Source organism: Chenopodium album, chromosome 9 (genome assembly GCF_948465745.1).
Source record: "Chenopodium album chromosome 9, dcCheAlbu1.1, whole genome shotgun sequence".
NCBI classification, from domain to species: domain Eukaryota; kingdom Viridiplantae; phylum Streptophyta; class Magnoliopsida; order Caryophyllales; family Amaranthaceae; genus Chenopodium; species Chenopodium album.
In genome coordinates this window covers 7,841,326-7,967,073 of record NC_137842.1, presented here as the reverse complement: position 1 = coordinate 7,967,073, position 125,748 = coordinate 7,841,326, and the positions used below count along the sequence as shown (strand labels likewise).

Here is a 125,748-nt window from a genome sequence, read left to right as displayed (position 1 = left end):
CAACCTTTATACCCCACCTTCATCTAGAGATTCATTACATGTTGATGACCGATTTTTGTAAGTTATATGCCACGTGTCAGCTATTAATAGGTCAATTATCTTTTTAATTATTAAAAAACAAAAATAATTTAGAAAACCCAGCCCCACCCTCCTTCCTTACCCACCCCATCCCCACCGGCCACCGAAACCCAACAAGGCAACAACCCCACCGAAAAAACAATTTTAAAAAATTAACAACCACCATTCCACTAACCAACCAATAACACCACCACCTCCAATCACCGGCGACCCTAAATCGACCTATAGTCATCCCCTATAGCTGGAGACCCTAAACCGACCCCTAGCCCCTACTGTAACACCCTAGAAATTCCTTTCTTTTAAAATATCTATTTTGCCCTGTTTAAAACTTTAAATAGGAATATCTAAGACATTACCACCACCGTGAAACACAGTTAAGGCAACTATCAAACACACAACGGAAGACTGATTTCAAAACCATTCAAAACAAGTCAACTTGAAAAGTCAACCAACGAAAGTAAAGTCAAACCAAAGTCAAATGAAGTAAAATAAAAATCAACCTACAACTTGGAACCATTGTAGGCCCCTTATTAAAACCAAACCGAACTCAAAACCTCTTCGTTAGTCACTGTAGGGAATATTTCAAGCATTAAACCCATAGCTTGAACCCCACTGTGATCATACACTAAAGTACGGTGGCGTCCAAAAGGAAAGAAGATAGAGCAAAAGAGTCGCCAACAAGTTTTAGGAACTTGTAAACCGTTCATAGGATGAAGGTTACACCCCTTAACGATCCAAGAGATCGTCAACTCCATAAGGTCTAGAACCAAATAAGGGTTCGGGGATGAAGGTACAAATCCAACCTAAAAGAGATTGAATCTGCCCTAATAATAGGCCTCTACTTTATTCTGATCGTATTCATGTGCGCTTTTTAATTAACATGCAATCAATAGGATTAACCTAAATCTGTTTATCTATGTTGGTTGAATATAATGCACAAACAAATCTATTATTGGCGATCACTTGAAATTATAATCACAATTAACCCTAAACTAGATTATTAATTATCTTATTAAGCGTGATTACAAGTACAAATTACCTTTAAACATGCATAAAAAGTGATCAAGCAATAAAAATAAATATCAAGCAACATAATAAATAATCAATATCATGACAATAAAATTATAATAACAATAATCATCATCAAAATAATAATAATCATAATAATCATCATAAAATCATAACAATTATAACCATAATCATGTTCATGTCAATATTAAAGCATAATAAACATAGCAAGATCCTAGGCATGATACTAACAAGATTAATAACAAACCCTAGCATGTCACTTAGACCTGGCAATCCTGACCCAGACCCGATGACCCGACCCGAATGACCCGACCCATGACCCGAAATCGACCCGAAACCAGTGACCCGAAATTGACCCAAAACCCGAATTAACTCGACCCGACCCATACCCGATCCGAAGTAGAACTGAACCGACCTTGACCCTAAACCCGAAACGACCCAACCCGAAACGACCCGACCCGAGATGACCCGACCCAAAGTTGACCCGAGACCCAAAACGACCCGACCCGAAGTTGACCCGAGACCCGAAGTTGACCCGACCTGAAAATGAGCCAACCTTTAACTTCTTTTAGTAAATAATTATATAAGTTACTACCTCCGTTAACTTTTATTTGCAATTTTGGAATATTTTATATCTCACAATAATACCCCAAAGTTACAAATAAAAGTTAACGAAGGTAGTATAAAAAGTTTATATTAGGAAATTATACATTAAAATAGACCCAACAATATCTTACATGACTACATTGACTTTCATATAATAGCTAAAAAAGATGGTCAAAGTGAGATGTGTGAATAGTGCAAAATATCAAATCGTTAAGAGTAATTTGGGACGAAGGGAGTATAAGAATAATTCAAAGAAATTATTACAACAATGACAATGATAATAAGAGTAAGTATTAAAACAAAGATCAATAAGAGAGTGAGGTATAACTCAATTAGTTAGGACATCCTTCTTAGTTTCAGGAGATCCTGAAAGTGATTCTTAGCCTAAAGTTCTAAACACAAAAAAAAAAAAAAAAAAAAAAAAAAGGTTAATAAAAGTCAAACAATTACTATAATCCATGAAAAAAATAGCCTTAATAAATATAGCGAGTTTTTCGTCAAAAAATAAATAAATATATATACAGAGTTGAATTTAACCCAATGAATCACCCTAATATAACTCGACTAGAAGTTGACCCGACCCGAATTTGACCCGAAAATTGGACCGGAAAATTGACTTGACCCGAACTGACCCGACCCGAAAATTGACCCGACCCAAACTGACCTGACCCAAACTTGACTCGACCCGAACTGTTGACCCGATACCCGACCCGACCCAATTATAAGTTGACCCGAAAATCAACTCGAAACCCGAAATGACCCGACCCGAAATGACCCGACCCATACCCAACCCGAATGACCCATTTGTCAGGTCTAATGTCACTAAGCAATAAAAATCAAATCTTTAGCCCTAACATGATGCTAACAATCATAAATATTAGGAAGAACATAGGAAGCATCGTAACAATCATATTTAATATTAAAATTACCCTAGACATGATACTAGGAATATCATAATAACAATATAAACATGATTTCTACATCATAATAACAATTAAAACCAATAAAGTACTTACTTTGATGCCTCGTACCTCTTTCTAATAACAAAATATACACGTTCGTAACTTCAAGGAAAATAAATAATCAAACAATTAAATTACATAATTGAAATAGAGATTTGGGACCAAACCCTCAGAAATTAAACCTTTCACGTCTAGGGCGAAGGCAACTTCGAATATGGCTAGGTGTTTCTAAATCTTGCGAATGCGGAATTTTGTATGAGAAAACAAAGTTTAGAGAAAGAGATGAAATAAAGAATTCAAGAGAATGCTAATTAAAACTGATTGTAGATGAGAACTCGTGAATGAGGAGAATTGGTGAATGAAAACGAATTTTTTAATACGTTATTTATAGAGAAAATCAGCCAAAAAGATAAAATAAACAAAACAGAGTCCGACGCACAAAAAACAGAGTTGGCGCAAACCCTGGCTAACTGGCGCTAGGCACCAACACTGGCGCCAGGCGCCAATGGCTAGCGCCAGGCGCCAGACCTGGTTCCAGGCGCCAAGCCTAGGGTCAGGTGCCAAGCCTGGTTTTAACGCGTTTTCGAAAATCAGATAAATTTGCCGTACTAGAGGATAAAATCATATAATTTCCTCGAAAATGCTATTTGATTTTAATTAAAATTCTGAAAAGTCAACAAGTCAATTTATCAATGCTAATTGAATTAGGAATGAAAAGAACCTTCTAGAAGATTCTAGAAGACTAAAACCATTCCTAATTACATTAGGAATGATAAATCATATTAGACCCTCCCCAAGATCATTGGGCCGCACATAAAGCTCAAACCGGGCCCAGTTTAGTAAATTGGCCATAACTTCCTCAATATTCATCGGAATTGGGCTTATAATATATCGTTGGAATGCTCTTGTCAAGCCCCATCCAACTACACTACTATTGGACCCATATCATGGACCAACCAAACTGGATTGGTTGTTTTCTTAAAATAAGTTTTCAAAAACAGATAGAAGAGAAAAGAAATTAAAACTTTCCGCAACACTAGACTTTCCACACTTTCACTTCATTCGATTATGATTCGACGCGAAAGGTACTCATCACTGGGTTTGGTTTTGGGGAGACACAAATGGGTGTCTACAGAAGCCCCCACTTTGACTGAGTTTGGAGAAACGCGAGTTTCGAAAACAAAAGTGAAAGTATCGATAGGGACGGAGAATGATTCAGAACGTTCTACGATCCTAAATCACTCTTGTAACGTTGATACCTGCAAAACTAGCGTTAGTTAAACAGATAAAAGAGTTAAGAAACTGAAGGAATTGTGTCTTCGATAAGTGCAATTACTAGATGTATCAAGGATCAATATTATGGAGATAATAAGTTCATTCTATTGGGGCGTCATCCTCTGTTGCTAGACTATGAGACATGATCTTTGGGCTAGTCAAATAGTCCAAAGCCCTTTAGAGTGGATCCTATATTGGTCACACACAAGGGTAATGGGTTAAGCAAGTTAGAGGCCCATTAATGGGCCTCATGAGCAATTAATTAGTCATAAGTATGATTGGGCTAAATGTAGTTTGAGTGGGATTAGGAATTGGGCTTGGACTTGGACTATTATTTAGAGATATGATCTATAAATAATAGTCATGCCTAGGGTTGATTAATTAAGTCACAATTAACATATAGTGAATTGTGAATCTAAGCAACCAACATCCAAAAGCCCTCACCCCTCTCTCTCTCACACGCACGCCTCTCTCTCCCCTCTCACCCACGGCCGGCCACCCCTAGTGGCTCACGTGGTGTTGCGCGGTGGTTCTTGGCTAGTTCATTGTTCGTTCATCTCCGTAGAAGGTCGATAGAAGGGTTCTTTCGCGACTAACTAACATTAGTGGAGGTTTTAATCTGTGCCCGTGGACCAAGTAGAGGAATCACGTTTGAGGTTCTTTATCTCCCCTTTTGTTCTTGCTCGATCACCGTGGAATCACGCTTCAAAGGTATAATTCTTACTTCTTTATGTGTTATGCATGAGATCCTTGTTTTGGTGCTATGTGAATACGATTCATGTTATTTCCGCAATTAGTACCTATATTCTCCTACAGTGGTATCAGTTAGCCTCTTGCATTTACATATATTGAGTAATAATTCTTTGATAATCCACAATTTTAATTCAATTAGGAGGGAGAATAATTTAATTATGGGTCAATTGTTATTTTAAATGTGATTTAACAATATAGAATCATTAAAGGTGTTTAATTTGCTCCATATAAGCCTTGAATTGATCCGAATTTGTGCCCTAATAAATTCGATAAATTCGAACCCCAAGAACCCTAATTTTCGAAAATTCGAAAATTTTAAGCCCTAATTTATGAAATTTTGTGTTTAATTTTTGATTTATTTCGATTGTAATATGTTTAAAGAATTTAATCTATTTGATTACATGTTAAAATTATGAATTTTCATGATCAAATTATTTAATTTAAGTGTTAAATTAAATTGGGGATTAATTTCATCAAGAACCCTAATTTCAAAATTGAATATGATTTAGTTTTGGAATTAATTGGACCACATAAAGTTTAATTTAATTTTACAAAATCTGTTTTGTTTTATTTAATTAAAAAAAAAAAAAAAAGGAAATTAAGGTGCGGCAGCCGCGGCTGGGTGGCGCAGCCACGGCGACTGCCGCACCGGTGGTGGTCCAGGAGGGAGGGGAGGGGTGGGATCGGATCGCACAGGGGCAGCGCAACAGTGAACCACCCCGTTGCGTGTGCTGCCGCTGCTGTCCTTGCGTCGCTGCAGGGGCAGCGTACACCGCAAGGTGTACGGCTACCGTGGCTGGCTTCGGCTGGCCACACCACGGTGGCTGACGCAGTTTTTCAAAAAAAAAAAAATTATTTTATTTTATTTTGGATAAAATCAGATTTTCAAATTTTAAAAAGGATAAGTTTTAATTTTGAAAAGATAATTAACAAAATTAAAGTTGTTATTTTTGTTAAGTTTGGATAATTATGGAGCAAAAGATTCTATTTGGATAATGATTGATTAATTAATGTGATTATCCCATAATTATTTATGGATAATAATTGATTTAAAATATGTGATTGGTTAGTAATTAGGATAGAATTTCCTAAATTATTTAGGATAATCATGGAAAATAAATATGATTTATCTTCCATAATTCAAATAAGATTTGATTCTATCTCATACCTAAATTAAAATATATGATATTTTATGATTGGTCATGAATAATATATGATATTATCTAATTACAGTAATTAATTAAATTATGATATATTTAGAGCCATGTTTCCTTTATTATGATTATTTGATGTTATAGTTTAGGAAAGCATGATGAGTGATTTATTATATGGCACTTTATAATATATGATATTGTTTATTGTTATATATAAAATAGTATGGCCCATAGATTCTAAATACGATCTGCGCATCGTGATGTATTTTTGTAATCTAAATACGGTCTGCGTACCGTTAAGTATTTTTGTAATTTATTTTATTATATTTAAGTAGTAGATAGAATAGAATAAAATTACAGGTTGCAGTTGATCCAAAAGCCAATGAAGTGAAGGCCCAATGGAGCAAGATGGATGAGATCCATGAAGGTTCAAGTGGGAGCATTTTGCTTTATTAGTTTTCTTAGGATTAAGGGGCCATACTATGTCATGTTTTATTGCATTAGTAGATCATGCATGTTTAGGTTTATTAATGTTGCTTGATGATGCGCTAGAGTTCACTAAATAATCACAACATAATAAATCTAGATCCCAGTAATATTGAGACAGCTTTTCCAATTAAAAACCCGATGAAACCTTTGACATTTATGATGGGTCATGCCAAAGCTGGGCATCATAATTTTCATTGGGGAGTGGGGGTAGGACAAATTCTACACTTTTAATTGGTTATACTCAACAGGGTTACCTAAAGATAAAGTTTAGAACCCTGAAGCTAAGGATAATAATTAAACATGTGATGATTAATTATTCAGCCAAGAATTAAAAAAGTTGTAATCAGTAAAGAGTTTACTCACCTTGAAAATGTAATAGTTGATGGTAGGGCCAAAGTACGGTCAATTATTGCACAAATAAAGGATCTTGGAATCATTCTATTCAATAGGGATCAATTAAAAATTGAATGAATGTTTTAAAGTTACCAATTTTATAATCGCTTATGGTACTTTAAAAGTTTATTAAACATAATTATTGAATTTTGCCTCGTTTTGTTTTTGTTTGTAGATGAATAACTTATACGACAACACAATTTTACCAATGAAACTTAACTTAAGGCTGAATCTCAGAAACTTCAGGGAATGGAAAAAGGAGTTGAGAAATTTTCTCACAAGCCATGGGCTTGAATCTCGTTTATACATTCCTGTTGAGAGCAAATACACAGAAAAGTATGGAGCTGAAAGGCATGCTGAAATTGTTTCAGCTGCAGAGAAAATCAGATAGCTCATTTAGAATCTATTCCAACTTGTTGGAAAAGAAGATTCAGGCACTATGAGCTAACCATATTGTACAAATGTCTTCGTGCTATCTGTCGAGGTGGCATAGGAGCACTAGGCAGTGGAGGCATAAATGATCAAAATGTAAGAGAGGTCGTTAACTCGATCCCTCAGATTTACTATTCCTGGACTGACAGTGTAAGGTATGAGGCTTACAATGTCCATTGTAAAATAATGGCTAAAAGACTCATGCCTGGTCAGTCAGTAAAGGCCCATGTAAGGGAATTGATTGAAATGTTCAATCAAATGGATGTCCTTGGAAAACCGATCGACGATGACTTTGCTCATGATATTATTCTGTTCTCACTACATGATGGTTTTGACATTGTCAAGCTCACTCATAATGATGAGGGATCTTCGGTGACATTGATCAACCTGTTGCTTAACCATGCTGAGGAGTTCCTGAAGAGGAGAGGAAGCGAATGCTTCTTTTGCGGTAGTTGGCCATGCCATACACCAGGGTGTCCCCACTATACACCAGTGAAAACTGAAGGTAAAGAGTTACTTGATGTTTTCGTGGTAGAAATTAATCTTACTTCATCTTCCACTTGGGTATTTGATACCGGTTGTGGTGCTCATATCGTTAATGATGTGCAGGGCTTGAAAGGAAGTAGGAAGCTAGATCCAGGGGAAATAACACTTCGAGTAGGAAATGGAGAAAAAGTTGCTGCACTTGCTATTGGGAGTTATCATTTGAGACTTCCTTCTGGACTTATTTTAGTACTTAATAACTGTTATTTCGTACCCAACATTACTAAAAACATTATTTCAGTTCCAGTTTTAGATACTGAAGGATTTTCATTTGAAATAAGAGACAAGCGTTGTTTTATTTCGAAAGAAAGTATGTTATATGCTAATGCTAAGTTAATCAATGGCTTGTATGTTTTAGAATATGCAACTCATGTCTACAACATAGATCATAAAAAGCAGAAAACAGATGGTTCAAACCCAACTTACCTATGGCATTGTAGGCTTGGTCATATTAACCAAAAGCGCATCCAGAAATTACATAAGGATGGACTTCTTTCTTCATTTGATTATGAATCATTTGAAAATTGTGAGTCATGCTTGCTTGGGAAAATGACTAAGTCACCCTTCACGGGTATAGGTGAAAGAGCTAGTGACCTTTTGGGAATCATACATACGGATGTATGTGGACCAATGAGTTCAAAAGTAAGGGGTGGGTTTAACTACTTCATTACTTTTACTGATGATTTAAATAGATGTGGTTATGTCTACTTAATGAAGAACAAATCGAAATCCTTTGAAAAATTCAAAGAATTCCAGAATGAGGTACAAAACCAACTTGGGAAGACGATTAAAGCATTACGATCAGATCGTGGTGGTGAGTATTTAACCCAAGAGTTTGATGAACATTTGATTAACTGTGGAATACTTTCACAGTTAACTCCTCCAGGAACGCCACAGTTGAATGGTGTGTCAGAAAGGAGGAACAAGACCTTACTAGATATGGTTCGGTCCATGATGAGCTTTACTGATCTTCACATATCATTCTAGGGATATGCATTAGGAGCATCTGCGAATATACTAAACAGAAGCCCGTCCAAAGCAGTTGAGAAGACACCATATAAGTTATGGACTGGAAGAGTTCCGAAATTGTCTTATCTCAAGATTTGGGGATGTGAGGTCTATGTAAAACGTTTACAAAGCGAAAAATTACACCCAAAATCAGACAAGTGTTTCTTTGTGGGTTATCCTAAAGAAACAAAAGAGTATTACTTCTACAATCGCGAAGATAACAAAGTGTTTGTTGCTCGCGATGATGTCTTTCTAGAAAAGGAATTTCTATCTAGAAAGCCAAGTGGGAGTAAAGTGGTTCTCGAAGAAATTCAAGACGAGCAACAAATGGATGTGGATAACACCACGTCAGAGGCGAGGGCGCATGAGACGATTAATCATGCGTCGGAGCAAGCTAATTCCACCAGCGAGACTCCTATCGTCCCACTTGAATCTAATTCATGCGAAAATCTTCAAGGAGTTGGAGAGAAAATTTCTACTGTTGCTCCTACCCCACGTAGGTCTGCCAGAATCAGAAACAAACAGTTTGTTGAGGTTCTGTTACCTGAGGATTCTGAAATCTTCCTATTGGAGAATGAGGAACCCACAACCTACAAGCAAGCTTTGGTGAGCCCCAACTCAGATAAATGGCTTGAGGCCATGAAATCCGAAATGGAATCGATGTCTGAAAATAAAGTGTGGACCCTAGTAGACTTGCCTAATGGGGTAAAACCCATTGGTTGCAAATGGTTCTACAAGATTAAAACAGACAAGGATGGAAATGCCTACATCCATAAAGCAAGACTAGTTGCAAAAGGGTACAGACAGATTCATGGTATTGATTATGATGAAACTTTTTCCCTAGTAGCAATGCTTAAGTCCATTCGAATTCTTCTAGCGATTGCTGCATTTTTCGATTACGAAATTTGGCAGATGGATGTCAAAACCGCCTTCTTGAATGGGTTCTTGACGGAGGAAGTGTACATGACACAACCTGAGGGTTTTAAAGATCCAGAAAATCCTAGAAAGGTATGCAAGCTTGAGAAATCCATTTATGGATTGAAGCAGGCATCCAAGAGTTGGAATCTTCGTTTTGATGAAGCGATCAAAAGGTTTGATTTTGTCAAAAGTGAAGAGGAACCTTGCGTATACAAGAAGTCTAGTGGGAGTAGCGTAGTTTTCTTAGTCTTGTATGTGGATGACATACTTCTCATGGGAAATGACATACCAATGCTTGAATTAGTCAAGGAATGGTTGAAGAGTTGTTTTTCCATGAAAGACTTAGGTGAAGCCGAGTACATTTTGGGAATCAAGATCCATAGAGACAGGTCTCGAAGGATGATTGGACTAAGTCAAGAGACTTATATTGATAAGGTTCTTGACAGGTTTGAGATGACAAACTCCAAGAGAGGTTTTCTCCCCATGTCCCATGGCATTGCGCTCAGTAAATCTCAATGCCCGGTTATGCCAGATGAGATGAGACGTATGGCTATCATTCCTTATGCTTCTGCAATAGGATCGATTATGTATGCCATGATTTGTACAAGGCCAGATGTTGCATATGCTCTAAGCATGTGCATCAGGTTTCAAGCAAATCCAGGTGAAGCACACTGGACAGCTGCCAAGAACATCCTTAAGTACTTGAGAAGGACGAAAGGAATGTTTCTAGTGTATGGTGGCGAAGATGAGTTGGTTGTCAAAGGTTATACGGATGCGAGTTTCCAAACAGACAGGGATGTCTTCAGATCTCAATCTGGATACATTTTCTGTCTGAATGGAGGAGCAGTGAGCTGGAAGAGTTCAAAGAAAAGCACTGTCGCAGACTCTACGACAGAATCAGAGTATTTGGCTGCTGTTGAAGCAGCTAAGGAAGCAGTTTGGATAAAGAAGTTCCTAACTGAGCTGGATATCATACCAAGTGCTCAAAAGGGAATCGAGGTATACTGTGACAATAATGGAGCCATTGCTCAAGGGAAGCTAGGTCACACTTCAAATCCAAATATGTAGAGAGGAAGTTTCACCTCATTCGAGAGATCGTTGACAGAGGAGACGTCAAGATGAGCAAAATTCACACGGATGAGAACATCGCTGATCCGCTTACTAAACCCCTTCCAATGCCTAAGCATGAGAAGCATACTAGTGCAACTGGATTGAAGCGAATGATGTAATTAGAAGTTGTTATTTGTTTTTGAGAAAAATAAATTACATGTGTAATACATTCATTTGCAGAATTATGTTTAATCAGAAATTATCATTTCTCTTATTTAATTGTGGTTTCAATATTAAATAAAATGTCCAAAATAATTATGAATTGTTGGGCTCACTAGGTTAATGACCTTTTGAATGAAACCCCACAGGTGAACAAAATTCATACATTATTTAAGTTCCTAGTTCGAAATCATTAAACTGGACATAATTGATTTCGATTTGGACTAGCATGTTAAGATTGATTGGATAGCGCAGTTTCATGGGCTATAGGAGCCTAGTGATGCTCGGTCAATCACATGGATATGCATGAATGATGCATGATCGAACCATAGACCTACTTTGAAGTTCAAGTATAGAGCTTCCGGATATATTAGTAGATTCCTTTGACATGAGTGGAACATTGATCTCATTCAATGGATGTTATAACTGTGGTACATTCAAACATCTTCCCGTAATTGGAGATTATAAAGGGTGTTTCCTGGTTATTTCAGAAGTTGAGTGGGAGCTTTGGTTGCCACAAGATTGGATAGAGTCTTCCTATTTAATTAGGAATGTGTCTTATTTTGGCCTCTTGAAGAGGGAGAATTCAGAAAAATGTATGGCCGTGCTCAAATGTGTTACATAGTAACCATTTGTTTTGTAATTCTAACTCAGATTTCAAGAAATGATTTGTAGATTAATAATGATTACATAAGATGCAATCATATTATCAAATCGACACAAAATGACTTAAGGAATTTGAATATTGCGCACTTGTCTCAGACAAGTGGGAGATTGAAGGAATTGTGTCTTCGATAAGTGCAATTACTAGATGTATCAAGGATCAATATTATGGAGATAATAAGTTCATTCTATTGGGGCGTCATCCTCTGTTGCTAGACTATGAGACATGATCTTTGGGCTAGTCAAATAGTCCAAAGCCCTTTAGAGTGGATCCTATATTGGTCACACACAAGGGTAATGGGTTAAGCAAGTTAGAGGCCCATTAATGGGCCTCATGAGCAATTAATTAGTCATAAGTATGATTGGGCTAAATGTAGTTTGAGTGGGATTAGGAATTGGGCTTGGACTTGGACTATTATTTAGAGATATGATCTATAAATAATAGTCATGCCTAGGGTTGATTAATTAAGTCACAATTAACATATAGTGAATTGTGAATCTAAGCAACCAACATCCAAAAGCCCTCACCCCTCTCTCTCTCACACGCACGCCTCTCTCTCCCCTCTCACCCACGGCCGGCCACCCCTAGTGGCTCACGTGGTGTTGCGCGGTGGTTCTTGGCTAGTTCATTGTTCGTTCATCTCCGTAGAAGGTCGATAGAAGGGTTCTTTCGCGACTAACTAGCATTAGTGGAGGTCTTAATCTGTGCCCGTGGACCAAGTAGAGGAATCATGTTTGAGGTTCTTTATCTCCCCTTTTGTTCTTGCTCGATCACCGTGGAATCACACTTCAAAGGTATAATTCTTACTTCTTTATATGTTATGCATGAGATCCTTGTTTTGGTGCTATGTGAATACGATTCATGTTATTTTCGCAATTAGTACCTATATTCTCCTACAGACACGCGTATATTGCACCGTCGAGCACACGTCTCTGAAAGTAACCGATTGTTTTGATGACCTCCTGCAAGCTAGAGAATGTCATCCCGCTTGAAAACCGCTACGCCCGTAACTGCTTCCAAATTAGAAGATTGTTTCGCCTGAAACGATCCTCCTCCGCATTGACAATATTCCACGTCCAAGGGAATATCATCGAAGATTGCTTCTCTTGAAACAAATCCTCATCTGTATTGATAATATTCCACGCCCAAGGGAATACTATCGAAGATTATTTCTCTTGAAACAATCCTCATCCGCATTGATAATATTCCACATCCAAGGGAATACTATCGAAGATTGCTTCTCTTGAAACAATCCTCAGTTGCTTTTTGACAACTTTCCACAATCTACGGAACGCCATCTTGCTGCTTGTTTTTGACGATCTTCCACAATCTAGGGAATGCCGTCAATCAATGTTTCTACATCTTGAGCCTTTTCTTGAGTCATAGTGACAACCTTTCCAATCATAGCAAAAGTCGTCGAAGACCGCCTCATCATGAACCGCTCTTCTCATATCTTGGTGACAGCCTCCACAATCCTAACGAACGCCGTCGAAGACCGCCCATCTTGTGCTATCTTCTCAAATCTTGGGTGACAACCTCCACAATCTTAGCGAATGCCGTCGAAGACCGCCCATCTCGTGCTATCTCCTCAAATCTTGGGTGACAACTTCCACAATCTTAGCGAACGCTATCGAAGACCGCCCATCTCGTGCTATCTTCTCAAATCTTTAGTGAAAACTTCCACAATCTTAGCGAATGCCGTTGAAAATAACTTTACTTGAAGTCATCCTCAGTTGTTGCGATAATATTCCGAAGAAAATTACCGAAGACCAACACTTGTCGATCTTTAAAGCTCGCTTTGCTTCTGCTAAAACCAGTATGTCGGTGTCGTGATGAGCCAATTCTTAGGCGCTTTAAGCTAAGTGAGACGATCTTTCATCAGGTCGACCACTTATTGTGATTGTAATCAAACTGACTACTTAATCATGTCAAAATTGCTTATAGGGGCTAACTGGCGTACCAAGGAACCCGAAATCACCTTTCTGAGAGGCTTCGAGCTCTGTCGCTGCTGGAATATCTCTGGCGCCAAGAATTGACTCTGTCGCTGAACGCTGTGTTAGGGTCTTCCCTATTCTGCTGCACCTGTATTTATTTTGACTATAGAGCTTTGCCAATCTTTTTAATTATCTTAGGGTTGACCTAAGGCTTAATGTTGCTTGACTTATCGACTTGACACGACTCAAGGTATAAACTTGACTCGTTGATTGACTGAATCGAGGTTGACTCGACTCAAAGTAAAATGACACGTGTGACTCGTGACCCGTGTGTGCGTAGTGTTGACTCAATGTGACTCAAAAATGCAAAAAAGCAAAAAATTTCCATCATTTTTTTTTTGTGGAGGGTACTGACTTTCTCCCGAAAAAGAAAGACGTGAAGAAGAAGCGAAGTTTGAAGATGCATGTTGAATGAGCTTAGTCAGATGTTGTTTGATATTATCTCTCAAGGTGCAAGGATTAATCCATCCTAGGCTATCTCAGCTGTTGACTCAATGATGAAAGCATTTAGGAAACTTAGGCACGGAGGCTAAGCACTTCATACTTCGTGATGCAATGATGATTATGATTGATGAGTGATGTTGATATGACAAGGCATGCTTCAGCGTTGTGTTAAGATTCCATGACAAAGGGTTCCTAAGGGATGTATTTGGTCATGTATCTGTGATGTAACACCCCCGATTTCCTAACTGAAAATAAATAAGAATTAAAGGAAAAATAAACAACCTTTAAATAAAATTGCGGAAGCATACTCCCAAATCGGAGGTATTACTGCCACACTCAACAACCTGTCAAGTGTTAAGGCTTACAAATCCCAATAAATCTAGGTGAGCTATTTACAACTTTACGAACTCGTTATAGCATATTAATTGATCACTTGAGCTCCCTTTAGTACGATCACTTGATCAAACCTGCTTATACAAACTTGACTGCTCACCATTAAGGACAAATTCCAAAATAGATCGTCGCAGGGCCACCATAAGAAAAAAAACATGGCCGCAAACACAAGTAGCATAACAAAATAACACACACGTCAGCAAAAAGCTGAGTAATCACCACATATCAGAATACAAAGAATAATATAATAATTAAAATTACTAGATCAATTAAATAATGTAGTTCGAAACTACATTACACATTGTATTCTGAAAATAACCTTCATCGATTCAACCTCGAATAATAATACGAACTTTTACTCAATTAACTCATATAACCCATAAGTGTGCCATGCTCTTTGTTTTATACCTAGCCTTGGACATGGGTAATTCGAATAAAACCAACAAGTATAAAAACTTGAATACTCCCAATAACTAGAAAACACCTTGAACCAGACCACATACGGGTCAATTCCCACTGTAGGGGACCATAGAAAAATAAATATTAAAGATTGTACCTCATTCTTAACTCATTATCATTATCTCATTACCAACATACCAAGGACTAGGTCTATAACGCCGAGCCTCAAACCAATAACAAAATAATAATTCTCAACCTTTTGATCTCATACTTGATCAAATAATCATGAACTTGATAATAAATTCTCAATATTGGCACATGTTCCCAAATAGTATAATAATTCGAACTCGATTCAATCGTAGTATATCTCAACTCTTATAGGGCAATCATACTAGTTACCCAAATGTAATCAATTCTCAACCCAAAATAATACTCTGCATTAACAACCCTAAAACCTCGATAAAACAATACTCCCTATAACAACAGCATTAAAAACCCTAACATAGTTATACGACTCATCATATACGTACAACAATAATAACAAGACATTAAATCTGATCAAATCATGAAATTGTATACATTAATCATACATATAAATTAAAGCATATGAACAATTAATCATTCAATAATAATATAAACAACTCTAAAATAGATACGTGTGATTACCTTTCGGAAACAATTAAGCAAATATTAGAGCAAGGTACCCCACTGATTCACAAACTTGACGAGCAATAGATACTCCACCCTCATGATTAACAGGTCAGACACATGACTTTGTAATTTTGGAAAAATTAATGGGTTAGTCTGCACAAATTTATATGGAGACAATTATTTGACTTATAATGAAGATTAATGGCAAACAATATACTTGAGGCCATAAACCCACGAAAGATAATATGGAGATAAGAGAGAGATTTGATATCCAAACGGCTGCACAATATTATATATCAAAATTTTATTAGGGTTAAAATAGTTTATACACGCTTAAAAATAAAGAGTCATATTTAAATTAAAATAGGGTTTTAAACCTTTTCGAACTCTAAATAAAATTATTAGATTAGAAAAGTTATATAATAAATAAAAATAACTATTTTTTTAATAAAATATAATATATAAAATCATAAAATATTCGGGTATTACAATCTACCCTCCTTAAAACAAGTTTCGTCCTCGAACTTAAAATAGAAAATTTTAGGGTATTACAATCTACCCTCCTTAAAACAAGTTTCGTCCCGAAACTTAAAGTAGAAAATTTTAGGGTATTACATGTGATGTGTGTGATAGTGACACTAAAGCTAGGCCACAAGGGCTAAGTGTGTGGGAAAATATTATTTTTAAAAGAGTCAAATGATGGTGACTCTTAGGCTAGGTAAGCTAATGATATAAGGATCAAACCCCCAAGTCTAGCTCTAAATGGATAGGGATGAGCATAGGGAATCCTTGATATGATCATGGTGTAAGTGTGTGATCGTGAATATGAATGCATGTTTATTACGGCCGCACCTCGATGTGAGGTTGCCTACGTACCCGTTAGGAATCAGGCCGAACGTAGCTCTAGCCGAACCTCGCATAAGTGTGTGTATACCTCAAAAATGTCTTTTAAGGGTTGTAACGCGGTTAGGCTAAAGGCTGAAGAAGAAGGGGATAAAGGATCAAGACCCTAGATAAGCCCCCAAGGTGTGCAACCTCGCTGTTGAATCTTTATATTTTTATGCTTGAGGATTTTAACTCTTTTTTAGCTCTTTTTTGCTTTAGCATTTATTTTATTTTTGGAAGTGTGGGCAATCCCGATCATGCAGTCTATCACTCACTTGGCATTCATGTTTCTCAGGCACGGTACCGAGCAGTCGATAAGAGACGCAATCTGAGACGTGTTCTTATCGAAGATATTTTCATATCAAAGACATTGGAACACTTGCCCTTTTGTACACTTTATTTATTTTTTATTTTTGCTTATTTTTTGCTATTGCTTTCTTTAGAATTGCATAAGTTGCACACTGTCCCATCCCAAGGATAGATAGATGTAGGTTGAAAAAATAAAGGTCTATCGTTAGACGAGGCTCAAAGTGGTTTATGAAGAAAGGATTGCATATTTGAAAGGTGAAAGGAGATATGAGGTGGCTACAAGGGGTGCCTCAAATCATTGGTAACCTTGTATTTAATTCGACATTGTTTTTTTTTTTTTTTTTTTTTAATGCAATATAATGAAATGATCATATGTAAGGAAATAAATGCTCATTTTTATTAAAAGAAAATATATAATGATCCTACAAAATAAATCTAAAGAGAATAAAAAGGTGCCTATGCTAGACTTATTGGGGAAAGGGTAAATAAAAAAAAGAAAAAGAGGTCACGAAATCTTGTCGTTGAAGCTCGCCTCTTGTCTTGTGTTGTTTCCTTTATCATCACTCGCTCTTCTTGTAAACTGGAGGTATGGGAAGCTTGTTATTATCAATCAAATGTTGGATAGCCTCCTTTAGCTTCCAACAGCTCTCAGTAGCATGACCCCTACCTTGATGGTACTTGCAGTGTTCGTCTGGATTCCAACTAGGCAATCTCTTCTTAAGTGGGGGATCTTGAATAGGTCCAATGGGAGTAATGATTCCCTTGGCATGGAGTCGATCGAAAGCATCATCGTAGCTAATTCCAATAGGGGTGAAGTCTTTCCTTAGTTGCTTATTAGATCCTTGGTTATCTATGGCTAAAACTTCACTGATATCAAAGGTACTAACATTGTTACTAGAGTGGGCGTTTTCGAAAGAAGAAGGATTGTCGCTCTTCTTTCCTTTCCAGCCACCGTGGTTACTATTGTTAGTAGCTTTTTGCTTTGCGAGGTCGTCTTCGATTTCAATTCCGATGTCATAAACAGCCTTGAAAGTATTCAAATTGTGTTGATATTTTAAATGCTTCGAATAATTTTCTTGGAGATTCTTGATGAACATCCTCACAGACTCCTTTTTGGTGGGGACCTCAATCATCTTGGCGGAAGTTTCTCTCCATTTATTAAAGAAAGAAGTAAAGCCTTCATTCTCTTTTTGTCTTAGCATCTCAAGTTGTCTATGGTCGGTTTCAACTTGGATATTGCACTTGTACCTATCAACGAAAGCGTTTACTATCGATTCCCAGGTAGAGGTTTTCTCCTTGTCAAGGGAGAAGTACCATTGTTGGCAAACGGTTTCAAGAGATAGTGAGAACAGAGAGGGAAAAACCTTCTTATCGATACCCTTTATGTTCATTATAGTTTCGAAAGATCTTAGATGAAAGTAAGGGTTATCTGTTGCCTTGAATTTAGGGATGTCAGTGGCGTTGAACTTATGTGGAAGAAGTTCCTTGTCCAGCGAGACCCCTTGTGAACTCATGCCCTGAAATTTATAGTCACTAGATAGCTTCCTCAAACTTTCTTGCATGAGGTTCATTTGTTGTTGCTTCACGGGATCATCGATCTTAAGTGTGAGTAGCTTCAGTGTCTCAGTCACGTTAGTCAATTGACTCCTAAGTTCATTAACTTCCTCTTGAGTTGCCATTATCTTTTTAGCCTTCCTCTTTTGACGAATCGGTTTATCAAAAAGTGAGACTTGAACAAAGAGGTTATCCTTGATTAATCTCCCTTCTCTCCTCGACCAAGTACTGTGGAAAAGGAATTTGGGGATATTCATTATTAATTATTTGACTCAAACTCTATTCAACATGCAATGGAAGGAGTATGTGAAGAAAGATTGGAATAGAATGTGAAAGAAAAAATGATGTAGATGGAGGAGTATGAAGAATTAGGAATAGAATGTACCCCTCAACTCAAATGACGGAAAAAGACCGACTCATGCATGAACCTAAGACATGGTCATGGTGACATATACTCAAAGTGTGTGCTAAGACTAGTGAGTGTAAGTGATATGTTAAGACTCGTGTCATGACCATGTGGCTAGACCATGTGACTAGACTCAAGCAAAGACTAAGTTAAGACTTCACGTATATGCATTAAACTGGATAGGCTGTGGTATTTTAGTCATAACTTTTGATCTGTGACTCTGATTTAGATGAAACCAACGCCAAATTAAAGATAAAACTTGAGGCTACAGATCCATAGGTTGTATGACTCGTAGCTCTTCCTAGAACTCCGGTTATGACCAAAACAAGTTGACGTTTGTGCAGTATACGGGAATAAAAATCCGGGTTGACTTAAAGGAACTATGACTCGATTTTATGTTTATTTATTAGCTCAAATTAATTAATTAATTAATTAAACAAATTCCTTTAGTCATTAATCAGTTTATTTAGTCTTAACACAATTCAAACAAACGGTTAAGAAAACATAGAATATATGCATAACAAATAATGCACAATTAGTCAAGTAGGCACAATATGATGCAATGAGTTTGCAACTTAACCATGGCTCTAGTTCTCTAAAGTTCGGGATATGGTTTAGTCAATAAAAGGGTCCATGGTAAATTGTCCAGATGCACCGCGCGGAAGCCTAACCGTGAAGGGTTGGCGCGAGTGGATGGGACACCGCGAGTTTTAGAAAAAACTCGCTTCCATGGTTTGGTGAATTCAACATCTCGGATGTACCCTTTGTTGCACGGAGCGTTCAATCGGGTAGATGGAGCATGAATTTCCAGAGGGTTATGTCCATATGTAGAACACATATCGGTTTCAGAAAAGTGAGAAAAAAATTTAATCAGGAAGTAGGATCGAGCAAACAATACGAAAAACCGGTCGAAATTAGAACGCATATTTCTGGCTCGGTATTGGGGGAAATTGGCGCCAGCAATCAGAGACTAGCGCCATCTTTTAACTGTAGCGCCTGGCGCCAATACTGGCGTCTGGCGCTACGACTAAAATGCTGGCGCCAAGCTCTGGCCCCTGACGATACTTCCCACATGCCTCAGCAGCTTTCTGTGCTCGATAAAATTTTCCAGTTTCGCGCGGTGTTATTTCAGTCCTAGTTGTGAAAGATATTCCTCAAATTTCCTACGTGTAAAATCCTATGTTTTTAACTCATTACGGGTGGTCTTTCCAATGAGATCTTTTTTATGCATATGACAATAATGTTAATCAAAATTACGCACATGAAATACTTAGAACTTTTCGAGTCTCATCCACTCACTCTAAATCATTGCCGAAACAAATTCAGGAATTAAAATAGAAATCCTCCCCAGTGGAGTCGTCAAAAACTGTAGGGAATATTTCAAGCATTAAACCCCTAGCTTGAACCCCACTGTGATCATACACTAAAGTACGGTGGCGTCCAAAAGGGAAGAAGATAGAGCAAAAGAGTCGCCAACAAGTTTTAGGAACTTGTAAACCGTTCATAGGATGAAGGTTACACCCCTTAACGATCCAAGAGATCGTCAACTCCATAAGGTCTAGAACCAAATAAGGGTTCGGGGATGAAGGTACAAATCCAACCTAAAAGAGATTGAATCTGCCCTAATAATAGGCCTCTACTTTATTCTGATCGTGTTCATGTGCGCTTTTTAATTAACATGCAATCAATAGGATTAACCTAAATCTGTTTATCTATGTTGGTTGAATATAATGCACAAACAAATCTATTATTGGCGATCACTTGAAATTATAATCACAATTAACCCTAAACAAGATTATTAATTATCTTATTAAGCGTGATTACAAGTACAAATTCCCTTTAAACATGCATAAAAAGTGATCAAGCAATAAAAATAAATATCAAGCAACATAATAAATAATCAATATCATGACAATAAAATTATAATAACAATAATCATCATCAAAATAATAATAATCATAATAATCATCATAAATCATAACAATTATAACCATAATCATGTTCATGTCAATATTAAAGCATAATAAACATAGCAAGATCCCAGGCATGATACTAACAAGATTAATACCAAACCCTAGCATGTCACTAAGCAATAAAAATCAAATCTTTAGCCCTAACATGATGCTAATTAACAATCATAAATATTAGGAAGAACAAAGGAAGCATCGTAACAATCATATTTAATATTAAAATTACCCTAGACATGATACTAGGAATATCATAATAACAATATAAACATGATTTCTACATCATAATAACAATTAAAACCAATAAAGTACTTACTTTGATGCCTCGTACCTCTTTCTAATAACAAAATACACACGTTAATAACTTCAGGGAAAATAAATAATCAAACAATTAAATTAAATAATTGAAATACAGATTTGGGACCAAACCCTCAGAAATTAAACCTTTCACGTCTAAGGCGAAGGCAACTTTGAATATGGCTAGGTGTTTCTAAATCTTGCGAATGCGGAATTTTGTATGAGAAAACAAAGTTTAGAGAAAGAGATGAAAGAAAGAATTCAAGAGAATGCTAATTAAAACTGATTGTAGATGAGAACTTGTGAATGAGGAGAATTGGTGAATGAAAACGGAGTTTTTAATACGTTATTTATAGAGAAAATAAGCCAAAAAGATAGAATAAACAAAATAGAGTCCGACGCACAAAAAACAGAGTTGGCGCAAACCCTGGCTAAGCTAGGCACCAACACTGGCGCCAATGGCTAGCGCCAGGCGCCAGACCTGGTTCCAGGCGCCAAAGCCTGGGGTCAGGCGCCAAGCCTGGTTTTAACGCGTTTTCGAAAATCAGATAAATTTGCCGTACTCGAGGATAAAATCATATAATTTCCTCGAAAATGCTATTTGATTTTAATTAAAATTCTGAAAAATCAACAAGTCAATTTATCAATGCTAATTGAATTAGGAATGAAAAGAACCTTCTAGAAGATTCTAGAAGACTAAACCATTCCTAATTACATTAGGAATGATAAATCATATTAGGCCCTCCCCAAGATCATTGGGCCGCACATAAAGCTCAAACCGGGCCCAGTTTAGTAAATTGGCCATAACTTCCTCAATATTCATCGGAATTGGGCTTATAATATATCGTTGGAAAGCTCTTGTCAAGCCCCATCCAACTACACTACTATTGGACCCATATCATGGACCAACCAAACTGGATTGGCTGTTTTCTTAAAATAAGTTTTCAAAAACAGAGAGAAGAGAAAAGAAATTAAAACTTTCCGCAACACTAGACTTTCCACACTTTCACTTCATTCGATTATGATTCGACGCGAAAGGTACTCATCACTGGGTTTGGTTTTGGGGAGACACAAATGGGTGTCTACAGTCACGCATAATAATAATGTCATAAATATCAAAAGCAATAAACACATCATATACTTATAGAAACTAGCATGATTCGCTCTTCACTCATGCCCATTCATGAATATGCTTTATCACCTGAAAAGCTTATTTCCACTTGTTTCCACTACTCTCCATTAAAAATAGGTCATCATAGGGCCAAGATAAAGACAAGGCCAACAAACACATAAAACACATAATCAGCAAAGCTGAGTACATAAGCATAATTAACACACTAACATATAATTTCCTATCAACACACAACTTACCTCGTTGCAACTGTTTTTCAAGCATACACCAGCCAACAAAAGTTCTCACTAGACACTACATAATTTATTTAATGTTGACTACGCATCAAACAGGTTTCCCCCTAACTTCCCCCTAACCTTCCCCAAATAAATTGAGGTTACTGACACGGGAGCTAACCATGGCGGAATTCCTGTGCATAATAATAATAAAAGGAATGTACAGCATCATGTATTCCAGTAGAAGTTATGGTTAAATATAAAACCCCATAACTCCCCTATATGTTCATACTCAAGGTATATACGTTCCAAGAGTTTTGGTACGTATTCTCTTTCACTTTACGTTTTACAGATTACTAAACTTGGTGATTACTCTCAAACCATAATCATTCAATCAAGTACAATAATTATTCAATCAATCAAATTCTTGAATAATTAGTGACCACATAGGGCCTGTTCATATTTACTGAACTGAACTGAACTGAACTGAACTGATTGGAGCTCAACTTAACTGAACTGAACTGAAAAATTAAAATGCATAAAATATATGAAAATGTTTATGAAAATTAATGATAATATATATAGTGGAGTGTGAAAAATATAAAAGTGTTTTAAAAATAACTCTGTATTTTAAATTATTATATTTTAAATTATTAAATTTTTGTGTATTATATTTTAAATGTATATATAAAAATAAAAAGTATTCTTCAATATTTTACTGTAGTCAATCGTTGCTTGTTGTACTCTACACAATTTTGTTCGTTTACATGAACTAGGGATTCCATTCACGCACCAAGTTGAAGTCATAGGACCAACAGAAGATCATACTATGTACGATGATAACAGAAAAACAGCTATGGATATTGTACAAAACCAAATAACTGATCAGATTTGAAAGTCAATTCAGAGGAATGCCGAGGTAATGGAGCAACTTAATGAAGAAGAAGAAGACGAAGAACTAAACGATTATGAAAGCTAGTAACTGTTGTGTAGTACTCTCATTTTGTGAATGAGTTCAACTATAAAAAAACATGTGACCATTTTGAACGACGAATATAATTTAAAATAATAATAATAATAATAATTATTATTATTATTTTTATTTTTATTTTTATTTTTATTATTATTATTTTTTATTATTAGTATTATTATTATTATTATTATTATTATTATTATTATTATATTTATTATTATTGTTATTATTATTATTATTATTGTTATTATTATTATTATTATTATTATTGTTATTATTATTATTATTATTATTATTATTATTATTATTATTATTATTATTATTATTATTATTGTCGTTGTTGTAATATGCTAAAACATCTAAAACAAAAAAATTAACAACTGAGCTGAACTGAACTGAACTGAACTGAAAATAAGTAAATATGAACATGCCCATAATATTTAATGTTGAATCCTTTTTAATTCTACCTCGGTACAGTATCGAAGACACCTTAAACGCATAAAGCGCCACAAATCCTATCCCTCGGTGTTAAAAACACCTTAAGTGCACGAAGGCACCAAAAATATAATTTATTCCTCGTGTACATTGACACTTAAATAGCTCTTTCCTCATGCTTAAAGCATCAATAAAAATTATATGAACCATAATAAAATTCCTTTTCAATATTCCAAACCAAATTAAACATTTAATTTAATTAAACATGCTCATTAACATATCAATAATAAAAGAGTGGTTCATATACATCATGCCAAATTAACTATTTCCAATCATCAGTCCAATAAATAATTTATTTTAACCAATCATGCTTTACAAATAATTCACCAAAACCGTTCGCAATTCAATCAATCCAATTCATATCACCAATCTCATTTCAATTCAACCATTCCAATCAATTCCTAGCATGACACTAACTTGGAATCATTTAAGCAAATCCTAGCATGTTTCTACACGCTTAATAAACTTCTGAGTACGCGTACGTACCCTGTATACGATCTTAAAATCGCCACGACTAATAGAAATCGCTCACTTCAAAGACTCCTACAATTTAAAATCATAGAAGAGTATTAAAACCCTCTTTACACAAATTTCCAGCAATATATACTATTATAAAACCCCTCATAATTTAATTAAAATAAGCTGAAATTATATTTAAAACATCAAAATTTTCTTAATGGGTGATTAAAATTTTCTTAAAGAAACTTAATTTTTAATGCTCTACCAAAAATTCCAGCACTATATTTTAATTAAAACTTGTTGCAATTAAGTCTTAAAACACTTTAATCAAAGGTTTAAACCATTATACATCATAACCCTTCAATAATTTATAAATCAAGAACCTAGGGTTTCAAAAATTGGGGCTTTTTAATTAAAAACATATTGAAAATTAATTAACATAATACTCGTAATCAAACATCAAAATCAAATCCCAAAACTCATAATTAACAATTAGATTTAGGATTAAATTGGTTTTAAAAATAAAGTTTCATTTTTTTTTTCAAAAGAAAGGGCAGCCGACAGCCACTAGGCTACTGCCTGCTGTCGGCGGCTGGCATCCACCGTTGCTGGTGGTGGCCGACTGGCGGTGAGGGGGAGCCGAAAAAGGGGAAGGGGAAAAAGAGAAAGAAAAATAAAGAGAAAGGGGAGAGAAGTTTACCTTGAGTTTTCTCCACTCTAGGCAAAGTTTGATTTGCCTCATGTGTTGAATATTTATACCTCTTCTCTAAAAACCCTTCTCCCTAACTTTCCTCTTTTAATTTTCCTAATCCCTTCCCTAATAAAACTTTCCTTAAAATAAAACTTTCCTTAAATTAAACCCCGACTTAATTAAATTAATTAATTAAATAAACTTTCCTTTTATAAATATTTCCAAACTTATTTAAAATAAATAATTAAAATACTTTAAATAAAATAATTCAATTTAATTAAATGCTTCTAAAATACTTATTTTAATTAAAATATGTATAAAAATACGAGGTATTACACATACCCCGGCCCGACTCTTTCTCCACCTCGACCACCGCCTGAAACTCGCATCCCCCTACCACCGGATGAAACCTGTAACCTATCTCCAACCCCTTTCGCTGAAACCCTTAACCCATCTCATCCACTCGCTTGAAACGAGTTTGCACCACCGCCCAATCTCCGTTTCCACCCTCCATTTGAGTATCCTCGCAAACCACAACCACTGACTCCCAACCAACATTTACTTCACGCAACAATCCTCCAACCCAAAGGCAACCTCCCCAACCATTATTGCCTCACATTGCCACCAATCGCAAACCGCACCCAATAACTCCCATTCAATTAACCATTGCTGCCCCAAAATCAGAGCTAATCGCAAATTTAATCCACTCCAAGCTTATGGTTTTGAACCTAGGTCGGAGTGGGAGAAAGGTTTCAGTTCTGGGTTTTGGTAGGGTGGGGTAAGTGGTGGCAGAGGTGGTGGCAACGGAGGTGCATGATGCTCTGTTTCAGTTTTTGAGGAGAGAGAAAGAGGAGGAGTGAGAAGGGAATGTGAGGATTAAATAAATAAAAAACTTTTGAACTTGTTTAATATGTTACAGGTCAAATGAATCTGTTGGAGAATGTAGGGTATAAAGATTGGATTTTTATGAGATTAATGGAAGGTTGTATTTTTATGAGAAGACCGCGCAAAGGTTGGATTTTTAGTTTTCATTTTTCCTTAAGGTTTTAGGGGCCATTTTAGTCTTTAAGGGATCTAAAAAAAAAAAAAGAAATATATTGTCAATTTATTTCTCGTCCGCCTATTGTCAATTTTTTTTGGTAAAGAATTGTTCGGGATCGTAACGGTTGTCAAGTTTTCAAATGCGTTCAGGCGAATCAGATGAGAATCATCCTTACGGCTACAACAAATCATTAGACCGTCTCTTCGAAAAGGTTGTATATTCCAGCGATGTGTGCGAGAGATGTACCACAATGCAAGATTTTTTCAACGATCGTAGCTTTGATAAAGGAAACCCTAATTTGATTCAATTTTATGTATTTGTTAATTTATATTTCATTTGTAGATGTCAGATGACTTTTTATTAATGAATTGATTAGTTTAAAAAAAAAAAAATTAACCCACCACGACGATATGAATGGAAAAACTAACATCCATCTCACCCCGTGCCATTGACATCCATACCAATGACAACCACATGAATAGTGTGCCTTTAAACTAATGGTCCCCAAGAGTGGCCTCAGTCTAATGGTGTTGTGGTAGAACCTTAGGTGAAAAAAAAGTAAAGAGCGTACTAAAGAAAAGCAAGAGATATCAAGTGGGATTAGCAGTTGTCGGTGGTCAAAGATTCACCGACAACCGACATCTGAAACCGTCGGTGATACTGCATTAATCAACAAAACGTGTACCGCTAACCACTCACTGATAGTTGGTCATTGGTGTTACCGATTACCGACAATTTTGACGATTTCACCAACTATTCTGGGCATCGGTGATTAACTGTTTTCTTGTAGTGACAACATCAGGTAAAATGAGAATTAATATTCTTCTATGACATACAACTAGAAGAAAAGTGTAGATTTAGAGTTGTAATGACATGCAACTAACATGTATAGTTTGAAAGGTCATAATGAAAGGGGATTCAAAAAAGGAGGACGAGAGAGGTAGCACAGGTCAAGCAACAAAGTAGATGAGATTGTAAGGGACAATCCATTACCCGTGCACATAAGGGAGTTGGGGTATACACATATCCAAATGACTTTCACAGGGTAGGAATAGTAAGTATACTATCTTTTTAAAGCTATTAACATCTATTTTCAATCATTAACATCTTTCTTTTTTAGGTTGCTCAAAAGCAAGCCCAAGGAGCACAACCACAACCAACACAAAGCAACCTACTTAGAGAGCCTTCTACATTGACATTGAGAGTGATCAAATAGTGTACTCTTTCGGTCAAGAGTATCCTTCTCAAGCCAACAACAAAGTTAGAATAATAATTTTATATCAAACCAAGCACCACATGTAATTAAATGGATGTATTTTAAATCAAATAAGCAACTGCAATCAACCTTACAAATGCAAATTAAACAATATTACATTTTCAAAATACAAGATCACTAAGGTAGTCGACTAAACTATTTTGTTTATTACATTGTATCACAATCATTTGCAATCATTTCTTGAAAGCAAATTAAACCAATAAAACCCTACACACGCAAGCAAAATTACCTTAAATAACTCACAATTGAACCCCCAAATCCAGCCTTACAACCCTTTTCATTATCTTCAGCAACAAGCCTTCCTACACATATTGGTTTGATTGCTTCAATTCTTTCCTCATAGTCATGCACTTCATCTATCCTTCCTACTTGCAGTAACCCCAAAATATTCTCAATTTGCGAGGAAGAAAGGTCACTTTATCCACCCATTTAAAGAATTTGCATCCTTTTATTTCTATTTTTGCATCATAGTTAGGGCAAAGGAGCCTTCTTCCAGGTTGTCATTTGTCCATGTCCTACTCTTTGACACTAACAACCCATAATGACATCTCTTTACTACTATAGTCACTCCATAACTTATCCTAGGGGCTCCCACATCGGAAGTTGAGAAGAACGAAACCTTATGGAGTTGATATCTCAACCCAATAGAGGCCTTTTAAGTAGGACTTCTATCTTGCAGCATGCAAATCATTAAGGCTAGGTTCAAAGAGGACAATACCTAATAGTGAGCTCATGTTGACTTTAGGTGTTATTGTGTTACATTGCTGTCAAAATCTGAAATATGTATCAAAAATGAATGATATTGTAATTCAAACCATATAATGTCGGTTTCTTCATTTTGCAAACCGAAACCGATCCACTTTCGAAAAACCTAACCATATTTGTTATTCAATTTGGTTTTCGGTTCGGTTCGATTACCGAGTTTGTTCACCCCTAATCCTTGATTTGTTGTTCCTAAAAACAGAGTTAAGGTAATATTTAGGGACTAAAGTTTTTTATTTTTCACCTTTTGGGACCTAAACTTTTTTCTTTCACCCTTTGGGACCTAAGAAAGAATTATAGTTGAAAAAATTAACTATGGTTAAGTGGTGGGGCCCATTAATTATTTTAGGTTTTGATTTAATTATTTACAAAAGAGAATTTATTTTTTATAAAATTGTGTTAGGTGTTTTTAGTTTTTTACTCCAAAAAAATTACTGCAAAAAATAAGGTGTCTTTTCAACTCCACTCTTCATCATCAACTAACCTCGACTCCCCTGTTTGTTCTCCCTTTTTTGCCAAAAAAAAAAAGAAGAAGAAGGAGAAGCTTTGAAGGCGATTTTGGTGTAGATTATTAACGGTTTTTCAAGCATCTTAGCACAAGTAAGTTATCTAAGTTTTTTTTTTATTAAAAAAAAAAAAACTAAGTTCTCTATGAATCTTGTACAACTAGTTTACTTCAATTTTGGTTTTTTATCATAATTTATTGCTAGGAGGGCTTATTTTTTAGACGTAGTAGAATTTTATGGGTATTCATGAATAATGATGCTGAAACTACTGCTTAGTGTTGTTATAGTGTTGAATTTATGTGTTTGTTCCAATTGTATTTTAGAATTTTGAACTTCAATTTGGGGTCAATTTAGAAATATTGTGTTTATGCAATTGTATAGTGGACCAACAACATTATTCTAATTTCTTAAAATGCAAGGTAAGAAAACCATCTTTTTAATTCAATTATCAACATCAAATTAATGCCCTTAGAATAAATATTTGAAAAAAAAAAATCAATTTGAATATTTTTAACTACATCTACGACTTCACCAATTCATACTTATGATTGTAGGCTGAAAAACTTTATTGTTGAAGAGAAAAAAAAACTTAAAATAAATTGAATTATTGGATGGAGACAGTATGATCGAAGAAGGCTTGATTCAATGTTTGGATGTTGGATATTGTTGCTTTTGGATGACGAATGTTGTTGTGTTTGTTTTGGATTTCTGTATTGTTGTTTGCTATTTTGTTTTTTTTAAAAAAGATTTTAAAGTTGATATTCACAATCTACTTTTGTTTTATTTGGAAATACTTTTTTTTTTACTCTAATTAATGCTTAGGTTGGTTAGTTAGATGGGTTAATTTGTTTGAGAATTAACCATAGGTCCCAAATGGTGAAAGAAAAAAGTCCAGGTCCCAAAAGGTGAAAAGTAAAAAAGTTTAGTCCCTAATTGTTAGCTTAACTAAAACACATAAAATTATGGTCATTGAATTTATGATCTGACGGTTGTCATTACTCCTAAATTAAATGTCAATTATGCCATTAAACCCCGACTCCGTTATTTTTTCCACGTTGACTATTACGCTGCACCATTAAACCCCTTATCTCTCTTTCTCTAACTCTCCTCCATTGAAGTAGCTTCTGAGCTTTCTTTCCTCCATTGAAGCAGCTTCTGAGGTAAGATATCTTGCCTCTTCTTTCTGTTATTCATCGAATATCAATTTCAGAATATAGCGTTTATCATTAATTCAATTGTCATTATAATCAATTTAGGGTTCTTTATAATTTGAATCATTGAAATATTTCCTATAATCACTGAACCTATGAAAAATTCAATCAAATTTGTTTCTGGAACTTTGCTATTTGAAATTTACATTGGTATTCTTAAGCTAGAAGAATTCAATGTGATTATTGGAGCCTAATTTGATAATGGAGTCAAATTGGGTTGCTAATGTGTTGCAGGCTGTTGTTTATAATCCTTTTAATGTAGGAAGGAACTATGAAAATGGACCTTTTCTCCCTGAGCCCGGGGCGGCTGCCGCTCTTGCCTTGGCTCAGGGACGGACCTGATTGCTTGCTGTTGTTTAATATCAGAGGTAGCTCTGCTGTTAGAATTGCAAATAGATTTCCGTATTGTACGCGAACAAGTGGTGTGCAGGATCTACCATCTTCCAAGCGAAGGTCTCGTGGACCGGTCATGGCAGCAAAGAAAGGGTCTGGCGGTACGTGTCTTAATTATTTGAATTTGTTATTGGCATTTGTATCGAATATGTAACTGTGGTGTTAGCTTAGTTGCATTGTAACCACTCTAATTTGATTGCTATTGAAGTGTATAATTATCTAACCAGCTATATTATTATTATTATAATTATTATAATCAGGTCATTGCCAATTCTATTTATGTTTTCAGTGCCTGTTTTTGTTTCAAACATCAGTGATTAAGTTGCTGTTATAGTTTACATTTTATTTGGATTGAGGGTTCCAATTTCCATGTCTGCTATTTTATTTTGCATTCTTAATGTTTTTCCGTTACAGTTTACATTGTAATTGGATTGAGGTTTCCAGGAAGAGGCTAAGATAGGGGAGTTTAATTCCTTGGCCTTGGTGTTGGTCATGCTTTGGTAATGGGAAAGATTTGCTTAAGTGCACCTCTCCAAAGAGGCAAAGTTTCAAAATTTTAAAAATAATTATTAGTGATATTGGTGTTCTTTGATGATTTGGACCTTCTAAGAACACGTGGATAGTTTTCTATACTGGTGCAATCTGTTAATAGTATCCTTCTTTTCTCATTATGCCTTCCCTTACTTGCACAGCCAAAGCCTAAGTAGTGCCAAACACCATAGAAGATGATTCCCTTTCTCTGTCTATCCCCCCCACCCAAAGAAAATCCCAATTCCACTATAGATAATTTATAACATATACCTTTTGAGTTTTGGCTTCGTCAATAAATCTCGGCATACAAAAATTAATACTGTAACGTTGGTAAATGTGAGGAAATGGTTTCTTTGCTCTTTATCTTCACTCCTTAGGACATTCTTGTTTCCATTCAGGTACAGAACAAGATGGAAAGTACAAAGACTCTGTTAATTTGCCTAAGACAAATTTTGGTATGAGGGCCAATTCCGTAGTGAGGGAGCCTGAAATTCAGAAATTATGGGAAGACAATCAAGTTTTCAAGCGAGTTGTAGAGAGAAATGACGGGGTAAATTCGTAACACTTCTTCTGTGCAGTAAATTGACAACATGACTGATTTTCTCTTAATCTGGCAGGGTCCTTTCATTCTTCATGATGGTCCACCATATGCTAATGGAGATTTACACATTGGGCATGCTTTAAATAAGATTTTGAAGGATATAATTAACAAATACAAGGTGATGTTCCTTATCTTGAAATTTATCTGCATACATGATATTATAGTGTGGGAGTGTAGGACTGATTCCATAAGAAATAATGGCCTGTTTACCTGTTGTTTCTTACGGAAATTGTTGGTTTAAATGACTTCTTGTAAATTTTGCAATTCTTTGTATTCTAACTTAATGCGCTTGCCTGACAAGTATTTGGTCCTAGCCTACTCTGGAGTTTATAGGTTTTGGGGTGAGAAAGGCAGAAAAATTCCAGATACTATACAAGTGTTAGTATAATATGGATTCTTTGACAGTAGTGCAACGTTAGTGTTTGTAAGATGAAGCTTTGTGATTATGGTTGTGGAAAAGGAAGGAGACAAATAGCAAAAGGAGAAAGATAAAGGACATTAGAGAAATAAGAGAGGTGAAAGAAGTAAAAATTGTGGAAATTAGGGGAACATAATATGGAGGAATTAGTAGGATGAACAATCAATAATTCTTACCATCAATTACCAGTGGTACATGTTGATACAGCAGAGGCTATGACCTATGTTTATTCCTAAACAGAACAAAGATATTAGAGGAAACAATCTCAATGAATTTGTAAATCCATAATGAACCTAGTCCCCAATTGTTGATGTGATAATTTTTATGCCAAAAATCTAAGACAGTGGTTCAGGTACTTTGAATTGTTTGGTTTCTATTTTCAAGTTTTGGTTTCAGTTTTTATGTTGCCGGGGGAGGGGAGGCATTAAGTAATGTTCAATAAACTTCTTTTGAGAAAAGAGCTATGTAGTGTGCTTTTGGTCTTCACTTTGTTGAATATATTCCCTTTGGCAGATGGCTTTTATGGATTGTTATTTAGAAGTATGACTTGGGCTAGGATGCTTCTGTAGGGCTTCATGTGTCTCCATGGAGGTTCATCTTGAAATAGGGATTTGCATGCCATTTATTTGCATGTTTTCTTCTCTAGCGTTAGACATTAGGATACATGGGCACTTCATCTAATTGTTGTGTCCGTGTCGGACACTCGTTGGACACACAAAGTTACGTCTCAGACCATATCCTACTATGATATAGTTTGTTGTGTTTCGTGACATGCCACCTTATCTTTTTTAACTTTTTTATTTTATTTTTTTTATGAGAAAATTTAAGTAAAGTAAGATAAATAAGGTAATAGTTAAATAATATGTGTGCCTTCATATATAGCTCATTGTTAATATGATATCGTATGATCTAATGTGAGGACGGAATGACAAATATATGGTCAAATTCTTTTGTTAAAAATATATTTATATGAATTTAATATCCCGTACCCGTGTCCCCTATTTTGAGATAGATGTTTTCCCGTTTCCATTTCGTACCCGTATCCGTGTCAGTATCCATTCTTGTGCTACCTTCGTTAGTCCATTATCCTTCATTGTTCAAATTCCATGATTGCGATGACGCTTCTAACGTAGGAACTCTTATCTCTGAATAGATTTGTGTTTGATTCTTTTCAATTTCTAAGTACATTTTGCACAAGGGAGTGCTTTGAATTTGGTGGTGTTATGTGCTATGTCTTTAACGCTGGGGGATAATCTATTTGATTATTCACACTTTTCTATTTTTTTTTTTAATAAATTTGGAATTCTGCATTTCTAGGTGAAAGCTTTTCTTTACAAAATTGGTGCTGGTTATTGTGCAAATCAGTCCTGTCTAATAAAGTTCATCATGCCTAAGAGTCCTGTCTAATAAAGTTTTCTTATTCTACAACAATCTCTTTGCAGCTTCTTCAAAATCACGAGGTTCATTATATTCCTGGTTGGGATTGTCATGGCCTTCCAATTGAGTTAAAAGTTTTGCAGTCTATGGATCAAGAATCCAGAAAGGAGCTCACTCCATTAAAACTGAGAGCTAAGGCAGCAAAATTTGCTAAAGAGACTGTTAAAAATCAGATGGCTTCATTTAAACGCTATGGAGTCTGGGCTTCTTGGGAGAAGCCTTATATGACTCTGGATCCTGCTTATGAAGCTGCCCAGATTGAAGTTTTTGGCCAAATGGCCCTTAAAGGGTATATTTATAGGGGCAGAAAACCAGTTCACTGGAGTCCCTCATCACGAACAGCTCTGGCAGAGGCTGAACTGGAATACCCCGAGGGACATGTTTCAAAGAGCATATATGCCAGTTTTAAAGTGGTTGAACTGTCTTCAACTTCCTGTAGCTTATTGGAGGAATTCCTTCCAGACCTTTGTTTGGCTATATGGACCACAACTCCATGGACTATTCCAGCTAATGCAGGTGAAACTTTTTTTATTCTCTCTCTTCTCCGGATATTAAAAGCAACCACGGCCACTTTGTTTGTATTGGCTCTATTGGGGTAACATAGATGCATATTACTTGTTACTGGAGTAACAAAAGACACTTTTGGGGACTCCAACTAACAATAAGTCACAAATTAAATACCTCTATTACTTGTAGTTCTTGTTCCATTTAATCTTGTCACTTTAGTATATCAATGCATTTCAGTGTCTGTAATATCTATTTAGAGTTGGGTGTGATTCCTTAAATATAGTTGACAATATTTTATAAATGAGAGCTATCTGAATGCAGTACTGTTGCCGACTCCAAGAAACATAGAGGCCCTATTATTTGTCACATTTTATTTATAAACTTTTCAAGGGAATGGAGAAATTCTGAGGATGTACTTAGGACTTTAGGAGAGTTAACAGAAACTCAGCCTCACCACCCCCTCCCCTCGATGTCAATAAAAGGAGGTGGAAGATTTATCTCAGTGACCTACTGGTCTCCCTTGCTTCATAGCTCGCTTATATGCTCATATGGATGTTATAAACTCATGCCTGGTCTTTTTTTAGAAATGTAATTTGTGTATTGATCTGTGGCGTTTACTCTTGCTTTTTCAATGCACAGCTGTTGCGGTAAATGCAAAACTCAGTTATTCTGTTGTTGAAGTACTTTCACCTGAAGAAGTTGATGGAGTGTCTCCTTCTAGTGGAAAGAAAAGGTTTGGTAGTATTTTAGGAACATTGAAAAAACCTAGTCTTATAGTAGCCACAGATCTTGTAGAAACCTTGGAAGCTAAATGGGGAGTGAAACTCCTTGTCAAGAGAACATTTTTGGGCTCAGATATAGAAAATTGCAAATATTCACATCCGATTGATAAACGAGGATGCCCGGTGGTGGTAGGAGGTGACTATATCACAACTGAATCGGGAACTGGACTTGTACACACAGCCCCTGGTCATGGCCAGGAGGATTACGTAACTGGCCTGAAATATAAATTGCCTATCTTATCACCTGTGGATGATGATGGAAAGTTCACAGCAGAAGCTGGACAATTTTGTGGGCTAAATGTACTTGGGGATGGCAATTTGGCTGTTGTTGATTTCTTGGACGAATGCTCATCACTTATTATAGAAGAACCCTACAAGCACAAGTATCCCTATGATTGGCGAACCAAAAAGCCTACTATATTCAGAGCCACTGAGCAGTGGTTTGCATCAGTTGAAGGGTTCCGACAGGCAGCGATGGAAGCAATTAGCAGGGTGACTTGGATCCCAGCTCAGGCAGAAAATAGGATCTGCACTATGACTGCAAGTCGCTCTGACTGGTGTATTTCTAGGCAGAGGACATGGGGTGTCCCAATTCCTGTATTCTATCATAGAGTGTCAAAGGAACCTTTAATGAATCAAGAGACTATCAATCATATTCAGTCTATAATATCTGAGAAGGGAAGTGATGCTTGGTGGTATATGACTGTAGAAGAATTACTTCCTGAGAAATATCGTGATAAAGCATCGGAATATGAGAAGGGTTTTGATACCATGGATGTTTGGTTTGACTCTGGCTCGTCTTGGGCTGCCGTTTTGCAGAATAGAGAAGGTCTCAGCCTTCCAGCAGACTTGTATTTTGAAGGATCAGATCAGCATCGTGGGTGGTTTCAAAGTTCTTTGTTAACTAGTGTTGCTACTAGGGGAATTGCTCCATATTCTGGTGTTATTACTCATGGATTTGTACTGGATGAAAAGGGTTTAAAGATGAGCAAGTCCTTGGGTAATGTTGTAGATCCTCGAGTTGTAATTGATGGTGGTAAAAACCAAAAAGATTCACCAGCCTATGGAGCAGATGTCCTCAGACTTTGGGTGTCTAGTGTAGATTATACAGGTGATGTGTTGATTGGAGCACAGATTCTTCGTCAGATGTCTGATATATATCGAAAGCTTCGTGGAACTCTGCGGTATCTTTTGTCAAACCTGTACGATTGGAAGGTATCTATAGCAATTTGTTAAAGCAATGATTTCATTCACCGAGAAAAGTTTCTTAATACTCCAATTGTTTTGACGGAAAACATTTTCAAGGAAAATTATTTTCTCATTTTCAATTGTTTGGTTTGTGAAGGGTGGAAAACAGTTTTCTCTAAGATGGAAAATAGTTCTCGCAAGACTCTAAAACATTTTCCTTTGAAAAGGAAGGCATATATATTTTCCTCCCTACTCCTAACATACCTTTCGCTCCTCCCATCCATCTTCTCTTTTCCACTCCCATTTTCCTATTTGTTTTCATTCTTGTCAGCATGTGTATGATGGTCTGTTGAGTTGGTTGAGGGGTGAGATGGCTATCTGTGTATGACAGAGAGAATGGTGCTTAGGTGTGAGCATATGATTTGGTGTGGTTACCTTGCATTGCAAATGGCTCCGGAATCTGTTGTCTCTTTTTCATTAGTTGCCAGGGGAGAGGTGTGCGCATGCGATCTTGATATGTTATGTTTAATTGCATTGCATATAAGAGCGCCCATGTGCGAGTATATAGTTGGGGTGATTTTATCAGTGATGTGTACCTGTTATTATTACTATTTTGTTACTCTTTTCTTTCTCTTGCCTAGCGCTTTTATTTCCCTTTTTTTTTTTTTTTTTTTTTTTGAAATTTATCCCTCATTCTAAAATAATTTTACCCCTCTGTGCAGGAAGAGAATACTGTTTCTTACAATGATTTGCCAATGATTGATCAACATGCACTCTATCAGTTGGAAAATGTTGTCAAGAACATTACTGATAGCTATGAAAAGTATCAATTTTTTAAAATATTTCAGGTTAGGCTACCAAAACTCAATCCATAGCTTTTATTCACAATTAAATTGATGGTTTATTTTTAGTTATGCATCTTGGAGAACTGGAGCAAATAGAACTCTGCATTGTGATGGAGTGACTTTTCATGGGGATACATTTCTCAACTTTTCATGATGTGATTAATGTAGTTTATCTTCTAGTTTGAGCTCCATTGATAAATGTTGCTCTTATATGAAGAGTTGGGCTTGGAGAACAGGAGTGTTTTGGAACCAAGATGGCAGGAAAAAAAAATAATTTTACTGTGTCTGTACTGTAGGCATTTTAAACGAACATGATGTCAAGTTTATGTTTATGACGGTAATTTGAACAAAGCATAGAGTGATTCTAATTCGGATTGGCTTCCTCCCTTCTCCCCTTCCCTAAAACTTAATGGATATAACATACTTCATCCAAAGGCTAAAGAAGTGCCTTGATGAACTTCAACTTTTACTGTTGCCTGTATAATGAATAGTTTGTTTCTTATTCAAAGTGTGTGTTCTTGAAACTTTTATTACAAATTGGTTGAGATAGTTGTCCAAAAGAACGACAACACTTTCTTTTCTTTTTTTTCTTCTTCTTGTATTTGAGTTTGGAGTATGTAGACCTCGTCTCTATGTAAAGAGGATCTATCTCCATGTGAAGAGGTCAACCTCAGCTGCTGCCTTTATGGAAGCAGGATTGGATTCCTATCCATTAGGACTTAGGAGGATAATTTTTGTGGTTGCTTTTGGAGATATGGTGATTTTGGCTCACTTTAGATTCTTTGGGTAAAACTTTGTATGTAGATCGCACAACCTAATCACAATGGGAAAGCAATTTCAAGTAAGTTGATTCAACTATGAAACTAGAGATATAAATCACCTCCTTGATTAACAGCATTACGGGGGCATGGTGAATTATAAGTAAGGAGATCAACCAGACATATCTATCTCCTTGTAAAGTGATCAACTTCAACTGCTGCCTTCATGGGAAGCTGCAATGTACTCCTATTCATTGGGAGGACAGTTCATGTCATTGCTTTTGGAAATATGGTGATTTTGACTTATCTTTAGTTTCTTAGGGTAAAACCTTCTATGTAGATCTCACAGCCTAATCACAATTGATGAGCGTTCTTCAAGCAAAGGTGATTGAACCATGAAACTAGAGTTATCAGCTTCGCCCCCTTGTTTAGAAGCAATAAGGGGACTCTCTAACCTAGTAAACTATAAGCTATTGAAAATATTTAAGATGGTCAACACAAGGGGTTTTTTTTTGTCTTTTACCACCTCTAAAAACTCCAATTTTCATTTCAACTACATCAAATAATTTTATTTTTTAATTTACCACAAAAAAATGTACTTCCTCTAATTTTTTTTTTAATCGCAACTTTGAAGACTTCATGATTGCCAATGCACATTTCATAATTTAAATGTCTTAAGTTGTGTTGTATCAAATTTTTTAAAAAGTTACATATTATGAAAGTATATTTTTGGATTACTCTAACAAGATCACACATGACTGTATTTTTTCCAACGTATTAATCACAAAAGATGATCAAATGAGTGGCTTGTGAATAGTGTATAATTCCAAACGTTACAACTAAAGAAAAAGCAGAGGAATTAATGATTATGATTTTACCACCACTTAAACAGATTTTGTCCATTTATCAATTAAGTGGTGGCAAAATCATTTTTTTTTTGGATTTTACCACCACTTGATAGCTTTTGTCCATGAATTTGATAAGTGGTGGCAAAATCAGTTTATAAAGGCTTGTTTGGCATCAATTTTGGTTTTCAGTTTTCCCTTTTTTTGAAAACTAAAAACCAAAAACAGGAAACAAGAAACAAGAAAAAGGTGTTTCCACTTTTCTGTTGTCAGTTTTCAACATTATCATAATTTTAATAAGTTTATATAATTTTTGATTCATTATGGGACTCATATCATATACTTTTAGAAAACAAAAAACCATAAAACAGAAAACCACAGCAATGCCAAACGAACAGTTTATTTTTTTATTTCGATTTTTATTTTTAAAGGGTGTTAATTTTTTTTTTTTTTTTTTTTTTTTTTGTTTCAAAAAAGAAAAAGGTGGTAAAAGTCAAAAAACCGTCCAAACAATTGAAATGTAAAGGAAAACTTGATGGTTATTCAGATTGATCATTATAGTTTTAATACTTTATGTTAGTGGTTAAGACTTAGGAGGCGCTAATATGCAATGTGGAATGGAATATCAAGAATTAGCTGTCACCGGTCACCCTCTCCTGATGCTGGCCCATCAGAATTTTTCCAGGCTGCCATGCTGTAGTGTTCCGAGTGTGAATTCTGTGATAGAGGAAGTGAGCTGCTAATTGATTTTCTTGAACCTGGACTTGATTCCATTAGGAAGACAATTTGTGTGGTTGCTTCTGGAGCTTTCTGGTAATTTTAGCTTAGCTTAGGGTGAAAAACATCCAAAGAGTGATATAAGGAGCATTTCCCTGATGGATGTAATTGAAGGTGATTGAGTGATGAAAGTTATGAAACTTGAGATTGTAGTCATGAGCACTGTTGAGAAAGCAATAGAGTTATGCTGGTAAATGGGAAGATGGCCAAAGTAATTGAAAAGCTAGACAATTTTTGACAATCATTGGTAATAAGACATATCATTATTGCCTGGAATCCTTTTCTGCATGGATAAGAGATAAAATATACATTGGGGCATTAACAATGAGCTAGCAGTGTTTTCAGACTCAAGCACGTTGAAATGCTTACAGGCGACTGTGTTGCCTTGCTACTGTTTTAAACTCTTAGATAGAAGCTGTGGGCTGTTACTTTGTGTGCATACAAGCTTTGGGCCATGCTCATGTTCAAACAGGAACCAAAAAAGAGAACCAACATTTGCATTACAAATTAGCTGCTTTTTTTAATATGATGCAACGAGGCTTTGAATATGACTTTTGAATCACCACTTTCTATTTTTTAGATCCATCTTGATTGGATCAACATTCAACAGTGAGGCTTTTGGTCTCCTGGTTTTCTAATTCTTACATTCTGCTCCTAAATAATTGTACTGCGCTGTTTTGTTGTGTTGTTTACTGTGGTCTTGCTGGTTTGGGATCGTTGATGAAATTTGTTTTACATATTTCAGAGTATCCAAAGGTTTGTGATTGTTGATCTGTCAAATTTCTATCTTGACGTTGCTAAAGATCGTCTGTATATCGGGTAAGCATTTCTCCACAAATTTAAACATCCCCTCCTTTTCTCTTATGATTTTTTTCTTTTTCATTTCATTGCTGTGGTTTCGTTTACTGTATCATTTTCCTGGCATAAGACGTTGAAGAATATATTTTTTGTTTTATTTTTGGTTGTGGATGGAGGGGCAGGGGCTTGATCCAGCATTATACTTCAACTTTATGCATAAATCTTGTTTCCAAAAAAAAAAAAAAATTTACTTCCTCCCATTTTCTTAGTTAATTGTTCCACTTTGACTTTTGCATGACTCATATGTTTTGCTTGATCATGTATACCTACTTATATTAAAGCCCCTACTTATACCTACTTATATTTTTTGTTTTATTTTTGGTTGTGGATGGAGGGGCAGGGGCTTGATCCAGAATTATACTTCAACTTTATGCATAAATCTTGTTTCCAAAAAAAAAAAAAAAATTTACTTCCTCCCATTTTCTTAGTTAATTGTTCCACTTTGACTTTTGCATGACTCATATGTTTTGCTTGACCATTTATACCTACTTATATTAAAGACACATGTTATTATGCATAATCTCATTGTATATTGTCAACTTATCAATATTTTATAATTTTAGCTTATAAATAATTGAAGATGTTAATGGTGAAAGTTATGCATCAACAAACATCATGAAAGTTAAAGTAGAACAATCAATAAAACATAAATAAAGGAGAGCATGTGTGTTGTCAATACTCAAAATATCCACTTTTAATATTTTTAGCTATGAAGTGAGTGATGAGGAAGGATTGTATTGATTTGTACCCGCACATACACCCGCCATTTGTTATAGGCGGTAATGGGAATAATTTTTTTCCCTTCTTAAAATCCTATTAGCAAAATATCAACTGCCTATTAACAAAGAAGGCCATGGGGCAAGCAAGGGACAAGCTTATTTATTCCAATAGGGTTATATCTAAAACCCCATTTTTCATTAAAACTTCGATTCAAAAGTTGGTGGTTAAGGTAGATTTACGTACCTGTAAGTTGAGTGGTAGGTGATGGAGCGAGATGCTATTGAATTTTATATTTGCCATGGGTGATGAGCAAAGCGTGGATGAAAATACATATGTTTGTATATTTTAAACATCAATTTTATCTTTTGGAAAAAAGAGAGGATAGTTTGTGATGAGCTTAGTCATCACTCTAGGGGAATATATTATGCCCTCATTTTGAATAATAAATATTGCCAAACTAGAAGACCTTCAAAATGAGAAGGATGAGAAATATTTTATGTACATATTTTTCATGCTTGTGCATATATATTTTGAATTAAATGTGCATCCTTTTTTTACTCATATGATGTGCATATTTTTAGATTTCCAAGATCAAACTCTATTATTGAATTGAAAATCAAATATGCACATTCAGTTGAGAAAATATGCATATTTCATTTAAAAAATTGCACATCAATCCCTCTCATTCTTGGGTTAAGAAACTTCTGATTGGATAAAAAAAAAAAAAAAAGAAGTTAGTATATACTTCATCTGTTTCTTAATACATGCAACATTTGACTTTATAAAGTAATATCATTAACTTTGACCTTATTTATTGTTAACATACAACTGATACAAGTATTAAACTAATAATCATCAGTCTCATTATTGTTGGTTGATCTCAATGTATAATTTCATAACATCAAATTCTGTAATTATTTTTAATACAAGATATTGATGGTCAAAGTTAATATTAGAATATTGTAAAAAAATCAAATGTTGCATGTATTAAGAAACGGAGAAAGTATATAGAACAAGAAAGACACACAGTGAAATTAGTTACCAACATCATGCATTGGTAAACGTGAAAAGGCAAATGGTTGGATTGTGGCACAATCTTAAAACCACACCTGCCAAATAAAATAACTTTCCATCCTTAGATTAATTTGATGTAGATTTGTTTAATTGTAGCTTCACCATTAAAAACTCAGAAGTATCTAAGTTTTATTACATATTTGGCCTGGAATTTACTGCTGCATCTGGTTGAGCTTCTGCAAAGTGTGTTGTCTTATTTAAATTCACAGTTTTGGTATGGAGTAGAAATCCTCTCTACCTGTTCTGGCTTCACTAAACTGGGACATTTTTCAGGGGATTGACGAGCTTTACAAGAAGAAGTTGCCAAACTGTTCTGGCAGCACATCTTCTTTCAATTGTGAGGGTTATTGCTCCAATATTGCCACATTTGGCTGAGGATGTCTGGCAGAACCTGCCATTCCAGTTTGCTAATGATGATGGCTCCACAGCAAAATATGTTTTTGAGTCAAGATGGCCAGTGCTAAACGAGCAGTGGCTTGCTTTTCCTGATGATGAAATACAGTTTTGGTCCAAAGTTCTTGAGGTAATTTTCTTAGCACAACCTGAGAGACCAGTGTAAGTGGGACTTTCAAAATATATTATGTAGTTTAGGTGTATACTGGTTGCTTTGAACATGCCAAAGTTTCCTCTTTCACTTATTTATGCAAAGCTAATTGCTACATGATGCTATAAAATGAAACTTAACTAAGTAGGGTGCTTAGTATTTACTTTTTTTTTTTTTTTGGGAAAAATTGTCAAAAATAATACAAGCTTTTAGTAGTCCGCCAAAAACAAGTCAAACTTTTGATTATTTCTAATAATATAACCTTTGAGGGTATTCGCTCTAAACAAGTCATAACCGGTTAGCTACCTAGTTAACCGGTTATACGGGACACGTGTCAATGTTTTATTAGTTTGTCGATTTAATTATTATTTTTTTAAAATTTTTTTTTATAAGTTTTTAATTTTCAAAGATATAAAATAATTAAAAGAAAACTACCCCTTGCCACCCCCATCCCCTCCTTGCAAGCAGTCGTTCCTCTTTTCCGATGTCCTGCTGCCGGCGCTCCCTCCCTCCCCCCACGAGCAACCCCACTGTCTTCCATTCCACAACCCTTTTCTACTTAACCCCCCTTTTTCCCCATACAACCCCTTTTCGCTAAGTCTTATTCGAAAAAGGATGGAGGTTTGGGGTGGGGGTTCGAATGGTAAGAGGGTAGGGATGGCTGGGTTCAGTAAGCGTCGAAGTTGGGAACGACATAGATTTGGGGCTGGTTGGGGGTTTGAGAGCAGGGTTGGGTGTTTGAGAGGGGAAGAGATAGAGTGAAGGACGCGGGTTGAAATTGGTATGGTGTCGGGTTAGTGTGAAGGTGGAGATGTGATTGCAGCTTGATTGGCAAGGTTGTCTAAATGGGGTAGCCAGTGGGTGAGGCTGGGTTCCGGTCGATCACCAGGGTTTAAGGTGTTGCTGGCAGGGAAGGAGGTTGTTGTTGGGGGAGGGGGTTATTTTTGTAAAAAAATAATTATTTTAATTGTTTAAAATAAATTACAATTAAAGTTTTAATTAGGATTTTATTAAGAGTTAATTACACTATTAAACAAGTTTATCAAAAAATAAATAAACATTAACCGGTCATCAAAGTTGTAGGTAAAATCTCTTGTTTAAAGCGGATACCCACCAAAGGTTGTATTATTCAAAAATAATTAAAAGATTGATTTATTTTTGGCGGACTGCTCAAAGGTTGTATTATTCAAAAATAATTAAAAGATTGACTTGTTTTGGCGGACCGTTCAAAGGCCAAACTTGCATTTTCTTGTCATTTTTTCAATCAATTGTCTGTTTTTATTTTCATTTTTATGAAGGCGTAAGGTTTGCCATTCTGATGCGCATTTCATATGAAAACCATTCTTGTATAGTGGACCACTACTATAGACAAAATCTTGGTCCATGCAGCCGACTCCACTCATGGGGAATAAGGCTATGCTGTTGTTATGTTCATACTTCAGAGTAATCAAGTTAAAATTAACACTTGATGCTATCATGATTCATGAATCTAAAGATTTCAATATTGCTTACTGTTTTGTTACTGTACTTGATTGTAGAAATTTTTTCATTTAAATTTCATTACCGGTGTAGTATGTGTATTTAGTATTTCTAAGAAGTTAAAATGAACAGGTCCTTATCTTTCTTAATTTTCTAAATAACCAAGTTGCTGACCACCTTATAAACAGAGTATTTCTTAAAAGTTAAATAAGGAGTACTCTGTTTTTCTTATAAGTCAACGAGAAAAGGAACTTATTTTCTACACAACCAAATCGGCTATCACCTTCTATATGAAAATCTGGGAACAAGTCCAACTTTATCATTCCTTTAATTGATCGATTAATATCTATAAATTAGTTTTAATCAGTAAATTAGTTTCAGTTCATGTGAAGAGTGTAATGCCATAATTTTCATTAAAGCTCACAAAGTAGTCTGTATTACGCTGGAACAAATGTTTGAGTGAGCATATATTTGATGATTTGATCTATGCTTGTGGTACTCTCTCTCTCTCTCTCCCTGGGAGCTTGTGGGATTGTTATATTTCTGTTTTCTATGTGACTTTTTCTCCCCACGTGTATGTGTATTTTCCCCACTCCATCTTGAGTGTATTCTACCTTAAGAATCTAATCATAAAATGAACATCAATTTTTGCAGTTGCGAACTGAGGTAAATAAGGTACTGGAATTTGCTCGAACTGAAAAGTTAATTGGGTCCAGCTTAGAAGCAAAGGTTTATATTCGCACCCCGGATGCAAGCCTTGCCAAAAGATTGCATCAGATGTGTGAAGCAGAGAACGAAGCTGATTCACTTAATCGTCTTTTTATTACCTCCCAGGTAATTTCACCTCTTTTGCCACCTTACTTAACTAATTCTTTCCTTAGAAAACTTAAATCTCAAGTTCATCACTCGTTTAATAATTGGTTATACAGGCCGAGGTTATTTCGTCTTTGGAGAATAATCCTAGTGAGAAAATACCATACACTGGGGAGTATGTTATTCAAGGAAGTGATATTAAGGTCTGGATTGGTGTATCAAGAGCAGATGGCTCAAAATGTGAAAGATGTTGGAATTACTCAACCCAAGTTGGTTCCTTCACTGAGCATCCTACTCTTTGTCCTCGTTGCTATAATGTTGTCGACGTTCAGCCAATCCCAGAACTAGCTGCTGTCAATTGAAATCTTGAAGAAGACTGCACGATTTATTTCATGGTTAACCAGCATTAATTGGGTGCGTATTGCCTCAAATGAGTTTTTTGTAGCTGCAAAGTGTTGGTAGAATATTGTTGGTAATTGATTAACCTTTACTGTGGCTAGAAGGTTATAGCTGGCTTCGTCATACAGCATCAGGTATTGAAGATTTTGTACAGAATAATTCATATGCAATGCAGTCTATGATATCACCTCTATACTCGTTTAGTAAAATAATTCTCAAGCTAACAAGTATCAGAAAAAGTACCATTGTATGAGATGTCACAATGTGAGCTCTGAAGCCTGGTTTACTTTTTCTTTTGAAATTTATCCTTCTTGAATGGTGAAAATTGGCTGCCAAAGTGTCAATACAATGTTTCTGTGATTACATTTGCTGCCCTATTATAATCTGGTTTGTCCCATACTTGGTATAAATCTTTCTAGCAAATGTATATCCACCTGATAAACTTTCTTGTCGAAGGTGTAGCATTGGAATATCCCTCTTAAATTTGGTGGTGTTGAGAAAAGGGCGACTGCAAGAGGGCATTTGTTGAACTCGTAAGTGTAAAAGTTCAAACATCCAGCATCAGAGGTGGATGCATATCTGCATATGCTATTTCTTTGTCCCTCAGCTGCAGCAGCTGAGTTCTGGCCTATCATGCCGCCTCGTCTTGGAGCATGAGATATCTTCAGTTGTAAAATTTCACTGACTACTGTTGCAGGTTTTTGGGTAGAGTCGTAGAGAAGTCATGTGTATATTCCCATTGGTCTATCTGTGTATTTATTCTTTTGACATTTTCTATCGAAGATGAACGGATGAAAGAAGAGGAGGAAGAAGATGAACTAGAGTGTAAATTACAAATATATCCCTCAATTTATACAAAAATTACAAGTTTACTCCTTGATAAACATTTATCTAGAGGAATAAAAATTCAATTACAAGCAGTAAAAGTACTCAATTTTCGGGTTCCAGCCATCAAAGTTTATGTTTGCAAATTACAACTATAAAAGTCACCTAACATTTTAAACTACATAATACCAAAATTTGATTTTTGGCCACTTTTACCGGAATATGACGTCATTAATCAACTATTATATAAAAAATAAACCCAAGCCAATACTAGTTTGTAATCATTTATTGGTATAAAAACCCCAAGTCAATACTAGTTTATAATTTTTCGATCAGTTTTTTCAATTGTTTTATTTACTTATTTTATCAAGAAGAGGTTGCAATTTACAAGTACCAAATAAGTTGTACTCCCTCCATTTTTAAATACTTGCTCCACTTTTTATTTTCGGTCGTTTTTAAATATTTATCTCCTTATTAGGAAAACTTTTACAATATTTATTCATTTCACTCAATTACCCAACATAAATAATATTTTATTAATTTCATATTATCTGTCCTAATTCTATCAATTACTTTTGTTTTTGGATGCAAATTGCAGCCATTTAAAATTAGTATTTTGCAAATTACGGTCATTTAAAAAAAATTGCAAAGTGCAGCCCAAAAGTTCTTATAAATTGTGAATTGCATCCTGATTTAACTTTTTCATCGCTTTACGTATTGAAAATTATTCGGTTAAGGTTTTAGGGGTCATTTGAGGTCTTAAAAAAGCGCATCGAGCTCGGAATTAGCAAAAAAAATAACGTAAGTGCCTTGTTTTGCGTAACAAAAATGTATTGATTTGTGGGCAACTATTTTTTTGCTGTATAAGCGAGGCACTTACGCTATTTTTTTTTTCTAATTCTGAGCTCAATTCGAATATTTTTCGACATGTAAATCGATAAAAAAGTTGAATTGTAGTACAATTTACAATTTATAAAATTTTTTGGGCTGCAATTTGCAAAATACTAACTTTAAATGATTTTAATTTGCAAATTTTCCTTTTATTTTTTTTTTTACCATTTTTTATTCTTCCATTTATCCCACTACTTCCCTATTTTATTATTATTATTTCAAATTTCTTCTAAAATTTCGCAAATAAAAAAATAGCACAAGTATTTAAAAATGGAGCGAAATGGTATGAATGGAGATAACCGTTGAAAATAGAAATCCCTTTCAAATAGTACAATAAAAATATTACTCCGTACTATAGAATACGACTCTTGTTTCTAATTCTTAAGCTTAGAAACAAGAAGCTAACATGGCAGACGATAAGCCAGAGACTCTGATATGCATTATTGTAGCAGTAGACTCCACCAACGACTTTTCTTACTTGGTTTGTTCAGTCTGCGAAAAGCCCCTTCACAGCCCCATTTCACCCTGCAATTTCTGCAATCGCAACGTCTTCAATTCCTCTTCTTTTCCTTCCAAACGCCTCTTTCGCCTTCTTGTAAGTTTATCTTCCTGCAAATTTACCAATCTGATCTTGAAATTTCAGAGATAATTATGTGTCAGATTACATACATTTCGTTTCCGGGTTAGGTTCACAATATAGGAATTGTAGCGCCTAAAACCCGGATCAAATTCCGTCTACATCACTACCTTTGCGAATGTGTGTGTATTTTAATATTTCTTTGGGGGGGGGGGGGTTATGGGTTTTTTCAAATTTAGGCTTGAAATTTGGAATTTTGTTGAAAAATGTCTAATTCTTCAACTGATGATTATGGGTTTTTGGTGAATTTTTTGGCAGATGTCAATAGCATCAGATACAAAGGTATTTAGGGTGATATGCTTTGATAGGGCTGCTAAAGTTTTGCTTGGTTGTTCTGCTGGTGAATTTTTCAATTTCGCCAAGCTTCATCCTTTTGCAGGTACATTTTTCCCTTGTTAGCTAAATTTTGAGTTCATTCAGTTGTTTTTAGTCATGCCCTTCTTATGATAATGTTATTGTAGTTGATGTTGCATAGTAATTGCATAACTTTTGTATTTAGTCATGTTAGTAGTGATCTGTGGTTCGGTTCTTACAGCTGCAAATGCTGGAAGGATTCTTGAAGGTGAAATGTGTCGGATGACATTGGCGAAACCAAAGAATGGTAATGCTCAACATCTGCGCGTTGCATCAGTTGTTCCTTTGAGCTCTGGCTTTCAGCCAGTAATTCAGTCTTTGAAAGAACACTATGGAGTGCACTAGTTCTTGATTTTTCTATTTGGTATATTGGAGCTTAGTTACTGACTTACAGATGTATTGAAAGTCTTCTTGTTAGCAATGGATAGTTGTGGGAACTTGAGTGCATTTAAGGCTTATTACTGTCCTTGAGACTCAGAGAGTTTTAACAGATAGGGTTATCCTGTTACATAATAAAACAGACGATGCTGGTCTCTGCAAGTTTTCTACAGTTTTTCTTATCCAAACTTGTTCGCGGTTGAACTTTAGTTGTACCGATTTAGTGATGAACTTGTTATTGTAGAGAGTTGATGATAGACAGTAGCAACGGCCTACAGATACATATGTGTGGTTTGTGGTTAGAAGCCACTTTTGTATTACTGTGATTTGCTAAGTGAAATGAATTTGTGTATTTTGAACACTAGTACGTGAATGGATTGCTTAAACCAGTTTGGGTTTTGTCAAAAGGGTTATGTTTGAAGTTTCAGTGATGGCTTCAAGTTTCAATTGTTGTATGACCTGGAACTTTGTTTTATTTTCCTGTCATAGTGTTAAGGCTGAACACTCTTTCTTATTCACTGTTCCTTTGAAACCTTTGTTGTCGATCTTACAAATTAGAAATCTGAAGCTTTGTGGAACACAGGGTAGTATAATTTATTTGTATGCTTAAAAAGAATTAACTTGAAAATTCATGCCTACATAAGATCTTAGGTACTGCACACTGATGTCTATATGGGTCAAAGTAGTAGCTCGTTCATATCAGACTGTACGTTTGATTTTACTACAAGTGCTTCTGACCCATCAGCAACGGGCAGAGTATCACACGGGTGAAATCTTCTCTGTAATATCTGCTGAAGCCAGAGTACCTTTAGTCCACCTCTTGAGCATCTCTAGAGCAGCCTTAGGCTGGTCCATTGGGACCATGTGTCCAGCATCATGCACCTGTCTCATAAAAATTCCAAAGTTAGCTACTACATTGTAGTAAAGACGAAGATTAGGTTATGGTTGATTAAAAATCAGGCTCAAAATTGAGCAAACTTAGATAATTGGCACCATGTTTAAAGGATGCAATGCCCTTACTCTTTTCCTCAGTCATCCTAAGACTCCCAACAGTAAGAACATAAGGTAAATTTATGCCATTATAGAAACATAAGTGCAAGAGCTAGACCTTGAGGAAAGCAAGGGAACCGTGACTTTTCATTTGTCCTGCTTCTTTGTTATCAACAGTGAAGGATACAGTAGGAGCTGCTGTAAAATCTTTCTGTCCAGACCATTCCACGGCATGCACCCACCTAGAGTTCCCTGCAGCAGATAGAAAGACAACTCATTTATATGATGAAGGTTAATGACTGGTAAATATGGATAAGATTAAAAAGCTTCTGGTGAGCAATAACTTACCAAGCCAGTTGCATATCAGATCATATTCCCCAGCATAAACCAGCAACTTGATTCCATCCTCCAAAAGGGCAGGGATACCAACTTCGAGATTCCTCATCCAGTCCATTTGCATGGCATCATAAACCTCGGTACTACATGATACGAAGTCAATGTCCCCAACACCAAGGGCTTTTCTTACTGATTTCTGATTCAGTAATGTCTCCATATTCGAAAAGTCATAACACAAGCTGGTCTCACACTTCTTCCTGATGTCATAGTACTGCATATAGAAGAAATAGATTTTTCGCAGTTAGTCCATGCTCAAGGCAGGCTTTTCGAAATGTTATGTTTCCATTTCCATTGCTATTTCTAAAATGTAATACTGTGTTACTTACGTTTGTATCTCCTGCATAGTCCATGATTTTGTTGAAGATGTTGGTGCAAGCAAAGTACGCATTCAAGCAAGAATCTTTACCATCAGTACCTGAAATCCCCAAGGACGAGAAAACACTTCATATACGACTTACAGAAGTCTTAATAGCTGCGTTTAGCAGGAAACAGGAAGACACAGGATAAATACCACACTGCTTGATTGCTTGTTCACAAGCAGGAACCATTTCGCTGATGCTTTTGTGCTCTGCCTGTTTGATGATCCCATTATCCAAAGCAAAGTCCGGGTATGCTTTGTATTGAATTTCTGGATGGGTGAGGCCGTTCCCAATTGCAAAACCCTGATTACAAGGAAAACAGATTGAAATTAAGTCCTTGCAAGTAATTCAAAGATCGAAAAGAAAAGTAAAGGGGAGAAGTACCTTGAGATTTATGGGAAGTCCTTCTTTAGCCTTGTTTCCGTTGTGAACTCTAGCAGCAAAGGCAGGGATGTAGTGCCCAGCATAGGATTCTCCAGTGATATAGAAGTCATTCTTGGCATACTGAGGATGCGCCTTAAAGAAAGCCTATAAATTTCCAAAAATATTTCGAGTTAGAACTGGATTGTAGTCCCTTACTAGTACGAGAAATCAATTTGAACCAACAGCAGCACACGCACCTGCAGGAAGTCGTACAAGTCATTGCTAACACCATTCTCGTCGTGTCGAATGTCACCAGAATTGGAAGTGTAACTAAAGCCTGTTCCTATTGGCTGGTCGACGTAGATGAGATTGGAAGCCTACAAAAGTATCAACAAAATCTCATGTCATGAACCATCACAGGATCAAGACTAATAATTCAAAGAAGTTGAATGACCAAGGATTAGAATGATACCTTATCCCAACCATAATCATTCCAAATCAGAGACATATTGTTGGCAATTTGATAAGGTCCATTCTCATAGAATAGAGCTAGCTCACTGCTGCACCCTGGTCCTCCTGTCAACCAAATCACGACAGGATCATCCTTGCGATTTCGTGATTCAAAGAAGAAGTAGAACATCCTGCAAAGATTTTTGTTCATTAAGTCATCAGAACTATGTCACTTTGATTTAGAATTTTTTTTTTTTTTAAAAAAAAAAAAAAAAATCAAAATAAAAAAATAGGTACATTTACATTGATGGGCTTAAAATTAACTTTTCTGATGTCATCTTTATTCAAAGTTGTACACGTGACGCTATTTTATGAAAAAATTTCCCGCTCAAATGTTTTTTATAAAAAAAAAAAAAAAACAAACAAACAAAATGCTAAGGGATTGTTTGGCATCAATTTTGGTTTTCAGTTTTCTGTTTTTTTTTAAACCAAAAACAAAAATCAGGAAACAAGAAAAAGGTGTTTCCACTTTTCTGTTGTCAGTTTACAAAATTATCATAATTTTAATAAGGTTATATAATTTTTGATTCATTATGGGACACATATCATATACTTTTAGAAAACAAAAAACCAAAAAATAGAAAACCACAACAATGTCAAACGAACCCTAATTAATTATAAACAGATTGTAGCTAATTTTTAGGTAATCAATTTAAAATAAGTACCTAAAACTTTGGTGATTTATGTTGATATTAGGTTGTTGGAGTCTTTATAGAAATAGTTAGCATAATTGAGGTCAATTAATTGAACTTTTGAACATTTTGAACTCAAAAAAAAAAAAAAAACATTCAAAAATTCAAAGATTAATTACTGGTAAACCTTTGCATCGCACGGGTGCTAACCTAGTTTTTCATTAAAAAGATGGCCTTTTTGTCCCAGAATTAATTTTTAAAGAGACTTGTATATTGATAATTACAGTAATAAAAAAAAAATTGTCATCTTTACAAGTCATTCCAAAACAATAAAAAAAACCAAAAAAAAAAAAAAAAAAACATTGATTTCCTTTTTGTGTATGCAACATTGTTTGATGCTTTGTATTATTAGCAAATTCTTTATTTCTGCCTATTCTCTTTTTATGTAACATGTTTTATGCTTTGTTTAGCAAATACACTAAACCTTGAATTGTGACATAAAATGACGGTTTATTCGTCTCATAATATAATTCCTTAACGAAAAATATAAAAATCACTTTGTAACTTCCCGAGGAGTAATTTAAGGAGAAATATGACATTACTTTGTAACAAATAATTTTTTTTTTAAAAAAATCAACTTAAAATTGTTATGAAATATTGTGTAGATGACCATTATGCTCCTTATATCATTCCGGAATATTCTAGATATATAATTTATTCTTATCTAAACATATTTGTGGATGTTCATCTTGTATCACTCTAGAACTTTTTAGAGTTTAGGGTTTATTATTCTCCAAGCAAACTCTATCAATTATTGTACTATATATATATATGTATACCTCCATCATATGAAATACAAGTAGAATACACATTTCAATTCCCTCTCAATCTTTATATTTCTCCTTATTTTACAACAAAAATAACATAGTACAAGTTCTTTCAAGGATAAAACTAGTATTAAAAATGTACCGAGTAATCAAAGTGTAAAAGGTACACAATTGCATTATCTACAAAATATAGAATTCAATCATTTCAACACAAAAACAACCAAACATTGATTTCCTTTAATTATCCTTTATCTCTTTTTATGCAACATTTTTTTTATGCTAGCTTAGTATAGGCCGTCAATTATTCATGCTTGCATATGCAGAAACCTTTAACGAAATATATATCACACATAATAATCACAACATTATGACTCATGAGTATTCTTTACTATATTATTATATACAATTAAAACCTCTATTCAAATAAATAAATATGTATACAATTAAAACCCATTTAATATATTATTAAGTTAATACATGTATTTAGTTAGGCTTAGGCATGAACTTCACTTTTGTTCTTAAAAAAGGAACATCTTTTTCTTTACTTTACTGTCTTTTCCTTGCTTCTTAGAAAGTGTACCATTAATTTACTCCATAGATTAAGGCAAGCAATCACATGTAATTACAACGCTTTGCGCGGTAACATCAACAACATTAATAATATTGATCGACGCGTAATTTAATTTAATTTGTACCAATATCGCCAAACATATCAAAACCATAATTATTGATTACTCCCACGCAATTTTATTTCATTAAAAAATAACATAAGTCTTTTTATATATATATTCTGGAAGAGGATAAAGGATATTTTATGCTTAATTGTATATAATACGACCGTTGTATATAATTTTATTTATCTTATGATAATTGAACGCCACAAAAACAAAATGAAAATTATATATGATCATGTGTGAATATGCGATGTAAACCACTATCGTGCAAAAGGATAGTATCCATAAAATTCAATCAAATAGTTGAACTAGGATTACAAAGTCAAAAAAATCTGGTAAAACTAATAAAAACAAAACCAACTCTTGAAAAAAAAAAGATAGAAAACACAAAGAACACAAAAACACACCTGGCATCTTTAGAATGAGGAAGACGATAATACCCTGCATGATGACCCAAATCCTCAACACTAGTACCCGGGTCACCACCCAATTCGGATATCTTAAACCTCTTCTCTACCAAACCCGATTCCGAAACCGATAACCCGGTTTCGACATCGTCGTGGTGGTTATAAGGGTGTTTTGGGAATAAGTTAAGTTGCCTTATAAGTCTCTCTGCTTGAAGTTTTGGAAATGTTGTGGTAGATGACAACTTAAAGTGTTGTTGTTGTTTATGGTTTGGTTTAGCATTTGTTAATGATTGTAAATTCAATAGACAAAAAAGAACAACAAAATAACTAAATTTATGAAAAAACTTAAACCCCATTTTTGTTTTTGTTGGTTTTTAATTTTTGAAATTTGAGATAAGAAAAAGAAGAGAAGTTTGAAGGCTATTTATAGAGTTTGGAATTTAGGTATAAAGTGGGGGGAAATAAAATGTGAGAAAAAAGAGTGCCTTAACGGTCTAAGGGTTGTTCAGTTGTTGCACTAAAAGTAATGTATTTCTTACTTTAAAGCTATTTGTTTACAAATTAATATTATGTATTATTATATTTTGGCTCTTTGTTTCCTTTGTTTTTTTAGTTGTCATTCTTTTTCTTTGTCTTTGCTCCTACTTATCTTTTTCTTTGATGTGCCATCATTACCTTCCCTTGTTTGGATTTCTTTACATTAAGTGATATATTTATTTTATTTTATAAAGGGATTTCAAAATTTAGGAAATATATATATATATATATATATATATATATATATATATATATATATATATATATATATATATATATATATATATATATCAAAAAAAAAAATAAAATAAATGTTATGTAAATTATTTGATGCAATTAAGAGAATGTAATTACTTACACACTATGCAATGAATGTGGCTATAGCGTTTAAAGCTAATTAAGAAAGGAAGTCTATTATCTTTAAAGCCATATTCTTTTGCCATGTTTTACTTCTCTATTTAGTGTTATAGTCCTAGTGAGATGTAAATCAAATTTAATGTTTACTATAATCTTCAAATTCGGGAATAGTAAGATATCGATAAATTATTAGATGCATTTGAGAGAATGGATATGTATATTTCAATATTTGCAATAAATGCGAACATAAGTTTGAAGGAAAAAAAAAATCTATGTAATCTTTACTTTTATAATCCTTACTTTTATAATTATTTCTTATGTTATCTCATTATTGGGGGATAAACAATCTTTGTCACACCTAATAAGACATTTCTTTATTCAAGAAACTTCTTACTTTAATTTTTGTCCATGTCTCTTATAAGGACTTTTATAATCGAGTTAAGGAACGCTTAAGGGCTTTCAATTTTACATCCACAAATTCTTGTTTAAACTACGTATACTTTGGTGTTTTATTGCAAAACGAATGGACTATATTACGCTTCTAATTAATCAAGTGAACCTACACATTTTTTTTTTATCATAGGCTCTACACACTATTGAGCCAGAAACCACCCCTAATGTTTTGATAAGGTAAATTAGTTGACATCTACGATACGAGTATGTAAGAAATATAATCAAAGAAAGGTAGAGTAACTTACTACCTCTAGATCATAATATTATATGCAACTTTGGAATTTTTTATATTTCACAAATAATACCCCAAAGTTGCATATAATACGATCCGGAGGTAATATTACTTATGTAAGGTAAATGTATGTCACTTCTTAAATCTAGATAACTAATTAATAATCCCAAGACAAGGTAATCACGGAAATTAGAGCAAGTACAAAAATTTGCTTTGAATCATGGCCTTTTCGATCTTTTTTTTTTTTTTTTTTTTTTTTTTTTTCATATTTGAAAGATTAGCTCTCAAAATTTTAAACATCAAACACCCACACTCTCCAACGCCAAAAATTGGAATGCTTTACTTAGCTTTATTTATCAACTTTGTAATATATAATATACTAGGTAAAATGTATAGAGTATTATTATTTTAAAAATCACAATATAATCAATACTTAATTAGTCAATTTTTTTTATCTATTAGGACAATGCTTAAAGTCTATGCTAGTTTAGAGCCACCGAATAAGAGAATCTCCCTTTCCAATAATTACAATTGTTGGAATACTCTTCTAACAATGGTGTGTTTTTTTTTTTTTTTTTAAATGTTGGCCAGTTGGGTGTTTGTCCTACGCTGGAAAGAAAAAGAGTTTTTACTTACTTTATACTTCGTATACATTGACTTGTGGTGTAAACATGAATAAGTTCCTAATAATATAGAATGTATAAATTAAATAACCTTAATCATTTTTATTTTTTTTGAAAGGAATTAAATAACCTTAATCTCTACTAGTGTCACAAAGTACTATTCCTTAATCTCTACTAATACTTTGTATTAAATTAACATAATTATTTGTCATATCATGAGTGAAATTTTAATGACAGTATATGTATGTTACATACTTCCCCCGTTATAAATTACTCACAACAAAGGGATATTATTTGTGAGACATAAAATATTCCTTTGTTGCGAGTAATATGTAACGGAGGGAGTATATTATTGGTACATGCATGTATTAATTACGTGAGCGATCACATTTTTGTCTACTACATAGAATTCGTTGTGTGAGATTAATGCATGTAGAGAGAGTGAGGGATAGCTCAAGTGGTTAGAGCTCTCCTCTCGTTTCCAGGTGATCTTGGGATTGATTCTCATCACCCGCCTGTGACTCTTTAAAAAAAAAAAAAAAAAAAAAAAAGATTAATGCATGTAGAACTTGCCCTTCAATGAAGTTTTTGATTAACATACCAACCCAAACTTGAATTAATAGCTTCCTTAATTTAATAACTTTACAACATGCTTAGCTTCTGATATTTATTGTAGGTTTTAGTGTTTTGGTGAAGTCAAACACTATAGTTTAAACTTTAAGGTAATGATTAGCCTTAAGTAGTAATAACATTATTCAATTGGATTCCAACTTTACAATAGGGTAAAAAAAACCTTAAATTTCCTTAATTATCTATCATATAATATAAGTAATTTATATATCTACCTCGGCTCTAATACAGGTTAATAATAGTGAAATCCAACCAACACTACGCACTATCCTATATATATCATATTATGCACTACTAGTAATTAGTTTTATCGAATATACCCTATCTACTAGTTTGGTGATGTGAAATGGTTATTTTTTGTCCGAGTGTTAAATCTGTTGAAAAGTAAATGACGAATGAAAAAACGGCTTGAAAAAAGTACCAAAATGAGCTAGCTAAGGAATACATACATAAACCGTCAACGTCATATTAGAGACAGTTTGATCCCTAAAACATGGAATATTGTTGAGTACACACAAAAGATGCAGAAGATAGATTAAAGGGTATGTTTTGGTAAGCAATTGCGTAAAAGGAGCCACCTTTCTAAACTAATTAATTTAATACATACATCACAAAAAATAAGGGCCTTTTTTAATAAATTAAGCAAGCTTAACTAGCAAAAAAAAAAAAAAAAAAAAAAAAAAAAAAAAAAAAAAAAAAAGTGTAGTTGTCAGTGAATTGGTAATTAAGCGTGAAGTGAAATATAGGTGGACCTTTTATTGTTTGTTTAATGACGAGTTGATGACTGATCTTCCATACTTAGTTGACGTAAGGCTACCTAATTATAGAGCTTATACTAGAATACTTGTTTTATTCTCTCAACACAACTACTATATGTTCAATACTTCAATTACAACAAGATAAGATTATGTCTTGATATTTAAAGTTTGCTCATTTTCATTGTCATTTTGTATAATATTGTCATACTGATCTCTAAGCTTCCTCCTTTTTGTAAGGCCTTGTTTGGTTTGATGTAAAAGGTTTTCATGGAAAATGAATTTTCCATTTTTTTCCATTTTCCTTTGTTTGGTTTGTCAAAGGGTGGAAAACAATTTTTTTCAAGGGTGGAAAATTCCAACCTTAATGATGACAAACATTTTCCTTCCCAAAATTAGGGAAGCCACATTTTCCTCTCTCATCCTTACCTCTTTTTTAACTCCCCTCTCATTTATCCTTACATTTTCACTCCTATTTTTTATTTTTTTATTTTTTTTTCTTGGACTTTTCTTGTATGCAACCAAACAAAGAAAAACTAATTTGCAATTGTGTTTTTCCTTGAAAATATATTTTCCATGAAAACTAATTTTTTATTGAAAATTTTTACATTAAACCAAACGGGGCCTAAGTGACACACTAGTTTTCCAGCAGAGTGAAGTTGCATATATAGGTTACCAGATGAGATAAATATATAAGTGGTGACCACAAAGTGGTTTAAAATAATGTGGTATTGGACGCCAAAAGAAAGATATAGTAAGTCCCTTTAAAATAATCTTTTTGTATTCCCTTTTTTAAGATGTTCACAAAATACTTATTACCTACATTAGAATGAAATTTGTTTTACCCACACATATAAAACATGTGATTTGGGTCTCTCCACTAATTTTCTTTCTCTCACAACTTACATAACCCTATTAAATTCCTTAATTAATTTGCATGTCCCAACATATCTATAACATGCTTTATTCATTTAGTAATAATAATCGCGACAATTTTTTTTTACATTCATTTTATAATAATTGCAAGACTTACCCATCTAGTAAGGGCTCACTATTGTAGTTGTATTAATTAATTTCCTCTCTAGGGATGAAAGTTCGGTTTGCGGTTTGGATTATAGCTAAAACTAAATCTTATATATCCGAATTAATTCGATTTTGGATTTCTCAAATCGAATTCAAACTAAATCAAGATTCAGTCTAATCCAAACCAAATCGAATTAATTTGGTTTTTCTAATTAGAATCCAATCCAAATTAAAATTTAATTTGTTTTCTTCTTTTGCAACAATCAAACCCAAAATTTGAACTTCACTCAGAATCTATTGCAATCATTCAACCTTTTTTTGATGTTAAAAATAAGTTCTCTTTTTAATATCCACTACCAATGTTGATGAAGAAATTGAGAGGGGATGGAGAACTGGAGAAGATGTGGCTGATGAGGGTGGCTGGTAAGCCAATTGAAGTGTGAAATGAGGGAGAAAAGTGAGAAGATGTGGCGTGAGGCCGTGAGCGATGAGTCGTGACCTTTTAAGAGAGTGAGTTAGTACCAAGAAAGGAGAATTAAAAATTAGATATTTTTATAATTTGGGTTTATATCTGAAAGAAGAAGGGGTTGGGATATATACTTTGTAAAAACAAGTAGGCTTAATGACTTAATGTAATGGGTCAAAATTTCGGTTTATAATTCAGCTTTCTGTTTTTAAGGGCTATTCCCAGTTAATTCCTCACATAAACAAAATTTGTTTATCAGGGGGTAGAATTGTACGTCTTTTCAGGTACCAGTGGAGGGGTATATGCGTCTTTTCATGTACTAAGTTAGTTGAGGGGTACATGTGTAATTTCCTCACCAAACAGTAAAAGCAAAAGACAAACAGTAATTGGACAGCTCATTAAAAGTATTGAATAAATGACCCTGCTTTTTCAATGTATTTACAAAAATGCCATCAGATTAACAAAATTCGTTTATCTCCAAACCCTAATCCATAATTTTTAATTTTTTCAAACCAAATCCAATTCGAATTCAAAAGAAAAATCAAAACCGAATTAGTAATTTAGTAATTCGGTTCGATTTTTGGTTCGGTTCGGATTGATTTTAATCCGAATTACTTTAACCCCTACCCTCTCCTAATAACTCCACTTGCACATTATTTCTCGATCCTATCAACCTTACTTATAATACTTTTTGAAATACTTCGTATCAATTAACCTATACTAAAAGCGAACCTAAAGTGACACTTGTCACGATGCTATAAAAAATTTTCCCACCTTTTTTTTCTTTCCTTTTTTTTTTTTTTTTTTTTTTTTGCAAAATTTTAATAACTTCTATTTTATAACCTACCATGATACTTATTTCCATTTTGATAACACATTTAATCCAATCATACTCAATTAATTTTTTTTTTCAACATATATTTTATATACTATAAATATTTTAGTTACAAATATACTAACATAGTTTAAAATTAAGGTATTGACATATATCATCATCTAAGATTATCATAATAATATTATAATTTTTTTTCCTCCGACTTCAAATTTATTTTAATTAAAATAGGAACAACAATTTTGGTCGGATAATTTGTATAAATCTTACAAATATACATAACGTTTATAAGAACAACTTAACAAAATCATTTTATTTATTATACTCCTCCATTTTTTTATAAGTTATGGTTGGATTTGCACATTTGTTGAGACACAACTTTGACCATCAACATCTTTAATTAGAGACTATTATTTTGTTACAAATATTTTTTTTTGGATAAATTTGTTGAATTAACACCATTCTTTATAAATTTTTTGTAAAGTTTAATTATGACCGTGCATGGCACGGGATTTAACCTAGTTCTCCTAATATTGGGTGAGACTTGCTTTACTATTGACTTCGTCCGTAAGACAAGTCCAAAATAAGAAAAAACCTTTAAAAATGCTAAATAAACATATGAGATATCGTATATATATACACTTAATCATATTATCTAGCCAATTAGCCATGTTATTTAGCCAATTAATCATATCATCCAATTTAAATGCTTGAAAATCGATATCATCCAAACAATTAATCATACCATCCAAACAATTAACTATGTCATCCAGTTAGCCAACCAATCATATCATCCGGTCAAGGCAATTAATGATATCATATAAATAATTAATTAATCATATCATTTAGGTAATTAACCATGATATCTAGTCAACTAATCATATGATTCAGAATAATCTCATCAAAACAATCTTTTGAAATTAGTTTATTAAACAATTAACTTTTTGGGTATTACAAACACTGAAATAACTAACGATTACCAATGTTTACCAAATACTTTTTACAAAATCACCTATTAACAACTGGCTGGTTAAACCAGCTAATTAAACCTGTTAACACAACCAGATATATCAATTAGCAGCTAATTACTTCCTCCGTTTTTTTAAGTGCCCTATTGGGGATTTTTGACACACTATTCATTAAACATACTTCAATGTTTGTGAATTATACATAAGAAAAATATAGTCTATTGTAGGTACTTGTTTGAATCTTCTCGATGAGTAGATAATATAATTAATATTCAATTGTTATACTTCCTCCGTTTTCTTTTAGATGCAACACACCCTTTAGCGCGGTAATTAAGAAAGGTGAGATTTACATGATATAATAAACTTTAAAATAGGATGAGTGGTTGTTAGGAGTGTAATTTAGTGGGTCATGTGCTTTAAATAAGGGAAATAGTATAGTTTTTCCCTAAAGTAAGTTTCCTTTTATAGTGTGTTGCAAGTATTGTGACATTTCCTTTTTAGGGAAGTGTTGCAAGTAAAAGAAAACGGAGGAAGTATAATTTATAGTTAATGATAATTAATAATATTATTAGTCAAAATTTTGCATCAAAATACGTATCATATCACTATAGGGTATGGATGACAATTCGGGTTAGCAAGTCGGGTTTAGGTCAGATTTCGGGTTACGCTTGAAAACAATAAAAAAAAATAATAGTGTAAAACTTAATATTGTTACGAAATATGAAATTTTGGTCAATTCGGGTCAAATTCGGGTTATTCGAGTTCAGATCGAGTCAGGTTTGGTTTTCTCTCGATAACTTCGGGCCGGGTTAATCGGCCGGGTCAGGGATTGCCAGCCCTACTATTGGGCATTTAAAAAAAAAACGGCGGGAATATCAAATAGCACTAACCTTTACCCCTAACCCTAAATCCATAACCCCTAACCTTTACCCTAAGTCCTTAACAACATGCTCCGTAACGGCGTAATCCTGTAACACTAACGACCGGTGATATAATTTTCATAAGTTTTTAAACAGTTAACGAACTTTCAAATATTAAAAAAAAAAAAAAAAAAAAAGGGTGATTCATGAATGAAATTAAAATGGCAATCACCAAGTACCAAAATTCTGCGTTGTGCATACATTGCAGGCTTGCAGCAATGCACAGAAACTCTCTCAAATCTCTTATCTATTCTCACACTAGTTTCCACACTTCATCTTCCTCAATTTCCGTCAATTTAAACAACCAAATTCCGACGCTTCCATTTTCGTCGCTTCAATGTCGAGCTATCCTTCAGTCCCTTACCAACTCCAAATCCTTAAAAACAGGCAAAGCTCTTCATGCCCTTATGTTATCTTCTGGTATTCTTCATAAAAACACAAATTTAAGCTCTAAACTTGCTGCATTTTATGCCAATTGTGGAAAAATGTCAGAAGCCCAGAAAATTTTTGATCGAATTGAGTTTAAATCTTCGTTTTTATGGAATTATATGATTAGGGGTTATACTGGATGTGGGTTTTATCTTAAATCTGTGTTGTTTTATCGTAAAATGATTAATTTTGGTGTTCAACCTGATAATTTTACATACCCTTTTGTAATTAAGGCTTGTGGTGATTCTTTGCTTGTTGGGTTTGGGAAGATAATTCATGGTGAGGTTGTGATTAGTGGGTTTGAGTCGGATGTTTATGTGGGTAATTGTTTATTGGCAATGTACTCGAAATTCGGGGAAATGAGGAATGCACGGTTAGTGTTCGATAGAATGTCTAAGAGAGATTTGACCTCTTGGAATACTATGATCACTGGGTATGCAAAGAATGGTTACTCTAGAGAGGCCTTGTGTATTTTTGTTTTGTTGCTTAGATCTCAATTAATTCCTGATTCGACTAGTTTTCTAGGTCTCCTTTCGGCTTGTTCTGATATGCAAATGGTTGAGAAGGGTAAGGAAGTACATGGCTATGTTTTACGGAATAGCTTGTTTAGTTTTAATAGATTTTTGACCAATTCTCTTGTTGAGTTGTATTGTAAATGCAAGACAATGTTGTACGCAAGGCGGTTGTTCGCTGTCTCATGGAAGGATTCTGTTACTTGGAATACAATGATTTCAGGTTATGTACAAATTGGCAAGGGTTTTGAAGGTTTAAAACTTTTCTGCCAAATGGTTTCATATGGTGAACAGCCGGACTTAGCTACGATCATTGCTCTGCTGAGGGCTTGTGAACAGGTCACTGCCATTGATTTTGGCATGTCTATTCACTCTTATCTTGTTCAGAAAGGGTTTGGATGTAGCATTATGGCTGCAACTTCTCTTATAGGTATGTATACCCAATGTGGTAGGCTGTCTTGTTCACAACGTGTTTTTAATGAAATAGCAGAGAAATCTTTGGTTTGTTGGACTGCTATGATTTCAGCATACGGGCACCATGGGAAAGGAAGGGAAGCTATTTCAGTTTTTGACCAAATGGTAGGAAATGGCATTGTTCCTGACGAGGGCGCTTTTACTTGTACATTGACTGCGTGTAGCCACGCAGGACTTGTTGAGGATGGGAGAGAAATTTTTAATCAAATACAACAGAAGTATGGCATGAAGCCTGCACTGGCTCATTATGAATGCTTGGTTGATCTTCTTAGCAGAGCAGGACACTTAGAGGAAGCATATGAAATCATTAACAATATGGCAGTGGAACCGACAGATGATGTATGGGTTTCTCTTCTCTCTGGTTGTAGGCTTCATGGTAATGTTGGTCTAGCTGAGGTGTCTGCTCAGAAAGTTTCTGAACAAAATCCAAATAGAGTAAGCAGCTACATTTCTTTATCACATGTATATGCTGATGAGAAACGGTGGGATGATGCAGAGAAGCTACGAGTTAAATTACAAAGTAAAGGACTGGTTATGCCTAGAGGTTCTAGCTTCATTGAGTAGTATGACAGCGAAATAATTATTGTAGTTGGGACATTTGGGATTCTAAAGATAGGGCTTTCACTCATTCAATCACCAGTGAATTTGATTGTGATTGCCTGACCGTGAAACTTATGTCGTAGTAAGCAGGGTATGAAATGATCTTCATTCTTCAATGATATTGTATGCCACCCATTTAATGACTTGATTGTATGTACAATAAGTGACTGTGACTACAGCGCGATCATATAGCAAAGGGAACTTATGAGAACTATCCGGCAAAAAGAACATGATCTTCTGTTTATTGTTTGATGAAGTGGTACTGGGTGAACTGTTGAGGGGTTAAAAGCCATGTATATTACCAACACTTGTACAGTTAAACAGCAAACATTTTCTGAGACATCCTTCTCAGGTTTTATTTCATTCTCGTAAGTATCCTTATGATGAAGGAAACTTCCTTATTGGAAAAAACAACAGCGGAAACATCAACAACAATTAACAACAAACAACGAGAACACCCAGTGAGGATTCCCACAGATAGGTTCTGTGGCTTCCTTATTAGCCTACCTGGGTCTTATTAGCCTATCTTAACGGAAAAGGAACCATTATTTTCTTGCTTGACAATTGCATGTTTGCCAACTGCCTTGGGTTAACTCTATTATAAAAGCTTCTCAAACTTTCATATCCGTTTCATTGTCAAAGGGAAATGGTTCCATTGGTTTAGTTGCTTCTAGAAGAACCTGCAGAGGAATCTTTGGCTTTGACTGCTCCAGTGGAGTGATGTGCCGTCCATAATTTTCAGGGTTCGGACAGTACTCCTGAACATAATTTTAAGAATATTATAAGAATGAAGCATTTTGTGCCTTTTCCATAGAAGCTCAATTACATTCATATATTGTGATGGTAAATCTGGTCACTTACTTGATCAGCATGCATTTTCCTTACAAATGTCTTGAATGTTCCAAAATTACCCCCATCCAGTAGCTGATTGCACAAACGAAGATATGTCAAGCCATACATTTTCAGTTTTGGCGGACCATCTCTGTTCACCCCATTTGGCCTGGCATTCAGCAGCATCTGATCATAAGCGTTGGGATCATATCTGGGTAGTGCATTTTCACCTGCAACCTCAATGCTTTCTCTCCAGCTACCACTTAAGACCTGCACATAAAAATTGTGCACCATGTCAAAGGTATGGAAATTCACATGGAATTAATTTTGTAGCATACCTTACTAATCTTAGTATGATTGTTTTTGAAAAGAATATTGTTAGTGTCATGTGCATTCTGATATCATTATATTTGTTATGTAACAACAACAAGGAATTGACAAGAGTTTTTGATGGTTTGAACTTGTATAGGTTTTAATCAAAGATCAATTATTAGTCAATAATTTGCAAGGTCTCATGAGAAATCGTGTAGTATCCCGTGCTACACTGTTTTGGATGCTATTGACCTGACATAGTAGAGAATTATTTGATCATCAAGCTCTCATGCCCTCACCTGTTTCACAAGCTCTTGTGGAGCACTTTTAGCATAACCAGGCTGTTCATAGTCCTTCATCTCCAGACATGTAAAGTCTAAAACCCCATAGTGACGAGACAGCATCCTTGCTATTGGACGATACCCGTCTCGGTCTTTCAAGTTGTAGTATCCTGCAGTAACCTCAGCAGCATGACTTTCATCATTGTACCACCAATGTATTCCAGAAACCTGGTTGTCAATTGAAAACAAATAAATTTAGTCACCTTGTGGACAATACTTTCTCTAGCAATTGATGCTCCTATGACTATATTTACTTACCTTTGCTGCTACTTTGACTTTGCAGCCACAAAATGCTGTATTTGCTTCTTCCAGGATTTGGTCACCATGGATCAACAGCTTGTTTGAATACCAAGTCAAGAAGAATTTTCCACTTTCAGTTAGGTACGTCCCGTTGTTTCTGAAAAACTCTGTGGCTTCTGGTCTGTCATTATATTGCCCTGCATTTGCAGGTAATTCCCACTCAGGATGGCCAGCCTCAGTTGCTGCTTTTTTAAAATCCTCCTTTAAATATTTGTCATAGCACTGCACAATAAAAAAAATCGAAATTCAGTTAGCTTCTAAGCATAAGCTATTTTTATCAGTTTAGTTACACATAAGTGGGCATGTCGGATTAGCTGGCAGAGCCCATTTCATTTAAACCTGAAATTCCCCTATTCCTGGGTAGCTCCATCCTTGATTTTGTGGATAAGAAGGATAACGTAGTTCTCCAGCTGGGCCAAGACCTACTTCAATGTCAACTATCACACCAGCATCTAGAAAATCTGACATACTCTGTCTGAAGCTCTTCATGTAATCGCTATAGATCTGTGAAGTTATAGGAAGAAATTAGTGCCAACAAACTATTGAATTTAGAGAAACCTAGGGATTTTAAACTCCATTTAATACTTTGTGTAAAAATTATTTGGTAAAACTGCAGGCTTTAATTGGGAAGGATAGTTACCTGAACCGGAGTTCGTCCTCCAATGATAGCTTCATTATCAACACCAATAGTCAGATATTCTTTGTTTCTAGTACCCCTTCTATTAGTATAGAAAATATCAGGGTTTGTATCTCCAACTTGTAGTACCCATTGAGGAAGTGGAACGTTCACAGCATCTCCTACATTCCCTCCACATTGATGAAATGACATTATGGCTTGTACTTTCAGGCCACAATCCTTTATGACCTGAAATAAGCTTCTGTAAGCATTCCAATTGTATTGCTTAGGTCCTTTAGCTTCTATTATTCCCCACCAGACGTCAACCATGACTCCATCAACTTCTGCTTCCTTCAGTTTGTATAGTTGTCTCTTGATGTCATCCTGGTTCTCAAAATTGTTGTCATCTGTAACCACTCCCAACTGTTTCCATCAAACAAATAAAGGATTTGTCATTCTGTGACTCTGTTATTCGAGTATAAGTAGCTGATGCTTGTGTTAATCAGGGCTTACCGGTAGCATTGCATAGACGGGCACATAGTTCAGAAGAATCTTTGCCATATCTCTGACTCTAGCTGGGACCTGCATCATCTTATTGAACTGTTATTAGGAATCAGGAGGAAGATTGGCGTTTTTAATGGGAATAGACAAATAGAAGATTCTTTGAGTGCATTGATATGGGTCTGATCATAATAGATGTACATTTAATCTTTAATAGCCAAACAACCAACCACATGTTTCTCTAGCTGAGATCCACATTGTTAGTTGCACTGTGATGCATTCTCATAACTACACATAGAGTTCCTTACATTATTGGCAACTCACCATGGAGGCCCAATTTCAGAACTTTTTTTATGGTCACTTATAAACTTGAACTATTATATACATAGGTGGATTTCAAGTTTAAATTTTCAATCCTATACAAAAAAATCGTTAATGATCAATACATATTTAAAAGAAATAAATAAAATATTAAGTAAATAAATAAGAAAGAAAGGAAAAAGAAACCTGATTAGCATCAAGATATAGCTATAAAATGTGTTATATCTGATGATATATTGCTGTATAGAGCACATGATTAGCATCAAGATAGCTATGAAACATGATAATGACTTGTAAATCTCAAAGAGGATGGATAAATAATCTCTTACAATGCACGCTAATCAAAGTGATTAATTGATCCTTGTTTCTGAAATCAGGTTCTCTTGAACAATTGAAATCCTAGAACAGGCAGTACAGTTTCTCTCTCTTAAACAAAATGATCCTTGTGTTTTGCTGTGAGTCTTTCTTGCACTTCGATTGATGCTATTTAAACTAATTCTCTCTGAATCTGTTACATATATAGCCAACTTAATATGTCACGATTGAAAATCAAGACTTTACTGACTTTTGCCTTTTGATTCTAAATGATAGCCACCCCTAAGTTCTGTGATCATCAACTGCTTTTTATGAAATCAAAATCAACTGTGGAGCTTGAACCTTACATAACAATGAACGGTCTATTTTAGTATATCGAGACCAACTGCGGAGCTTGAGCCTTACATAACAATGAACGGTCTATTTTAGCATATCGAGACCAACTGCGGAACTTGAGCCTTACATAACAATGAACTGTCTATATTATGATGTTTGGATCAATTGTGGAGCTTGAGCCTTACATAACAATAAACTGTCTAATTATCCTATGACGTTTTCAGAGATCCTTCCAAAGGCTGTGAGTAATTCAGTTCTGCATGGGGATGCACAATCTTCTTCTGCAGCATATTGCAGAGATAATCTTACATCTTCATGGAATTGATTTATTCAAGATAGTATGAAACATTGAAAATAATGGACACTAGTTGAAGTAGGGGAATGCCTTGGTGGCTAGTTGGTGCATCAACTTCACGGAGAAAGATTTGCTGAACAGGTAATAGAAAGCTGACCAACAATTTGCTAAACCTTGTAGGCCTGTACTACCTTCTTTTCTGGTTTTCTGTTCTATGCTTATGATTTAGACTCGAAAATATCTTGGTCTTTATTCTCTATGTTAAATAACGAACTCCGTTTACATTTGCATTCCTTTATTAAGTTTAAAGAACTTGGTGTTTTCTCTTATATTGTGAATACAGAATCACTGCTGGATTGTAGAATATCGATTGCAAGATAGATTATGTATCAGTTTTCTAATGTAATTGCAAGGTTAAATCTGAGGTTCAAAGTAATTACCCGAATGTTACTCTTTCTAATTCTTTTGCAAAAATGACTTTCACTATCTTTGATACCATTGTCCGTATATAAACAAAAATTATTATGTGTTTTAGTCTTTTAGAGTGTACCCATGCTAATACACAAGAAATTTCGAGTTTAGAAAGAAACTAGTTATTGTCCGGGACGATGCCCCGGATCATTTTAAATTTGTAAGTTTGATCAAAATTAAACTTAGAAGGTTAATGTTCAACAATATAATATTTATAAATGAATATAAATATAATAATAACTATTGGATGAACATATATATATGTGTGTGTGTGTGTGGGGGGGGGGGGGGGGTTGTATGAAATTTTTATTATTTCATATCCATACTACTAAATATTACAGCATTTTATAACTACATTATATGATAAAAATGCATATAAAAATGGGATGAAAGTGACTCAATTTTTATTTTTTATAAAACATCATAATTGTGTACACTTAATAACAAAAAAAATATTTAATTAGCTAACCATACTCAAAACTAAAGTTGCAAAGTGGTAGGTTTTATTCATTATACTTCATATATTAAGTAATAATAATAATAATTAATTTCTTATAAATTAGAGGGTAGATTATTGTATATACTAAGGAGTTACATATTAGATTATTGTATATACTAAGGAGTTACATATTATAGATGAAAATTAAATAGGGATGTTATACATATGAAGAGTTTTTTAGTAGGTTAAAATAATCACTATAAGGAGGTTATGCCTAAGAAGAGTTTTTATAGAAGATTAAACATTAATTACTTCAATAATGTGTGTGCGAATAGTAATGACACGTAAGGTGACATATAAGTTCATGTGGTGCCAAATCATCTTGCGATAAGGGGTGACACATGGCAATCCCATGTTGTTCCCTGTTTTAATAATATTATACTCTTAGATACTAATAATACTATATTAGAAAAAGAAGTGGAACATATGGGAAGTTATTACTACGTATATGGTGTCTTTTTATTTTATTTACTATCTCAGTTACATATTATTTGCAACGATTTGACATAAAGTAAAGAGGAAAAATGTTTAATCGTTGTAAATAATATGTAAAGGAGGTAGTATTTATTTATTCTTTTTTTTTTTTTTTTTCTTCTTCTTCTTCTGAAACGTCTGATTTTGGTTTCAGAATCTTACGTCAGTTCAGTCCTGCTGCAAACTGATTTCAGTTGCAAACAGATTCGTTTTGCCTCTGCACTCTTTGTTTTTTATTCTGTCGAATTAACAGAAACTGTTGTGAAGTAAAGACTATCGTCTGAAGTGGTTGAACAAAGTGGTAGCCGCTTTGCCTCCTTATTTTCAGCTTTTCTAGCTTCAGAAACAGTTACTGCTGCTACACCTTGCTGTAATTTACGCACCTAGCTAATGCTGTGAACTACGAGTAATTAAAAATAGGATCTTCCAAACAAGCGCCTCAGGGTATTAGATAAGGATTTAATATATTATTTAAAATAATATTAATTTCGAAATGCATGACAAAATCAAACGTTGATCACTATAATTAATAGTAATTTTAGTATAATATTTTCACATTTAGCTCTAGGGGTTTGTTAGCTTTTGCCTTAAAAATAAATGATACGCGTAACATAATCTACTACAATAGAAGCCACAGATTTTTTTTGAACATGAAGGGCTTTGGGGCTGTTGTGGGAGCCATATCCCGGCAATCCCGCAATCTTGCAGATCTCCAGGACAGCAAAGGAAGTTATGTATCAATATATGACCAACCAATTCCTAATATCCAGGCCTCTCTTGAACAACTGCTTCGTATCATTTAGTGCTGCTTCTTCATTTCATGCTAAATTACCAGATATTCTCATATCATAGTCTTCAAGGAAAAACATAAGTTACCTGCTGAACCTTCTCTAAAATTTTCTGAACAGAGGTGCAATGTGGCCTCTATATTGACTTTAATAGTGTATTGTTTGCAGGATCGGTATAAGGTAGCTACTATACACCTTAATGTAGAGGTGCAATGTGGCCTTTCTTGACTTTAATAGTGGTTGGAAAGCTAGATCGGTTGAGAGGTTGGTCTTTATTTTCTTTGTATATCATCTTTGATCATGGTTAGTTTCTTATGTGATTCTAGCAATAAATGTTCAAATTCACCTTCAATTTCTTGTTTGAGTGAAATGATCAAATGTTTTTTTCCGTTCAGACTGGATATTAATGAGTATGGTTTGCTTTGTATTTTAGTTAGATAGACATATGGTTACTCAGGTTTAATTGTCAGATATCCAACATAAATATGCATATGAAATGATGAATGTGTGTTATGTGTCTTTGTTCAGTTGTGTATCAAGTACAAAGTCACAAACTATGTTATAACAGTATTTTCTGACTGATGTGGATCTGCTTTCTAGCTTGCTCATTTCTTTTCATGAGAAAACTTGCATATCCAATGCTTAATATCCAATGCATTTATTCTAAAGAAGTGGAAAATGGGTGCATTTTTTCTGCTAATATGTATTTATTTTCAGACCTATTTGGGGATAGGCCTACTTTAGATTGAAGCAAGCGCTTGCATCTTGCTCAGGGAGCTCACCGTGGACTTTGTATGAGCAGTGTAATTCAAAAATTATTCATAGATGTGAAGGCTGCCAACATCACACTGCACATATTGCTCAGGGAGCTCGCCGTGGAGTATGCAATTTGTCACTCATTACTCATTGTTAGTGAGGAGGAAAAGTTTATAGCATTAGTGAACAATTTTATAAGCTTTCTCTGTAACATACAATCATAATACATAGTGATTAAACGTTGTGATACAAAGTGCTGTTTTTGATCCTTCTAGCAATCATTTTACAAAATTAAATACCAGTTGTATCAAAGCATCAAGTGTTGCAGCTTGTTTGGATAAGAAGAAATGGAGAGAAAGGAAGAGAAGGGAAAGGGAGGGAGATTAAATCCATTGGTTGGATAACAAATAAAGGGAGTGAGGGAAATGGAGGGGAAGGAAATGAAGGGAAAAGTTTTGTTTAATTGTTAATGAATAAAATCCTTCCAAATTTGAAAAGATTTGGAAGGAAAACATATGATTAACATTCAACTGGAATATTGCATTCAACCTATTATATAACTTTTTTCCTCTATTATTTTCTCTCTCCTCCTCCATACTAGCATATTGTTCTCACGATTATTTTCCCCCAAATTCTAGGGTTTTTGCATTTTTAATTTATATCTTTCAATCTCTTGAATTTTCAAGGTAAGGCCAATTAATTCACCAAGTTATTCTACACTGCTTCTCACGAATTATATCCTCCAATTTCTAGGGATCTGCTGCTCTTCTTCATTGCTAATGTTTAATTGATTTTCAGTTCGTTTTTTTTTTCTTTTTTTTTTTTTATGTATTTCTTTGATTTTTTTTTTTTTTTTTTTGAAAATCAGTTTTGGAAAATTTGTTTGAAAATCAGTTTTGAAAAATCTGTTTGAAAATCAGTCTGATGTTTTAGATTAATTTACATAAGATTTTTTTTTTTTTTTTGAAGAACATAGGATATTAAATTATTTGTTTGATTTTTGCTTGATTTTAATGACGTTTATCAATATATTTTTTTAATCAGGTTTATATTATAATACAAATAACTACAATTTTTCCCTGAAAAAATTAGTATAATGTTGATTGTTGAATGCAAGCAACCCACAGATTAAGAAAAAAAAAATGGTGAATGTCCCTCCCCTTCCTCCCTTTTCTCCTTTATCCAAACAAGGAAGGTTCAATTTCTTCTTTCCTCCTCTCTTATTATCTTCCCTCCCATCCCTTCCTTTCGTTCTTGCTAGTGTATCCAAACAAGCCGTTAATGTATCTCAAATCGACATACAATCTTCATCAGGCTAACAGAGTAGACTATAGAACAGTAAAATTTAATATCACCAACTCTGAAATTCTGCAAATTCTATACAAACTACACATGCTGAATTGTTGACGAATTTAAGACGGGTGACAATTCCAAAGATAATTTGTTGGTATTATCTCTCTTCTCGTTATTATCTTAAATAAACAATAGAATTTAAGACTGGTAACAATGTCAAAGATAATTCAGTCTTATTAACTCTATCCACGTTATTATCTTAGGGCATGTTCACATTTACTGAACTGAACCTATTGAAGCTGAACTGACTGAGCTGAGCTGAAATGAATATTTTATGAGAGAAGGAAATAAGGAGCTAAACTGATCTGATTGGAGCTGAACTGAACTTAACTTAACTGATTGGAGCTCAACTGAACTGAACTGAAATTAAGTAAATGTGAACAGGCCCTTAGTGTTATTATGCCAACAAATTTCTTAAATGTGTTTTACTCTTCATTGCACCTTCTCTAAAAAATCATTGAAGGTGTGAGAAAGTGTGATAAATAAAAAAAAAACACATTTAAGACCATTTTTTAGGAAAAATTGAGGAAGAGTTATTGAATCTTATTTTATTTTTTTTAAAAAAAAAAATAATAAATCGTACATCCGTTTTTTTTACACCGTTCACAAACTACCATTTGACTAGCTATTTTGATTTATAAATACGATAAAACATAGTCAAATGAAATCTTATTTAAATCGTCTCAACATATATTTTATTAATATCTACTTTTTATAATTTTACTATGTCAAGAATTAAAGATATTAATCGTTAAAATAGTGCTTTTGATAAGCGTGATAAAAGAAATGTGTTAATTAAGGTAGTAATAATAAAAACTGGTTTGCTTCATAAAAAAAGCAAAGTCAAAAGCAACAAAAAAAATTAGAACTCTACAGTTATGTAAAACTATAATAGACGAGGAAGAGGAGTGAAAGGAAGAGTAGAGATCAATTTAGATCTGATCAAAGTAAGCCCGAATCGTTTTTGGACAGGTTTTGGTCAGATTTTTCTAGCTCGACCCAAATTTTAATGGGATGTTATGCATTTTTAGTTGATTTTTTTTTTGCCCGACCCAGAAATGGCCCGAAAAGCCTGTACGGGCCAGCTAGTTTGGGCGGGTTAGGGCACATATTTTTTGGCCTGAAACTTGACCAGACCTTGCCCGTGTAATGGGTTTATTTTTCGATCTCGGCATGGCCTGAACCTGGCCCACCCAATCACCTTTAGATCAATTTAAGAAGACTTACTTAAATCTGCACAACTGTAGAGCAAGGGATAGAACTTAGGGGCGGAGAACTAGGGTGGAGAGGAATTATGCACTCAATGAGTTAAAAGAGGCAAAGAAACAAGCAGATGAAGCTAATAAGAAGCTTTAGAAGTCTTTGGTGGCTCAAGAACAAGCCGAGGAGGGTTCAGAGATCGAAAATTTTGAAAATGTATACTAAGTATATAGATAATCACTATATATACTCGTATTATAAACACATGCATTTGAATTTGTATCATCTATCTAAAAACAAAATTACCCAAAACATAATTATGTTTTGAATCTTAAAAGATAATCCAAATTAAAATTAGGTTGTGTTTGGAAACATGATAATCATTTTAAATTTTGAAATTGAATTTCAAAGTTTAATACTTCCTCCGTTTTTTTAATATTGCACCACTTGCCTTTTAAGGATGTATCACAATATTGCACCATTTCTATTTTAGGAAAAGAAATACTTGTGTTCACACTACAAATACCAAATATACCCTTATTTTTCAACACATGATTATTTAGTTTATGTGTACCATCACATGGGCAATCTTGTATTTTTACCTTTCTCTCTCATCCTTTTTTCCACTACCAAAAATCTTGTGTCAACCTCCTATGGTGCAATAAAAAAAGAACGGAGGAAGTATTCAATTTCAATATTGGGTATTTGGGATGTTTCAAAAAAAAAAAAAAAAAATATTGGGTATTTGGGAAATATCAAAATTTCATTTCCTGAATGTCAAATTCTAACCTATATTTTGAGATGAGTGAAATTTTGAATTTAGCAAATGAAACTACTCTGTTAAGTCACACAAATTCCCATTCTCTCTCCTCCTCAATTTTAAATTCTCAAGTTTTCATCTTTTCCTTTGGTTAAATTATCAAATTTTTTTCTTCAATAAACCTTAAATTAAACCAAAATTTTCTAATTATTCGGTAAATTACTACCAAAAAAGTTCAAAAATCCCCCAAATTATTTCAAGGATCCTCTATTAAGTCCAAATTCCTCCGATTTTTCAGTAAATTAGTGTCGAAGAAGTTCCAAATTGGTCGAGCAAATTTCAGCCATTTTAAATAGGGTACACTCTAATGGTCGAGGTTGAAATTTGAAGCTCGCTTTAATGGAGGTCGGGTGAGAGAACTTGTGTATGCTTCTATGGTGAAGAACCCTAGGAGAGAGAAAAAATTGGGGAAGAGAATGAAACTTGTGTACGACATAGGAGAGAGAGAGAGATGGGATTTTTTAAAATGAATATTAGAATTTGAAATGACAGATTTAGGATTGAAATTCAATATATCAAAATATACTCATGTCTTTATAATCTTGGATTTGGGCTAATTTTAATTCCCAAATTCTAAGCATATCCAAACAACTAAATTTGACCAAATCTGGTTACCAAACAAGCCAATAGAGAATCTATTATATAATTTAAGAGTAAGTTAATGAGGTTTTTCTAAAACCCCAATCCTCAATTTTCATGCACTCCAAATAACTTTCATGTTATTTTAAAAAAAAACAAAAATAATCCTTCAAATAACTTCCACTTCTTTCCTAAAAAAAGACTTCCACTTCTACTATTTTTATTATTTTTCCTAATAACACACCCATCCATTTTAAATAATATTATAAAAAAAAAAAAGCTAGTACACAAAAAATTACTCTACCAATTTTATTAATTTAATAAGTATCAAAACAAAAAGAGTATGTTCTCTACGCGTGGCCAATTAAAACACACAAAAAAAAAAGCTAACCCGATAAATTCTGACCGAGCTGAGTAACCCTTACCTGACCAAGTATCCCCTGACTGATTAACCCTTGATTGACCGAGTAACACCTTACAGACCGAGTGACCTTGGATCGAGTAACCTTTGACATTCGAGTAACCCCTGACTGACTAAGTAACCCGTAACCATATAACCTAACCATACGATGTGGCCAACCACATATGAAACTTTGTGAAACATAAAATGTATACATCATGTTTTCTATGCAACTAGCCACAACGTATGACCAGTTGCAAAAGAACAAAGCAACATTTATAACATTAACTAATATAATAATCGTTCATCGGTAACTACCTTATTATTAATTCAATAATCATCAACGCCAAAAAAAAAAAAAAAAACAAAAAAAAAAAAAAAAAAAAAAGAAAAGAAAAACAGACACATTTTTCTTGTGACAAGGCACCAGTGTATGTGGCTGCTTGCAAAAGAACAAAGTCACTCCTATAACACTATCGGGGTAACCTTTATAACACTCAGGGCCGGTGATGAGGCTGTGCAACCAGCCCCACCGCACAGGGCCGGTGATGAGGCTGTGCAACCAGCCCCACCGCACAGGGCCCCTAAATTAAAAGGGCCCCAAAATCCAATTTACAATATATCATATACGCTGCATCAAAATTTCACTAAAGTTGTCGTAGCGTAGTGGTAGAGCGGCACATCACAACAATGATTATCACCTAGGGTTCGAATCTCATGGGAACCATTTTTTTAGTCCAAGGTCCTTTTTTGTGTTTAATTCTAACTTCTAAGTCCTTAGTAACTCTTTATGTTCTACGTGCTTAGCACCTCAATAAAGCTTAATGTATTAGTCCCAATTAATTATATGAAGTCTGAATGTCTATTTATTTATTTATTTATTTATTTTAAACTGATTCAAGTCTTGATACGTAGTTTTTTTTATCTTTCATGAATTAACTATATCTCCCATCAAATTAAAATTCATCCTCCTTTCACTTGTTGCTACGTGTATAAAAATTCACCATTATCCTTAATGCTAAAACATTTCACGGTTTATATCACATACTGTATAATCATTTATATTAGCTTCCTCCTTCGAAATTAAAACTTGATATATTATTTTATACTTATCCGTAATTTTTTTTTTAATAGTTATCCGTATTTTGTTATTAGCTTCTTATTTAGTTTTCCACAAGTGAAAATTGTACTTTACCTTAGAAGGAAAAAAATAAATAAAAAATTAGAATTTCACTCTAACTTATTGTTAATTTTTTTTTTTTAAAAATAATATCAATTTTGGGGCCAATTAGCACAGGGCCCCCAAAATATATGGGACGACCCTGATAACACTAATGGGGTTAACTCTAATAACACTAAATGGATACCCCCTATAAAACTAACAAAGTAACTCTCATAAGAGCTGGGCACATGGTGTTATAACAGTTAGTTACCATATCAAAATCTCCCGTATTTGAAAAACTATTTTTGTTATTAGATTTATTTATAATATCATTTTACGGAGTATAAAATATATATCCGTGCATATTGCACGGGTGCACTCTAGTTTACTAAATGGAGGAGCGAGGGTAGGCTTAGTAACACTTCCGAACCAAAAAAAGAGTTAGCAAAGAAAAGGAAGAGGGCATAATAAGATGGAACAAAGAGGTGTATGAAGAGAAAATGACATAGGAGAGAGAGAAATAAGATAAAACAATTACATAGTACGGAGTAGTAAGGAGAGAGAGAGAGAATTTTAAGATGAATGAATGAGGGAGGGGGACGTGCAACTGTGCAAGCAAGAATTGACATTATAATACTAACAAAACCATTAAGATGGGGAGAAAGTATGAGATAAAGTGAAAAACACTTTTACAGCCAATTTTAAAGTAGAAATGAGAAGAGTTATTGTGTCTTATTTTAAAAAGCATTATATTAGAATATGGTTTATTGCATAAGATAACAAATTCAAAAACAAGAAAAGAATTAAAGATTTTTCGGAATAAACAAAATTATAATAGGCGAGACATAGAGGGGGTGAAAGGAGGTATGCATCAATTGAAAGAAGACGTTTTCAAATTTGCAAAATCGTAGTTCCTACCTTATAAAAAGTAGAAGATTGCGCTTATGAATAGTGCCAGACGTATATGCCCTTCAAAATGTTTGTTTACGTTTTTACCCACATATATAATTTCTTACATTTATGTCCTTTCAAGTGTACATATTTAATAACTAGCATAGTGCCCGTGCGATGCACGGTTTATAAATCAAATTATTAAACCCGTAGGAAAAATAAAAACAAAGGTAATTCAATTACTAATGAAGGACTTGGTTACTAATAGTCAATAAAAAAAATATTAAAGGAACGTTATTTGAATAGTATTTTATGTTATTTGAATTTCTTTTAATTTTTTATAATGTTATTTTAATTGAAAAATAATTAAATAATACTCCACATAACTATATAAGAGAAGTGCTCGTAAAAATTAAATAAAAAAAAAAAATAATAACTACATAAGAGAAGTGGACTAATTCATTTATATCTCTCGTTGACAAAAAAACTTAAATTATATTATCATACCAACCACATCAGTAGCTACAATCAATCTAATATATACATGTTTTATTTACCTGTCACGCACTCACCAAATCTATAGACACAATAATATAATAACCCTATATCTGACCTACAAGTACATATATTTTCCTAAGTTAAGCATTGTGCCAAATGTATATATTACTTCCTCCGTTTCTATTTAGTTAACGCGTTTGATTTAGGCACATATATTAAGGAGAGGAGAGAAAGTGAGATAGAATGAAAAAGCAAGTGGGGTAGCTCGTAAATGTAAGGTAAAAAAAGTTACCCCAAAAGGAACGTGTCAACTAAAAAAAAAAACTTTCTAAAAAAGAATACGTGTCAACTAAAAAGAAACGGAGGTAGTATATAATAGTCATATAACCAACATCTGATTAAATATACTATAAAACACAAATACTTCGTATATAGGTATGGATTTATATAAATAAAATATACGGAGTATATATTAAGATTTATCACTACCTTAATTATAAAAAGGTTAAAAAAAACTCTTATAATAGTGCATGAACATTTATATCTCTGAAAATGTTCTTTTACATATATTTCTCCCATTTAATTTTAAAAGCCTTAAAATTGTCTCTTGAATTCGCTAAATTGATTTAAAAGGTTATGTTTATTTCAATATTTAAAGCCATTTACTATTTTCATTTTCTTTTGTTTTAATTTTTCTATTTAGAATTTATTAGACTATTATATTTCAAGATCGAAGTCAATATCTTTTTACCATACAATCACTAAATCAAAGTAGCTCAACTAAAGTTTTGAACATTGCATAGCTACACAACATCCAACACATTTAATGACTACATGCAAATAATTTTAATAAATTATGCATTTGATATAATATTAAACAATTGAACTATATATACATTTTTGATAGGTTTATATCTTTCATATTAACAAAAATTTACAAATGTTATTATTATATTTTGAAAAAAAAATATAGACTTTGAAGTTTTGTATAAGATAGATAAAGAATAAGTTAATTTCCGTCATATATGCATTGAGTTGCTCGATCATTTTTTTTGGGTTTTCTATCCGATTCTCCCTTTGGGCTAATCCGGATTCGAGGATCAATTCTGGATTGTTAGGCTCCACCCCCTCCCGATTGTTGTTGCAGGGGATTGAACACGGGTCCTCCATACTAAGTGTAGTATCAATCACCACTACACCAACAACCTGTACACTTGGTATGGAGGACCCGTGTTATAAAATATTATATTATATACATATACTTTTGTATATTATAAAAAATATTATATTATATACACATACTATTTTACACAAAATATATTAACTTTCATACTATACTTAATTACATAGAATGTAAAGTACATGAAAATAGTATTATACCTACATTTCAATAATGTAATTAGAACTTTAACAATATGACTTATTATATAATGTTTAGGTGTAATAAAAATGACATGTATATTTTTTTATTATAAAATGTTGATTTGAAAGTCTAAATTATAGTTAAAAAGTATTATTATGTATAAAACAACATAAATTATTGAACATGATTGTTGTATATCTAGTATAGTACATTAACAATGAACAATTAAATCAAAATGTTAGTTTTTCTAAAAAAAAATCATAAGTAATAGCATTGTTAATACTTAATACGAATATTACAATTTTAAACACGATTAATAGTTATAATACATTTTATACCTATTCAAATGTCTAATTCAATTTAACTTTTATTCTTGTTGTTTAGATTGGTTTTTGGTTCAATTTTTTTTTTTTATGTAAGAAAAAACAAAGGTCATTGTAAAAGGCATTGTATAGAAAATGAAAGGCCGATTAAAAATTAAATTTATGTTCAAGATTATATATTTTTTTTTCCAAGACAACATTTCGGCTCAGCATTCAGGATTTGTCAAGGAGTACAAAAAACGATAAAAGTAATTTTTACACTATTTTGTATTTTTATCAAAAACTTTTGTATTCATCTGATAACTTGCATTGAATTTAGGATAATTTGTAGACTATTTTGGGTAACTTTTATCAATAAAGCATAAATAACTTTCATTTATTACAGAGTAGCTTTTATAATAGGTGCACAATATTTTATTGTACATCTGATTTTTTTTTTTAAAAATGTTCGTATTGGTTTCATAATTGACGTCAAACTAAATTCTATTGATTTTATTTAATTTTTATATAAAAAAAAAACAATATTAGCCTTTCAAAATACGAAATATTTGTTTCCTTAATTATGCTACTTTAATCATATTGCTTCAAATTAGTTATTATTCTTTAAATTGACTACAAATAAAGATTGGAAAGACGTTATGGATTATTTGTAGTATTGGAAAGTATATATTTTATTATTAAAAATTAAATCAATATTTATGTTAGGAAATCATGAAAATCTTATGCATGTATAGAAACTTGCTTTTATTGTTTAAAGTTGAACAAAAATAACTATACTTAGATATGTAAACAGTAATTATATAGATATATTTTATACATAAGACAAGCCAATGAGAGAGTGACATTTGTCAACCTCACATTGAGGCGCTTGTCTTTTAGTATAATATATAGATAGATAGATGAGTGTTGAGCTTTCCCTCTCCTTACATTTATGCACTTTTATATTATTATTTATTTATATTATAGGTAAATATATTATAGGTAAATTTAAAGTTCACCTATATTGCAATATTGCATTGTTGAATAATTACATAGATGTTTCCTGAAAAATAAGTTGTAAACAATTGAAAAAGCCGTGCATGAAAAATAAAAAGTTTAAACACAGCGTAATATACACATTTAATTAATTTATCGAGCTATTTACTCTAAAACCCAATGTCGTAAAGTGTTTAAACACAACCCAATATAAACGCCAAGAAAGGGCAAGTCACTCCACGCGCAGTAAAGAGAATGTTAGGAAATAAGGGTGTAATTGTGTTTGATTAATGCGGAACAAGTCAATGAAATTAAGGACGAGAAAAACAATAAAGAAGATAAACAAAAAACACAAGGATTTACGTGGTTCGGTTAAAATAGACTTACATCCACGGGTGGGGGATTCGAGAGCTTCTTCACTATAATGGAGAAAGAAACAAGAGAATAATACAAGGAATCCTAAATCTAATGGATCAAGAAAGGTATGATCTAATTGATCAACTAAAGGGTCCTTTTATAACACAAGAAAACCCTAATAAAACCTAAGATTGTTCCACAAGTATACTCAAATAGCCGTCATAGAAAAGATATAATTTTAGGAAATGTTCCATAAATTATCCTAGAATAACCTAATTACCGAGCTATAGCTCGGCAGATAGCTCATACCTGCCGCAAGTCTTCATAGGGCCGAGCTATAGCTCACTCGCATAGAGCTATAGCTCGCAGCCTCGTTGCAAATTTCTAGCTTCGTCAGGTTTTTGTAAAACGGTCATAACTTTCTCGTTTCTTATCGGAATTGGGCATATAACCTATCGTTGGAAAGCTCTTGAACCAAGATATCACCTTCAACTTGAATCACCTCAAAATCAGTTGTAGTTTGAGAGATGTAAGCATTCAAAGTCAGCCCTACTAGATTTCGATTCACAATTTAACAATCTCCACCTTGACTTGAAATCAACCAAAAAACAAGGTAACTCCACCTTAAACCAAAAACCAAGAAGTAATGCTCATAATAAAACATAAAACCTCCACCTTAAACAAAACTCCATAAGCCTACTCACATTAGGCTATCACCAAACGGACATCTTCCATAACTTGTGAACCGGTGCGTCTCCGAACACAAAATTCCGTACACAAAACCATCACATGGCCTAGATTGAGAGTATAATGTCCCGACGCCAAACATGCTTATCAAAATTGACCAAAATCTCTTCAAACACTTCTTCATCTCAAAAAAATCAAACTAAAAAACTTAAGCAATTCTAGAAAATTAAAAATTACATCAAGAATTTCTAAATTACAATTGTACTTAATAAATCACAAAAGTACCAAAATTGAGATAAGAAATAGCATAACTAGAACAAAATCTAATGCATAACCAAGATTTTTACTTATTACAAACGAAAATCAAAAGCAATCTATCATAGACTCCATACCAAAAATCCACACGGTTTCTCGTTTTACCAAGAGATCTCAAAGGTGAACTTATCATGAAGAGATCGTAGAATGCAACCCCAAAGCTCATAACCCTAAAGTGCATAATCATCATCATCGTCGGTATTGGCAATATTTGCGGATTTGTCCTCATTGGACTTCTCCTCATTCTCCTTCTTTAATTTCCAACACTCGGCTTTGATATGACCCTTCACATGACAATAGTTACAAACTTTTCCTTTACCAAAATTCTTATTACCACCATGAGCAGCTAAAGCATTATTTTGAGCAGGATCATTAGATTTATTAACCAACTTATTGTCAATTAAATCTCTCTAGGTTAAGGCATCCTTAACATCCTCCAATTAAACTAAAATCATCTCTACCATACAATAAAGTATCTCGAAAATGCTTATACGTAGGCGGTAAAGAACACAACAACCTAATAGCCATATCCTCATCATCGATCTCAACACCGATGTTTTGCAAATCCATAATAATAGAGAAGAATTCATCTAAATAAGACTTAAGCGGTTTACCTTCTTCTAGACGAAGATCATGAAGTCTAGATTTGAGTAGTAGACGGTTGGTCACGCTCTTTGTCATATAAAGTGACTCCAAATTCAACCACAAACCCGAAGAAGTCGTCTCCTTGGCAACCTCTCTCAAAACATCATCAGAGAGACATAATTGAATTACCGAAAGAGCCTTCAAATCGATCTCCTCCCACGTATCCACCGTCATGCCCGAAGGATTGTTGGATACACCTTCAAAAGCCTTGTGATAACCACTTTGAACCAAGATGGTTTCATCTTCAATTGCAATAGGCCAAAGTTCACTTGCCTATCAAATTTCTCAATATCAAATTTCACTGGCATAATTTAATCAAACTAATCTATAAACACCTAAACCTTAAGACCTTAAAACCTTGCCTCTAGATACCACTTGTAGGAAATAAGGGTGTAATTGTGTTTGATTAATGCGGAACAAGTCAATGAAATAAAGGACAAGAAAAACAATAAAGAAGATAAACAAAAAACACAAGGATTTACGTGGTTCGGACAAAATAGACCTACATCCACGGGTGGGGGATTCGAGAGCTTCTTCACTATAATGGAGAAAGAAACAAGAGAATAATACAAGGAATCCTAAATCTAATGGCTCAAGAAAGGTATGATCTAATTGATTGACTAAAGGGTCCTTTTATAACACAAGGTAACCCTAATAAAACTCTAAGATTGTTCCCCAAGTATACTCAAATAGCCGTCATAGAAAAGATATAATTTTAGGAAATATTCCATAAATTATCCTAGAATAACCTAAATACCAAGCTATAGCTCGGCATCTAGCTCATACCTGCCGCAAGTCTTCATAGGGCCGAGCTATAGCTCACTCGCATAGAGCTATAGCTCGCAGCCTCGTTGCAAATTTCCAACTTCGTCAGGTTTTTGTAAAACGGTCATAACTTTCTTGTTTCTTATCGAAATCGGGTATATGACCTATCGTTGGAAAGCTCTTGAACCAAGCTATCACCTCCAACTTGAATCACCTTAAAACCAGTTGTAGTTTGAGAGATATAAGCGTTCAAAGTCAGCCCTACTAGATTTCGAGTCACAATTTAACAAAGAAAATATGTTATGTGAGTTAGAAAGCGAGTCATTGAGGGGGTGAAAGGAGGTATGCATCAATTGAAAGAAGACGTTTTCAAATTTGCAAAATCGTAGTAAAGGTAAAATATGTTATGTGAGTTAGAAAGCGAGTCATAGAGGGGGTGATAGGAGGTAGGGATCAATTATTTGTATAAAGGTTGGCACGTGTGAGTGACTTGTGTGAATTGTAGATCCTATCAGCGAGCCAAATTTTTCCAAAATTGGGCCTCCCTACGGAAAAATAATGTGTATTGAGTATTGACCATGTTAAAAAGTTTGTCAATAAAAGTACCTGATAATTAAATTTTCTGCTATAATACTTAAGACTGGAAAAAGCTAACTCAATTCGTAAACTCCACCCGAATCTGATCTTAAAATAACGAGTTTGGGTTAACATTTTTGACCTAATATATTAAATGGATCGATACGAGCCCAACCTGAAATTTCATGAAACAAAATAATTTATTGATAAAAAATTATACGGCATGTACAAATGAAATCTAAATTAAGAAACACATAAAATCAACCAAAACATTTTTTTTTGAAACAATTATATATTTATATATAACAACTCTAGTGATCAAAAGTTCAAAACCCTTACTTCCATTTCTCTCTCTTTCGATCAATACTGAGCCGCGCCTCCTCTTCTCTTTTGTTACTGAGAGTCTCATCTAGAATTCTGTTACGATTTTTTTTCTTTCTTCCAATTTTCATTCTCACTAATCCTTCAACATTTGCAAACGAATATTGATACTGTTATAGCAACAGTATATATAATGGAGTTGCACTCCATTTCTTTCCTACTCGATTTCCTTTCATTTGAGATTGTTGTCTGTAAGTCATCTTCAACGTTTTAGTAATCTAAGTCTGCTTTCTCTCTCTACTAATATACTTTTGAGATGATGATTTTATTTCATTCTTCGTTGATTAGAATTTCTAACAATTGTTTTCTTACAAAATTTTGGTAATCTTTTATCAAATTGGGGCTAAATCATTAACCTAGGTTTATAATTAGTTAATTTTTTTTTAGTTTTGATCATATGATGTCCGATTTAAATTCTTTTGAGATGATGATTTTATTTCATTCCTCGTTGATTACAGTTTCTTATAATTGTTTTCTTACAATATTTTGGTAATCTTTTATCAAATTGGGGCTAAATTATTAACCTAGGTTTATTATTTGTTAATGTTTTGTTAAATTTTGATCATATGATGTCCGATTTAAATACTTTTGAGATGATGATTTTTATTTCATTCTCGTTGATTACAATTTCTTACAATTGTTTTCTTACTATATTTTGGTAATCTTTTATCAAATTAGGACTAAATCATTAACCTAGGTTTTATAATTTGTTAATTTTTCTTGAGTTTTGATCATATTATGTCCGATTAAATACTTTTGTGATGATTTTGTTTCAGGCAATGGCAGCATTGGTTAGAGCGATATGTGCGCAAACTTCTCGACTCGACAAAAAACTTCATACTGAGGTTGTTATCAATTATTGATTGTCTTAATAAAATTGATATATATCTAGTAAATTGATGTGAAATCTTATTTTCTATAGTAGATTTGTAAAATTTGCGGAATCAAAAGCGATGAGGTGAACACTGATGATGCGACTATCAGCAATTGTCGTATCCATCACTCTGTTCCATGTGAGGAAGTGCAGAACAATGCTAACAAGGTCCTTGAAAACGCTGGATGGAAGGCAAAATACAATGCAAAATACTGCCGTGATTATAACCTGTAAGTGGTCATCTTCAACCTTTTAGTAATACAAGTCTGCTACTGCTTTGTTATTACTGCATTCTTCATGTTTGTTTGATTTGGTTTTGGCTGATTCTTGATTGCAATTGTTTGTTTGATTTAGTTTTGGTTGATTCTTGATTGCAATTGTTTGTTTGATTTAGTTTTGGTTGATTTTGATTCGTGATTTTGATTTAGTTTTGGTTGCTTTGTCCCTTCTTGATTTTGTTTGTTTAGATTAGATGATGGTAAAACTTGTATGATTACATTGATTCTCAAATATTTGACTTAACCTCTTGGGTATTAGATGGCAGATTACAAAGTAATTAAAGTTTTGGGTTGACAAATATAAAATTAAAAATATAATAATTATTTCTAAACAGATAGAGTATATAAATGTTTGCGTAATTGCGTATAGTATGTTAAGTTGTCATTTGTCAACCATGAAGGAGAATTAGGTACACGTCTGCTCTACAGCTACATACTACAGTATTTTAATCCTGCCAAATTATTAGATATTTAAATAAATTATCTTGGATCACTTAATTATGCCTAATTTATAATGGCACTACGTCGTATATTGATTTATTGAGAGGTGAGATGTCGGTGTTGTAATGATTTATGAATCAAATTAGGAAATTCTTGGACAGGAATAATGTTAGGCAATTGCTGCATTATATGATAAGAATCTGCTATGTAAAACATGATTGTATGATACGTTTCATCATTGATATGGACAAGATAAGAAAGGACATAACTAATTGAGTGGATAAATACGTTTCATTCTTGTCGTTGTAATGAGAGCCAAAGGAACTTCCTTATTGTAGGTTGAGGTTTTAGGCTTGTTTGGTTTTCTTTAATTGCCCCCCCCCAAAAAAAAAGTAATGCCATTACTGCATTGTTCATGTTTGTTTGATTTAGTTTTGGTTGATTCTTGATTGCAATAGTTTGTTTGTTTCATTAAGTTTTGGTTGATTCTTGATTGCAATTGTTTTGAGCAAAGTTGATTAGGTAATGTGTGTAATGTATTCACATAAAGTTGTTCAGTACTACCTTATTTTATTTCAACGAAAAGCTACACATATATTTGGTATCCTTGATTGTGTTCTCTTTATGATTGAATCGACAATTTTATCTTACTACAGTCTCACATGAAAGGAATAAATTGAATATGTTAAGAAAGTGTGGAAAGCAAGAGGCGTACAATTTTTTATGGAATCTCACTTGTTTCCCTCTCACCTTGCATATAAAAGTAGGGTAGCAATTCCTTATACATGAATTATCTGATAAATCGATATTCTAATAAAAGAATTAAATGAAAGTAAGTTAGAATCACTAACTTGTAATTATATTTATCTATTTCATGAAAACATGCATGTAATTGAGTGATGATATTATACATGATTCAAATGTTTGTCAGATAAACTAGCTAATAATTTAACCTTGTAATTATTATACCAAGTACATTTTAATTTATTAATATATAATTTCATGATAAGCCCATGAGTATGTATTAATTAGTGATTTGTGCTATTTGCTGGTTTAAAGCTGTAATGATGCAGACATGAGGTTAAGGCCATTTGTGTCATAACCATCACAGAATTGACTTGGCTTATTATCTTGTCTTGGCAAATGATAACAAGTAGAGTATTAGCAGCATTGACATAAGTTTATCTCTTGGTGTATCCGTGTATGTTAGCTTTAGTTAGTAATTTTGGTAATTCTGTAGTGGTTTTGATGTATATAACTTCATTTTAGATAAAGGTAAACATGTAGTGTATAGAATTTTACACAGATTATTCAACAATGTATAAGGACTTCTGTTTTGAATGTAATAAATATGCAAGCAGTTCAACCATTTTTATTGTTTTTTTTAAAAAAAAAACAAAAATCATGTTTTGCAACGACTTTTATCGTAACTAAAATATATAATTTTTGCTATGATATTATTTTTTGTTGCAAAACATATCTTAGACAATGACAATTGTTGTTTCTATAAATATATTTCATATGGTTAATAACACTATGTATGGCAACGACAATATTATGGTAACGAGAATTGTCGTTGTGAAAAATGTATCTTTAGTAACGACAAAAGTCGTTGCTCCCATTTTTAGTGACGCCCATACCCGTAACGACCTTACAACGAAAATTGTCGTTGCGAAAGATGTTTTTTGCAACGACTATTTTTTTTGCAACGACTTTCATCGTTGCTAAAAACTAGTTTTGTAGTGGCGACTAATGAAGTGTGTGAGTTATGGGACGACTTCCAAGACTTATATGTCTCTAAGTATGCCGTCGTCCCACCTACACCTTGTCTCCAAAACAAAACAAGAGGAACGCTTGATTGGGATAATTTCTTGGGGAAATCACAAGGTTTATCAAATCTCTCCTTAGATGAACAATAGCATCAAGCACAACTCATGGAGCATCTTGAAATGGAGGCGCGTTCAAATCCTCTAGAAGAAAGTTGGTTCATGAACCCCACAACTAACCCAAACGAGGTAGATCATTTAGCTCGTTTTGGCCGAGTTTACCAAACACAACCAAATGGATATTCAACTAATCAAAATCAAATTCAAAATCAAATTCAAAATCAAGTGCCACCTCCACCTGAGGTAGAAGATCCATTGGTCAAACAACTTTGTCAATCTAAGGCGAATGTTAGCATTTGGGAACTCCTAAGTATTTATAAAGAACATAGGAATTCTCTTATGAATGCTCTAACTATTTTTCAGTAAGTACAAACACAACTCCACAAGATTTCGTTAGCTTGCTTACTAGCGAAAAATTCGACAAATCAATCATCTTTACTAGTGATGATTTGCCTTCAAAAGACACTACCCACAACAATGCATTATATCTAACTGTGGGGTGCAAGGGATACAACACCCCTCTTACTTTAGTTGACAATGGGTCTATCGTGAACGTATGCCCATTACAAACTGTGAAATATTTAGGCCTTAATCCAGAAATAATTTTCATTCAGCAACACAAAGCATTAATTAGGGCCTATGACAATTCAAGGACATTGGTGTGTGGAACTATTAAGCTACCAATTACCATAGGCCCAATACAAAAGATGGTTGAATTCCATGTCATGGACATTAAACGTACATTTAACCTTCTTCTTAGACGTCCTTGGATACATGAGCTTGGAGCAATACCATCTTCGCTCCACCAAATGATTAGGTTGAACTGTCAAAGTTTTCCTATGACTATACATGCTTCTCCTCTTAAAATCGCAATAAACGATCAATCCTTTGTGAAATAAACCATGATAATGATGAAGAGGACATGTGGGGATTCACCGCGCAGGCAATTTGCACACTAGAAATTGAGGAAAGCCTTGAAGAACCATTCAATCTTGATCCCTATTCCACCTTAATAGTATACAAAATCTTATTTAAGAGTAGTTACTTTTTTGGGATGCCTTTGGAAATAGGAATGAAGAAATCTCTTTTGCTTCGTATCCCAAAGAAAAGCTTTTCCTTTGGATAAGGATATAAACCAACCAAAGAAGAACTCAAATCTCACGATGCTAAGGTCAAAGCACGTAAAGACAACAACAAGAAAAGGATAATCTCCTTACTCCTACCCTATAATAAAACCCTTAACGGACAATTTGTTAGGGAGGGAGAATATTACACATGCTATGACTTTCCAAAACTACTTATTCTAGAAGGTATCAAGAAGCCTGGATTCGAGATATGTCACGATTGCTACTTCTTGAATGACGATTTTAAAATCGTTCAATCAAAACACCCAACTCTAGGGTGCTATGATAGACAAGCATTTAATTTGCTACTTGGACTAGAGCAAAACCATGTTGCTACAATAGCTAATCACAATGCCATCCAGAATGAAACTTTTGACCCTTACTCATTGATCACCCCTTCCAACGAAACTTTTAAGCATGAATGGATGAAGACTTTAAAGTAGATTAACCATAAATGTGACAACCTGAAGATCACCAAACGCAAAGGAGAGATGTTCGAATAATCCGACAATGAGTTTAGTTTAGGTTTTAAGGAAACTGAAAGTTTAGGTCTTGTGGCCATTACTAAATCTTTATTTTCTAATTCTAAGGATGAGAATCCCAAAAATGATTCTTCTCTCGATGTATTTTCTTTATATTTCAATAGTATGAACTCTATTTCCGAGTATATGTTTTCTCTCGAATCTTTTTTCTATTTCCGAGTATATGATTTCAATAATATGAGCTTGCATTGCCAATTATTTATGTATTATGTATATTACTCTTTTTTAAAAACAAGTACGAGCAATATATGTTTCTGATTTATGTGTAAATAAGTAGATTCAAATCAATACGATTAACATTCATATTCTTATATATATATATATATATATATATATATATATATGTATGTATATATATATATATATGTATATATATATATATGTATGTATATATATATATATATATGTATATATATATATATATATATGTATATATATATATATATATATATATATATATATATATATATATATGTATATATATATATATATGTATATATATATATGTATATATATATGTATATATATATATATGTATATATATATATATGTATATATATATATATGTATGTATATATATATATGTATGTATATATATGTGTGTGTAAGAGCACATTCAATGATAATAACATATGAAGCATTTTAAGTTATACGAAACAATTTATCTTCAAAATTAATAAATTAATAAATTACGTAAAAATATATATATAGCTAATTTCAATATAATGACCTATAAAAACCAATATTTGATTTTAACCATCTTAATTTTGGATAATGATAATTATGTTTGGTATTTTGGGATGGGGGATACGAAGTATTATGGAGGCAATATTGAGATTTTTGGGGTAATTGTTCATCCCTATCATATTCTTAGTAAAGTAATATGTATAACAATTTGTTTCATTTATATTAACAATTTTATTAAAAAGGTGTGTTCACACAAAAATTTATGAAATAATTGTTAATGTACATATTAATAATAAATTATTTTTTTTATTTGTTAGGGAAGTGGATGAATTTTTGAAACATTCGTATCTTTTTTTGGACAAAGCATATCAGAATTAGTGTTGTTATTAGGCTCGAAATGGTAGTTGCAGGTATAAGCGGACACTTTGTCAATATTTTCAAAAACACCGAACATTTGTTGTAATTTCAAAATTTACTTCTAAATGATCCACAGTTGAGGAATCTTCAAGTTTCAGCGAACAACAAAAACACACAACACCCGCTTTATAAACCTATGGAAATGGGCTGTTGCATCAAGTTTTGGAAGATACATTAGCACATTTCGATAGAATGTGCAGGATATGTTTGAAACACATTAGATTATTTTCTATGTTTTACAAATTAGAACTTTTCTTTTGATTTTTTTTTTATTTTTTAAATCATGTGCTCTTTTACAGGGACATACAAGTTTTAGAGACCGAGTTGAAATGATTGAGTATTATGATGACCATAATACAAAATTGATGAAACAATTTTATAAAGGTTTCAATGACTTTAAGAAAAATCTTACAACTGTTATATAAATTTATGTGAGGTGAGCAATTGTAGAATTTAGGGGATTTCTTTTGAGGTCACTGAAGTTATTCATGTTGGAGTTTTTTGAGATTTGATTTGCATGTTGGGGTTTTATGTGAGGGTGATTGTGTTCATGTACAGTTATTGTCGAATTTTAATCTTAGAAATATAATCTGTTAGAATTATATGTGTTGGTAAAATTGTAAATAGTATAATAAAACGTGTATGATTATATAGCTCATATGTTGAAAATTAAAATGTGTTTATTTTATTGAATTTAGCAGTGTGGTGCGTTATCTGAATTTTCTCTCCAATTTGAAAGTTTGAAATAAAGTAAAGTGTTAGCAATAGTCTAATATATAATTATTGGTTGTACAACTTGAAATGTGAATTTTCATGTAGCACCCAAGACAAAGCACTCATTGTTGATTCTTAATAAATTTTTACCTACCTTTTCTTTGTTGCTTATATGATATGATACTTTGTCAGCAATATTCTCTGGATCATTGGATTGCAATACTTGTCATTGCCGTGTTTGTATTGCTGTTACCATCCTATCTTATGTGTCTTGATCTATTGATTTACTAAACTTGTGCTGGATATTATTTTCTATAGGGATGCATAGATATAGATAAATTGCATTTGTAAAGTTGTTCTGCATTGTTGTTCAAGGTTTTTCATGCACATTTCTATCATATGACTGATTCTTTATACTAGATAAAATTTGTTAATATCTCACTCTTTTCCAAGTTGATAATTGAATATATCTTGTTTATCTAACGTAATGATAATAAAATAGTGTTCTCTTATCAACTTTTTATATACTGCTTGTCTTGTTTGCTTTTGAAGGTTCTGGAGAGATGACATCATTTCGAAGATTAGTAGTTGCATAAGCTAATCAAGAGAGCTCATTGGATAAACTTAGGCTCATTTTGTATATGAAAAACTTCAATGTTAGAGTTATTTTGTATAAGAAAAAGTACTATGTTTTGAAGGTATTGACAAGGTTAAGCAAGCTCGTGTATGAATGATTATATATCAATAAATTGAAATATTTCATGATTATGACTGAGTAGTTGCATAAGCTAATCAAGAGAGGTCATTGGATAAATTTAGGCTCATTTTTTATATGAAAAACTTCAATATTAGAGCTATTTTATATCAGAAAAAATACTATGTTTTGAAGGTACTGATAAGCTTATGTATGAATGATTATATATCAGTCAAATGAAATATTTCAAATTTATTGCAACTGATGAATTCTATATTAATTATGTCTAAAATAGACGTTATCTAATGGTCAAAGTCTATAATTATAATCATAAAAAATCCACATGGTAGTATTTTGAAAGATAATTGTTACATAAGGTAGGTTTTTGAAAGAAATATTTTATAAGGTAGTAATTTTTTGAAAATATTATGCTATCAAAGGTGTTTTTTTTTAAAAAATTTTCCTAAATTTAAAATTGGTACGCTAAAATGCATTAAGGCTATTCGATAAGGTCCTCAGTAATATACTAAGGCTACTCAATAATGTACTAAGACTGTTTGATAATGTCCTACAACACCAAAGGAGAATAATGTTTAAAATGTATATATAGTTTAGGCCCTAAAACCTAATACAAGAATCTAAGTTGTATATATATTTATACTCTCAGTTGATTACATCAACAAGAGGTTAACACCAAGCTGCAATGATTTTATTGCCTATTGTTTAAAAATTCAAACATTTTGTAAAATTTTATAAATGGAATATGTTAGATGTTTATTATCGAAAATGAATGAAATTAAAGACAATAAAGATAAAATTTGTTAGTTTAGATGAACTACTACGAGAGGGGGGGGTGAATGGTAGTAGGTTCCAATCGCGGACTTATGCGGAAATAAGCAACAAAAACATAAAGAAACTTAAAGCACACAACAAGTTTTACGAGAAAACCATCCAGTGCCTAACTGGAAGTAAAACCTCGGCCCTATTGGGACTTATAAACAAATTCCACTATAATAGGCAACTCTCCTAGTACAACCTATTACACAGACCTTTGCTTCGCAAGTTCCTCCTAAGACACTTGCTAATTGATAAGAACCTATCCTATCAGACCTAAGACAAACTCAGGCACCTTTTTCGACCCAATACACACTCAGGTTCCTTTCTCCACTGTGCAACCCAAGACACACTCGGGGTGACTGACTACCACTCGAATTTTAGAGAATTCAAACTTATACACTCAAACGTGAATTTAAGAGAATTTCACAATCTCACCCCAAAACCAATTACAACACAAAGACACACTCTAACACATAAATGGAAAGCTACACATGAAACCCGAAATCAAAATGATAAAGCTTAAACCTTTGGCAAACTTACTCTTAAGCACTAAGTAGTTTTCACGCTTAAAACTCTCATTTTTCTAAGCTGAATTACTTCTATATTTATAGAAGTTTCTCATCCCATAAACTAGGTTTTTCGCAAACAAGATAAGTTAAACAGATATCTAAACTTATCTTTTTGAAACCGAAACTAAACAAATTTAATTTCGTTTTTTATGAAAACCAAATTTTATCAAATTCGTTTTTTGTTAAAAGATAGAATTTTATGAAAAAGATAAAACCGAGTTAAACCAGATTTTAAAGGATAAAATCAAATAAATACTTTTTCATAAAACTTATAATTATCTTTTACGAATTAGTTTGTTTGCCAAGCTTTATCTAATTTCTAATAAGTTCCATGCGCAACAACCATTAATGGGTTTACATCAACCTATTAAACAAACTTATCTTTTATACAACTACAAGTTATGAAGTCCATCTTTTTCAGTTGATATCTTGATCTTTGCACTAATCCTTGGTTATTGTGGCTTACCCCAGCATTACACTGGAACCAGGTCGTTACAACCCGTTTTGAAGTTCCTGTTGAGAAACTTCGGGAAGTTCCATTGCTGGAACTCTTCTTCTGACTTTTACTTGTCCTCATGGATCTTCTAAAGTTCCTTTGTCCCAGTTCCTACTTCAGCCCTCAACGCCTACTGAACCTGCAAACATCACAACACTAGAAAATCCTTATTAAAAGGAAGTTTGCTCAATTCTTAACATCATCATCAAAACCTCATAAGGGTCAACAATTTCCCCCTTTTTGATGATGACAAACTGAGCAAACTCCTGAGGATAATAAGTAAAGAAACAGAAGGTTCATTTTTCATTTTTCATTTTTCCATTTTTTCTTTTTTTCATAGGTTAATTAAAGAAACTGAACAGAAATAAATAACAGAACAAAAAGAATGAAAAACAAACAGAAAGCAAGGAACAACCTAAAAAAATAGAGAAGAGAACAACCTTTGTTACTTACTCAAGTGGAACTAGAACAACTTCATCTTCCAAGTTTGCTCCTGCTTTTCCCCCTTTTGGCATTATCAAAAACCTGATTTTTCAAAGTTTTATTCATCTACTCACAACCCCACAGGCAATTCATCGAATGTGGGAAGCTGGAAGCAGCGCTGGCTAGCTCTCTTAAGCTAGTGCTTACACACAAATTTTCCTGTTTATTCTCAACAATGCATGCATATATATAGACAAAGTTCCATAATATTTAACAAAAGCCAACCATCCAGAGTACTTAAAATATTACAGACCAAGTTCCAAAATATTCAAAAACAAATAAAGTTCAAAAACATCCAAGGAAAACAGATCATTGTTCTAAAACCAACAGAAAATGGATTAAGTTAAAGGATGGATGGGATAGGCTGCAAGGGTGATCAGACATCAAGCGCTCTTATGATTTGCTCAAGATCTGCTTTGTTGTCTTCTTGAGCTTTCTTGAATTGTGCTTCCAGGCTTGAAAAGGCTTTCTGGAACTCCTTAGCTTGAGATGCATTGCTTCTCTCCATTACCTTCATCTTCCCTGCCATGTCAATGAGCTGTCCTTCAACCTGCATAAGTCTATTATACAAATTAGTGATTATCTCATCAGCTCCTCCATCTCCTTCACTTAACTCCAAGGGATCATTTGCACTTGTCCTGGCCTGAGTTCCAACCGAGAGCCTTCTGCTCTTCCTAACAGGACCTCTCGGCTGTGACTCCTCTTCCTTCCCTTTCTTCTTCCGCGCTTCATACTTCATAACAGCAAGGCTTAATCCCCTCAGAGTGGTTTCATTTATCACATTTTCTCCTTTCTCCCTCATACGCCCATGAAATTCCTTCAATTTCACACCCAAATCTTCAAATACAGAAGCAAGAATTGTAGCATATCCTATTTTTAATTCCTTTTCTTTACAGTGCTCTAAGTGTTGGAGCATGATTGTTGGGAAATTAATTTTAATTCTTTTGGACATGCAAAAGATTAAGGCCATATCTAAGTAGCACAATTCATTTTTCTTTTGAGTCCTTGGAACCAAGGACTTTTTAACCAAGTTGAATAACAATTTGTGCAAAGGAGAGAGATCATTGTGATTCATGACACTTGTACCTTTCCTACCACTCAAATAATTAATTATTTCAGTTTTAGTATGCCCTTCCACCTTCACAGTTACAGCCCCTTTCATATAAGTATCAAACCCCTCACATGGAACTTGAAGCAGAGTTCCTAGTCTAGCAGCATCAAATTCAACATCAACCCCATTCACTTTGCTATAACACACACCATCTTCAAATTCACATTCCTTAACAAATTCATCCATATCCAGAGGATATAAGTAATTTTTTGCTTTCACAGTAAACAAGTAATCCCAACCCTGAAACTTAAGTAGATCTAGAAATTTGAAATTCACCATTCTACACCATGCATCATTTATTCTATAGCCTACAACATACCTGTCATCCTGACTCTTCAAGGCTTTCTCATCTTCTTCCCCCTCAGAATCATCCTTTGCCTCTTCAGGTTCGTCCTCTACTTCACTAATTTGCTCGTCTTGCGATTTCTCCGTTTTTTCAGCTTTTCTTTTCTTCCACTCAGCAATTCGAACGAGGAAATTTGGGAGGCTTGTGGTAGAAGATGTAGCGGTTTCTTCAACGGCTTTTGGCTTGGTATTTTTAGGTTCTGATGAGGTGTGAAGTAATTCATTGGGAGGTTCCAGGTTAATTGGTTGTGAGCTCGCAGATTTGGTGGGTGATTGAGCTTCTTGGTTCTTAGGGTTTTCGTCGGCCATGGTTGATTGTGGTTTAGCTGTAAAAAAAATTTGTGGTTGAGAGAGTTTGAGAGGTTTAATTTGATGTGATTGTGAGTTAGTGGATTTGGTTGGGTGAGTATTTATAGGAGAGTAAATATGTGATACGGTGCTTTGAAGTTGAAGGGTTAGTTTTAGGAACAATGAATTTTATCTTGTTTTGAAGATTAATCTGGATGGAATTTTAATTCAAGACTTATCTTTTCACAATTTATTTAATAAAGAATTTTCCAGAAGATAATTTTTCTTGAAAACAGAATTTTAAAATAAAAATTCATGGAACAAGTCATATACATGTCTACATTGCCTTAAATAATATGTACAGTTTAAATGAGTGTTAATTTCACTAACCTCCAAGAGTTTACCAACGATGACATTCCCGTTATGTTTATCACACCAAGTTTGTGATATATGTTTTATTCTCCTAATTGATCTTGTAATTGACAATACCATATTTGGGAACTTCAGTTGCAATCAATTCAACTTGATCATCCCAAGTTCCAGTCTGATGTTCTCAAAGCGTTCTCTGCTCAAAGGCTTAGTTAGAATATCAGCAATTTGATTATTAGTAGGACAAAATTCCAACTTAATATAGCCTTTTTCCACATTATCTTTTAAGAAGTGATGTCTAATGTGGATATGCTTAACCTTAGAATGTTGCACTGGATCTTTAGAAATACAGATAGCACTAGTATTGTCGTAATAAATTGGAACACATTCAAATTTCAAACCAAAATCACATATTTGTTGTTTTATCCACATCATTTGTGAGCAACAAGCTGCAGCAGCTACATATTCAGCTTCTGCTGTGGACAAAGCAACTGTATTCTGTTTCTTGGAACCCCAAGAAACTAAGCATGGTCCAAGAAATTGAGTCATACCTGATGTGCTATTTCTATTTACTAGATCACCTGCATAGTCAGCATCTGTGTATCCAACTAAATCAATTGATTCATTTCTTGGATAGTAGAGACATAAGTCATCAGTTCCTTTGAGGTACCTAAGTATCCTCTTGACTTCCTTAAGATGAGATTCCTTTGGATTGGCTTGGAACCTCGCACATAAGCCTACACTGAATGATATGTCAGGTCTACTAGCAGTTAAATATAATAAGGAACCTATCATACCTCTCTACATCTTCTGATCTATACAAGTTCCAGCTGAGTCTTCATCCAGTCTGATGTTAGTTCCCATAGGTGTTCTTATAGTTTTAGAACTTTCCATCTTATATTTCTTTATGAGTTCCTTCACATACTTTTGCTGGTGAATCATTATTCCTTTCTCAGTTTGCTAAATTTGCAATCCAAGAAAGAAGTTTAACTCACCCATCATGCTCATTTCGAACTCACTACTCATAAGGTCAGCAAAATACTTCACCAAAGATTCGTTAGTTGCACCAAAAATAATATCATCTACATATATTTGTACAACTAAAATGTCAGTTCCTTTAGATTTTAAAAACAATGTTTTGTCTATTTTTCCTCTTTTAAAATCGTTATCTAATAGGAACTTAGACAACCTCTCAAACCATGCCCTAGGTGCTTGTTTCAGCCCATAAAGAGCTTTATCAAGTTTGTAGACATGATTTGAGAATTCTGGATCTTCAAATCCAGGGGGTTGTTCCACATAGACGTCCTCTTTTAATAAGCCATTTAATAATGCACATTTGACGTCCATCTGAAACAACTTAATGTCCATAAAAGCTGCAAAAGCAATAAGAATGCGTATAGCTTCTAACCTGGCAACTGGTGCAAATGTCTCATCAAAGTCTATGCCTTCTTGTTGATTGTACCCCTTGACAACCAGCCTAGCCTTATTTCTCACAATGATTCCATGTTCATCAAGCTTGTTTCTATACACCCACTTCAATCCAATAACTTTCTGGTGTTCCGGTCTAGGAACTAGGTGTCAGACTTTGTTTCTTTCAAATTCACTTAATTCAGCTTGCATTGCTATAATCCAGTCTGCATCTTGTAAGGCTTCATCACAGTTCTTTGGCTCCATGGTAGATAGGAATGAGTAAAATGTACAAAAGTTCCTTAGTTGGGACCGAGTCTGAGTTCCTTTGGTTATGTCACTCATAATCATGTCCACTGGGTGAGACTTTTGATGTTTCCAACGTTTAGGGGTAAAGTCTTTGATTGGATACAATCTTTCTGATTCAGCACCATTTTCTTCCGTCTCTTGATTCAGTGGCTCTGGATTATCATATTCTGGGTTATCAGGCTCTGGATGTTCCTCTTGAGGAACTTCTGTCTCAGTTGCTGTTTGATTTTCAGCTGTAGGATTCTTGTCTTGCTACTTCATGGATGCAGTTGATTCCTCATCAGGGTCATGTCTTCTTACCAACCCTATTTCGAAATCATCATCATCATCCTGTACATCAATCACATAGTCAGTTTCATCAAAAATTATATGTACAGACTCTTCAACACACATTATTCTTTTGTTGTAAACTCTATAAGCTTTACTATTTGAGGCATATCCTAAGAATACAACCTCATCACTCCTTTCATCAAATTTTCCCAAGTTTCTCTTCCCATTATTGTTTACAAACACTAGGCGAAAAAACCACTTAGCCACCGGTTCAAAACCCCCCTAAGCCACCGGTTTTGAACCGGTGGTCATTTGGGGGGTGGCAATAACCTCAAGAAAGGCCACCGGTTCAAAACCGGTGGCAAAAATGATTATTGCCACCGGTTAACCGGTGGTAATATTTATTATGGCCATCGGTTAACCGGTGGCAAAAACCCATTCCTGCTTTTTTTAAAGGGATTTTTGGCACCGGTTCTGTTCAAAACCGGTGCCAATAATGGCCAAAAAAACTAAAAAAAAAAATTATTTTTTTTGCATTTTTTTCAATTAAATTGATATATAAACACTAACATATATATAAACTTACATATTTTCATTAAAATAAGGCTGTAATATTACAATTTTGGTCCAAAAAAAAAATACAAGTCACTGTTAAATACAAGTCACACAAAATCACCAATGTAACACGTGGTGAGGCAGCAACTGCAGCAGCGAGCCTTGGCGAGGCAGCAACAGCCTTGCATATAGATAACATCTTCCAACAGCCACCTGCATCAACAAACAAAGATAAGAGATCTCGATGTGTGTATTAATCAAAGACAACAAGCAGAGCAATACTAATTCAATTTCAAGAGAGCCAAATTACACCAAGCATAACAATTCAATGTGATATTGGCTCCCTTTCTCTACCAGAAACAGGGTTAATACAGAAAGTCAAGAAAATCATAGACAGGAAATCAATTACAGAATTTCAGTTCAGCTTTAATTCAAGAAAATAAAACCACAGAGAAGGGTTAGACATTCCTAGGAGTAAAACTTGGCTCAATTTAATACATTTCTACGGAAATTTGGCAAGAATTATCCAGTGAAAGAAAAAAGTACTAAAGCCAAACCAACAAGTAAATGGATTCCAATGCATAAAATCCTCTCAACATTGAAACAATGAGTTAGCAGCTAGTCTGCCTGAGAGTAAGCTATCAACTACCAGTTAAGTTGCTCAGACCACCACAAACAATAATCAGCCTTGCAAAGTCATTTCAAATAGAGAGCCACATAAAGAGTTCACTGCATTACATAAGTTTCCTGTCTACTAGAAGAGTTTGAACTCATCTATCCTTTTAAAACATATTTGCACAATTTCCTAAATTAAGATGTCAAGTATTCAAATTCATCTTCTAATGTTCAATCATCCAATATCACAAAGATATAGAGAGCAAAATGGGGAGCTCATTTCACAAACAAGTGATACTAGAGCCACAAACTGAAAAGTTAAACTAACATGGTTTCCTATACAAGAATTTTTTAGACCAAAATGGACTAAATCAAACAGGAAAAGGGTTTATATACCCAGATATACGGTTAATTGATGACTCTAACATAGAGATCTCCATGGTTTCCAGATTGGGGCAGGAGATCGCAATGCAAGCCGGCATTGTTGAATCCATATCACTGCAATGAAACACAAAAGTTGATGAATATAAATCAACTCAAAAAAATTAGTAAATTAAACACATTACATTCAAAAGAAAACACAAGACAACACTAAGCATTTCTTTTTTATCAGAAATTAACAATCACAGGAGTCCTGCTTCTAAGACACCCGAGTTTCAGCTCGGGTACAACAACTAGCACAGAATTGAACTGATTTAAGCTATAGCAGTATTAAAAATAGCTTCACATTTTTCTGCTTCATCAAATAAAAACCAATTTCACTGAAAATCAATCTATCGTAAATTAAACTTAGCAAAGGTAACTCCCTCAATATACATTCACGCATCAGTTTTTGTTATTTAAATGTCAAGTTTAATTACAGCTTTTCAAAATCCCTAATCTCAACTCATGTTCAATCACACCAAAACATTTTGAATTTTCCTAGATCTTATCATATAGTGCTATATCTTTAAAATGTAACAATAATCCTTACCTCACATTCTTTTTTCAACTTGATCAGAGTATCAAGTAGCAAAATCATCATCATTATTACATCCAAAACAACCACAATCAAATAATACCCTAATTTTACACCGATTAATGTTGTTTTTATTAGTATAAACAGTAGCCATCAAACAAACATCAATCTGGGCAGCCAAATTTTGTGCAGTAATCACCTCCAACATTATACACAATACAATCACGCAAACCCTTACATTCATGCAACCAAATATCCATCACTAAAAAAATTAAACAAGCATTTACAGACAACAAAAACCCTAGCAATTAAAAAATAAATCTAATGAACAATAAAAAAAAAGGAAAGTAAATACATACCAATAACCAAGATCTAAAGCAGAGGACTCGAGAAGAGATAGAGAGATGGATCGCGACCACCGTAACCATCATAACCTTGGCGGACTCGAGAACAACATGTTCACCATGTTCATCGACCTCATCGCAACATAAAAATCACAAAAAAAAAAGTTAAATAAAAATCAGAAACCCTATATTTCAAATCGAAGAGGCGAAGAGCACATACCTTCGTGAAGAGATCCACCACCACTGCAAAGATGCGGCGCCGGTGAAGAAATAGATCCCTCACCTCGTCGCAAAAGAGAGAAAAGAAAGAACGGCGGCGGCGATGTGGAATGAACGACGGTAAGGTGGAGAAGAATGATAGAGGAAAGAACGGCGGCGGGGTGGAATGAACGGCGGTACGAGAGAAGAGATCTAAAGAGAGGAAAGAGAAGAGGGAGGGAGGGGACAAGAGAAGAGATCAGAGAATGAGAGAAGAGAGAGAAGATGAGGGAGGGGACGAGATTAGAGAAGAGAGGAAGAAGAGAGAGAAGAAGAAGAGGCTAGGGTTTGGGAAATAAAAGGGGTTTATATATGAAAAAAAAAATATGACCGGGTTTTTTATAAAAAGAATTTCCACCGGTTCAAAACCGGTGACCTTTAACATTTATGCCACCGGTTCGGTTTGAACCGGTGGCAATATAAATATGCCTAATCCCGCCCATTTTTTACCCCACCGGTTTTCGAAAACCGGTGGCCATTGAGCGGTGCCTTTTTGTATTTTTCTACTAGTGAAAGCACCTGCAACCAAAAGATCTAAAGTAAGAGATATTTGGCTTTCTTCCTTTTATTAGCTCATAAGGTGTTTTGTTGGTTATTGCTCGAATAGAGACTCTATTCAATATGTAACAAGCTGTGTTTACAGCTTTTGCCCAGAAGTTCCTAGGTAGTCCACTGGAAATCAGCATTGTTCTTGCCATGTCTTCCAAGCATCTATTTTTCCATTCAACAACTCCATTTTGTTGTGGAGTCCTGGGGGCTGAGAAGTTGTTGTCCATTCCATGTTCATCACAAAACTCGTCAAATTTTGAATTTTCGAACTCAGTTCCATGGTCTGACCTCAGGTGGACTAGATGATGACCTGTTCTTCTCTATTCTTTCTTCACAAAAGCAACAAACTGATCAAATGTATCATCCATGCTTACAAGAAAGAAAACCCAGGTATATCTGGAAAAATCATCTACAATAACCATCACATACCTTTTTCCACTTCTGCTTTGTATCCTCATGGGACCACACAAATCCATATGGATAAGTTCCAATGGTTTTGTGGTGCTTACCATATTCTTAGATTTGAAAGATATTCGTGTCTGCTTACCTTTAACACATGCACTGCAGACTTTATCTTTTAGGAACTTGATGGCTAGAGTCCTTCCACAAGTTCTTTCGACCTAAGTTTATCAAGCAAAGAAAAACTAGCATGGCCAAATCGTTTGTGCCATAATAAAGGATCATTCTCAATGACACTAAGGCAAGTCAAACTACTACCTGGAACTTCATTGAGATCCACAATATATGTGTTCCCTTTTCTGGTTCCTTCAAGAATAATATCGTTAGTGTCATTGTTAATGATTCTACAGAGATTAGAAGTAAAGCTAACTGAGTTACCTTTATCACAAAATTGAGAAATACTTAACAAGTTGTGTTTAAGACCCTCGACTAAAAAAACATTTTCAATAGCATGGGAACTTGACCTTCCTACTTTACCTATAGCAATGATTTCACCTTTCTTATTATCACCAAAGGTCACAGTTCCTCCATAGAAGGCATCCAGTGAGAGAAATTTAGATTTTTCTCCAGTCATGTGCTTAGAACAACCACTGTTGAGGTACCAAGTGTTGTTCCCCCTCACTGGAACCTGCATAAAAACTAAGCGTTAGTTTCTGGAACCCAGGTTTCCTTGGGTTCCACTGTTTTGGAAGAAGAGTCAGATTTCTTCATCCAGACTTGTTCAACATGCTCAGTATTATTAAGAGTATCTTTAATTCTCTTAGGACATGTAGCTCGAAAATGTCCTGTACCACCACAGTAGTGACATAATTTTTGACTGGGTAGATCTACATACTTCCTATTTCTCCTATATTTCTTTCTATATCCTAGTCCTTCTCTATTCTTGTTTGGAGCATTAGCTATCCAAGATGGAATTCCATTATTAATCACATCTTTGCCTTTCCTGGCTCTAGCAAGTTCCTCCTCCAAGGTTTGATTTTTTATTTTGATTTCTTCCAAATCTGATTTTAATTTCTCAAAATTTGGAAGTTGGTTTGCAATAGGAACTTCAGTGTCAGGAAAGTCAATTCCAAGTTTTAGTTGGGCCAGCTTTACATTTAACAGTATATTGTCATGTTTTAGTTTTTCAACTTGTTCTTTTAGAAGGACATTTTTATCATATAAATCAAAGAATCTAGTTTGAACATCAGCTTTCATATTATCAACCCATTCACTATGTTCTTTGTGGATTTTTAAAGCTTGATCAGTTTGGAACTTTGACCTATTTAGTTCTTTACAATCCTCTTGAAGTTCCAGAATAATATCCATAAGATTTTCTTTATTTAAATGTTTGAGTTGTCGATAGTCATACCATACCTCAGATTCAAGTTCCTTCAGACGAGCTTCATCATCAGCTTTAGCCATTAAACACAAGTTGGCTGTTTCTTCTACGAATTCTCCTTCTCCTTCATCTTCTGAATCAGAGTTTCCCCATGCAGCCATCATAGCTTTTCTTACGTCTTCCTTGGAGAATGATTATTTGTAATACTTGTTCTGTTCCTTGCCTTTGTAGTTGGCTTTCTCGTCCTCCTTAGGATTTGGGCAGTCTCTGAGAAGATGTTCTTTGGAACCGCATCTGTAGCATTTGAACTCTTTGGAACTTGGTTGTCCTCGTCTGTTCTTTTCTCCTCTTTTTCCTAGCATTCTCCCGAACCTCCGTACAAGCATGGCAGTTTCCATATCTTCATTTTCAGAGTCGTTTGATTCATAAGCCTTTAGAGCAAGGCTCTTGTTCTTGGAACTTTCAGAGTTTGCTCCAAGATGGAGTTCATGAATGAGCAGGGAACCATTGAGCTGTTTAAGGTTGAACTTGGTGAAGTCCTTGGATTCCTGCAGAACAGTGACCTTGGATCTCCACCTCTCATCTTGAGGAAGACTTCTAAGGACTTTCCTTACCTGTTCATCAATGGGTATGGACCTGCCTAAAGATTCTAACTCATTGACAATGTTAGTAAATCTAGTGAACATATCCTGAATGGATTCTTTGTGTAGCATTTCAAATCTTTCCTATTTTGACATTAGTAAGTCAATTTTGGAACGTTTAACTTCATTCGTTCCTTCATGTGTTACTTGTAGTAAATCCCAAATCTGTTTTGCGGACTTACAACTCATATTTTTTTCGTAATCTTCTTTATCAAATTCATCTATTGGTTTAGGGATTACCTCTTTGTTTGCATTGGTTTTTGTTACCTCGAAGTCACCACTTTCAATGACTCTCCATACTTGGTAATTTTCAGCTTTGATGAATATCTCCATTCTATTCTTCCAGTATGAATAAAACTTGCCATTGAACATCGGTGGTCTTTGGGTAGAATACCCTTCTTAAAGTTTCTCGTGAGCATTCATCTCTTCAGGAACTTTACTCTACAAGGTTGCTTGTAACTTCGTGAGAACGTGCTCTGATACCAATTGTTAGTTTAGATGAACTACTACGAGAGGGGGGTGAATGTTAGTAGGTTCCAATCGCGGAACTTATGCGGAAATAAACAATAAAAACATAAAGAAACTTAAAGCACACATCAAGTTTTACGAGGAAACCATCCAGTGCCTAACTGGAAGTAAAACCTCGGCCCTATTGTGACTTATAAACAAATTCCACTATAATAGGCAACTCTCCTAGTACAACCTATTACACAGACCTTTACTTCGCAAGTTCTTCCTAAGACACTTGCTAATTGATAAGAACCTATCCTATCAGACCTAAGACAAACTCAGGCACCTTTTTCGACCCAAGACACACTCAAGTCCCTTTCTCCACTATGCAACCCAAGACACACTCGGGGTGACTGACTACCACTCGAATTTTAGAGAATTTAAACTCATACACTCAAACGTGAATTTAAGAGAATTTCACAATCTCACCCCAAAATCAATTACAACACAAAGACACACTCTAACACATAAATGGAAAGCTACGCATGAAACCCGAAATCAAAATGATAAAGCTTAAACCTTTGGCAAATTTACTCTTAAGCACTAAGTAGTTTTCACGCTTAAAACTCTCATTTTTCTAAGCTGAATTACTTCTATATTTATAGAAGTTTCTCAGCCCATAAACTAGGTTTTTCGCAAACAAGATAAGTTAAACAGATATCTAAACTTATCTTTTTGAAACCGAAACTAAACAGATTTAATTTCGTTTTTTTATGAAAACCAAATTTTATCAAATTCGTTTTTGTTCAAAGATAGAATTTTATGAAAAAGATAAAACCGAGTTAAACCAGATTTTAAAGGATAAAATCAAATAAATACTTTTTCATAAAACTTATAATTATCTTTTACGAATTAGTTTGTTTGACAAGCTTTATCTGATTTCTAATAAGTTCCATGCGCAACAACCATTAATGGGTTTACATCAACCTATTAAACAAACTTATCTTTTATACAACTACAAGTTATGAAGTCCATCTTTTTCAGTTGATATCTTGATATTTGCACTGATCCTTGGTTATTGAGGCTTGCCCCAGCATTACACCGGAACCAGGTCGTTATAACCCGTTTTGAAGTTCCTGTTGAGAAACTTCGGGAAGTTCCATTGCTGGAATTCTTCTTCTGACTTTTACTTGTCCTCATGGATCTTCTAAAGTTCCTTTGTCCCAGTTCCTACTTCAGCCCTCAACGCCTACTGAACCTGCAAACATCACAACACTAGATTACCATATTTAATTTAATTTCTAGTGTTGTGATGTTTAACCAATTACTAGTGAAGTGTCATTATTTAATTTCTTGTTACTACATTACCATATTTCATAATACGTTATTAGCACTAGCATCCGGACAGGTTCATTTATATTTGTTTTGTAATTAATCAAGTGATAATTATTTCAATAAAATTATATATGAGAATTATGCTCTATAGTTGTCCATAAATGGGAACCTCTATATTAGAAACTCATTAAAGAAATTTTTATCACATTGTTACCGTCTTTTAAATTGGAATTTTATTAATTCCCTTGATAACATCTACTTTACCTTACTTTGTTGACCTCATATATAAGAAAACATAAAGTAGTAATTTTTTTTATTTTTTTTTTATATTTTTTATTTTTTTATTTTTTTTTTTAATAATGTTGCATGACAACTTAGCACTACATGTGGTTCTTACATTTTGTACATACATAGTTAGTTTCAAACATAAAACAATACTATTCCTAGTAGCATTACTCGTACTAGTTTACATGAACAACGATATTGTATAAGCTTATGAGATTAATATTATACTTACTTTGCATGCTCATCATACCACTTGGTTAGACATACTAGCAACAATATATTAGACACCACCAAATTACTTTATTTATTGTATTTAAGTGATTATCTTATTACTTGGTAACATCTAAGTATGATGTTTATAGAATACTTCCTCCGTTTTTTATTTATTGCACCACTTGCCTTTTAAGGAAGTTTCACAAATATTACATCATTTCTATTTTAGGAAACAAAATATCTCTGTTCACACTATAAATACCCCAATATACCCCTTACTTTTGCCGCTTAATTCTTTAGTTTATGTTTACATTACATGGATAACTTTGTAATTTTACCCCCTCTCTCTTCCCTTTTCCCACTACCAAAAAAAGTGTGCCAACCTCTATGGTGCAATAATAAAGAACGGAGGAAGTATATTATTTTGATAACTCATGTCATTTTACTTTGCAATAAACATTTCGACTGGTAATCAACCCCAAATCCCAACAACAAAACTGAAAGTAAAGAAAATGATGTATCATTTTATTTAAACGATACATTAAATTTATATTCAAACCCTCGTCCTTTTAGATAGGTCAAGGATTTTCGGACCACTGCAGCTTACATTCAGGTGTGATTTTTTTTAGACTTATAAACTATAAACTCCCGATTTTTCACGTGATAAATTTCTAACCAATATTAAATTATAAACAATATATAGTAAAACGGTGTATAATACAGATTGGTTCTATCCTCTATAAAAGGAGGATTACCTAACCTATTCTACCACACAATCCTTATCTTATCTTTCATTTCCCAAACACTTAAATAAATAAATAAAATAATTCATCACCTCTATCTTCCAAATAATCGATCACTATGGCTCCCGTCGGAAATTGCAAACCTCCTTCTTCCCCTTCGTCCTCCTCTTTTGAAGAAAATTTTAGGAATATAAAATCTATTTGTTTCTAATAGCAGGTTTATAGCATTTGTAATTTTCATTTTAGCAAATTTCAGCAATATCTATTAATTTTTTTCCATAATTTGTTTATTTTGTTTCTATGTATTGTTCAATCTATATATTTATCTCGTTTCAATATATTGTTCTTAGTATTTTGCTTATTACTCTATTTTTTTTATGCTTAATGATCTTACTACAATGAAAATGCCTTAAATAATAAACTAAGGGGGAGAATTAATAACACTATTAATAGTTTATTATTTAAAATAACAAAGTGAACAATAACTGCATCACTTACTTATACCATTCATGAACATTAACTTACAAATTATATGATTGTAGAAAACTGTCAGACTTAATGAAAAGGCAATTGAACGTACTCGAACTTTCTGGCCTAAACTTTCTAGAATGGTCAGTGGACGCTCAAATCAATTTAAAAGCACAAGCTAAGGACTGGAATATGTCATTGTTGATGATGATTTCATTGCAAAAGGTGAAATCAAATTAAACAAGAAAAGGCAAGAGTAGTTGTTTTTATAAGGCTGGATAATCCCAAAACCTTATGGCAAAGCCTTTATCAAAGGTTTGGACACCATAAAGCGGTGCTCCTCCCTAAGGCCACAAAAAATAATTAGAGTGCATTAAGATTCCAAAATTACAAAACCGTCACTGAGTATAATTCAACAATGTTTAAAATTGTAATAGTGTTAAATTACTGTGATAATCCCAAGAATGAAGCACAAATGATAGACAAAACATTATCCACCTTTATTGCTAATGATATCATTATATTAAATCAGTACCACAACCAAAATTTGGCAAAGTATTCATAATTAATCTTTTTGCTACTTATGGTTGAGCAAAACAACCAAATCTTACTAAATAACAACCATAACTCTAGGCCCGCTGGGTCCAAATCATTGTGTGAGACAAATGCAATTGAATACCACACCAACTTGAAGCAAATTTTGCTCGTAGAGGTGGGTGTTGGAATAAAGGAAGAAAATGGAATGTTGACCTTGGCACCGGGCGCCTGACCGAGCGTGAGAGTGTAGACATCCAAATGTGTCTCCCCAAAACCAAACCCAATGATGAATACCTTTCACGTTATTTGATTATCGAACGAAGTGAAAGTGTAAAAAGTGTAGTGATGTTGATGTTTTTATTAAAATATCTCTCTTTTCTGTTTTTGGAAATATTTATTTCTTACACTCCATTTTATGAAAATAGCCAATCCAATTTGGTTTGGTCCATGATGATGGTCCAATAATAGTGTAGTTGGATTGGGTTTGAAAAGAGCTTTCCAACGATATATTATAAGCCCAATTCCAATGAATAAAGAGGAAGTTATGGATTAAATTAGATTTGGCCCAAATTATTTTACATGTGGCCCAATGGTCTAGAGGAGGACCCATTAATTATTATTCCTAAAGTTGTTAAGATTGATTTTAATCTTCTAGAATATCTAGAATGTTCTTTTTAATTCTAGTAAGATTAGGATTGATAATTAAATTTTAAAGAGTTTTATTTTGAATAAAATATGTGATTTTTCACAAATATGATTTTAATTTTCTTAACGCGGAATTAGCTGCTTAATCGTATTAAGAAGATGATTCCGCGTACAAAGCGAGTTTTAGTTTTGACTTAGCGCGAGACGACAAGGCTGTCGCCTGTCGCTGATAGCTGTCTCAAACTCAGACGGACTCTTTGTTTATTTAATTAAGTTCGATACTTGGTGTAAATTATCAATTGCTTGTCCGTCTGGGTAATACTCAGACGGTTTATTTGTTCAACCAACTAAGTTCGCGTTAAAACTAGGCACAAAAACGCTTAGTGGCTATACAACCGGTCTCAAACAAGACCAAAGGCCAAAATGGCCGGCTGGTTGCTTATTTTACAAAACCGCCTGTCCCAACATGGACAAAGGCATCCGGCGACACCCCTCCGGGTGCAATCGTCGCAGAGAACGGACTATTCATCGGTTCTATGTACCAACGTAGATGGTGAAAATTGAATGACCAAATTGGTTAACTCGTAGCTGTCTGACCAGAATAATCTAAAGAACGATTAAGTTACCGAATATCGGATGCCCTGAGGCATCAGTCGGTCATCGGCTGAAGTTCTCACTTAGGTTATTTATTCCAAAGTTGCACTCACCCCTTATTGGGGCAAAAGATTGTGCAATGGCTACGCCTTAACCCCAGACGGAATACAACAGCCTGGGCAAGAAGCTCAAAGCACCCGCTCTAATGGTCGGCTGTGCACTTGGTTTGGGGCAATCACCATTGTGATTGATTGGCCTAAAAACACTCCATACTTTTCCTAGTATCAAGTGTTTTCAAGCCAATCAATCAATTTGAAATAAAACCAACCACACAGCCGCCCAGAGGCAAGAGCACCCGGATTGCAAACTGCCGCATGCTTTTTAAGTTAGGCAAAATATTAAAGAATTGCAAACATACGCAAAATTCAACTTGAAAAACTCAAACACAAACATATATAAACACCGACTGAGTCGGAATACTTCATTGATATTTGAAATGGCACAAAGGCCAGAATAAGTGTTAACCGGATACCTCCGGGAAATAAAATGTTAACCCAACTCCTTAGTTGGTAAAGATACAACAATACACGACATACAAGCTGGTAAAGAAACAAAATGGTATACTGCCGCAGAAAGTAGAAAGGACCGCCTAAGGCTGAGGTGGCTGCTGCTCCAGCTGAGTTTGACTTGCTTAGCCCTCGTTATGCTTATCCGCCGGCTCCTCATCGTCAGAGACTTCATATCCCTGCTCAGCAGCCCAATCTTTGAAGCAAGGCGGTGGAGCATCACCTAGTAGCTGGGCATCATACACCTCAGTGGCGTAATCATACCTCAGCTTATAGACCTCAAAGTCTATTTCTGGGTAAAGGAGGCTCCAGATGATCTTCAGCCGGGCCAGGTTGTCGCGCTCATTCTCCTCTGTCAGCCTTTTTGCTCTTGGGCAAGCTCGTCCGACTACTTGTTTCGCAGAGTGACAAGCTCAAGCCTCAGGCGGTTAACGTCTGTTTGAAGTTGGGCGTTTTCCTTATCAGCATCTTCTAATGCCTTGAGATCTGATTTGGCATCCTTCAATTGCTTATCAAGGTCATCAGCCCGGCTGTTAGCTTCGTCGTTTGCAGCCGTCAAACTCCGGATCAGCTCCTCCTGTTTCAACTCTACTGCTTTAATCTTTAAATTACACATATAATCAGTATATTCAGCAGAGTTGAGGTTTTCAAGGGCCCTTCGTTTGGCGTCATTTACCCCTTCCTGTTTCCGCCTGAAGGGGCCCCGGAGGCCATCCACTCTCAGCATCACCTGAGACAAGAGAAACCGGTTCATGAGTTAGCAGAATTAAAGATAAAAGATATCAAGGTTGTGGGATTTATTACCTCAGCCAGTTGACCCATTATCCGATCGAATTCCACGACCTGCAGATCAGGTATGGAGTTCTTCTCAGACCGGGTGAGGGTCCTCACCATCCGTTTTGCAAAACTAGCAAGATCCGGCTCGTCAGAAGTCAGATCTGCATCAAAAGTAATACTCTGTGAGAAAGAAGCAGCGTAGTCGGCATTCATTCGTTGTCAGCTGCTGACCGACCCCTTAGAGGGATAAACCTTGGTCTTGATTCTCATAAAATCAAGGGGCTAAGGTATTTCAATTCGCCCCTTACCTTGGGGTTCCGAATGGGTCTCCGGCTTCTGCCTCTCCCCAGGCGTTGCCGCATCGCCTGCAACATTAGGAGGCTCGCCACCCTTCAATGTCGTAGAGACATCCGGCGCTTTCTGCTGCGAGCGTTCCGAGCTTTCGCCAGTTTTCTCAGCACAGCAGGCGACTTTCCCCTAGTCGTTAGACGACCGGATTGGGCTAATGATTGTTTCTGGGGTTGAGGAGGGTCCTTCCTGGCAGCTTTCGCAGCCGGAGTTTTCTCCAGATCGTCTCCTTGCCTTTTGAGCAGCTTGGAGAAAGATTGTGGAACCTTCTTGACGGACTCCTGAGAAATAAACAAAGGGTAAGTATACCCAACCGGAAAATGCAAACACATCAAGTCAAGTCAGGCGGTCTTACCCCGCCTTTTTTGGAGTCTTTGGCTTCAACGGCTGCCTTCTTGGCAAGCGCAGCCTCCTTGCGCAGCAGCACCACAGACTTGGCCGGAGTCTTCGCCTGATCGACTATTCTTAAGGCTTCGTCTGCAAGAACAAGAATTTATGGTTAGAAGAAATTATGGCAAGTTTGCAATTAAAGTAAAATAACAATCATTCCGGATGAGAAGTATTCTACCCCTAGGAAACATGGTACTCAGCCCGCAGGCGGACAAGAAGCACTCGTCCTTGAAGAAGTCCGGATGGGGAATCTAGTTTTTGGGTACTATGATGTGAGTCCCATCCCCCATGGGCTCAGTTGTTGTTTCAAAAAATCCCGGCTCCATTATTTGCTCCCGGGCCTTAGTAGATAGCGCCGGAAGAGGGCATTTATGTCCAAGAAGAGCCGGCTCAGTATTGTACCGGCACAGTGTCCGGTTGTGTCTTAAGGTGGGGGAAGAAACCAAATAAAACTTGTCCTTCCACCCGGACCATTTGGACACTTTGTCCAAAGTCATCAAGTATTGGGGCAAGGTAGTCAGAGTATACCATGCCCCATGGCCGCCTGGAGCCTTGCTCAAGTAGTGCACATGAGCGAAGGCGGAAAAGCTAGGGTTCAAATTTTGAAACTCGTAGGCGGCGATGTTACTAAGAATATTCACCCACGAATTGGGGGTGAGCTGCCAAACCCCTATATTGTACCCCTTAAGAATTTTCCTAATTTCGGGGTGGAGGGGGAATCGGAGGTCGGCTTTGATAACCGCCTCGTAGCAGATGAAGTAGTCGTCTGCATGGTCAATATCATCGCCCCAGGCCATTACGGCGTCAGCCGGAGGAACGATAATCTCCCAGCCCCTTCCAAAGGGGTGCTTTTCTTTGAAGGCCCTGAATCCGCTCTTGAGGAGGGCGATGTTACCCGGCAGCATCCGGGTCCTTTAGGATTGGGGTTGTCAGCGACCTTAGGCGGCTGCTGATAGTCAGCCGCAAAATTGTTCTGGTCAGAGCAGGAAGATTCTGCCCTTGACCCTTCGCCAACCTCAGCGTTGTCGGCTTCATTAGAGGAGGCGGTACCCTCGCCACCTACCTCTCGTACCCCGGAGCTCCCGGAAGTAGATGGAGCCTCTTCGTCAGATCCGCTCTCCTCCCAATCCCTCTGTTCCCCGTCTGGGAAAACCTCATCGGCTGGCACTCTCATAGTGCGTCGGCTCTTAGTCCGTCTGGCCGTTTGTTTCGTTCTGGCCATTGTGTCCTGCACAGACACAGAGAGGGAGGAATTCGTAGATGAGCATATTGGTTCCGACAGTCCAGAAAAGGCACCCCCTGTTCTAGACTCAGTCGTTCCAGGGGATCGGCTGAGTGTCCTAGGCAGTGCCGAGTGAGTGGATCGAGAACTCATTTATATTCTCTAAAAAGCTAGGTATACAGGCAGAGAAAAAATGGTATACAAATTGAAAGGGAGGAAAGCTAAAATGGTACAGGCGGTTACCTTGCTTTTACTCTGAAAAATCTGAAAACCGCTACAGCCGGTAAACCGGGTGTTGAACTGCTAGCACACGGAAGCTTGAACTTGTTGTGATGCAGACGGAAGTAGAGAATCTCTCTCTAGAATCTCTCCTTTTCTCTCTCTAAAAAGTCAAATGTGAATGTAAGGCGAGAAAAAAAGGGGGGGTAACTTTCTATTTATAGAAGGTGAAAGCGGGGGGAAATCTTTGATTTGAAATTCAAATTTTTACCCGTTACTGTTCACCTATGGAAGGTGGACACGTGTCACAGGCCCCACGTGATATGCACACGCGACCTGTGAGGGGCAAATGTTTAGGGTAAAAATACCCTAGACACGTGGACCAGTGAGAGGAAGCCACGTGTCGAGCTCAGGATGGCCCATGTGGCTTAACATCCTCTTGACACTTGGCGCCCTCAGATACATCTTTGAGATGGCGGCCTTCAAAGGCCCAAATCCCTAGAAGCGCCGTTTGTGGGCGCAGCCCACTGAAATTTAGGTCAAGTGACCTAGGTAGGGGCACGTTCCCCAAGGACCCTATAAATAGGGAGATATTTCCCCACTTTGGGGGACAAGATTCAATCATTTATTACACCTGCATTCTCTCACATCAGAGAAAGACCTGAGCTTGGAATCCAGGCAGATCCCCACCTAAATTTCCGCACCTTTTTCTCTCCCTTCAAGTTACTAACTTGTTCGTCGGAGGCGGAGCACCACCCAACCGGTGTCTCCGTTTGTTTTGCAGGTACAGCTCACGCCGGATCAGTCTTCGTGTTGTAACTCTCCCGAGGGACAAAAACACCCGAAACAACTACCCTAAAGTCAAATTTTCCCCGCACAGGTACACACAGACTCGTAGCAATCGACCTCAAAGGATACACGACTCCAACTCTCGGTGTACTACAAATTGTTAGATTGAAAACACCTTTGAACAATGCTCAATAGAAAAGGAGGTCATAAAGAATCAATTTTTTAAGAGAGGATATTTTTCACTTTTTCTGCGTCTCAAAGGGACAAAAGGAGAGATGTTTATATAGCTATGAGAGTGAACTAGATACAACGAATCTGGACACAAATTAGACCAAATATGGCTAGCCATTAAATACTGCAATTAAGTTAAAAGCAATTTGACTTATTGAGCATAAATCAAGGAATTGGCTCAATTTGGAAGTAAAGAAAAATCCATTAAAAAGAGAGAAATTAACTCTTTTGAAGCACAATTTATTTGGAGTTTTGTAAATAAACTCCAATATTCCCCCACATGATTCAAAAGAAGATGAAGATAAAATTGAGCATTGAATATTTAGTTTTACAACTACCAATGTCTTGTGGACTTGAATTGATACACAGTACTTACAATTATATTCCACATTCATGTCAGGTGGACTTCGCCTTGAACCTTTCATGAGGTTAGTAAAATACAATTGCGTACTAAACTTTTCTCAAATCAAAGGTGTTCTCGCGAAATTTAAAAATGCCCCACATTTTCCTGGATTTTTCATGAATGTTCTAGAGGTAAGCCTTTGGAACCTCATAGGGGATTGGGCGTAACCCCCACATTCAACCCCCACATTCACATAGGTGAGTTCATCAAGTTTGTACTGCCACAAACCACCTTTATATATTAAGGCTATGAACTTATTAAGAGTTCTTTAACTCAACCTCATACACATAGCAGTAAGAAGTACCACATCTCTTTATTAATAGGAATGGCCGTGGTACTATACTTGAGCTCTTTTGTGACTTCGTTTGACCCATTGAACTTAGAAATTTCTAAGATGGGTATCAATCACAATTAACTCCTCATAGGCTTAAACCCATTCCTTTGTGCTGACTCCAGCACCAACTTTTCTATAAAGGCCTTTGTTGAGGGAAACTCTAATATTCCTCTCACATCACGTGATCACAAATTTTTTATGATTAATATCCATGCCACTAGCATGTATATATTCTTTTTCCATTATAAGCTACCTCAATTGTAACTTATAATTCACAACACATGTATTTAATAGAGTTGGCTCCCCCCACAATTGATATCTATCAATAGGTTTTGCAATAAGATTGCATAACGTTTTGAGTCAAACCTTCATAAAACTCATCATTGTTGGTTACTTCGTAAGCATCTTAAACCTGCAAATTTAATTCTTATTACACAGTACCATACAATGATTCTTATAGAGCACTTTCATAGTCTCCACCTGCACTATGGTTAATATCATGACAATTTTCTCGTCACATAACGACATTATGTTAGAAGCGTATGATTCACAATCATGGTCAAACTAACAGATCACGAAAATAATAATCATGTGATGACTTCTCACACCATAGCTTTGGTGCCCAATTTAATAAACTTATCTACCTTGTATTATTTCTTACAAGGACACACACATAGGAAAGTTTCTCCACTCTCACTTTTTATAACTAAGTTGTCATATTAGTTTGCAATTTAAGCCTTCATTATAACCACTATCAAACCACTAAAGGATAATAGCACAAACAAGACAATATACAAACTTAGTTAATGATGAGAAACAATCAAGATAGTCAATCACCAACCTTTAGTGAAGTTATATCAAATTATTTCCTTTCAAATGACTCATGAAAGTTACCATTACATCCAATGGCTTTATTAGGTTAGACAAGACTAACTTTTACAAATATGATAGGTCACAAATAAGGACTTAAATTTAACTCACTTCTCTCCAAAACTAGTACAAACACAATGGCATGGTTTCTCCATATGATTACGGATAATTATACATCCCTTCTTGAAGACACCCCAAGGCTTCTTCTAATCTTCCAACCTTTCTAATTAAGAAAGACAATTAGACTTAACGGTTTGGATCATGACTCAAATTCTTTCTAGTTGGTCTACTCACCAATTTCACAAAATAAAAGTCAAATAGAAACATGAAGCAAATTAAATTACTTGAATCACATTACAAATTATCATACCATTGCAATGATGAGTGACGATCTCATCAATGTGACTAACATGATTCATTAATTCAAAGAATAACACTTCTCAAGTGATTTTCAAACTAATATTATGTCAAACACAACACATTAAATCACCATGACATAATTCTAAAAACAAGTTAGCATACTTAACTTTAATCACATATTATGTCCTTTAAATAGTATATTTAGCATATTCAACAATCACAATATCGCAGTGTCTCAAAAGATAACTGTGAAGTATGCTAAGGAACATCTCACCTTAAATAATTTAAGGCTTTTAAGCATCCCCACACAAAAAGCACGGGAGGTTAACAATGTAAATGTTAATCAAGGGAGATATATAGAGATTCTCGTGAGACAAACCATTAGCCAACATAATGAGCTGAAAAATCAATACCACGCATAAGTTACATTAACCAAAGTTAAAACACGGGCTATTTTAAAAACCTTTAGTGTTATTCCCTCTTATTATTCCAATATATGTAAAAATTCTCATAATTCAACATTGTTCTGTGAAACATCACAAATACCTCCCTGGCCAACATGACTCAACAATGGAAATAACCCAAAGTTAAGTAGTGATCAAGCTATTATCTAGTAAGGTAAAACATAACTCAATTTCGAAAGATAAATTTCACCTATACACCTTTACCAAAGTTGGTCATGATAATTAACTTATTAGTTAGAATCAAACTCAAATTCATTGTCCTCGACAATGCACAAGCCATACACCTCACATAGTATTAATCTACGTAAAAGGGCAAATTAGATATGTCCATATGTTAAAATCCAATAATAATAAGCTTGAAAAAGAATAATTTGCCCTCTAGCATTGTGGATGAATTATAGTATGTGATACAACTTATTATACCCACACCCTTGATCACATAGCTTTGATTAATTCATTTAAGAACTCGATCAACAGTCAATTGGTCTTAGCAAACTTTGTCAAATAAATAGTAACCGAATAAAGGCTTTCATTTAGCAACTACACCGTAGGTATTTGCCAAAACCAAATTATATTATCGTACACCTCAAAAATATACAACAAAAATAGTGATAGGCTTTCAGGCCTTTCACACGCACTAGAAGGCTCACATAAATTGATTATGTATATAAGCTAGTTCGACAAAGATAATTGAACATATGTAGAGGGGATTATAATATTTTGGTACTTCACAAAATACAACCTCCAAAAAAATTGCAATTACAATACACAGTATAATATCACATTACCACAATAAAGCACTACTAGAAAAATTATCTACTTAAAAAGGAAGTTACGAGTAATTTATTGCAAGTAAACATCCATAATAAAGATCCATGATATAGAGTCAACTCCAAATACATGGGTCACAAAAGGTTAAGAGTACTAAAAGGCATGATACACAAAATGATCATAACAATAATTAATCTAATACATGGATAGTCTGCTCGTGTTCTTAATCCGAGACTCTCAATTATTAGTAAGAAATATCCCCATCAATCCATCATGCCAATTATAAACTAGCAGTAAACCTTTTAATTCAATGCAAAACTATATATTACTAAAATAAGTATCAGAAATTCTTAGTTTCCACCAAACAAATAAATTTTCTCAATATGGATGTAGAAGGAACACAACTAGCGATATGGCCTCAAATTAGGAGCATAAAAGATTGAGCAAACAATTAAAGATACGAAAACTAAATGTTAATTTTCTTTATTTTTTACACTATTACCCATATTAATGAAATAAATTCGACTTTATATCGTAGGAAATATGACTAATATCAATTAAAATATTTTAAAAGGCTTATCTGGAAAAATGTCAAGGTGTGACAATATATCACTACCCTAAAGTCGAATTTGCCCCGCACATGTACACACGAACTCGTAGCAATCGACCTCCAGAGATACACGACTCCAACTCTTCGGTGTACTACAAAGAGTTAGATTGAAAATACCTTTGAACAATGCTCAATAGAAAAAGAGGTCATAAAGAATCAATTTTTTAAGAGGGGATATTTTTAACTTTTTCTGCGTCTCAAAGGGACAAAAGAAGAGATGTTTATATAGCTATGAGAGTGAACTAGATACAACGAATCTGGACACAAATTAGACCAAATATGGCTAGCCATTAAATACGGCCAATTGACCATATTGGTATAAAAGTTAACACCCTTATGACAGATTGGTATAAAAGTTATTGCCGGCGACATATTGATATAAAAATTAACATGTGGCGACATATTGGTATATAAGTCAACAAATTGCGACATTTACCCCTATTTTCTCGTCGGAGGATATGCGTATGATACACGCGCTTAATTTTAGTGCTAATAACTTTTATTTGACATTTTTTTTGTACTTTTCTCTACTTTTTATATTAATTTAAAAAAATTATGAAGTAAAAATCCAAAAAAAAAAAAAAAAAAAAGTTGAAAGCCCAAAAGTGATGAGAAAGAAGCTAGGGGAAAACGAATAGGAAAGCTTGAGCAAAGGGATATAAGCTTGAATATATTGAGGGCGTTGGTCATTGAAGCATCACAAGGGTAGATTCTTCTTTTTTTTTTATAATAAAAACACTCATATATATATTTTTTCTTATTATATTGTTGTTACAAAGTTGTGGGTATAATACAAATGAAGTAATAATGAAAGTTAGCGTCTACTAGTAATTGGTTTTGAAATTAAATAACTAATATTGAGATTTTGTCTATTGTTTATTAGTTCTTTGGGGTTTTATCGTTTGATTGATTTATCAAAGTTATTGTATTGGAAGGGAAGAGGAAAAAATTATTATTTGGTGTAAGTATATTATGATAATAAATAAGATTGCAAAAGTAATTAAAACAAAATTTTGAAGTATACAACATGTTCTTTCATCCGAAGAAAAAATAGGGTAAATGTCACAATTTGTTAATTTATATACCAATATGTCGCCACATGTTAATTTTAATACCAATATGTCGCCGGCAATAATTTACTCCCTCCGTTAATAGTTATGTGCAACTTTGCACATGATTACGGTTACCAAGGCAAAATTTGGATGGCAAAGATTAGAGGGATTTAAGAGAGTTAATTAAAGTGAGTGGAGAGAGAAAGGTGGTCCCCCCCACTTGCAAATAAAGAGGGGAAATCTGATTTATTTGGAGGGAGTATGTTTTCCCCCCCAAATTTTCATAAAAATTTTGATTTTGGGAAATTTAAAATTCCCTCTAACTTTTTAAAAATCAAAAACTGAAAATCCAAGTTTTCTGATTTCATTACAGCATTTATGAGGCTTATAAATAGAAGCCTCCATCATTCATGAAGCATTGAATGCTTCTCAATAATTACATACCAAAGTTTGTTCAAAAGCTAGCTGAAAATCACCAAAAGTTAGCACTAATTACATACGTTTAGCCCATAAACAACCCAAAAAATTATTCCTAATCTAAAATTAGTGCTAAGCTGAAGTTAGTCATCAAATCATCAAGGCTTCAACTTGAGGGCAGCATCATCTCTTCAAAAACCTTCATCAGCCCACCCCCCTTCACCATCTACAGCAATCTACAAGTGAACACAGGAAACAAAAGACATGGCAGCAATAGATGAAGACCCTTTTTTCGACATTGAACACTTAATTTCAGAGGAAGAAATTGCAGACATGTACTACGATTATGAAGAGCAGCTGCAAGATGCAGATTTTGAAGAATACAACTCAGACAATGAGAATATGCAAGAAGAGGCAGAAATAGAAGACACAACCATTAACAACAACAATCAAACTCAGCAAGATGAAACACAAGCATCATTGTTTGAAGAAGGGACTCACCAACCAAACAGAAAACAGCTAAATATGCATCAAAAGAGAGAGATTGTGGATGCAATGATGTTGAAAATGCAAGATGGTAACCTACCAAGAGGCTACAAGGTAGAATTATCAATCAAGTTCAAGGTTCATAAATCAACAATCACAAGATTGTTCAATGAAATAAAAAGGCAGATGGCAGAAGGGAATTTGATTGATGTCAGGTCCAAAAAGATAGGAAGGACATGTCCAAAGCCAATGGAATTTTCTGATGAATTCCTACAATCAGTCCCACTTCACTTAAGGCACACAGAAAGATCATATGCTGCAGCACTCAAAATTTCACATGTTACTCTTCATTATTTGAAGAAAAAGGGGATAATCAGAACACACACAGCAAGTAGCAAGCCAACACTAACATCAGATCACAAGGTGGCAAGAATGAAGTGGGTTTTGTCTCACATAAACCCAATCCAAGGGAATGAGAACCCCACATTTGATGACATGAAGTATTCCATCCACATTGATGAGAAATGGTTTTATCTAAACCCAGACAAAAGAAGATTTTATCTGTTACCAAGTGAGGAAGATCCCTATATGGCTCAACAATCAAGGAGGTTCAAATTAAAAGCTATGTTCATGGCCATTATAGGAAAGCCTCTGTATGGGACACATGGGGAACTCCTACGTGATGGGAAATATGGGATATTCCCATTCACACAGCAAGAAAGGGCAAAAAAAGTCAAGCAAAAACAGACCAACTGGCACATTGGTCATAAAAGCACTTCAAAATGTCAACAGAGATGCAATAAGGGACATGCTACTTCACAAAGTCATACCAGCAATAGTGTCAAAATGGCCAGCAAGTTTGCCCAAAAATGTGGTGATTCAATGGGATAATGCAAGGCCACATCAAATACCAAGAGATGAAGAGTTCATTCAAGCAACACAAGCAAATTGATTTAACATTGAGTTTGTGTTCCAACCAGCACAATCACCAGTTTTGAATGTGTTAGACTTAGGTCTATTTAGATCTATTCAATCTTTGCAATATCAATCTTTTCCAAAGAATGTAGATGAACTTGTTGAAAAGGTCATTGAGTCTTATAACAATTTCAAACCAGAAGTAAACAAGTACATTTGGGTGACATTACAAAGATGCATGATCAAGATTCTAAAGGTAGAAGGAGGGAACAAGTATAAAATCCCACATATGAACAAGAAACAACTTGAGAATTTAGGCATTCTCCCAAATCAAATTGAAGTAGAAAGGAGTATAGTGGTGGAAGCTGTGGAATACCTGAACACAATGTTCAGGCCAGCACCCCAGGGAAATCATGAAGCAGAAACAGAAGACATGGAGGTAGATGCAGACTAGTTACAAAGACACACAGCAAACAACCACACACTGCCACACATAACCACTTAGTAGTGAACAATGATATGTTAAATTTCACTTTTGTTTAGTTATTTTTGTGTACCAATGAATAAGTGGTTAGGTGTATTTTGTATGGTAGAGTATTGAAACACACATGAAAGGCAGTGGTGGTTTAGTTCTAGTGCATTTGTAAGAGGCTTTTTGTAGCCATTTTATCAAGTGGAAGTACTTAATCACATGAATCCATCAGGAGATCAATTTTTTTTTACACACAACCTTTCAAACATGGTTACCTCAACATCAATCACAATATAGTGATTGGTGGATCTATACCATTGTTCAAATAGTATTTCATAGGAGTCCCTTCATCATTTGGATTCAACACACAACACAAATAGTCTAGAGCAAATGGGGACTGTTAAACAATAACAAAAAGGGGCATGTGCAGGGAACTCCATCGGAAATTGTTCTCTACACAATGATCATTGAGAACATTTTTCACACAACAACCCAAACACCCAAATCAAGAAACCATCATAAAGGATCATCATTCAACAACCAAATTCCCATATGTCATATGCCATGATTACAACATCAACCATATCCAACATAATATCCAACTCTTAAAATGCATCATTATCCAACTCTTAAAATGCATCAATAGCCAACATAATATCCAACATTAATAGGATAGAAGCACTAAAACCATATCCAACATAATATCCAACATAAAAAGGATAGAAGCACCAAACCCATATCCATCATAATATCCAACATAAAAAGGACAGAACCAAGAAACCCATATCCATCATAATATCCAACATAAACAGGACATAAGCACCAAAAAACATATCCATCAAAAAATCCAACAATAACAGGACAGGAAAATCAACACCATGTCCATCAAAATTTCCAATTATTAAAGGACAAAATCACAAACACCACATACAACATCACAGCACAACAAAGCCACCACAACATAATAAAATTCGGAGTATATGTGCATAACACAACCACCATAAACAAATCATGTCCCAAGCATACACAATCAACTTAAAAATGGGACTCAATAACAAAAATTAAATAAGTTAGGGTTAGGAAGCGTTACGAGTGCAGCTACTCAGAGGGTTGAACCGTAGGGTTCATCCGCCTCACATAGAACGTCACAACAGGAACAGAACAAGAAGGTACTTCTGGTTTCTTGGCTGGAGGTTCCTCATCAGGCTCCTCATCAGAAGACAGCACAATCAACTCATAGTCAGGGAGGCCACGCATCCTTCTCAGGGCAACACGCGCGGCCTTCCCGGTGGCCTTAACTCGAGGAGGTGGCCTTTCCCTCTTAGATCTAGGCTTAGAGGGCACAACAGCACTGCGCTCACCTTGCTCAGCAGCCAGATCTACAGCCATCTCTGAGAAATCAAGCGATTTACGACGGGACTCACCAACACCCTCCTCTTTCTTCGCTTTTTCTTCCTCATCGAGGCTTTTGAGGACTTGACCAAGGGCTCTATAGGTGTACAGAGAGCAGTACACACCCGTCTCAGTAGACTCGTAAAATTCACGAGGAAAAGAAGATCCAACCTTGAAGCAGTGCATGAAATTGAGGATCAAATTCTCCTCTCCCTTGTCATCCGTAGCCATGTAAGCATCCTTAAGAGGATCTAAGTTCAACATTTTTAAGGAGGGAATTTGATTGAGAAAGAAACGAGAAGAGGAGAGTAGATCTGGAGTGAAAAATAGAGAAAATCGGAAGAATATAGGAGAGAGAAAAACCCAGAAGATGAACTCTCCAGAAGATATAGGGAGAATGAAACATCACAATTAATTTGGGTAGTTGGGAAGTTGTGTGAATGAAGAGAGAGGAGTGGAATTGGAAGATAAAAGGAGGGAACAATTAGATTAGGTGAATCTGATTAGTTTAGGTTAATTTAGTTTAGGATATTATAATGGTATTGATTAAAAAATAAAACAATTAAAATTAAGGGTAAAATTGTAATTTTGCCCCTTTTTTTTTACTAAAAATAGAAAGAAAATAGAAAGTTGCACATAACCTCGAGTGGACAAAAATGGCAAAAGTTGCACATAACTATTAACGGAGGTAGTATATACCAATATGTCAGAAGGGTGTTAACTTATATACCAATATGGTCAATTGGCCCATTAAATACTGCAATTAAGTTAAAATCAATTTGACTTATTGAGCATAAATCAAGGAATTGGCTCAATTTGGAAGTAATGAAAAATACTTTAAAAATACTCATCGAAAGCTGGAAGGAGTTAGATTGCGAGGTCAGAACTCGTGGTGCTTATCTAATGTGGGGTTTATGGCAAGACAGGAATATGAAAGTGTTTCAAGGGAAGGATGCTCCAATTTATCTCCTTGTGGCTCGTGTTTTACGCTGGACTGAAGAGAGCACCAAACTTACTGAGGCAACAAGGAGAGCTACTGTTGCCAATACCTGTTCAAGCCCGAAGAAATGGCTGCCTCCACCTGCAGGGACCATTAAAATTAATGCTGAAGCTTCTGTTTCTGAAGAAGGTTGGGTGGGTTTGGGTGTTGTTGCGAGGGAAAATATGGGAGAGGTTCTATTTGCAGCCACGAAAAGAGTTCACGCTTGGTGGTCTGTGGAAATCGCGGAAGCAAAGGCCGCTGTGTGGGCAATAAATCTGGGTTTGAAGTATGGTCTTAGCTCTGTTATTATCGAATCAGATTCACAAGTGGTGGTCTCCAGACTCGTGAAGGGCATCACTTACAGCACTGACCTGGACACAATCTTATGTGATGCCATGGCACAAAGTACAGCATTCAGCAGATTACAGTGGAGCCATGTGAGACGAGATGGTAATGTAGTAGCACATAACCTTGCAAAGTTGATTCCTTCTGATTTTGAGCAAATTTGGGACAATGTAGTTTCTCCTAATGTATCCCTGTATGTACTTATGGATGCTTTGGCTATTAATATATAAGTTTGCTCCCCGTCCAAAAAAAAAAAAAAAAAAAAAAAAAAAAAAAAAAAAACTCTTTTGAAGCACAATTTATTTAGAGTTCTGTGACTAAACTCCAATAATACCAACTTCTATTAGTGCTTTAATGTTCCACATATATTCCTTGTGTATATAGATTTTTTTTTTTTTCTACAACAAGTAGAAAATGAATGCATATCAAGTTGAAAAAAATAATAACACTTGAGATAACACTCAGATTGGCAAACTAGTTGGATACAATGAGAAGCCTCCTTTCTCAGCTCCTTTATATGGAATTTATGACTATTCTTATAGAAATCTACTACTACGTATAATATATTAATATTGTGTCGAAATTTAGGATATTTGATCAACTTTCCCATTGTTATCCAGGATATTTAGTTCTTTCCCCGTTTAATTTCAATTCGAATGTAATTATAGTAGAAGAATATGCGCAATATGATTCATTATTTTTTATTGAAAATACAAAAGGTGTAGAACACAATTGTGCAGTCCATTAGTCATATCTACGAGTTAAGGATGAATGTGGGTACTAAACTATGTACTCTACCTGTTTAACCTATTGTAGCCGGTAATAGAGAGCAGTAAATACAACTTTTTTTTTAATTTTTTTTTTTTTTTTTGCAGCTCTTGATATCTATGAAATTTTGAGAATTTATTCTTAAAAGATCTCGCAATGGAGCCAAGACCGCCATTAATGAAGCTGCTGAAATTGGGGCTTTTATTAACTTTCTTCATCATTGTTGTTGAATCCCAACAACAAACTCAACAATCATCCCAACAACAATCTCAACAATCACTGGCTGTGCAAGATACAATCAATGATCGACAACCACCACCACCACAAACACCGCCACCATTCATGCTCTCTCCTCCACCACCACCATTGTCTTTGCCTCCGCCACCTCCTCGACTGCCTCCTCCGCCTCCTCCTCCTCCAATTTCCCCACCTCCTTCGTCTCCTCCGCCTCCTCGAGTGCCTCCTCCTCCGCCTCCACCACCATTGCCGCCTCCGCCATCGCCACACCCTCACCCGCATCGTGTGTAACTGATGAGAGCAGACATTGGGGAAAGAACAACAACTCGTTGCTCTGTATCCAAGACACTGTCATGATAACTCAAGATTCGATTTTTATTACAATTTATTTTTTTAAATCAAACCGGTTAAAAACGGTAAAAAGAGGTCACCGGGACGGAATATTCCCTCTGGTAAGTACTCTGCCATACTTCAGTACTCAAAATGCAACAACTGATACTTGAGTACCTAATTTGCAACTTTGGAAAAAGTTTAGTACCCACATTCACCCTTAACTCGTCATATCTACTACAAAATTAAGTACATTGAGATATCACGCATTCACGCAGTGTCATTTTTCATTAATAGTAAATTACACTAAACTACTAAAGCCCCATGCATGCATCCTACATTAAGAGTTGGATGTCCCAAAGTGTCGATGCCTCGTAAGGTGTAGAAAAAAAGGGGATAAGGGGATTGAAACCCCTAGCTTCATTGATCAGTTGTGGGTTAGCGCAACATCAATTACCTTATGGCATCTCTTACATAGTTATTGCCTATCTAAAATTCCTGTATATGTTTCTATTGATTTCAAATTAATAAATGTAATTGTCACCGGATATATATCAAAGAATTATGAGGTATATCATAATTCATAAACGGAGTATATGACAAAAAAGAAAAAAATTAAATTTCATTTCATTCATCACATCAACAACAATTCTTCTATTATCACAATACTACTAATGTTTTCTCTCTCTAGCTTTCTTCTCCTCTCTCAAAGGTCATCGAGGAACCACCACCTTGCCTAGGCAAGGTGGCCTCGGGAGCCATTGTTTGTGGTTTAGTTTGCTATTCTTCTCAAATTGTTTTTTATTTTGCTGGTGTTCAGTCTTCGCGTTTTCCTCGCCTTGTCCTGTCCTGTGCTTTCCTTTTCTTTCTTAGGTTTTTCCTTTGCCCCCCCCCTTTTTTTCTTTATAATGTCTAATAATGAAGTTATGGATCGGAGGAAATAAAGTCCATTGAAGTTGATTGTAATAATATGGTAAACGTTCCTATAGAGCTAAATGAAGTTGTCTTACAAAAAAAAGACATTATCATGCAAAGTTCTGATGATTTAGCTAAGGCTACTACCCCTAAGCAATCTTTTCGGGAGGCAGTCCAAGCTTCTTCTCAATGGTTCTCTGAGGCTCAAAAGATAGTTATAACTTCTACTGAGTGGGATGATGATTTTTCTTCACCTCCTGATCCTACTAAAGCAATTTCTTTTGGGAAGGAGACCTTAATCAAATTAAAGCAACCTTGGAAACTTACTCTAATGGGCAAGTGTTTGGGTATTTCAGTTCAACCATCCTTTATTACTCAACGTGTAAGAGCTATGTGGAGACCTAAAGGTTCCCTTGAAGTCATTGATCTTGGCAAAGATGTTTATCTGTTTCGTTTCTCAGTTCAAGATGATTATGAAAGAGCTCTTCTTGGTGGACCATGGTTTATTCTTGATCATTATTTAATGGTCACCAAATGGAAACCAAACTTCCGTCCATCAATGAACCCTTTTGATAGGATGACTGTTTGGATACGTTTTCCTGAACTACCAGTTGAATACTACGATAAAGAGGCCTTGTTCGACATAGCCAAGTTAGCGGGGAATCCTCTAAGGGTCGATTACGCTACTGATCATCTAACAAGGGCAAGGTATGCTAGAGTCTGTATCGATATTGATCTAACCCTTCCTTTAGTCACTAATGTTTGGGTGGGTAATGGCTGGCAATGTATTGAGTATGAAAACATTCATACTTTATGTTTTCTATGTGGAAAAATTGGTCATAATAAGGAAAGATGTTCCCTCAAGCAAG

General features: G+C 34.6%; 8 protein-coding genes and 2 long non-coding RNA genes across 15 annotated transcripts in view; 7 read left to right on the top strand and 3 right to left on the bottom strand.

Annotated features, from left to right (window-relative positions):
- The first annotated feature begins 29,464 nt into the window (after positions 1 to 29,464).
- LOC145558349 (isoleucine--tRNA ligase, chloroplastic/mitochondrial-like) lies at positions 29,465 to 45,486 on the top strand. Of its 6 annotated transcripts, none has more exons than XR_014092450.1 (12): positions 29,465 to 29,583; positions 29,869 to 30,128; positions 30,957 to 31,108; positions 31,176 to 31,277; positions 33,020 to 33,530; positions 34,161 to 35,518; positions 36,214 to 36,339; positions 39,462 to 39,535; positions 41,642 to 41,891; positions 44,046 to 44,225; positions 44,321 to 44,618; positions 45,066 to 45,486. XR_014092450.1 is itself a non-coding variant. In XM_081619567.1 (11 exons), exons 2-11 carry the CDS (start codon positions 29,906 to 29,908, stop codon positions 44,564 to 44,566), a joined length of 3,222 nt encoding a protein of 1,073 aa, XP_081475693.1. In that variant the 5' UTR covers positions 29,465 to 29,583; positions 29,869 to 29,905; the 3' UTR covers positions 44,567 to 44,978. The 6 variants fall into 6 exon arrangements, 1 of the variants encoding a protein (XP_081475693.1); XR_014092451.1 differs by having other exon boundaries at positions 45,060 to 45,486; XR_014092449.1 differs by having other exon boundaries at positions 44,321 to 44,737.
- Positions 45,487 to 46,686: 1,200 nt separating this feature from the next.
- On the top strand, positions 46,687 to 48,077 carry LOC145558351 (uncharacterized). The gene is made up of 3 exons (XM_081619570.1): positions 46,687 to 46,914; positions 47,215 to 47,335; positions 47,492 to 48,077. Exons 1-3 carry the CDS (start codon positions 46,726 to 46,728, stop codon positions 47,653 to 47,655), a joined length of 474 nt encoding a protein of 157 aa, XP_081475696.1. The 5' UTR covers positions 46,687 to 46,725; the 3' UTR covers positions 47,656 to 48,077.
- A 180-nt stretch (positions 48,078 to 48,257) lies between these two features.
- LOC145558350 (serine carboxypeptidase-like) lies at positions 48,258 to 53,256 on the bottom strand. The gene is made up of 9 exons (XM_081619569.1): positions 52,847 to 53,256; positions 50,269 to 50,437; positions 50,054 to 50,173; positions 49,818 to 49,961; positions 49,586 to 49,736; positions 49,401 to 49,489; positions 49,027 to 49,285; positions 48,797 to 48,930; positions 48,258 to 48,570 (listed from the first exon to the last, which is right to left on the bottom strand). The coding sequence occupies exons 1-9, from the start codon at positions 53,200 to 53,202 to the stop codon at positions 48,448 to 48,450; spliced, it is 1,545 nt and encodes a 514-aa protein (XP_081475695.1). The 5' UTR covers positions 53,203 to 53,256; the 3' UTR covers positions 48,258 to 48,447.
- A 7,536-nt stretch (positions 53,257 to 60,792) lies between these two features.
- Positions 60,793 to 62,841, top strand: LOC145558345 (putative pentatricopeptide repeat-containing protein At3g05240). The gene has a single exon (XM_081619564.1). It carries the CDS (start codon positions 60,804 to 60,806, stop codon positions 62,619 to 62,621), a length of 1,818 nt encoding a protein of 605 aa, XP_081475690.1. The 5' UTR covers positions 60,793 to 60,803; the 3' UTR covers positions 62,622 to 62,841.
- Positions 62,842 to 62,973: 132 nt separating this feature from the next.
- On the bottom strand, positions 62,974 to 66,363 carry LOC145558348 (beta-amylase-like). Its single transcript, XM_081619566.1, has 8 exons — positions 66,209 to 66,363; positions 65,571 to 65,639; positions 65,082 to 65,480; positions 64,781 to 64,945; positions 64,400 to 64,663; positions 64,100 to 64,309; positions 63,519 to 63,758; positions 62,974 to 63,415 (listed from the first exon to the last, which is right to left on the bottom strand). The coding sequence occupies exons 2-8, from the start codon at positions 65,616 to 65,618 to the stop codon at positions 63,269 to 63,271; spliced, it is 1,473 nt and encodes a 490-aa protein (XP_081475692.1). The 5' UTR covers positions 65,619 to 65,639; positions 66,209 to 66,363; the 3' UTR covers positions 62,974 to 63,268.
- A 1,874-nt stretch (positions 66,364 to 68,237) lies between these two features.
- Positions 68,238 to 70,066, top strand: LOC145559511 (uncharacterized). The gene is made up of 2 exons (XR_014092742.1): positions 68,238 to 69,321; positions 69,775 to 70,066. It is a non-coding gene; the product is annotated as an uncharacterized LOC145559511 (long non-coding RNA).
- A 27,828-nt stretch (positions 70,067 to 97,894) lies between these two features.
- Positions 97,895 to 100,479, bottom strand: LOC145559510 (uncharacterized). Its single transcript, XR_014092741.1, has 3 exons — positions 99,732 to 100,479; positions 98,811 to 98,912; positions 97,895 to 98,012 (listed from the first exon to the last, which is right to left on the bottom strand). It is a non-coding gene; the product is annotated as an uncharacterized LOC145559510 (long non-coding RNA).
- Positions 100,480 to 118,301: 17,822 nt separating this feature from the next.
- LOC145557399 (uncharacterized) lies at positions 118,302 to 119,892 on the top strand. The gene is made up of 2 exons (XM_081618582.1): positions 118,302 to 119,397; positions 119,504 to 119,892. Exons 1-2 carry the CDS (start codon positions 118,302 to 118,304, stop codon positions 119,890 to 119,892), a joined length of 1,485 nt encoding a protein of 494 aa, XP_081474708.1.
- Positions 119,893 to 122,127: 2,235 nt separating this feature from the next.
- LOC145557398 (uncharacterized) lies at positions 122,128 to 122,859 on the top strand. Its single transcript, XM_081618580.1, has one exon. It carries the CDS (start codon positions 122,128 to 122,130, stop codon positions 122,857 to 122,859), a length of 732 nt encoding a protein of 243 aa, XP_081474706.1.
- A 2,075-nt stretch (positions 122,860 to 124,934) lies between these two features.
- The window catches only part of LOC145557397 (uncharacterized), an 837-nt gene continuing 23 nt past the window's right edge, over positions 124,935 to 125,748 (top strand). Inside the window, exon 1 of the mRNA XM_081618579.1 lies at positions 124,935 to 125,748. This exon is cut by the window's right edge and continues 23 nt beyond it. Within this exon, the coding sequence (XP_081474705.1) occupies positions 124,935 to 125,748 (814 nt within the window).

Excerpts from the sequence above, each read along its gene's own strand:
- LOC145558350 (XM_081619569.1), bottom strand. The coding sequence starts at position 53,202 with ATGGGGTTTAAGTTTTTTCATAAATTTAGTTATTTTGTTGTTCTTTTT. Across the intron at positions 50,438-52,846 it reads CCTCATTCTAAAGATGCCAG|GATGTTCTACTTCTTCTTTG; the intron begins GTGTGTTTTTGT and ends AAATCTTTGCAG. Across the intron at positions 48,931-49,026 it reads TCTGATATGCAACTGGCTTG|GGAACTCTAGGTGGGTGCAT; the intron begins GTAAGTTATTGC and ends TATCTGCTGCAG.
- LOC145558348 (XM_081619566.1), bottom strand. The coding sequence starts at position 65,618 with ATGGCAAAGATTCTTCTGAACTATGTGCCCGTCTATGCAATGCTACCG. Across the intron at positions 65,481-65,570 it reads CCGTCTATGCAATGCTACCG|TTGGGAGTGGTTACAGATGA; the intron begins GTAAGCCCTGAT and ends TGATGGAAACAG. Across the intron at positions 64,664-64,780 it reads CAGGAATAGGGGAATTTCAG|TGCTATGACAAATATTTAAA; the intron begins GTTTAAATGAAA and ends TTTATTGTGCAG.
- LOC145558351 (XM_081619570.1), top strand. The coding sequence starts at position 46,726 with ATGGCAGACGATAAGCCAGAGACTCTGATATGCATTATTGTAGCAGTA. Across the intron at positions 46,915-47,214 it reads AACGCCTCTTTCGCCTTCTT|ATGTCAATAGCATCAGATAC; the intron begins GTAAGTTTATCT and ends ATTTTTTGGCAG. Across the intron at positions 47,336-47,491 it reads CAAGCTTCATCCTTTTGCAG|CTGCAAATGCTGGAAGGATT; the intron begins GTACATTTTTCC and ends CGGTTCTTACAG.
- LOC145557399 (XM_081618582.1), top strand. The coding sequence starts at position 118,302 with ATGGCAGCAATAGATGAAGACCCTTTTTTCGACATTGAACACTTAATT. Across the intron at positions 119,398-119,503 it reads CAAGTTTGCCCAAAAATGTG|CACAATCACCAGTTTTGAAT; the intron begins GTGATTCAATGG and ends TGTTCCAACCAG.
- LOC145558349 (XM_081619567.1), top strand. The coding sequence starts at position 29,906 with ATGAAAATGGACCTTTTCTCCCTGAGCCCGGGGCGGCTGCCGCTCTTG. Across the intron at positions 31,278-33,019 it reads ATATAATTAACAAATACAAG|CTTCTTCAAAATCACGAGGT; the intron begins GTGATGTTCCTT and ends ATCTCTTTGCAG. Across the intron at positions 35,519-36,213 it reads CAAACCTGTACGATTGGAAG|GAAGAGAATACTGTTTCTTA; the intron begins GTATCTATAGCA and ends CCCTCTGTGCAG.
- LOC145557398 (XM_081618580.1), top strand. The coding sequence starts at position 122,128 with ATGAAAAATACTTTAAAAATACTCATCGAAAGCTGGAAGGAGTTAGAT.
- LOC145558345 (XM_081619564.1), top strand. The coding sequence starts at position 60,804 with ATGGCAATCACCAAGTACCAAAATTCTGCGTTGTGCATACATTGCAGG.